We start from the raw sequence: 101,524 nt of genomic DNA, 5'->3' as shown, positions 1-101,524 counted from the left end.
CAATTGATTATTATACACAGTACCTATCACTAGGCAACGTAGACTTCCTCCCTAACAGTATGACGTTGCGTCCTTGTCAGCACAACAGTGTATGGCATTTCAGCAATTGCCCTACGAGGGGCCATGCGGGCAGTTTTGCTCCTGCGCTGTTCCGGTGTTACAGAAAGCCTACTATGCTCACACTTCGTGTACAGAGCAAGTGTTTTCTCCAGTGGATTGCTAGAAATAAAATGTCTGGGTCCAAGATATACATCTTTAAAATTTCAACAGACACCATGAACTTGACCTCTAAAACTTTTATCCTCACACCCACAGTATAGGAATGTGGACCTGTGACCCTACATCCTTACAGAATTGGGGATACCAATCTTTTTTTTTTTTTTAAAGATTTTATTTATTTATTTGACAGAGATAGAGACAGCCAGCGAGAGAGGGAACACAAGCAGGGACAGTGTGAGAGGAAGAAGCAGGCTCATAGAGGAGGAGCCTGATGTGGGGCTCGATCCCAGAATGCCGGGATCACGCCCTGAGCCAAAGGCAGCCGCTTAACCGCTGTGCCACCCAGGCGCCCCTGGGGATATCAATCTTTTAAGTGTTTGTGATGTTGCGAGAAATTACTGTAGGTCATTATTTGAAAAAAGTACTGATTAGGTGCTTACTGTGTGTCTGTCAGTCACTGTTCTGGGCGCTGGAATTTAGTAGTCATGAAAGAGACAAGGCCCCACCTTCATGAATGTGGCATGCTACTAGGGCAGAGAGATGATAAACAGAAAAATGATAAAAATATATCCGGCAATGGGAAAAGGTGGTGAGAAATAGCTGGATTCCAGGTACATTTGAAGACGGAGATGAGAGGATGATGGATAAATTCCATGTAAAACCGGTGGGAGGGTCAAAATCATTCCAAGTTTGAGCATAAGAGCTCAATGAAAGGAAATGAGATATGAAGGTCAGATGGGGAAGTACAGCTTGGGGGTGAGGAAGGACCCAGAGTTCACTGTAGATGTTAGGCATGAGATGTCTATCAGCTCTCCAATGGGAGGGGTGAATAGGTACCGGGACAGTAAGTTCAGGGAAAGGTTAGGATCAAAGGTATCAATTTGGGAGTCATCGACACATGAATGATACTCAAAGCCATGCATTTGGATAAGCTCCCCCCCCAAAGAGTGAGGGAGAGTAGAGGGCCAAGGACTGAGCTCACAGGCATTCAGGAAGCTTCTGTACACATACCCCAATTGGTGTTTGTCCTAATATAAATTCAACTTTTGCTAGAATCAACTCACTAATATTTTATTTACCATTTCACATCCAATAAACATGAGATTGGATTGTAATTTTTCTTACAATGTCCTTATCAGGTTTTGGTACCATGGACAAGCTAATCGCATAAAATGGGTCCGTTGGGAAGTGTTCCCTTTTGTTTTTTCCTATTCCCTTAAAGCATTTGTGTAAGACTGTTGTTATTTTTTTCTTAAAATGGTAAAAAGTCACCAGTAAAGGTAAATGGGCCTAGTGTTTTCTTTACAGGAAGATTTATTATTTTTAATAGATTCATTGAGGTATAATTGATATACTATAATCTGTAATTCTGTAATAAACTACCTTTATTTAAGGTGCACAATTTGATAAGTTTTGATATAGGTGTAGCCCATGAAACCACCATCACAGCCAAAATAATGAGTATACATATCACCCCCAGAAGTTTTCTCATGCTCCCTGGGAATCTCTCTCTCATGCTGTTCTCCCTTACAAACCCAGACAACCATTGATATGTCTATTCTATTCCCTTAAAGTTCTCTTGAAATCTCTTGCCCATTTGTTACTGAGTTGTTTGTTTTCTTATTGAGTTTTGAGAGTTCTGTATACATTATGGGTACAAATCTTTTATCTGATAGGAGAGTTGCGAATAGTTTCTCCCAGTCTGTGGTTCGTGTGTTGGTTCTCTGAGCAGTGTCCTTCTAAGAACAGAGTTCTTGGGGCACCTGGCGGACTTAGTTGGAGGACAGAGTGTGGGACTCTTGATCTCGGGGTTGTGAGTTTGAACCCCATGTTGGGTGTAGAGATTACTAAAAAAGAATAAACTTTAAACACAGAAGTTCTTAATTTTGATAAAGTCTAGCTTATCAATTTGTCATTAGAATTATGGAAATTAATGCTCACATATTTTGAGGTCAAATTTTTAAATTTTTGTATCTTCCTTGTAAATTGACCATTTTATCATTAGGAAATGATAATCTAATGCTTATGACGTAGTGTTTTTTGCTTTACAGTTTCACTGTTATTTCTTCTGGCCGCTCAGGGCCAAAGTGGTTGTGAGTGCTGACTTCCTCCTCACCTTCACTCAGGCCAAATAATGTCTTATACTGTCACCTCTTCAATTCTTTTGTAAAAGGATTTTGAGAGAGAGCAAGCATGTTCATGCGCGGTGAGAGGGAGGTGCTATGGGAGAGGGAGAGAGAATCTCAAGCAGGCTTCATGCCCAGCAAGGAGCCTGACCTGGGGCTCGATCTCATGACCTGAGATCATGACCTGAGCAGAAATCAAGAGTCAGACACTCAACCAACTAAGCCACACAGGCGCCCCTCTTTTTATTTCTAAAAAATCATCTATGGATATTTGGGTTTGTTTTTTTTTTTTAAGATTTTATTTATTTATTCAAGAAAGAGAGCATGAGCAGGGAGGAGAGGGGCAGCCAGAGAGGGAGAAGCAGACTCCCCGCTGGTGACTTCAATGCAGAGAAGACATTAGCAGCACACCCAAGATTAATGTGGTAAGAAATGGCAGTCCTGAAAGGAGAATAACATCACAGCTAATAAACAAGCTTCTCTTTAACTACTTCAAGATCTTTATTTAAGGTACAAAATGCAGGGGCGCCTGGGTGGCTCAGTTGGTTAAGCGTCTGCCTTTAGCTCAGGTCCGGATCCCAGGGTCCCGCGTTCAGATTCCCGTGGGAATCTATATCTGTATATGTATATTCTTGCATTTGATTTATTGATATCAAATCTTCAAATTAAGGATTTCTTTTAGCTACTCTTTTGGTTTATTTTGAATATTTATCTTTGAATATTACGTGAATTCAATTAAATGCCTTTTGTACATCCACTGAAAAGAACCCATGGTGTTCCTCCTTTATTCTGTTAATGTGGTGAGTTACAGTTACTGTTTTCTCTGATATTAATTTACCATGACTGTGACAAATCCAACTTGGACATGTTGTATTTTTTATACATTTTATAAAATTGCTGTATTCAATTTGCTAGTATATTTTAAAGAAACTTAGTGTCTGTCGTTATGAATGGGATAACCTCAGATTTCTGTATTCCCTGTTGTCCTTGTCTTATTTCGTTATCCATGTTATACAGACTTCATTGAGTAGAGGATTTCTCTCTTTCAGTGCTCCAGAATAATTTGCATAAGATTGAGATTACTTCTCGAAAATTTAGTGATAGCAACTTTCAAAACCATGAACTTTGTTATATGTGTCATGGAATTTTTTTAATGCTCATTCAATTTCTTTAGAAGTCATAAAACTCTTCTTTCCATTTCTTTTTGGGTCAATTTTTGTTCACTTTATTTTTCTAGAAATTAATTCACTTCATTTAAGTTATTGAGTTCATTAGCATATATTTACTCAGAGTATTCAATTAATGTCTCTTTTTTTTCCCCCCACAGTAAGAGCTTTCGATAGGAAGTGACCAAATTCCTTTGCCACAGTTTCTGGCCAATATCTGAGCAATGAATAGTTCCAGAAAGTGGTTCAAAAACATTTATATAACTTAGCTGTTGCAAAGGAAATATTGGTTTTGTTTTAATGATTAAAGAGATGATTGCAGGGGCACCTGGGTGGCTCAGTTGTTAAGCATCTGCCTTCGGCTCAGGTCATGATCCCAGCGTCCTGGGATCGAGCCCCGCATCGGGCTCCCTGCTCGGCGGGGAGCCTGCTTCTCCCTCTCCAACTCCCCCCTGCTTGTGTTCCCTCTCTCACTGTCTCTCGCTGTCAAATAAATAAATAAAATCTTAAAAAAAAAAAAAAAAGATGATTGCAGTTTAAACAGTCTTACCAGGAAACCAGAATTGCCAGTGAAAGTTGAAAAAGACTTAAGAGTATAAGCTGAAACCCCTATAATTTCTTCATTGCCCTTTTATCTCCAGAGTCTACCCAAATATGACTCAGTGATTTTATAGTATTGATTTATTTTCCTGAAGTATAATTAACATACTGTGTTATATTAGTTTCAGATGTGCAACATAATGATCCAACAATTCTGCATATTACTCATTACTCACCGTAAGAAGTTCAGTGTCCACGTGTCACTGAGCAACAGTAGTGCAGTATTATTGACTATATTCCCTGTGCTGTACTTTTTATCTCCATGGCTTATTTATTTTATAACTGAAAGTTTATGCCTCTTAATCCCCTTTATCTATTTTATTCATCCCCCGCCCACCCACCTTCCTTCTGGCAACCGTCAGTTTGTTCTTTGTATTTAAGGGTCTGGTTTTGTTTTGTGTTTTAGATTCTACGTGTAAGTGAGATCATATGGCAGTGGACTCTCTATGGTTTATTTAACTTAGCATAATACCCTCCAGGTCCATCCATGTTGTCACAAATGGCAAGATTCCTTTCTTTTTTTTATGGCCACGTAACATTCCATTGTATGTATATGTCACAAATAATTTAGACGGTCGTCTATCAGTGGACGCTTGGGTTACTTCCATGCATTGCTATTGTAAATAGTGCCATCAATACAGAAGTACGTGTGTCTTTTTGAATTAGTGTTTTCATTTTCTTTGGGTAAATAGCCAGGAGTAGAATTACTGGATCCTATGGTAGTTCTATTTTCTTTTTTTTTTTTTTAAACATTTTATTTATTTATTTCAGAGACAGAGACAGCCAGCAAGAGAGGGAACACAGGCAGGGGGAGTGGGAGAGGAAGAAGCGGGCTCCTAGCAGAGGAGCCTGACGTGGGGCTCGATCCCAGAACGCTGGGATCACGCCCTGAGCCGAAGGAGACGCTTAACAACTGCGCCACCCAGGCGCCCCATGGTAGTTCCATTTTCAATTCTTTGAGAAACCTCCATGCTCTTTTCTGCAGTGGCTACCCCAGTTTACATTCCCACCAGCAGTGCAAAGGGAGATTTTTCTCCATATCTTCCCCAACACTTGTTATTTCTTGTCCTTTTGATTCTAGCTATTTTGACAAGTGGTATCTCCTTGCGATTTTGATTTGGATTTCTCTGACGATCAGTGATGTTGAGAATATTATCATGTGTCCGTTGGCCATCTGTATGTCTTCTCTGGAAAAATGACTATTCAGGTCCTCTGCCCATTTTTTAAATCAGATTCTTTGTTTCTTTGGTGTTGATTTGTGTAAGTTCTTTATATATTTTGGATATTAACCCCTTATTGGATATGTCATTTGCAAATATTGTCTCCCATTCAGTAGATTGCCTTTTCATTATGTTAATGGTTTCCTTCGCAGTGCAAAGGCTTTTTGTTTAACTGTAGTCTCAATAGTTTATTTTTGCTTTTGTTTCCCTTGCCCAAGGACACATATCTAGAAAAATGTTGCTAAAGCCGATGTTTTCTTCTAGGAGTTTTATGGTTTCAGGTCTCAAGTTTATGTGATTAATCCATTTTGAGTTTATTTTTGTGTATAGCGTAAGAAAGTGGTCCGGTTTCATTTTTTTTGCATGTAGCTGTACAGTTTTTCCAGCACCATTTATTGAAGAGACTGTCTTTTGCCCATTGCATATTCTTTCCTCCTTTGTAATAGATTAATTGACTACGAAAGTGTGGGTGTATTTCTGGGTTCTCTATTCTGTTCCATTGATCTGTGTGTCTGTGTGCCAGTACCCTACTGTTTTGATTATTGTACCTTTGTAGTATATCTCAAATATACTTGTACACTTGATCTTCGCCAAAAGGCCAAGAAGTGATCAAAATCTGGGATTGTGATACCTCCAGCTTTGTTGTTTTTTCTGAAGATTGCTTTGGCTATTTGGGGTCTTTTGTGGTTCCATACAAATTTTTAGTATTTTTGTTATAGTTAAATGAAAAATGCTTTTGGTATTTTGATAGCAATTGCATTGAATCTGTAGATTGTTTTGAATAGTATGGACTTTTTATCAATATTAATTCTTCCAATTCATGATCATGGAACATCTCTCCATTTGCTTATGTCATCTTCAATTTCTTTCATCAGTATCTTTTAGATTTCAGAGTATAGGTTTTTCACCACCTTGTTTAACTTTATTCCTAGGTATTTTATTATTCTTGGCACAATTGTAAATGAGATTGCTTTCTTTTTTTTTTTTTTAAAGATTTTATTTATTTATTTGACAGAGATAGAGACAGCCAGCGAGAGAGGGAACACAAGCAGGGGGAGTGGGAGAGGAAGAAGCAGGCTCATAGCGGAGGAGCCTGATGTAGGGCTCGATCCCATAACGCTGGGATCACGCCCTGAGCCGAAGGCAGGCGCTTAACTGCTGTGCCACCCAGGCGCCCCATGAGATTGCTTTCTTAATTTCTCTTTCTGCTACTTTGTTATTAGTGTATAGAAATGCAACAGATTTCTGTATATTAATTTCGCATCCCACAAATTTACTGAATTCATTCATCAGTTCTGGTAGTTTTTTTTTGCTGGAGTATTTAGGGTTTTCTATATAAAGTATCATGTCATCTGCAAATAGTTACAGTTTTACCTCCTTCTGAAAAAATGAGTGCCTTTTATTTCTTTTCCTTGACTTCCAGTATGATGTTAAATAAAAGTGGCGAGAGTGTACATCCCTGTCTTGTTCCTGATCCCCAGCAAGTATGAAATTAGCTGTGGGTTTTTCATATATGGCCTTCATTGAGATATGTTCCTTCTGAACCTATTTTGCTTAGTTTTTATCATGAATGGATGTTGTATTTTGTCAAATGCTGTCTTTTTTTTTTTTTTTTTTTAAAGATTTTATTTATTTATGTGACAGAGAGACAGCCAGAGAGAGAGGGAACACAGCAGGCGAGTGAGAGAGGAAGAAGCAGGCTCCCAGCAGAGGAGCCTGATGTGGGACTCGATCCCGGAACGCCGGGATCACGCCCTGAGCCGAAGGCAGACGCTTTAACGACTGCGCTACCCAGGCGCCCCTGTCAAATGCTGTCTTATGCATCTATTGGGATGATCATATGGTTTTTCTCCTTTCTCCTGTTGATGCCGTGTATCATGTTGATTGTAAATATTGAATTACCCTTGCACCCCTGGAATAAATCCTACTTGATCATGGTGAATGATTTTTTTAAATGTATTATTGGATTCCGTTTGCTAGTATGTTGTTAAGGATTTTTGCATCTACGTTCATCAAAGACATTGGCCTATAGTTTTCTGTTTTTGTAGCTTCTTTGATGGTTTTGGGATCAGGTTAATGCTGGCCTCAAAGAATGAATTTGGAAGTTCTCCTTCCTCTTCCATTTTTTGGAATAGTTTAATAGGTATTAACTCCGGGCACCTGGGTGGCTCAGTATGTGGAGGCTCCGACTCTTGGTTTCGGCTCAGGTCATGATCTCATGGGTCATGAGCCCTTAGTTGGGTCCCATGCTCAGTGGGGAGTCTGCTTGAGAGTCTCTCCCTCTCCCTTTGCCCCTCCCCAAACTTGCAAACGTGCTCATGCTTTCTCTCAAATAAATAATATGTCTTTTTAAATTTTTCTTTTTTAATCTTTTTTTTTTTTTTTAAGAATAGGTATTAACTTTTCTTTAAATGTTTGGTGGGATTCACTTGTGCAGCCATCTGGTCCTGGTCTTGATTAGTGATTCAATTCATTGCTGGTAGTCAGTCTGTTCAAATTGTGCATTTCTTCCCGATTCAATTTAGTTAGTTTATATGTTTCTAGGAATTTATCCATTTCTAATATATTGTTCAGTTTGTTGGCATATTATTTTTCATAATATTCTCTTACAATCCTTTATATCTCTGTGGTGTTGGTTGGTCTTCATATTTGATTTTATTTATTCGAGTCCTCTATTTTTCTGTTTTTTTTTTAGAGTCCTCTTTTTTCTTGATGAATCAAGCAAAAAGTTTATCCATTTTGTTTATCTTTTCGGAGAACAAACTCAATGATTCATTGATTTTTTTTTTTTTTAAGTCTATTTCAGGGGTGCCTGAGTGGCTCAGTTGAACATCTGACTCTTTGGGCTCTGGCAGCACCTTAGGGATGTGGGCTTGAGCCCCCTGGCAAGCACCCCATCAGGCTCCACACTCAGCAGGGATCAGCAGGGATCCCATTACCCATGAGATCGTGACCTGAGTCGAAACCAAGAGTCAGTTGCTCAACAGACAGAGCCACTCAGGTGCTCCACATTTCTTATTTGAGTCAGTCTTGGCAAGTTTGGTTTTTCAAGGAATTTGTTTATTTCACTTAAGTTGTAAAACTTAATTGTTTAACTCAGTCATAATATTATCCTTTTAAATGTCTGTAGAGTCGGGGGCACCTGAATGGCTCAGTCAGCTGAGCATCTGACTCTTGATTTCAGCTCGAGTCATGATCTCAGATCGAGCCCCCAGATGGGCTTCACACTCAGCAGGCAGGGTGCTTGAGATTTTTTCCCTCTCCCTCTGCCCCTGCCCACCACCCCCTGCTCATGCCCTCTCTCTCTCTCTAAAATAAATCTTTTTTCTTTTTTCTCTTTTTAAGATTTTACTTATTTGACAGCGAGAGCAAGTGCACAAGCAGGGGGAGCAGCAGGCAGAGGGAGAGGGAGAAGCAGGCTCCCCACTAAGCAGGGAGCCCTATGCTGGGGCAGGGGTGGGGAGGGTTCAGCCCCAGGTGGGATCAAGACCTGAGCCAAGGCAGACGCTGAACTGAGCCACCCAGGGGCCCCTAAATAAAATATTAAAAAAAAAAATGTCTGTAGTTTATAGTGATATTCCATCTTTCATTCCTGACCCTGGTAATTTGTGACTTCTCTTTCTTGTTGATTGGTCCTGCTAAGTGTTTATCAATTTAGTTAAGTTTTCAAAGAACCAAATTTTGGCTTCGGTAAAATCTCTGGGTTGTTTTTTTTAAGATTTTATTTATTTGAGAGAGAATGATAGAGCCTGAGGCAGGGTGGAGGGGCAGAGGGAGAAACAGACTCTCTACTGTACAGGAAGCCAATGCGGGAGGGAGCCACCAAGGCACCCCAAAATTTGTTGGTTAAAAAAAAAATTTTTATTGCTTTCCGCTCTTTTTTTCTTTCCTTCAGTTTACTTGGGCTTAACTGTTTTTTTTTTCCCCCTAGTTTCTTCAGGTAGAAATTTAGATTGTAAGCCTTCTTCCTAAGCATTTAAAGCTATTTTTCCTCTAAGGACTGTTTTACCGGCATCCCATAGATTTTTTTAATTTGAATTTTGTCATTCAACTCAAAAACTATTTTCTGATTTCCTTTGTGATTGAGTCATAGGTTATTTAGAAGTATAGATTTTCAAATGTTATTTTCTACATATTGTACTATATCGACTTCTGATACAATTCCTTATGGTCGAGGCTCCAGTCCTCTGAAATACGTTGAGATTTGTGACCCACATGTAGTCGGTCTTGGTGAAAGCTTCATGAGCATCTGAAGAACTGGTGAGCAGTGTCCCATAAATTTCAGTTAAGTCAACGCAGTTGATCATTCAGATCACTCTTCCTACTTTTAAAAAATGTATCCTATCAATTCCTGGGGGGTGTTAATATACCAAATGGATTGTGACCTACTTGTCTATTTCCTTTTAGTTTTTGCTGTATTTTTAAAGTTCTGCTAGGTGCGTAGACATAATTATTATTCCTTGTTGATACAGTTTTCCCTTCCCCTCATCATTATGAAGAACTGCTTCTTAAACTTAATCTTTTGTCTTAATAGTCACTCCAACTTTGTTTAGTGCTTGCATGGTCTATCTTTTCCCATCCTTTTTCTTTCAAACTATTTGTATTTAGCATGTCTTTTTCAGTTTGACGATCTCTGCCTTATAACTGGGGTATCTGGTATACTTACGTTTGAAATAGTTATTGGTATTGTTAGATTTAGTGGATGTTCTTGTTCCTGTCTTAGCAGGGGGGGTTTTGGGTTTTTGTTGTTGTTGCTGTTGTTGTTGTTGTTGTTTGGCACTTTTACTGAAATCTATTTGCTCTTGCTATTTTTCTCAGGTTGTTTTTGTTACTCTTTCCCCACCTTTCTTTCATTAATCAAATATTTCCGTGTTCCATTTTCATTCTTGTAAGCAACTCTACCTATATGTCTTTGCATTGTTTTTTACTGGATGCTGCACAGATTATAACGTCCATCTCTAACTTATTACGATCTACTAAGTATTAAACTAAGATCTATGAACCTCCCAACAGTAGAGCTCCATTTACCCACACCCTCTGTAATACAACTCTAGATAACAAGTCCTTTTAAGTAACTGAGAACTAGTATAGTTTTCTATTTGTGCTCCTTAAGCCAGTACATAGCCTTTGGAGTCTTCAAAATGCAGAGAAACTAAGGAAATAGAGATTTGACCAAAACACTTAATATTATTCAAATTCTTTGTTCAGTTTATAGATTTTCTAGGGGTGCCTGGCTGGCTCAGTTGGAAGAGCATGTGACGCTCAAGGTCATGAGTTTGAGCCCCATGTTAGGTGTAATTATTTTTAAAAAAATTTTTTTCTAGATCAAGTTATTAATCTATGCAACCAATATCCAGAGACCATTAACTGACAGTGAATTGTGCAAACCTCTTCCAATCCTTCCTTCTAATGTAAGAAAAAACCAGAGGGACATGTTTGAGACATTTTAATAATCACTGAAGTTTGTTCCATTTTCTCCCTGCTTTAGTCACTACCAAGATATTAACAATTCTGGAAATAATTTTAGAGACTTGCAGTTAAAGAGATCCAAACCCAGTGACCTCAGCAATATGAAAGCCATTATCCCAGGCGTCTGAAGTAGTCACAGTACTCTGCTCTGTTGTTGAGAACATTTTAATATCCTGACAGAGTGCAAACACAACTGTTTAGTGAAAGCTACCATTTACTTGGACTTACGCTTTGGAACACAAGTGCTACCGCTTCACATGCACGGTTTCATAGTCTTCACAACCCTGGAGCAAGCAGGAGCCCCATCTCCTAGCTGAATAAGCAGGATGAAAGTTAGTCTGGGAAACTGCTCAAACATATATCAGCACTTGTTTTCCAAACGTGTGTGTGTGGCTTAGGTCTCTCTAGATCCACAGTCTGCACTCTTAAACATGGTTATACACGGTTCATGGCTGTAAGGGGTAAGACTGGATGGCAACTCACAGGAGACGCCCTTCAATCTAGATTTGTGATTAAAAGCACTGAGGAGAGGTTGAGGAATCCACCTGAATTCCATGCAGAAAACTTAAGAGTCTGGCAAGAAGAAAACTGAAAAACTAAAAAGCAACTGTAAAAAAAATAAAAAGTTTTGGGTCATAGAGGGGCAAAAAGACTAAGGGAACGAACTTAAAAAATACATCAAGGGCATAACTATATAAGCAGAAAATCACCATCCTTAACCTGAGTTTGAGAGTTGACGTTACATTCAGAGAAATATTAAAAACATGGAGAAGTACACAATGTTTAACAAAAATTGGTTTTTATGTGTATGCTGAAGGGAAATTCACGTTAACACAGTCATGTTTCCCCTTAGCTATATCAAGTTCATGAGATTTCTTCCTCCAAAAAAGTTCAATAGATTTATGTTAAAGACAACATGTGTATTGAAAGTAGCAATTTTATTTGAGTTAAAATTATTTACAAAAACCCAAAGACATACTTCATGAAACTGGTACAAACTATTTTTTTTTCCTGCCGTTGGCTTTTGCTCCAAAGATCACAGCTGAGAAATACTGTATAAAATAAAAATAGGATTGGATTCAGAAAAGTACTCTACTGTTCTAATTTCCAATTGGTAGTATTTACAGAAATATTTACAATGGAAAAAAAGGTTACTTTAAAACTTTAATTTGCAAGTCAGCCTCAAGTACCCTAAAATGCAGAGTTCTCTGAGGGTTAAAAACACACAAATACACTGCCGCTGGTGAGGTGATTTCTCCCCCCACCCCCCACCAAAGTCTGCATCTCTATCAGTGCTTGACAATTAGTTATTATTTAAAAAACAAAACAAAACAAAAAACTGTTAAACACTGAGGTAAATCAATTCTCAAATGATTACCAGTGTAACAGAAAAATGTAGTTCGCCCTGATTGTTCTCATCCAAACATTTTGTAATATTCTTTACCATCTGCCACAGTCAGTTTACCAAAAATCTGTTCCTTTCCCTAAATCCAATGATTAATAAATATCAATGCACTTTAAAATTATTAAACAAAATACATCTAACTAATTCAATTTTATGAATATCATTTATTGATATACTTTTAAAATAGTTTGCTAAGCTAGCTTTTATACTCAGGGCAAATAAAACCTCAATCTTTCCCAAGTTACACTGGCATAACTATGCTGTTAAAAGGGTGATGGGTGGGGGCTGGGTGGGTAGAAGGAAGGAAACAATTTGCCTGGAATCAGTTACTTCCTTATAGACTTCCCAACAATCTGCATTATCAAAAATAGGAAGACAATAGAAGGCAGCCACTGCATTTAAAAAACATTACAGCTGGCACTGATACAAGAGCCCCGATTTGTCACTTTATACAAGGAAATAACAAAGTCTAAATGAGTAACAATTAGACTTTCAGCTATTTTCCTCAATACACACCAAACTAATATTTTTATGGCTTCAAGTTTTACAAATCCAATGAAGAAACATGATACAACTACCTGAAAGGTATTTTATAAAAGTATTAATGAAAGAGATCTCTGGAAAGCCTGTATTCAGGCCCAATCAACAAAAAAAAAAGTTTAACCAGTGGTCTGAACAGTAATTAACACAAGAAAGATTTGCAATGTTGTGAAATTAAATATATAAAATGTGTTTGTGTGTTCTGTGACTGTTTTCCAAACACAATGTTCTATGAACTAAGAATCTGAATGAAAAAAAGGATCTTCTCTGAACCAGCAATTTAAGGCTTTGCGTTTATGCATTTGATCCTGTCACTCTATAGAAGAATATACACATTATCTGGAAACATGAAGTCCACACTGGTGTTTTAGCTTCCTTGTATTTAACTGTACTGAACAGTAGAAAATATATCTAGAGAGTTCTCCCTCAAAACTTAACGTTTCAAGAGCCTCTCTAGCATTAAGCTGAAACTACCCTGGGTTTGTCTATTTTGCTTTATCCTTTAACAGGGCACATCATCTCACATAATAATCCCTCAAACTGTTGTTGGTCTTCTTGTGTCTACAGCTCTGACTCATCATGGTATGATAACATGGTCATGGTCTCAAAAGTGAAAAATAGCTCAACAACCCAAACCAAATCAAAAATAAAATATACTATTAATCCCTTGTGTCTTTGGATTCCATCTAATTTTAAATATAGACAGTAGTTCAGGGAACAACAATGAAAAAAAATTCACAAAATTATTAAAAGCTTTATTTACGATTGGAATCATTCAACAAAAAAGCAAAAGCAAATGAGCCTGAAAAAGGAACTAAGCTGTTGTCTAGAATGTCCTCAAAACATTCGATACCTCAGTAGCTAAAGCTGCCTTTGCACCTGGCTGGCATGACAACAGTGGCTCAACATACACAGCAGTTGCACTAACAGCAGCACAAATTTTCCCCTTAAAACTTGCCCAGAGTAAAGCAAGAGAGCGAGGGGAGAGTATAAACTCTGCCAAAGTAAGTGTATTTAAATACTGCATGGAATTGTTAACAGCCTGAACCTTTTCCCTCATTTTTGATAGTTGCAGATTGATGTAGTAACTGTCATTTAGCAAATGCAGAATGCATGACGAAGAAATCAGGTGGCCTTAAAAATCCAAACATGAATGATACTGATGAATGTTCTTGGTATATCTTCAAGGACTTCTTTCATGACTTTTCTTTGTCTAAGAACAGCTCCAGCATTACCGAGCACCTGAAGCAAAGGTAAAGCAGCTAGCAGTGTTCCAAGTATTCAATCACTCTAGAGATAGATTTCTGGCCTGTGGTTCCAACAGCACACTGAAGGGAGGGGAAGAGAGGAAGTAACAGTTAATATTTAACAAATTTTAACAAGCATCAAATCAAAGCTTAAATTTTTTAGCTTCACTAAACTGAACACTATGAATCAAAACACACTGAACTGTGGCTTTGATAACAGAATATCAATATATTTGTCCATAACAACAATTATCTTAAAAATAACCCATCAAAAGAGAGTCCCTTTTTGCTTTTAGTCATGAGGGCCGGATAGTATTTTCATTTCTACGGTCATTAATGCACCATATTTATGACGACAGCAGCTGTAATAGAAGCTACTTACAGTAAGATTCATGAAGCTCAGGAATTTTTTGAGCATCTCTGTCATTATTGAAAAGTCCCCTTCTGGCAGATATTCTCGCACAGTGGTCACATTGATCTGAGAAAACAGATCAAAGAAATATTGGTCAGGTGGCAGAAAACAGGAGTTTGCACTGTGTTGCTGGTTTTGGCACATACCTTCTTCCAAACTTCTATGAGGTCCTTGAACTCCTTAACATGCCATTTCCTTTTCCACCCTCCCAAAGTCTGCGCGCACACGCGTGTGTATGTGTGTCCGTCCACTCCCTACCCCATCCCATCCTCAGAAAGGTAAAACTGGCAAAAACTACACCTGCATCCACATTTACTTTTGCAAATATGCAGAACAATGCCTGAAAGAACGAACTGCACTGCTGAGTGTATGTGTGTTGGGGTGGGAAGCAGTGTCAAGAAAATAAAGGGGAAATTGAGAAGGTACTCAGGTGCTTCTGGAGTAACAAAAATCGTCATGTTCCTATGTAGGCTGGGAATTAACTAAAGATAATCTCATTTCGTGAGAGAATGTCAGCAATGCCGGGGGAGGACATTACTCTCTCTATATATATATGGTTATTAACCAATCTGCTACAAGGAAAATATATAACTTGTTTAAAAACCTCTTCTATTTCAATATATTTTTTCAATGTTTTAAAGGTTCATAAACAATAAAAGGAAAGGCTCTTTTAAGTATGTTCACCTACAACAAAAAGCACAAAAAGAAAATCCTGAAATTTTAGGCCACAGGCGGGGGGAAGTTTCTGATTTTTGTTGATGGGGGCAGGGAAAAAGACTATGTATTATGCTTTTAAGAAAGTTGCCACTGGTCCCCTCTCTCTCTTTTTATTTTTTTAAGGTGGGGGGAAGGGAGAGAGAGAGAGAAAATCTTAATCAGGCTCCATGCCCAGCGTAGCACCCGGGGCGGGGGGGGGGGGGCTTGATCTGGATCCTGAGATCATGACCTGAGCCAAAAATCAAGAGTTGAATGCTCAACTGACTAACCCACCCAAGCACCCCTCTCTCCTTTTTTTTTAAAAAAAATTCTTGTCAGTGTACTTTTGAAATTATAAAGAAAACAGTATGAATACAGTTTCAGAAAAGACCTAATAAGCGTTACTAAAGTAACCATATGCTAAATCACGCAATATCAATCGCCCATATTCTAAGGGAGCCACCTTCACACCAAAAGCCACCACCCATCCCCAGCTGTGAGTTGGGGGTGCAGATTTACTGCTACCGAGTTAACACTGCAGCTAAAACACAGAGATTTTACAAAATGCTTAAAATATATACTGAAGTGGTGAATATTACAAGGGCAATCCTGATGGCACTACAGAGCTAAAGTAAAGCTGGGTTTAAGAATGTCTTTAAACAATTTCCCAGAAGGCAGCACGACAACTTGGTGCTAGGAAGACTAGTAGCTACGGCGGCTATGAAGGCTGCTCAGCAGAAAAGTGCATTGCTACGATACAAAATAAACGATCAGACCCTGGGTTTTGAGTGAAACCCTCAATAATCAAACCCTTTTCTATCAATTCTCTACAGAATGCAACATACAGTGGCTGGCGCCGTGGGAAGGGCAGTCATAGCACGTGTTTTTAAACAGAGAACAGCAGGTACAAAAAAAAAGCGGGGAGAGCTCTTTCAGCAAAGCATGCAACTCCATCTCGGATTTGTGAGTTTGAGCCCCACACTGGATGCAGAGATTACTTAAATAAACTTAAAAAGAAAAAATGAAAAATGGCATGGCTTATTTGGGAAATTTAGAAAATAGCCAGCAGGTATGACAGATTTAGAAAAAGTAGAAGCAGGGGCGCCTGGGTGGCACGGCGGTTGGGCGTCTGCCTTCGGCTCAGGGCGTGATCCCGGCGTTATGGGATCGAGCCCCACATCGGGCTCCTCCGCTATGAGCCTGCTTCTTCCTCTCCCACTCCCTCTGCTTGTGTTCCCTCTCTCGCTGGCTGTCTCTCTCTCTGTCAAATAAATAAATAAAATCTTTAAAAAAAAAAAAAAGTAGAAGCAGTTTTAACAAGTTTTACTTGTAGCAGTGAACAAGGTCCTGATACCCTAATGATGGTAAAGCCAAGAAAGACTGGTGATAGTGATCAGACATGCTCTTTGAGAAGTTAGCTGTGGCGGCAGTGTCCAAGATTTCAGGAGTGCAGTGAGAGTGCAGGAAAGACAAACACCAGTGAGAAGACTGGCCACTGCAATGCGCCAGATGCACGGTGTGCAATGGGCGACGACTCAATTCCCCGGGCTTCCTAACCATGCAGCCCTTTACCACAAAAGCCGCACTTACTATAGTACAACCACCCGCTTTCTCATCTCTCTTCCACTTACACAAATTGTAAAGGAAATTGGTTTGCTGAATGTATATCTAGTTTTTTGGGGTTAATCATAATGACCCCCCCAAGGCAATAAAGACATCTAGAGTTCTATGAATTCACAACATTGTCCAGAACTTAAGGACTTCATGATCTCTTTGGAGAAGAGAGATACAGATGAATAGGAATTTATTTACATGAGAAAAATGGCCAAAGATAAATCACATGTGCTAGTATCATAAATTAAGGTACCAATTACTTAAGAAAGAACTGAAACTAGGGTGTGTGCAAAATAGAATACCTAAACATCATTCAATTTAAATAGTATGCCCATTGTTTTTTGGAGACCTGCCTCTGTCTCTTTCCCCTTTGCTTGATGCATGTTTCTCATTTGCCCTTAAAATCTCTGAATTTAAGGAATTAAGGAAAAGGACTGAGCTTAAAAGATTCCAGAAAAGGGGATAAAGATCCTGCAGGGCCTCCACAGCCATGATGAGAACTTTAGTTTTTTCTTGAAAGCCATGGTGCCAGCAAGGACCACAATGGAGCAGGTTACTATGCATTTAGATCAGAGTTTGACTATAATATAAATATGGGACAGACAGGGAGTCAGGGAAAAAAAAAATACAAAGAAGAAGCCAACACTCCCTTTCACTATAGAAGAGACTTCCATTCTTGCCTCCTTTTTTTTTTTTTTTTAAAGATTTTATTTATTTATTTGACAGAGAGAGACAGCCAGCGAGAAAGGGAACACAAGCAGGGGGAGTGGGAGAGGAAGAAGCAGGCTCCCAGCAGAGGAGCCTGATGTGGGGCTCGATCCCGGAACGCCGGGATCACGCCCTGAGCCGAAGGCAGATGCTTAACCGCTGTGCCACCCAGGCGCCCCCCATTCTTGCCTCCTGAATGCCCTTGGCTCCTAAGGAAAAGAACTTCCTTTTCATTTTAAAATTTGGCTCTTGCACTAGACCTTTCCTTTCCTTAAAAAGTCCTCCCAGTGACTGTCCCAATAGCCAGAACTGTCTGCTTCCATGCTGACTCAGCCCCACCAACTGGACACTAATACCTCTAGTTAAATCATCGTAATCTAAATCTCACATAGTAATCCCATTTTCCTTGCCAGTAAGTGGTTCAAACAAAAGCCATGTGAGCTAATGCTGGCCAAGATAACAGGGAAGTCTACTTGGTGCAGTGGGTATGAAGGGATCCTGGGGGAAAAAAAAGCTTTGCTCCTAAAAAGAAACAGACAAGAGGACAAAAGAAAAAGACAACATGCAGAGGATAGTAGGGTTTAAAGACAAATTTTCTGAGTCCTTGATAGTATCACTAACACTACACTTTACCATCTTAAGCCAGCTGAGCACTGGTTTTATTTTTTTTTTTTTTTAAGATTTTATTTATTTATTTGACAGAGAGAGACAGCCAGCGAGAGAGGGAACACAAGCAGGGGGAATGGGAGAGGAAGAAGCAGGCTCCCAGCAGAGGAGCCTTATGTGGGGCTCGATCCCAGAACGTTAGGATCACGCCCTGAGCCGAAGGCAGACGCTTAACGACTGCGCCACCCAGGCACCCCTGAGCACTGGTTTTATATTATGCTTTTACTCCAACCAAAGCCATGTAAATCGATTCATCCATTAGTCAAGAACTTTCTCATTAAATCCAATTACTCCTATTTTGGAATGTACCTTTAAAAGTTCACCAAATGAAAAAAATAATTATAAAAAGTTCGCCAAATATTTGCAAGTTTTAACATGAGGAAAATAAAGTAACACGTAAGTTAATTAGGTAATGGTACAAAGTTGTCACAATGGAATCTTTTTAAGACACATAAAACAATACTGAACTCTTACTTACCGGACTCTCCTGGCAGAGACACCCAAGAAGGAGCGCTGTGTATGAGGCCACAATGCAATCCTCCATGTGTTTGCCAGCGTGCTGAAGGGCTGAGAATATGTGAACAAAAAACTGTAACAGTGTATCACCAAAACCAAACAAAAAACAACAAAAAAACAACCTCACCCAGAACACCAACAATTCTGTTAGTTATCTTTTCTACAGAACTCCTTAAACATTGATAGATGGTGCTAGGAAAATGGGATAGCCACACAAATTAACAAAAAATTACGCAAATGGTAGAGGGACCTTCATATAAGCACAAAAACCATAGAATTATTTTTTTTTAAAGATTTTATTTATTTATTCGACAGAAATAGAGACAGTCAGCGAGGGAGGGAACACAAGCAGGGGGAGTGGGAGAGGAAGAAGCAGGCTCATAGCGGAGGAGCCTGATGTGGGACTCGATCCCATAACGCCGGGATCACGCCCTGAGCCGAAGGCAGACGCTTAACCGCTGTGCCACCCAGGCGCCCCACAAAAACCATAGAACTCTTAGACAAAAATAAAGGACTAAATCTTTATGACCTCAGGTTAGGAAATGGCTTCTTAGATACCACACCAAAACCAAGAAGTGACAAAAATTAGATAAACTGAACATCAAAACTTAAAACTTTTGTCTTTCAAAAGACACCATCAAGAAAGTGAAGAGGCAAGGGAGATATGTAAATGAGCAATAAGCACGTGAAAACATGCTTGACACCATTTATTCAATGGGGAACTGCAAATCAAGTGACATATACCTTCACAGCCACTAGGATGGCTAAAATAAAAAAGACAACTATTTGTAAGGATTTGGAAAAACCAGAACCCTTATATACGGCCAGCAGGAATGTAAAATGAAGCAGTCATTTTGGGAAAGAGTATGGTAGTTCCTTAAACTATTCAACACTGAGTTAATTTCACCCAAGAGAAGTGAAAATGTATGTTCACAAAAAAACTTGTACATTAATGTTATGTCACAGCAGCATCATTCGTAAGAGCCACAGGTGGACACAACCCGAACATCCATCAACCGATGACTAGATAAAGTGAGGTACACATCTACAATGGACTATTTGGCTATAAAAAGGTATTAAGTACTAATAACATGTTACAACATGAATGAACCTTGAAAACATTAGGGTGAATGAAAGAAGCCAGTCACAAAGGGCACATATTATTCCATTTATAGGAAATGTCCAGAACAGGCAAATTCAGAGACAGAATTAGTGGTTGCCACTGGCTGCGGAGGGGAGAACAGGGAGTAATGGCTGCTAAATGGGTATGGGGTTTCTTTTGGGGGTGATAAAAATGTTCTGAAATTACACAGTGGTGATGGTTGCACAACCTTGTGAATGAACTGAAAACTACTCAACTGTTCACTTTAAAAGGGTAAATTTCACCTTGTTATGGGCTGAACTATGGCCCCATCCCCTGCATATGTTGAGCTCCCAACCCCCAGTACCACAAGGTATGACGACACTTGGATAGGGTGTTTAATTAAAGAGGTAGTTTAAATGAGGTCACTGGGGTGGGTCCTAATCTGCCTGCCATCCTCATAACAGGAGATTAGAACAAAGATATACACAGAGGGAAGACTATCTAAAAAGATAGGCAAAAGATGGCCATCTACAATCTAAGCTCGGATAGACAAGCGTGAGACCAACCTGACACACTGATCCTCCAGAACTGTGAGGAAATCCATGTCTGTTGTTTAAGCCACTCCGTCTACAGTACTTTGCTACAGCAGTCCTCAAAAGCTAACACTTACCCCAGTTATTAAAAAAGACTGCTAAGCAACCCGAAATATTATGCCAAAGGAAACATGAATACTTAGTGAGAAAATGGAACAGCAATTCCTTATGATACTAGAACTAACGGCATTAGTGGAACAGTGGGCATAAGAGAAAGACGCTAGACTCAGAGAAAGACATTTGCTGGGACTTGCTTCCTAGCTTGGTGAGGCTAAACATATTATTTAATTTCGTAACTTGAGTGATAAATGGCTATCCCGCAGTACCTGCATAAACAATAAATCCAATACCAGCTGCTGACAACAGATAATAAACGTAATGTCTCCGTCAGTGTATTCCTTACTGTGCTTGCAAGCTACGACATACCATGTGAGAACTATTACTCTAATTTATGATAATAAATCTCAATTTATAAAGTGAGGCTCATAAAAGAATCTCAAAATTTCAAAACCGTAAAAACCTTTAGGAGTCTGATTGCTCAACCACTGTCTTTTCAGGTGAGTAAAGAAAGGCCAGAGCAGAAAGGAAGGCAGACCTTTCCTGCACTGCATGTATGCCTTCCTCACTGCTAGGAAGCCGGCAAAGGACTCCTATGAGCACTGAAATACTACAGCTTGTCTGCACTGAACTAGAGAGGCCATAAAATAACTGCAAGATTATGACAACACATGAATTAAAAATGTTTCAGAGGGAGAAAACATATCCAATTTGAATACACTACTTAAAATAAAGGTACCTTTATTGAGGTCAAGTTCTTCATCCTCCTCCTCCTTCTTATGTTTCTCTTCTGTGCCATCGGCCTTTTCAGTTGATACCCACTGTATTTCTCCACTTGTCTCTTGCCACTCTCCACTCTTATCATGCTGAGTGGTGGGAGCATCTTTGATCAATTCATCTGTTTTACTTTCTGCCAACTGGGCTGCTCGTTCTCGCTCAAGGAATAGCTGATAAAAATTATTTTTTAATAATTTTGAATCATTAAAAGAACACCAAGCAACATGTATGTACCCAAATATACGGTATGTTTGCTTTTAAATTCACTAACCCTAAGAAGCATGCTGTCTGGTTAAAGGGGTAACAACAAAAGCTTTTACTCTACATCCAACTGAAGGCAAAAAGGAAAGTATAGATGCTGCTGGGATTCAATCAGGTAAACTAAATATATCAACTAATGATACAGGCATTCTGTTTGCAGGGATGCAAATCTCAACACTCGCCCTTGAACTGGATATGACAGGCTATTTCAAGCAAAATACACAAACTTGATGTAAAAAAATTTTTTTAAAGCCTGAACAGACTGAATAAATTAACAAAGGACACCAAATGAAACTACGCGATATTGGGGAAAAGCAACACGGCCTCTTTAAGAAGAATTTAAAGAGAGAAACAGTCGGTTAAGTGTCTAACTCTTGATTTCGGGTCAGGTCATGATCTCAGGGTAATGAAATCGAGCCCTGTGTCAGGCTCTGCACTGGGTGTGGAGCCTGCTTAAGACTCTCTCTCTCTCCGGGATGCCTGGGTGGCTCAGTCAGTTAAGCATCTGCCTTCGGCTCGGGTCATGATCCCAAGGTCCTGGGATCGAATCCCACATAAACCTCTTTGCTCAACAGGGAGCCTGCTTCTCCCTCTGCCTGCTGCTTCCCATGCTTTTGCGTGTGTGTGTGTGTGTGTGTGTGTGTGTGTGCGCGCGCGCACGCGCACTCTCTCTCTCTCTCTCTGACAAGTAAATAAAATTTAAAAAAAAATTCTCTCTCTCCCTCTGCCCCTCCCCGCCACCCACCCTGCCGGCTTGCTCACTCACTCTGATAGACAGATATTAAAAAAATAGAGATAAACAAGAACTAGTAAAAATAAGCAAAAGGTCTCAAGAGGACTCAGAACTGAACCTCAATTAATATTATTAACAATGGAAGTACACTGTGAGAACTAAATCACAAAGGAACCACTGAATCCCTTGCTTTCATGTACTTTATTTTCCTTGTGTTGGTGCAGAGCTGAATGTATGGGAAGTATTTACTGATATGATTTGGGAAGAACTCCAAGATACTAAAAACAACTACCTGAAAATCAAATGCCAAATAGATCTCAAAAATTTGCTGAGTATAGAGAAGAGTGGTATATAAACTTTAATACCCTTAGGAAAATAAAATTTGAGCTTTATATAAAAGTCATATTAAAATTTCTTAAAAATTAGGGGATCCCAAGACCCCTCTAGAGAATCTCTGAGGTCAAAATCATATTCATAATAATACTGACTTCTTCTTTCATTCTCTCATGAGTGCACGGTGTTTTCCAAGATCTACCTGTGGTTATGTTATGCTCTGATGGCTAATGGAAGAAGTGTCTTTGTTTTATAATTTTTGCAGTTTTGATTTCAGATTCAATAAATATCAATAGATCGAACATACATAAACAAAAATTCTCCGGAGTCCCCAATAATTTCTAAGAGTGTAAAAGAACTCCTGAGATAAAAATATTTGAGAAGAGAATGATGGGGTCCTAGTTATAACTCAGGAAAAGATCAAGTTGTTGTGGACTACCTTCTTTCAAGTATTACTAGTTTCAAAAAGGCCAAAAGGATTAACAGGGTAGCAAAGGTCTCAAAAACAATGAAATGGACAATTCATTACCAATTCTGAACATGTACAAATTGTCATTTAAGGAAAGAAATAACAAAGGTAGTTAGGAACCTGTTAGATTGGGGGGAAAAAAGTTAAAAACTGCAATGCCCACCACTATCAAGAAACAAAAATTCACATGCAGTTTTTTGGGAAAAGTGTAAACTGAGGAGAGGGACTATGTTTAGTAGCTGGGATCAGGTGAATTAGGGACACTGATTTTTATTTTTACTTCATTTTTTAAAAGTTTATTTAATCTCTACACTCAATGCGGGGCTCGAGGTCCTAACTCTGAGATCAAGAGCCTCACGCTCCTCCAACTGAGCCAGCCAGGCACCCCACAGAGAGATCAAATTCTTTTAAAGATTTTTATTTTATCTATTTGTCAGAGAGAGAGTGCACAAGCAGCGGGTATGGCAGGCAGAGGGAGAAGCAGGCTCCTGCTGAGCAAGGAGCCCGATGTGGGACTGGATCCCAAGACCCTGGAGTCATGATCTTAGCTGAAGGCAGACGCTCAACCAACTGAGCCACCCAGGCGTCCCTCAATTTTTATTTTTTAATTTTTTTTGTTAGTGTCCAATAATTTATCAGTTTCTTATAACATCCGAGACATCAAATTTTAACTATACATATTCTGATACAATTCTTTTTTTTTTTTTTTAAGATTTTATTTATTTATTCGACAGAGATAGAGACAGCCAGCGAGAGAGGGAACACAAGCAGGGGGAGTGGGAGAGGAAGAAGCAGGCTCATAGCAGAAGAGCCTGATGTGGGGCTCGATCCCAGAACGCCGGGACCACGCCCTGAGCCGAAGGCAGACGCTTAACTGCTGTACCACCCAGGCGCCCCTTTTTTTTAAGATTTTATTCATGTATTTGAGAGACAGCATGAGGTGGTGTCAGGGAGGGAGAGGGAGAAGCAGGCTCCCCACTGAGCAGGGAGCCCAATGCTGGGGTCAATCCCAGGACTCCAGGATCGTGACCTGAGCCAAAGGCAGATGATTAACTGACTGAGCCACCCAGGCACTCCCTGGCACAATTCTTAAGCCAGGAAATTACTCCACAGACATACTCTGAAAAGTATTCCCTCACCCCCCAAAAGGGGAAAGGTATGGCCCAATATTTAGGAACACAAAGTACTAGACACAGATCAGACCAGAAGTAAATGCTTGAAGGACTTGAACTGGATGGGATTGGGGCTGGGATGTGATTTCTAATTTGTTATTAATAATTTTCTGATTCATCAACAAATACGCCTTGTTTCTGCTTTTCACTAATAATGCCTAAGGAGTGAACTGTCAGTGGAGTAAAGTAAGGAAGGGTATAAATTCCAACCCAGTGCACCTCTCAGTAAACTAGTAAGGTTGAGAGAGACAGACAGACAGAAGACACATACATACAAACACACAGAGAGGAGGAGGGGGGTGCAACTGATGAAGAAGTTGGACAATGCAACAAACTGAAGGTGTTCACTTGTTTTGAAGTTGTTCCTTACCTGCACTAAAGCCTGAACAGCATGAATCTGTCCAGCTATCCTTAAACTATCATCTCCTTCTCCACTACAGAGGGAAGAATCAAAAGAACACGATGTTTCCATGTTGACAAGACAGTGCCGATTCCGAGCACTATACTCCACTAGATTTATCAGTAGACCTAAGCCCTACAAAAATGAAAACATGCATATTACCACAGGTGAGAATTAAAAGCACATCACCACAATATACATAACTTTTGTAGGCAGCTAGAACCCTAATCAGTGTTCTACCACCCACTAAATGGTTAAAAACCAGTATGTAAGATGATGGGCTTCCCAATGATTTCACTGCTTTTTAAAAATTGCTTTTAGTTCTTATACTTTTAATTTTCGCACAGAACCCTTAAGAGCTCTCTTTTGTATTACAAGGTATGTTCACAAGGAACCCAGTGAAATACACAATATATCAAACGGTTGGTTCTCAAACCCAAAATTAAGATGAAGTTTGTATTATCTCAATAGATCAAATACTCCTTTCTGAAACAGTCACCCCAACTCACCAGCACTCGAATATCAAATCTCTGCTCCTGAGGTAGGTACTTTGGAACCTGAAGCACACAGTTCATTGCTGTGCCAATCAAGCCATCCTGTTCTCCTGTTTTGGTGCTGCCCCACTCTGAAATAAGGAATGTTAACAACGTGAAAATTGACTGATTCCTCTATATGACACTAATAACCAATATTCATTAACACTGACATTAAAAGTTAGAAACATATAGCTATTTCTTTATTGAAATATATTTTTGACTGTATTATATCCAAACCAAGCTATGAGGCTGGTCCTAAAAATACTACCCCTAAAAGTAGTTGTATCTATACGTAAGTGAATTACATGATGGCAATTAAAAAAAATCACTACATCTAGAAACAAGGGGAATGACTTGTTTTTACATGTAATATACAAGCTTTCAGTGACAATACATATAAAAAAATACTACTTACCATTATCATTCGTTAAATTGAGCAACACCCCAATGATGGCCCTCATGCAGTCTTCTACTGCTTTGCCCACATGGTTGGTTACATTCTGGTGAGGCAGAGGCTTACTGTCAGGTAAGCATATACTGTTCTCAGCACGGTTATACTGCTGAATCAATCCTTCACAATGTTGTAATGCTCTTAAGAGAAAACAAAACGTAGACTATTATGCTAAACAAAATCAGTTACACTAAGAATTTCTACTTACTTGTATTTTGAATCTGTCATAAATGCTGCCAAACTAATTTCTCTTTCTACTCCAGAAGTTATAATGTATTAACTATTTAATCATATACCAAGCGTGTCTAATACCACACTAAGTGCTAAATTTTATTTTGAGAAAACTCGATTTAAATTTTTCTAAGCAAAGTTAAAATTATAAACTCAATGCAGCAGTTTACATCTGTACTACTTAAAGCTGTCCCCATTTTACCAATCTCTCCAACACAACAGACCTACCACAAGCCCTCCCCAAACAAGGTAAAACCTCTAAGAGCTAACACTGGACATTTCTGAATTTCATTCAGATGTTTTTCATTTAGGATGCAAGCTCTTAGCAGGTACAGAAGAGTATTTGTTAATAATTCATAATAAATAAACTTGTATAGATGGTATTAAATACTTCGTAAACATCAGAGCAAATCATATTTTTTAACATGAGGTCATTTAACTGACATGTCTCCTGGCAGCCCTATAAGGGTATCAGCTGCATCCCAAGGATTCTCAAGATGCTATCCAAAATAACAAGGAAACGTAATCCTTACGTGAGTCTAGTATTTCTGAAGCCTCTCTTTAAATCACCAGGTCCATTAATTTAAAAAAGTCTATGAGAGACGAAGTAAACTGACTCACAGTTGATTCCTCATGTCCTTTATGCACCATACAAAACCCTTAAAGCACTAAATCTAATCCCTCTCTAGCCTCTCCTTAAAACATACCATATGGGTAGGAAGGTGTTCCTCATGTCTAATCTAAAATAATTTGTTGTTTAAATGTTTGAAGATGTTAGCCAGAAGTATCACGCTGTTATTGTTAACTGCCTTCAGCAGTATTGAACTAAATCACGGTTTGGGTTGGTAAATGAGGGGAGAACAGCAGGGTAGTGTATCATTTTAATCTTTCATATGCTATGTCTGCATTTATCAGAGTCCCACTGAAATGTTCAAAAAGCCAGAGGAGTGGTATTTCACAAACATCCAATTCTGACCTCTACTGCCACTTCTAAAAAGTCTGACAGAAAATTCCTATTCACAATGAAAGACATGAAAACTATCATATTAAATACCTCCTTTTGGAAGATACTTGTCAGGGGTCATGAAGTATATAAGAGACATTTTTAAAGAAGTAAATAGATTTAACTTGCAAGAATACTCTGGTAAGGGAGGATAAAACTTTGGTAACAAACAACTAGAATACATGCCGTAAGGGCACTAAGTATGATAGAAAATTTACAAATATAAGGCAAAAAAGGAGAGGGGAAACCTACGAATCTATTGGAAACTAAACACTACCAGAAATTTGAGACTATCGGAAATCTGAATACTGACTGGACGTATGATAATATTAAGCAATCAATAATTTATAGGGTAGGAAAATAGTATTGTCATTACATCTTTTAAAGAGTCCTCTTTTAAGAGATTATATATACTCAAGTCATTTAATGGATTAAATTACACAAAATCTGTAATTTGCTACAAAATAATATAGAAGGGTTATGAAGAGGGTTACAGATGGAAACAAGACTGGCCATGGGTGATGATTATTCAAGCTGAATGGCATGTGCATCAGGATTTATCATACTATTTTGTCTATTTTTGTCTATGTTTGAAATGTACCAAAATAAGAGATTTTAAAAAACAGATGAACTTGAGTCAGGCTACAGTGGGTCTTTTGATTATTCCAAGGACTTTGGACACACATTCAAAGACAATAAGGAATCAGAGATGTGGCGTTTGGGGTTATTTTTAAAAAGTTGAGCCCCTGTGGTATTGTGTTGGACAGGCTGGAGGCCAGAGAACTAGGGCAGAAATATCAAGAATCAGGATGGAAATACCAGAAAGAACCTGTTGTACTAAACTCGAACCAAGGCTGGAGACAGAACTGGGAATTTTACACGAACTAAGGTGATGGCATTAGCCTGATGTCATGCAAGTTGGGCAGAGAGAGTGAAATGGGAGCTGCATGGAGATCTGGAAAAATAGGTATGAAGGACAGAAGAGGGTTAGAAAAGGTCATTTACAATAAAAATAAGGAGTAATACTTAGTTTTTACCACATGCTAAGAATTGTTTAGGTCTTTACATATACATTAACACTTTAACAGATATTATACACAATATATATGAGACATAAACATCATTTAAAATATTTTAAAATATGTATTTTACATATAAACGTAATATTTAACAAAGATATTTTTGAAAATGTTGTATATAATTTAACACATAGTAACATATATATATAAACTCTTTTTATTATGAAAACAACCTCAGGTAGGTAAATGCAATTATTACCCCCTTCTGAAGAACTTGTAGCAAGTGAATGACTAGCCCAAAGTGACAGGGCTGAAGTCATGAAGCTGGGATCCACATTTAGTCATTCTGCTCCAGAGTGTGTACTCCTAAAACTTTTGTACTATACTGTACTACTTCTGGTTCATGGGCCTTGACAGAAGTATCTTATGAAGGAAGAAGATGCAATCATATTTCCTTTACAGTCAACTCAAATGCTTTAGATAAATAGCATGTATTTTTTTTAAAGGTTCATTTATTTTAGAAAGAGAGCAAGAGAGAAAGCACACAGCAGGAGGGGCAGAGGAAGAGAGAAAATCTCAAGTAGACTTCCTGCTGAGTGGGGAGCCCAACAATGGGGCTTTATCTCATGACCCTAAGCCAAAACCAAGAGTTGGATGCTTAACCAACTGCACCACCCTGGCGCCCCAATAAATAGCATGATATTTAAGAAAACTTACTTAGCTGAAGAGACAATGAGTTGTGAATCTTTATAAGCTATCAAGTAGCTTTGATTCTCTGGATTATGCACTGTTACCTAAAAGGGAAAAAATTTGAAATAATTGTGGCAATCCATAGCTTTCATTCATTCACATACAACATATATCCCTTATACTGTTAAAGACAAAGATATGGAAGAATCGGCTGTCATCTAAGGGAATAACCAACGTGTTCCAGATTTAAAATTCCAGAGCTGTTCCTTCATTACAAAATTAAAACACTGTTATAATTGCTTGCTCATAAGTAACATATTCTGCACTACACATTCACTGTTATGAATTACCCACTCTGAATGTCAGAAAAGAGCAGTCTCTTACTTACAAACTAATAAAGTCCGAAGTGGATTCATTTAGAATAAAAAAATGCGATCTGTTTAATGCACCTGAAGCACTCTAAAAGCTAGAAAGAACAATTTTAATTTTGTCTATTTCAGGAACTTTTAATTCACACTAGATTGTTTTCCCAAAGAGGTTTCAGAAAGTACTTCACTAATCCAATCTGGTCAATACTACATTCTGAAACACACTGGCCGCATAAATTGTAACCTACACTGAACTAGGTTAAATCATTCATAAAAGCCAAAGAACAAACATACTTAGGGCATACACAGTTCAAGAGTATCATTCTTCTAAGCCAAATATTATTATAATCTGCGATTACAAACCATGTGACCCAATTAGCTAAATCGAGGAAATCCTTATTAATTAAAAAAAAAAAACCTGACAGCTCTTAACTATCATTTTCCACAAACAAGTTAATATATTTAGGAATTCCACGTTAAGGAAAGAACAGTAACATTCTGAAATAAAAACAAACTTGACATGCAAGTTTCCCAAAAAGTGACAATATGCATATTCTTAAACTAAACTGGTTATTTGACTTGTTCATTAACATTGGCTGCTCAAAGAATGCATAACAATTTCAGTTTGGATTAACAAAAGTAAAACTTTGGGGATATTTAATATAAAATATCTGACAGTCTCCCATACACAGCCATAATTAACTTTCCCAACATAGCTGTCCATACTTATACTTACACTTTCTAAAACTCGTAAACATCTCTCTGCTCCCCACAATGAGGCTACCAGTTTCTCTTCGTCTTCATCTCTACTTAAATGATCCACACATTCTTTCACTAGGAGAAACAAAATGGATATAAAATTAGCGGGTCTCATCACCTCAGTATTTATCCCCTGAACTAACATTAAAAGCCATTTGTACACACATGAGTATGCTGGAGGCTCTGTGAACATTATTTACTCAAAGTTTTATAAAACTCTGCGATGTAGAAATGTATGAGCCTCTTATTGTAATTATTTTCATAATTCCAATATCAAAGTGCAAATGGCCTTTCCTTTAAAAGTTCAATATTTTCAAGATGCTCCTAAAAAATAGATCTTTTTAAATTGATGCAATTTCTTCAAGATGTACATAAAATATTTTCTCCAGGTTAAAAATAACACATAAAAATATTATACATGTTTATGTCATACCTTTATCTACAATATGATCCAGACCACCCAAAAGCCGGAGTTCTTCTTTAAACCAGTCTCCTGCTCGTTTAGAAGTAAGGGACAGCAAGGTCTCCATAGCTAAATGCCCAGTCTAAAAATGAGAGGCATCATTAGTGAATATTGACTCTTAGCAATAATTCTGAGGGAACACTTCTAGAGACTTTTTTAGAAAGATTCACTGCATGCTACCAGCCCACAGGATTCTTTATAATACAGTAAGTGCTTTTATAAGTAAAAATGAACTAATTTTTATCAGAATAGTCTAAGTTGAAGAAACATTTTTAATTACTGGCTTGTTTTCACAGAGAAAATCCCTTATTAAAAGTAGTATATCATTTCAATTCAATAAAATAAATGGTGGTACTGTTATTTCTTTGGTATACAAGCACAAAGATAGGACTGTTGAATCAAAGTGCATATATATAAACTATAAATCACTATACTGGATTAATTTACCACAAAGGCTGTAACACTTAACTCCAGGAGCAAAGTGTAGGTATGTCAGTGGCCCTGAATCCTTAAAAGCACTAGATCACTTTACATTTTTGCCAAAGGGTAAAAAAAAGAAAAAAGTTATCTTACTGCTTTGGTCTGAATTTTTCTAACTATAGTAAACTTGTACATTTTTTCACATTTATAAGGTAACTGTATTTCTCCAAAAGTCCCCTGTCACTTATTCTTTATTTTCCTTGCAAAGTTCCTTGGTTTTTTTCTTATTATTCTGTATCTTTTCTTATCTATTCTGAATAAAAACCCTGTTACTTTTAGGGTTTCAGATTCACCAGTCTTAAACTTTATGTGCAGGGTTGGCAACTTGGATACACATCATGTGGCTACCATGACAGAATTATATGTAGTAATGATTGAGGACCACCACTAGAGGAAGCACAGAGCAGTAAAGTTCATAGTTACAACTGAACCAGAGTTTTTTTTTCTCTTGATTTGCTTTTAATTATCATTGTTTTTTTTTTTTTAAGATTTTATTTATTTATGTGACAGAGAGACAGCCAGCGAGAGAGGGAACACAGCAGGGGAGTGGGAGAGGAAGAAGCAGGCTCATAGCAGAGGAGCCCGATGTGGGACTCGATCCCAGAACGCCGGGATCACGCCCTGAGCCGAAGGCAGACGCCTAACGACTGCGCTACCCAGGCACCCCTATCATTGTTATTTCTTACTACGGTTCCTTTTAAAAAACATACCACCACCCTCTAACAAAGAACAATCTGGTTCCTGTTGCAATAAGGAACAACAGCATAACAAAATTAGCAAAGCTGATACGACCTGGTTTTCTTTCCAAAGCTGCTTTCCTTTCAAAGATACAAGTTTACATTAAGTCCTCCTGGCCTATTTAGAACTGAAGATAGATTAGATACTGAGGAGTGGAAAAAACAGCGCTTACCAGCAAAAATCTTAGTATTACAGATTTAGAAGAGATCTAGACTATTTTAGTCTATTCCTTAAAAAAAAAAAAAAAAAGGTTGATGTTCAAGGTGACAAAGAACTAGAAATCATCACTACAGAAAGATTCCATTTTGCCCAATTCTTACTCTAAGTCCCTGAAAAAGTAATTTAATAAGATCATTTCAGGTATATTAGCTCAAGACTCATAGTAGTAATAAAGATGAAGCCTTATGAGGCTTTCTTTGTTCAAGAAGAAAGGAGATAGTAAATTGATGTTAATATAGCAAAAAATCTAAGTTTGTATGCTAAAAAGGAACTTCAGTTTGTTTTTTATCAGCATGCATAAAAAAGACTGTCTGATGTTTTAGGCTATATTCAAAAAGCCTACTCATAAGCTAGCAACTAAAAATAGCCTACAATTCAAACATTTTATATGAAAACTGGAATAGTCCTCAAAGAGTTAAAGCGCAGTCAAATCACTAATCAGAGTATCAATGAGCAATTGTTAGCTCTCAGTTACATGAATTACATATGAAAACACTATAATATTTTAAATTATCTTCTCATGACACATCAGGAATAGTAATATATTTCAAGGAAGTAATTAATAAAAAACTAAAACTAATGTGTGGAGGGACAATCACTGTACAAAATAATGTCTATCGTAAGATTTATAACAAATATAATATTCAAGACTAGCTGAAGTGGGGAGGAAAAAGAGGCATCCTAAGATTAGCAACTGTGTTCTGGTTTTAATCATGTAAGTAAATTACTTAACACAATACAAGAAAGTTATTATACTGTTATTTGCCATCCTAATAAATTTAACATACCCTGGAGAAAATTCAATGAACAAGTATAACATGTTATTTAATAGTAAATGCCTGGAAAGAATCTATAAATGTTGAACACGGAAAACCCCTGCAAAAAAGGTACATTTATTCAATGATGCAGCAAATAAAAATTACCTCAAATTTATTCTTTCACAAGATTAAAAAATCTGTATATTCTGCAAGTGTTAAAAATTACAAATATATTTTAAATATAATATACAAATCGTCTGGCGAGGTACAGGGATCTTTATCCACCACCTGAGAATAGCAGCTATTTTTCCAACTTTACTGAATACATTCAATTCTGTATCTTGCCATTCAATGTTAACATGCTTTCCCCTCAAGCCCCACTTTACACAAATATCCTATTCTACCTTGAACAGAGCAATACCCCTAAGTCATAGCTGGCCAGCATAAAGCATTCTGTAATTTTTGAAGCAAATGCTGCAGTCTTCAGTTTAGTAGGCAGTAGAAAAAAACAATGTTTATACAGTTTTGATATTGGAAATATCTGAAAGTCAGGTTATGTATAAACAAATAATCGTGTTTTTTCAAAATGACAAGGCCAATTATCTTCTACTGGCCTAGTAACCTGTGGGGATATTACTGATTCTCTAAGTAAGAAAGCCAGAGAAAAGGAAAACTGGAATCAACCAGAAGCAACACAATCATCTACTTCAGGAGTTGTGCTGAACCTAAGAGTTACTACTGGCCATGACCCCAATATTATGATGGCCATTGATCCACGGAAGGCAGGTGCCTAGGAAATTTCCTTCTGAGTCCTGGGTCCTTGAAGAGTTAATCAGACACCTTGAGATACTCTGGAGTAAGTGAATACTCATTTAAATGGCCCTTGCAAATCCTCTGAATTCCTGAAACTGACAAAGAATGAGAATTCAAATTCCTAACAGCCTAAACATAGTTAATACACACACAAATCACACACACACACAAAGGATAGACAAAATGCAACAGAAAATTTACTGGCAAAAAATCTAAATACAGATGGGACTAGTCTAGGAATTTCAGGCAGGGAATAGAATTAGGCTCAGAGCTGAACCTTAGAATTGTTGACCAAGAGGTTAAATGATTTCTCCAAAGCCACACACCTGTTGTGACTAAGGTAAAACTTTCTGAAAGTAGTTTTCATTTTAGAGTGGAAGGAAGGAACCCACCGTTATATTTTCTAGATCAAGATGCTTATTGTGTACAGTTTCACAGAGCCTTCGAATTTTTTCTTTGATTTTGTTCATGTCTTTTTCATTCAGTAGCTTAGCTGAAGAAGCATCTTGTTCCAGTTCTAGAAGTCGAATCATTAGATCTAGGCTAGCTCTATCAAGATCCATGTTCAGACGATCTCTACTCAGTATGTACATGAGGGCAGCTGTACAAAGGGACAGATTCTTCAAAAGACAAAAATAAAAATGTGAGCAATTGGTGACAATTTCAGTTAATAAGACTGTTTTGACATTTGTTCACATGTTCGAAGCCTTGAAAATGTTTTATATTCAGTGAAAATTGCCCCCTTTCGAATACTCTAGGAAACTATGCGTTAAATAAAGCTTTGTTACTTAAAATTTTCTTTTAGAGAGGTTCCCCATAACAATGCTCCCAGACTAGAAGAATGTGAGTGGAATTACATATTTCTTTAGACATTCTGTGCTAAGAGTTTAAAGAACATTTTTTCCAGCTATGCATATACACACACATATATATAAAATAGTATTTTACACTATACTTCATTTTATTCTTTACGATGTAGTTGATAAAGGTGAATTTCAATTTTATTTCTTATAAAGATTTTATTTATTTGACAGAGAGAGAGAGAGACAGCCAGCGAGAGAGGGAACACAAGTAAGGGGAGTGGGAGAGAAAGAACTAGGCTCCCAGCAGAGCAGGGAGCCCAATGCGGGGCTCGATCCCAGGACTCCGCGATCACGCCCTGAGCCGAAGGCAGCCACTTAACTGAGCCACCCAGGCGCCCCTGAATTTCAATTTTAAATCAATAATGTAAATGTGTCTTAAAATCTGCATCAGACAGCTATTTTTTTCTATAAAATAAACACAGCTGAGTTTGTGTCAAAAATATAAAGCTGGGGGGCGCCTGGGTGGCGCAGTCGTTAAGCGTCTGCCTTCGGCTCAGGGCGTGATCCCAGTGTTCTGGGATCGAGCCCCACATCAGGCTTCTCCGCTATGAGCCTGCTTCTTCCTCTCCCACTCCTCCTGCTTGTGTTCCCTCTCTCGCTGGCTGTCTCTCTCTGTCAAATAAATAAATAAAAAATCTTAAAAAAAAAAAAAATAAAGCTGGGATGCTCAAACATATTTAGATTCATTTCTTTAAAATAAATCAATCAGGTCTGATTGAATCAATTTTTAAGAACCATTAATATAATGTGCTTGCAAAATCATTTAGATAGGGGCGCCTGGGTGGCTCAATTGGTTAAGCGTCTGCCTTCAGCTCAGGTCATGACCCCAGGGTCCTGCGATGGAGTCCCACATCAGGCTCCCTGCTCAGTGGGAAGTCTGCTTCTCCCTCTACCCTTTCCCCCCCCTGCTCATGATCTAAGAAATAAATAAAATCTTTTTTAAAAATCATTTAGGTAAGATAGTTAGCATACTCTGCTTATAGTACTAAAATCCAGGGTCCTGAGGGATGCATTTTAGGTAAGCATTATATAACAAAATGGTCTATGTTGGGATATTCCAACATTTGGAATATTTTCTACTTACACTTATTTCAATGCACAGAAATATAAATAACTATCTAAAGATTTTTTTTAAAGATTTATTTATTAGAGAAAGAGAGAGAGAACGAGGAGGGGAGAGGGAGAAAGAATCTCAAGCAGGCTCCATGCTGAGTGCAGAGCAAAAACCAAGAGTTGGATGCTTAACTGACTGTACTACCCGGGTGCCCCTAAAGATTTAAACTCTGAATCCCCCAACGTAGAAAAATTTTAGACTAGGTGACTAAATGCTTACAAAGCAAACTGTTTTTGGAAATTAGAATGTCACAGTACAGGCCTTGGGAGATCCACTGCCCCCAAGAGCACACACTATTGCCTTGGTCCTCTCATAACTGTATAACAAAGCAAATTAATTATTAAGTCTCTTCTCCTCCCCCTCATTGTTCTGTAGCTGATACAACCTGGCAATGGAATTATCCTCACTAAGGGTTAAGTACACTGCTTTCAGTTTCAGAAGATTCAGTACTAGGGGCGCCTGGGTGGCTCAGTTGATTCAGCATCTGCCTTTGGCTCGGGTCATGACCCCAGAGTCTTGGGATCGAGCCCCACATCAGGCTTCCTGATCAGTGGGGAGTCTGCTTCTCCCTCTGCCCCTCACCCCACTCATACTCTCTCTCAAATAAATAAGTAAAAAAAAAAAAAAAAAAAGATGATTCAGTATTAGACTGTGTCACCTCATCTGCATTTGGAACATAATTTCCTTGAACAAAAATATAATAAAGTCATCTGAAAATACCACTATTGATAATGGTTAATGATTTTTTTTTCTAATTTCAAAAATGTTAAACCTGACTTTTATTACAGATATTTGATTTTTAAGAGATTAGTGTCCAAGTCATAATGAAAATGAGAATTTCTTTCTTTTCACAATGGGCTAGAACTGGATTCAACATCCAACAAAATGTTTTAAAAAATCTTAATTTCAAACTATTTTTCTCATGCTATTAATATGAAAGAGTAAAAAATGTTTCATTTTGTTTTTTTTAAAGTAGGCTCCATGCCCAGCATGGAGCTCAATGCGGGGCTTGAACTCACAACCCTGAAATCAAGAACTGAGCTGATAACAAGAGTCAGTTACTTAACCAACTGAGCACCCAGATGCCCCTAAAAGATTTTTTTCAGCATTTCATGATTAGAGGAAATCAATGCTCACAGAATTAAATATCCAGTACGGTATGGTATGTTAGGTGTGGTAATTGATGTTTTAATAGTATAACTGACAATAATATTAAGAGAAAAAGGTGTCATGAGAAAATAACCTTAAATAATGTATTAAGCAAAAACATCTAGTATTAAGCTCTATATATTTAGCAAATAAAGCTCAACCCATAATTAGGAAATATTTATATGAATATCCAATGAAGATATTTTTCAATAGCCAAATACACAAATTTTTAAAAAGATTTATTTATTTGAGAGACAGTGAGGAAGCACATTAACAGCAAGGGGGGCTGGGTAGAGAAACTCAAGCAGACTCCCTGCTGAGTGCAACCCCCCCCCCCCATACAGGTCTCGATCCCACAACCCTAAGATCATGACCCAAGCCGAAATCAAGAGTCAGGCACTTAACCAACTGAGCCACCCAGGAGCCCCCAAATAGACTATAATTTTTAAATAATACTTCCTAATCCCAGAAATTTAAGAATACCTGATGGTGCTGGGAATCATCCAAGGTTTTAAAGACCATTGCTACCATTCCGTGTGCTCTCAGGTGCATTCGAAAACTGGGCATGGCACATTTAGTAGCCAAGCTAATAACACTAGGAGAAAATAGACTAGGTTAGGGGGGACTGAAAATAGCTAGTGCATTAGTTTTTTGTTTGTACAATATCAAAACAAGCAAATGGGGAAGGGTGGGGGGTGTCAACCCACTGCCCATATGGATCACAATATAAAACACATGGGCAAACTGAATTATTAAAAATCCGTTGATGCACACTAAGTGATTAGTATAAATATAAATAACACATGATTGTCTTTGGTGAGTTCCTTACTACTACTACGATTAAAAGCAGAAAGTCTCAGCTACCTTTCATAATGCTTCTGATACATGAAGACTACAGATAATATTTGATTGGATATATTCCAACTGACTGGATAATTCAATCAAATTAAGATAATTCAATCCACTATAGTATGCAAAAGATGATCCAAATCAAAACACGCTTAAATCAAACTTATTTACCACTTGTCTGAAATTTGGGGCTGAAAAAGAACTTAAAAGATTTGTTAGCATAACATCTTTTAAGCATCTGTAAACTGAAGCCTATACTATGCTAATAGGCTACAATCATCCAACTCTCCTTTGTCCATGTAGAATCAAGTCCCTTATAAGAAATCAACCACATTAAAAAAAAAAAAATCAACCACATTTTAACTTATTTCCATTGGGTATAAACTATATTCATGATAATAAAATCATGGTAACAAAATGCTCTATTCGGCTGGAAAATTTTAGTAAGATAGAGCATGCATATATTTATCAAATATAAAAGTAAGATCTCACCTAAGGCAACGTGTGTTTAGAGGCTGAGTGCTCTTTAAGCCACTTAACAGGTATTCAATGTCATCAGTGAACTCTTGATTTTCACCAAATTCCACCACATCATTGAAGTGCTTCACATGCTGAACAACAGTATACAACTGCCAAGAAAAAATAAGTCCACTTCTTTTGTAACCATGAACTAGCATATTTAAATCTACGGGCTAGCTGTACTTCACTTAGAAGTATATAAAAGAGTTCATTATATGGCAACTAAAAGAGAAGTTTTAAAAACATCAGTAGTACTACGAAAGGTAAGTTCGTGGATATCTGTTCAAGACATTAAAAGGCTAAATGTTACATACAAAAATCTATCCATGTGCAGTAAAACTGTATATGGCTGCTTACTTCTTTGTCTTCTTTTCTGCATTTCAGTGCAGTAACTATATCTTGGTAGGGCTGAGTAGGTATTGTCACAGTTTTTATCACTTTGGGTGGTGGTGCAGGAGCCTTAAAAACTCCATCATCTTTTTGATTTGGTTCCTTTGAAGACAGCCTCACCTATTAATAAAGGCATTAAATTATTGTTGTAAATAAATATATAAAAATAGTAACAGCTCATCTACCTAGCAAATTTGGCTTAAAAAAAAAAGGTGGGGAGAGGCCTCTGAAAAGCTCATAAAGGCTACTTTAAAATTCTACGCACTACTAGGTAAGACTCACAAAAAGAACCACTCAGGAATTCCATCTGGTCTTTTTTAACCTCACATTTCACACGCGGTTTTATTTGTCTCCAAGACCGTTAGAAGGAATAAATAATCACAATCACACACACACTGATAAAAAGCTAGGAACAGGACAAGAAAATTACAACAGATAGACAAGAGAACTTTTAAAGTAAAGAATCTGTAATTTAGGGTATAAATAAAGAGCCATAATAAAAGCCTAGTATATAATTACTAATACACACAATGATGATCTTATACTGGTAAATGGAATTTAATATATTCAACTTAAGAACACAGGTAACTGTACATTATTATCTTTTAGAAAGATCTCTATCCCTAATTTTTTTGTTATAAACAATTCATTCCTTGACAGCTCAAGATGACTGAGGTGTTACCATTAACTGAGAAGTATTAATCTATGGTCCTCCCAGTTACTCTGAAAAAAAAAAAATAATTTGATAAGAATCTTTTTCAAATGTGTTTTGAACTGAAAGCTATTACTGGAATGCAGGAAAAAGTTCTCCCCTGAAATTAATTACTCAAATTAATTTCAAATTAACCACTCAAAGCTACTCTAAGATCTATGTAGGATATAATTTATAATATAGCTCTTAATAGCTAATACAAACTTCAAATATGAAATGATTTACCCTTAAGACACTAAATACAGTAATTCTGTAAGATGTGGGTCAGGAGTAAAAAGTGATCCAATATTTTTTAAGGCTTTTATCTATAAACTAGTAGCACCAGAATTTCAATAATCCTGTCTACAATCCAATGAATTAAACTGAAGCTTCTCAATTTTAGTGAGGAAGACCAAAATAAACTGTTAAAGTCAAAGATTTTCAAACTGTGAATAAAGATACTAATGGCTTAAACAAAAATGAAATTAAGAAGTACAGTTCACTTACTGTGGCACTCTGAGGTTTTACTACTGGCGGCCCAGGTAGCTCTTCTGAGTCTGGATGGTTCCAATGTCTGGCATTATATACAGCTTTTGTAGGAGACTAAAGAAATGAGAAAAAGATCAACTGTTTCCTTCTTACTTTGCATCCTTATAAAAGTGTCTCCTTTAATAAAATAAAAACCACAAAGAATAACTGAAATACATAAACATGTATCCTAGACAGAGCAGGATAGACAATACCTGGTTTGTTTTCCCACTGTGCTTCCATGCCTATGGAGTCACTGTGGTATTGTGCCACAAAATCAACAATTAGTGCTGTGCGTAACTATTACCAATCTGTACTTAGTAATCAATACAGTTAATTCAACATATACTTTATTCCTCATACTACTGATTCATGCTGCATATTCTTCCAACAATGGAAATAAGGCAGCTTATGAAAAGTAATAAAGGTCCATATATATTCATTTTTAAGCGAAACTGTTGGGGCCAGATGACGACCATGACTAAGAAGTTTTCTAAGTTTTAAAAAGTAGTTACAGAATATATACAATATATTACATAACACGGGAATCTAAAGCAGTACTATATAATAACATATATGATTTCTGCAGCAAAATGCATTCATATTCACATGAAGTGGGATAAAGATGTAAATTGCTCCACCTCAGTTCAGATCAGTGTGCTGACAAATCAATTTAATACAATTTTCAGTTTTGGGAGCCTGGGTGGCTCAGTTGGTTAAGCGTCTGCCTTCAGCTCAGGTCATGATCCCAGGGTCCTGGAATGGAGTCCTACGTTGGGCTCCCAGCTCTCCCTCTCCCTCAGCTTCTCCCTCTCCTCCCTGCTCATTCTAATAAATAAACAAAAATATTTTTAAAAAAATAAAAAGGTGTATGGAGAGATGTGACTTAAAAAAATAATTTTCAGTTTTAACACTCTGAATTTCAGAATTGAGAAAAGACCCATGAGCCCCTATAATCAAATCCAAAGAATTAAATCTGTATGAAAAGCACAAAAACCCTCATCTTCGGGGCACGTGGGTGGCACAGCGGTTAAGCGTCTGCCTTCGGCTCAGGGCGTGATCCCAGTGTTATGGGATCGAGCCCCACATCAGGCTCCTCCGCTATGAGCCTGCTTCTTCCTCTCCCACTCCCCCTGCTTGTGTTCCCTCTCTCACTGGCTGTCTCTATCTCTGTCAAATAAATAAATAAAATCTTAAAAAAAAAAAAAACAACCCTCATTTTCAAAAGGAGATTGAGACTGAGAACATTTTCCCATCCTTTATAAAAGTCATGTTAAATTTTGTCCTTTAATCTTCAAATAAATCATTTGATCTCCTTAGAGATTTTCTGTTTATAAGAATATAATAAACTTCATACTTTCAGTACTGCATGCAAAAAGTTTAAGAGTACAAGTGGGGAAACATATTTCAAGATAGGCCGAAAGTCAACATCAAAACAGTAACCATCTTCCCTTACTAGCTGCAGTGAACTAACATAACTGGAATTAAACATCAAAGTTATCTTTCTTCAAATATTATCTTTAAAATAACCATGTTGTGACATCAAAATAAGCTCCACAAGAACTGGTTTATTAAAAGATAGTTTAAATGGATTTGCATATTAAATGTTAGAAAAATCTTTTTTTTTTTTTTAAGATTTTATTTATTCACTCGACAGAGAGAGAGACAGCCAGCGAGAGAGGGAACAGAAGCAGGGGGAGTGGGAGAGGAAGAAGCAGGCTCCCAGGAGCCTGACGTGGGGCTCGATCCCAGAACGCCAGGATCACGCCCTGAACCGAAGGCAGACGCTTAACGACTGAGCCACCCAGGCACCCCAAATGTTAGAAAAATCTTAATACTAAAAGGAATCCAACTGTGAAAGTAGGCACATAAAGTCTCTCACCTGTGTTATGTATATAAACCCATCATTCTTATATAACAGGTTTGCACAAATGAGGTATATTAGACATTGGTAATACCTCTAATGAGGTATATTAGACATTGGTAATCTAAAGCAATTTATACACCCAGGCAATCACTTGATCAGGCCTCTTAGGCACAACCACACAGAGCAGACTCAACATAAATGTTAAAACCTAGCTCCCTATTCCTTACTGTTTTTCTCTCAAACATCAGGTATATAATCCATATGCCTGATATCTGATTTAAGCAACTTCTAATACCCAAAGCACACTCATGAGTCCAGAGAGATCAAGGACATTTGGAAAAAACATGCCTCAAAGCTCAAGTGCTCTACTTCTTTCTAAAAAGCATTGATATAGGGGCGCCTGGGTGGCTCAGTCATTAAGCGTCTGCCTTTAGCTCAGGGCGTGATCCGAGGACCCTGGTATGGAGCCCTACATCGGGCTCCCTGCTCCGCTGGGAGCCTGCTTCTTCCTCTCCCACTCCCCCTGCTTATGTTCCTTCTCTTGCTGTCAAATAAATAAATAAAATCTTTAAAAAAATAAATTTAAAAAAAAGCATTGATACAGGGCACCTGCGTGGCTCAGTTGGTAAAGCATCTGCCTTCGGCTCAGGTCATAATCCCAGGGTCCTGGGAATGAGTCCCAGGTAAGGCTCCCTGCTCAGCGGGGAGTCTGCTTCTCCCTCTCCCCCCTTCCCCACTCGTTCTGTCTTGATCTTAAAATAAATTTAAAAAATAAAGAAGCATCGATGGGGGGGACACACACGCGCGCGCAAACACACACACACACAAAATCGATGTCCAGTAATAATATTTTGGATAGTAAGTTTATCTGGCTCCACAGGTAACAAAACAGCAGAGCAAGTTAAGGATCTAAATTAAATAGACCCCCTTCCAGTTAACCGTGAGTGGCAATATACCTAACAGTTAACAAAGTAGACTTAGAAACCGTAAGGTCTGTATTAAAATCCAGATAAACAGTGAGCTCTACTACTTGTTACTCAACATTTTACTCATCTGTCAAATGGAGTTAATAATAGTACCTACTACAAAGGGTTGTTGTGAGGATTAAATGAATATGTGTAAAACACTTAGAAGAGTGCCTGAAGGAGTACATGCTCTACAAGTATTAATTATTATGGGTAATACTACCCATAATAGTTATGTAATGATGCGTAATCTGAGTCTAGCATCTCCATAAGAAAACTGGTGTATGTGGTCTACACATCTAACAGACGACTGCAATAAACAAATGAAATAACTGACATGAAAACACGCTGTAAACAAGTATTATTATTATAAAAATCAGACTGGGATACATTGTTCTAACTCTTCTCAAAAGTCTTTAAACAAAATAATATCACTGATGACTTTAGATGGAAAAATCCTCAAGAAAATAGTAGAAAACTGAATTCAATAGCACACTGAAAGGATTATACACCATGACCAAGTGGGATTTATCACTGGGATGCAAGTATAATTCAATATGAAAATCAACCAATGTGATACATCATATTAACAGAATGGACAAAATTCTGTCCATCATGACAACTGGTGGAGAAAAAGCACTGGACAAAATTCAACACCCTTTCACGATGAAAATACTGAACAAACTGGGAAAACAAGGCAATTACCTAAACATAATATCATATATTAAAAGCCCAGAACTAATATCACACTCAATAGTGAAAAACTGAAAGCTTTTCCTTTAAATCAGTAATAAGGCAATGATGGCCACTCTCACCACTTCTATTTAACATAGTACTAGACATACCAACAAAAGCAATTAGACAAGAATAAGAAATAAAAGATATCCAAGTTGGAAAAGAAGTAAAATTTTATCAGTTCACAGATGACATGACCGTGTATATAGAAAACTCAAAAGAGTCCACCAAAAAAAAAAAACAACCCCATTAGAATAAATATATTCACTAAAGTTGTATGATACAAAAATCAACATACAAAAATCAATTGCATGTCTATACAACTAACAAAGAACAATCCAAAAAGGAAATGAAAAAAATCCCATTTACAATAGCATCAAAAACAAAACAAAACAGAAACCTTAAGAATAAACTTAGGAAGCAAAAGATTGTACACTGACAGGTACAAAAAACACTGCTGAAAAAAATTAAAGAAGACACAAATAAATGGAAAGACATCTTGTGTTCATGGATTATAAGACTAAATATTGTTAAAATGGCCATATTACCCAATGGGATCTCTAGGTTCAATGCAATTTCTATCAAAATCCCAATGGTATTCTTTACAGAAAAAGGAAAAACCAAACTAAAATTCACATGAAATCACAGAAGACATTGAATTGCCAAAACAATCTTCACAAAAACAAACTAGAGGCCTCACACCTCCTGGTTTCAAAACACATTATAAAGCAACAGTAATCAAAACAGTGAGCCCAGAAATAAATCTACATATATATGGCCGAATGATCTTCACACCAAGGGTGCCAAAACTACTCAATGGGGATAGTCTCTTCAACATATCGTGCTGGGAAAACTAGGTATCACATGCAAAAGAATGAAACTGGAAAAGAATTATCTTTACATTATCTTACACCATACACAAAAATCAACTCAAAATGGATTAAAGATTTAAACGTAAGACCTGAAACCGTAAAACTCCTTGAAGAAAACATGGGAGAAAAGTTACATTAACAGCAGTCTCGGCAATGACTTCTTGCACATGACACCAAAAGCACAAGCAATAAATGCATACACAGACAAGCAGGACATCAAACTAAAAAGTTTCTTTCTGCCTGGCAGAGGAAATAAGAGTAAAAAGGCAACCTACAAATGGGAGAAATATTTGCAAACCATATATTTAATAAGGGGTCACTATCCAAAGTATATAAGGAACACCTACAATTCATAGCAAAACAAAACAAAAAATGATTAAGAAATAGGCAAAGGACTTGAATAGAAATTTCTCCAAAGACAACACACAAAGAGCCACAGATATATGAAAAGATGCCTGACATCACTAATCATAAGTGAAATGTAAGTCAAGTGGCCCCTGGGTGGGTCAGTAGGTTAAGCGTCTTTCAGTGCAGGTCATGATCCCAGAGTCCTGGGATCAGCTCCACGTTGAGCGCCCTGTTCAGCAGGGAGTCTGCTTCTCCCTCTCTCTCTGACTCTCCCTCCCTGCTTGTGATCTCTCTACTGAATAAATAAAAAATCTTAAAGAAAAAAAAAAGTGATGGGGTGCTTGGGTGGCTCATTAGGTTAAGCATCTGCCTTCGGCTCAGGTCATGATCCTAGGGTCCTGGAATGGAGTCCCACATTGGGCTCTCTGCTCAGCAGGGAGCCTGCTTCTCCCTCTGCCTGCTGCTCCTCCTGCTTGTGCTCTATCAAATAAATAAAATCTTTAAAAAAAAAAAAGTGAAACGTAAGTCAAAATCATAATGAGATATCACTTCACACCCATTAGAATGGCCACTATCAAAAAGAAGAGAAAATAACAAGTGTTGGCAAGGGCACAGAAAAATGGGAACTCATGTTACACTGCTGGTAGGAATTTAAATGGTGCAGCCACTACAGAAAACAGTACAGAGGTTCCTCAAAAAAGAACTATCCTATGACCCCAGCAGTTCTACTTCTAGGTATTTATCCAAAAAAAAAAAAAAAAAAGAAAGAAAGAAAGAAAAGAAAAAAGAAAAGAAAGAAATCAGGATTCTGAAGAAATATTTGCACTCTCATGCTCACTGCACCATTATTCACAATAGGCAAGAGGTGGAAACAACCTATCAAAAGATGAATGGTTAAGCACTTGGCTGGCTCTGTTAGTAAAGCATGTGACTCTTGATCTCAGGACTCTAACTTCAAGCCCCACACTGGGTGCAGAGATTATTTAAAAAAAAAAAAAAAAACACCAAAAAAAACCCACAAAAAAAGGGCACCTGGCTCAGTGGGTTAAACGTCTGACTTCAGCTCAGGTCATGATCTCAGGGTCCTGAGATCAAGGCCCTTATCCGGCTCCTTGCTCAACACAGAGTCTACTTTTCCCTCTGCACCCCCACACCCAGCTTGTACCTGCACTCTCTCTCAAATAAATCTTTTTTAAAAAAACATTTAAAAAGATGAATAAAGAAAATATGACATATCCATACAATAGGCTATTATTCTGCCATAAAATAGAAGGAAATCCTATCATATGCTACAACATGGATAGACCTTCAGGATGTCATGCTAAATGAAGTAAACTAGTCACAGGACTAATACAGCATGATTCCACTTATAGGAGAAACTCATCAAAACAGAAAGCAGGGTAGTTGCCAGGGGTTTGGGGGAAGGGGTAATTAGGGAGATGCTGATATTCAATGCATATAAAAAAATCATACAAAAGGAAAAAGTTCTAGAGATTGGTTGTACTGTACTGTACACTTAGAAGTTTCCTAAGAGGGAGATTCCATGTTTTGTTTTTTTTACCACAATAAATTCTTTTTCATAAAGCCCTTAAAGCCTAACAGTATACAGAATAACTGAATAATTTATGTTAAAAGGACATATTCAATGAACTTTGTTTACTCTGTTGAACAAAGCAATTTACTAATACTGTTATTTTCAAAGTTTTAATGTTTTACCATTTTAATGCTTATCTAAAAGAAAGTGGATCCAATTAGAACTTTTCCTTAACTATTACTTCAAAGTTCTACATGGTTAATACAGGGTTTATTATAAGGAGGGGGAAGAGATGAAGATACATCCTACCATCTAAGAACTAAAATGAAAAATAACAACTGGATATGGTATATGCACAGATACACAAGGGGCAGGGGTGGTAAGAAGGACGACAACGATGGACTCTTGAGCTCTTTATGGCATTTCAAATTCCATATGCACCTAAGTGAACTGTGTATGAAGACTACACAAAAATACTGTGTCATATGCTAAGGTCACTTAGTGAAAGTGACTGTGTACAGTATCTGCAAAGACACCATATAGTAATCAACTTTTCATGGAAGACGAAAATCATCCTTATCATTCAGCAATCTAGCTAAGTTTTAACCAGGTCAATTAGGCTTACCTTTAATCGTGTTAATTTTATTCTGGTTTAAAAAGGAGACATACCACATTAACCAAATTCCTTAATTTTTCTTGGTGTTGAAATATTTGTGGATTCTGTTTGCTCTAACCTAATCTAATCTAACGAAAAGAGTATTTACAACAAAATAAGAAAGCTCCTTAACAATAACATTCTAAAGATTTGGAATTATTTTAGCATATTTCAGTTCTAGTAATCTTAAGCATATTATTCTCCTCTATTCAATTCTCCAGGGTATGACAAACAAGAAAAATCCCAAGTACAACACTCTATTACAGCTAAGGGAAAAAAACATGCCAGTAACAGACGTATGGAGCACTTATCCATAAGAGAGAATCCAGTTTCTATGAGAACAATGAATAAAAATTGGGTTTTTACAATTTTAATGCCAAGACCATGCTTAACAGACTGGCTTATGAATCACAATTATAAAACAGGGGAAAGAAGAATTCCTTCACCAAAAGCTAAGAAGAAATGACAATATTATGCTATCTTTCACTGAGCTGGCTCCTAAAAGGGGGAAAAAAAACTGGAAAACTGCTTTTAAGTCATCTGAATTTTTTTAACAGTAAGAAATGTATTTCTGAGTTTTAAAGAAGACTATGTACTAAATGAGGATAAACATAGTAAGCTGATTAGAATTCATCTAGCCACACAAGGATATCCTGAGAGCAGAATAGCACTCTTACCAGTAATTCAATCAGCATGTTCTACAACTAAATGAGTTCTGAAAGAAACTACATTAGTGTGGCTACATTGAGACACAGTTTATTGTAGTGATGACAATGAGACCTGTAACATTTTCTGTTAGGCTCATGGAGTAGAGTGGAAGTTACAAGACTTGTCGGTATTAGAAACAATTAAGGAATTATACTTTTAGATCATTTGCCAAAACAGCAATCAGTGTACTTGTACAATTTGACTTCTACGGCCCTAAAGAAATTGGATACCAAAGATTACAGGTGGAGAATTCTTGAAGTATGTCTATATTCAAGTAGAGATCAAAGAAGCCCAACCAAAAGAACTCTGGTCTGACAGTAACAACTGGACTGAACTAAAGTTCTTTTTAAAAGGGCTATTTTGAAGATTATGATTCTAACTTTGGAGGAACTATGGTGATTAGCAGTGGAAGGAATCACATGTAAAATTCCTTAAATAAAAATTTATTGACTTAAGAAAAATGTTACAGAGTTTTTAAAAAGATGCAGGTAGTAGCAGCAGAGGGGGTTTGAGGGAGAAAGTTTTACCAAGATTAGGATAACTTTTAGCTCTTTAGAACTTTCTTTTAAGCATAATTATATAATCTCAAATTGTCCCACCCTATGACAAAAAAACCCTTAAATAAAGTTTCATAATTTGTTAAATATTCAAATTATTAATATTTAAGGGGAAAATGCAGACATCTCTAAACTAAAATCAAGAATGTACTTCCAAGAACAGGACCTTGAGAACAGGTTAATACAGAATAGGTTAACACAGAGCACTACACAGAGAATGTAATCCACAGGTACAAGACAGAAAGCTGAAAATCTTTTCTGCGTGCTTTAAACTCCACAAATAAACCTTTTAAAGAAATGGGATGCTATTTTTCTGAAAAAACTGTTAATTCCTACCTACGTGAAGAACAATGCATATTACCATTCTGTTTATGAGTATAACTTCAAAAGTATAATTGGTAGCAACGATTTTATAGAAGCAGGCCATTGTCACATCAGAATTTAAAATAACATAATCTGAGCATAAACTGTAAAATATCCAGATAATAAAGCATAAATTCAATACATGGCACTTTATGAAAATACAACTCCGCCTACACAATTCAACTATTAAAAATACTAGAATATAAATGCAACTAATGAACTGTTGAACACTACATCAAAAACTAATGATGTACTAAATGCTGGCTATTTGAACATAAAAAAATAAATAAAATACTAAAATGAACCACATGAAAATATCAGCTAAAACAGGCAACAGGTTTTACAACTAAAAATGCCTGGACCAGCTGAAAAGAGAAGCTATAAATATCTTGAGATACCTGTGGCTAGAGAATATTCATTCTCCCCTTCTTTTTCTTTAAGAATATGTAGCTGGATACATGCTTGTCCTGACTTTCTAACATCTCTTGCTGCTTGTGTGGGCACATGACTGTCCTTGTCAATGATGTGTGAAGAGAAGCACAGTACACCTTGTGGGTCCTGGCCTTCTAGATGGGTCGCTACCTCATCTTCCCATTCCTTCTATACTCTTTAATAGTGTAGAGACGATAGAACACTACCACAGAGGAAACTGGACTCTGACAACATAGCAACTTGAAATCAGTCCAGAGATAAACAGACAAGGACTGGTAAGCCTGAGAAAAAGAAGCTACCTATTTACAAACTTATCTGGGATTTCTTTTACATTAGCTAAGCCAAACCCTAAAACAACAACGTGTGAATAATCTGCAACTGAAATTAGGACCAAATAATTACAGAGATGTGAATATACAAAATTTTCCCAACACTGTATATTTACATACACTACACATATGTAACTGCAATTTAAGGGATGTACACAACATGTAAGAGAATGGAGGAAGAAAGAAACTAAGGAAAAAATACAATCTAAACCCAATTTTTCAAAAAAAATTACAAATATATATATTATGAGGATAAACCCATAGAGTGATTTCCAAGGGTTATCACTAAATTTAAAAAACGCAAAGTAAAAAAAGCACATTAGATGCTACCTTTTATTTAAGAAGGAACAAAAATAAGAAAATCTGTGCTTATTTTTAAAAAGTAAATATGGGCACCCAGCTGCCTCAGTCAACAGAGCATGCAACTCTTGATCTTAGGGTTGTGAGTTCAAGCCCCTCAATGGTTGTGGAGCCTACTTTTAAAAAATACATATATACAGGGACGCCTGCGTGGCTCAGTCAGTTAAGTGTCTGCCTTCGGCTCAGGTCATGATCCCAGGACCCTCGGATCAAGTCCCACATCGGGTTCCTTGCAGGAAACCTACTCCTCCCCTGTATCTGCTGCTCCCGCTGCTTGTGCTCGCATTCTCACACTCTCTCTCTCTGACAAATGAATAAATTCTTTAAAAAAAAAAAAAAACACAACAACACACACACATACATACATACATAAAATAAAAAGGAAACACAGGAAGGATAAAGCAGAAAACAATGAAGTTGGTTCCCTACAAGGGATGGGTGATAGGCTGGAATATATTTCAATGAAGTGACTCTTCACTGAACTTTATGTATATTTGTGACTTCTGGAAGCATATTAATGTTGTAAATACACAAAAAACAAATCAGTAAGAATGGAAGGGAAAAAAATCTAAACTGAAAGCAAGCCAGAACAAATAAACCTATTTGTAATTCAAATGGTTAGCAAACACTGAAGAAAAGACAGAAAGACAGACTAAGAGGCAGGCAGACAGAAACAATCCAAGCAACTTACGAACACAGTAATTCACGTGATAACCTCAGTGGGTAGCAGCATAGGGTGGAGCAAGTACAGGATTGCAAAAACAAAAAAATAAACGAAATCCTGAACATATTAGATTTATTATAATAGAATGGACAAAGCAATTCTCTATTTTAGGTGTATTATAGGTTTGAGTAAATGTGTTGATGTTGCTGGAAGTCAAGGTTAAGAGAGAAGGCAAGAAAGAATCCTGTAGAGATAGTTTAGCATTAGAGATAGTGGGAACTCGTGATTTCTAGAACAGGTATGTGCATATGCAGAAACCTATATGTGTATGTGATTTATGTACATATACATGCATGTTTCCTACTGCCATCTGCTAAAAGGGCCAAGAAGCAATGAGCACATCTAGTACCCAGATCTTGGTCTCTAAATACCATACCCCACCGAGAATGGGACTCATCAGAGAATAGGCCTGATTCCAGGGCTAGAGCAGAAGTACAAGATGAACCTGGAACACTGTGTTCTGCCAGAAAATAAGGAAGTACTCACAGAATATGACATGTGATAGGTACAAGAGAGCCAGCATTAAGAGGCCAAATCAGGACAAATTAACTCCAAAATAAGTAATAAATTATGAACCATTAAAAAAGAGAGGGGGGACACCTAGGTGGCTCAGTCGGTTAAGCATCTGACTCTTCATTTTGGTGCAGGTCATGATCTCAGGGTTGTGGGATCAAGTCCTGCATTGGGCTCCACGCTCAGCACAGAGTCTACCTGAGATTCTCTCCTCCCTCTGCCCCTCCCCCCACTCGTGCACACTCTCTAATAAATAAATAAAATCTTTAAAAGAGAGAGAGAGAGATTCACCAGTCCACATTGATAAAAGAAAAATGGGGAGGAGGGTGGGCTCATGCCTATAGCAGTGTTGAGAACTGGTGAACATGGAGGGAGTAGGAGAGAAAGAAAATGATTATTTTGCAACCAGCACAGTAAACACTGGATCATGAAAGAATCATCATGTACACTAAATCTAAGAGTATAGTCTAATGAAAAATAGGGTATTTGAATAGTTTTAAAGTATCTCTTCAAAGACTGCTTTTTAGTTGCAAGGGGAAAAAACAGTTATTATACAGCAGCGGAAGAGACACCCCTTGACTGGATGATCATAATGAACATCCGCCAGATGTGATGCACTGCAAAGAATACATCATCACTTATGTCGTATCCGGCCCTAGAATGAGTAACTTAAATCCAATCTAGAGAAACTTGAGACTAAACCAAAATGAGGTGCTTTTTTTAAGGGTTATGGGGATGTCAATGTTATAAAAGACAAAGATTATGGAAATATTCCAGGTTAGAGGAGACTAAAGAGATACAACAGCTAAATAAAATACCCCACCCTAGACTAGATCCTCTATCCGAAAAGGAGAAAATGCTACAAAGGACCTTACTGTGTAAGTGACAAACTGAACAATAGATTAGGTAAAAATATTGGAACCATGTTAAATTTACTGCAGTTTGATTACCACAGATGGGGACCATTATGACTAGGAAATACACACTGGTTTTAAGGGTAAAAGCCTATGATATATGTAACTTACCTTTAAATTCTGAGGAAAAAAAATTAAGTACGCATGTATATGGGTACACACACTCACGAAGAGAAAGAACAAATGAAAAAACAAATGTTAAAATAATCAGGATAAGGAGTGTTCTTTGTAGTATTTTATTTTTGCAACTCATCTGTAATTTTGGAAATATTTCCAAATAAAAACTATTTTTAAAAATTTAAGTTCTTGGAGCGCCTGGGTGGCTCAGTCAGTTGGGTGTCTGCCTTTGGCTCAGGTCATGATCCCAGAGTCCTAGTATCGAGCCCCGAGTATGGCTCCCTGTTCAGCGGGGAGTCTGCTTCTCCCTCTGACCCTACCCCCTCTCGTCCTTTCTCTCTCTCACACTCACTCTCTCAAATAAAAATCTTTAAAAAATAAATGAAAATAAAAATTTAAGTTCTCTTAGAAAACTTATAAAATAAAAAAGGTAAAAATCTTTTATTACTCTATCAGTTAATCTTTTAATTTCCATGAAACAACTATATCAAATGCAGACAAGATTAAAGAAAGTAAGAAACCAGGACGCCTGGGTGGCTCAGTTGGTTAAGTGTCTGCCTTCGGCTCAGGTCATGAACTCAGGGTCCCTGCTCAGTAGGGGGAGTCTGCTTCTCCCTTTCTCTCTACCCCTCCCCCTGCTCGTGCTCTCTCTCTCCCCCAAATAAAATCAGAAGGAACGAAGGAAGGGAGGGAGAGAGAGAGGGGAGGGCCAAAGAGTAATAAAAAGATGAATATAATCCTAGTACTGGCAATCTTTCAAGTGGGAAGTGTTAAGAACACTCTTTATTTGTAAGCTGAAATTAAATATTGCTAAATAACCTATTAATAACAAAAAAATTTTAAGATTATTATTACTTTTTTTTCTCTTTTTTTTTTAGTAATTTCTACACCACCCAACGTGGGGCTCAAATTCATGACTCTGTATCACATCGATCTGTATCTCAGGTTTCTAGTCCAAGGGATACAGTAAATTTCACACTACCATCTTGATGACTGGATCCCAGGATGGTCAGTGAATCCCCAGACACAGAACAAAGGTAATCGTGGGTAAAAGAACCTGACAAAAAAATAAACTGCTTCATGAGAATGAGTTAACTGCTAAAGAAGGATACTGTGAAGGAACATCTGCTCTTAGGTAGGAGGTGGGACTACTTGTCCTTTAAAATCTCTTCAATTGTAAGATTCTGTTTTTAAGTTGACAACCCATATAAATTCATTTTATGAAACAAAAAAATGAGTTTATAAAACTATAAAGTTAGATTAACTTTAAAACTGCAGCTTTATGTAATCTTAATAAATACAACTAATATATTACCATGATTTACACTGATAATCAAATTTTAATTCAATTATCCAGAAGCCCACTACCCAGTGTCATACTGGATGACAGAAAGGAAGAAAAATAAAGTCCAGAATGTTCCTTTAAGAGTCAGACAAAAGACAGTGCCAGATAGGCCCAACACTAAACTACAGGAAAATGATAAAAATGAAGATAAAAGTATTTGAGAATTGAAACAGAGATTGACAAATATGGTTCGTTTCATCAGTGACCCAGCAGCAGTCTTAACTAGCAAAATAAGATGGCCAAAATCCCAGGTAAGATATAACCCTCCAAGCACTGAAGGTTAGTTAAGATGATTACACAAATAATGCCATAAGAAAAAGAGCAGAAAGGCAGCAGCTGAATGGAAAGCTAGAAATCAAAACAAAAAGCAGGGAAGGCAAAAGAAATGATTTAAATATATCATCATATATATGATAACTACAAATAACAGAATTCAGGGACCTATACCTAGCTTTCAAAAATAGGATGGCATTTTTTACTCTTCTTTTTAAAAAAGATTTTATTTATTTGAGAGAGAGATTGAGAGAATGAGTGGGAGGGACAGAGGGAGAAGCAGACTCCGTGTAGAGCAGGGAGCCTGATGTGGGACTCGATCCCAGAACCCTGGGATCATGACCCAAACCAAAGGCAGATGCTTAACTGACTGAGCCACCCAGGCACCCGAGGATGGCATTTTTTTAAAAAGGCATCAAAATTAAAAAAAAAAAAAAAAAAAGCATCAAAATTGCCAAATAACCAATAAAACCACATAGAGAAATAAGCACTTAAATACAGATATGTTCCAACCAAATCCCTCAAACTCTATCTTTAATTTTCTCCCTAGAAAGTTAACAACTCTTCTGACTAATCATTTCAACTACATTAAAAAAAAAAAGATTTTATTTATTTGAGCAAGAGCGAGAGAGAAAGTACAAGGGGAGGAGCAAAGGAGAGGGACAAGCAGACTCCATGCTGAGCGTAGAGCCCAAAATGGGGCTCAATCTCACGAGACCCCTGAGATCATGACCTGAGCCGAAATCAAGAGTCAGGATGCTAAACCGGCTGAGCCACCCAAGTGCCCTCAACTACATTCTTACCAGAAGTTTTCCTCACCCTTCTCATCTTTCTGCCACGTGTTCCCCTAGCCAACGCTCAATCCTGTTATGAACAACCCTTTTCTATAACCCTGGTTAGGTGCTGGGGAAGATTATCAAAGTAGCATGCTTTAAAAAGTTAGTGTTTTCTAACATGGAGAGGTGGGGGGAGGCAAGAGGGACCTCTTGGTTAGTTGCACTTAAACTGAGGGGATGGCCTGTGTGGCCAGGAAATTGGTTATATACATGAGGATTGAAAAAAAAACATAAATATGTTGAGGATAACAGAAACCAGATCTCTCACTGTCAGCAAAGTGAAAATGGGGAAAGGCTACAATAAAACATGGTGTTGAACTTGAATTAGAGGTATCATTGTGAATTCATAGTTCTAAATATAGATACAAAATAAGCGTGTGTGTGTGTGTGAGAGAGACAAATGCATATATTTACATGCTTCCTAGCTCTGTGAACTCAAAGAAGGCCTAGAAGCAATGACAATGCAGAAGAAATGACCATACCTAATCACCAGACCTTCTTTTTTTTTTTTTTTAAGATTTTATTTATTTATTTGACAGAGATAGAGACAGCCAGTGAGAGAGGGAACACAAGCAGGGGGAGTGGGAGAGGAAGAAGCAGGCTCATAGCGGAGGAGCCTGATGTGGGACTCGATCCCAGAACGCCGGGATCACGCCCTGAGCTGAAGGCAGACGCTTAACCGCTGTGCCACCCAGGCGCCCCCAGACCTTCTTTGTTTTTAAATTTTTTAAAGTTTTATTGATTCAAGTCATCTCTATGCCCAACATGTGGCTCAAACTCAGGACCCTAGGATCAAGACCTGAGCTGCGATTAGGAGTCGGAAGCCTAACCGACTGAGCCACCCAGGCACCCCCACCAGACCTTTATTTCTAAATACCATTTTCCACTAAAAGAAAACAGGGGTCCTTAGATAAATAGTTGATTCCAGGGCTGGGAAGGTGTATGATGAGTACTGAACATATCAGTCTATCGTTAAGAAAAGAAATGTAAGAATTGGATACATCAAAAGGCAATTTGAAGAAACGTCCAAATGTCAAATCTAAGAAAATCTGGGCATCAACAGAACAATATTATCATTTAAATAACAGTAACAAATGATTGAATAAAACAAGAATCCATGTTCCTACTGACATAAAGAAATGAATATATAAATATATAAATACAGTCTTACATACATGGAAGTGAGAAAAAGACCTAGCTTAAAGTAGGCCAACTGCTAATAACTATAGAAGGAATGATATAATTAGGAAAAAACATTCAACAATCATCAGAGTAAAAAACTGATTTGGGCAAGAATGAATGCTAAAACTAGTGGGTAAAACTTTAATGAGGAGAGCTAAGGAACCTAACAGACACCAAGGGATCAGTTAACATCAATAGTAATGATACAAAGTGACAACTGTGTGCCACCTAGTATGATGCACTGAGAACACAGCATCTCTTCTGTGGTATTTCCACCAAATACATATAACCTAAATCACAACACATATTGAGGGACAACTACAAATAACAGTAGATCCTAACTCTTCAAAGATGTCAAAGCCATGGAAAGACCAGGAAAGACACAGATGTTCCAGACTGAAGAAGAGTAGAGACTTGTCACAACTAAACACAACATGTGATTCTGGACCGCATCATGGCTCTTTGGGAGGGAGGAGGGTATTATGCCATAAAGCCATTATTGAGGCACTTGGTAAAATCTGAATGGCATCTGTGGCCTAGACTGTATTATTTATCAATGTCAAACCAAATTCCTGGTTTTGATGGGAATGCTGCATCTATAGAGCAGTACTCTTGTGTTTAGAATAAGAGATTTAAGAGTAATGGGCATCGAGTCTACAACTGATTTTCAAGACACATACACACACACACACACACACACACACACACCCCAATGGGAGGGAGGTCCACTTTGACCCCCACAAGGCATTTGACAACATCTGCAGACGTTTTTGGTTAAAGCAACTGATGGTGGGTTTGGGGCGGGGGGGCAGCAGGTTCTACCAGCATCTAATGGGTAGAGGCCACATGTGTTGCTAAATATCCTCCAATTTACTAGGACCAACCCCACAACAAAAATTTATTCAGTCCAAAATATCTACAGTATTAGGGCTAAGAAAGCCCTACAGGTAGGGAGGGAAACTCTTGCCACCACAAGCCATGGGCTACCTCTCCGCTAGGAAATGAGGTCATTAGTGTCTTTAAATCTAATCAGATTACAGAAGACCCAGACACTCCCACTGACCTATCAGCTACATGAGGGTGTTTCTATTATAATGGAGAACTGGAACAACTGCTGAGAACACTTCCTACACCCACCTACTTACCCCCCCTTCTTTTTTCTCTGGAGATTTGGGGGTAACCTACATAAAAATGCCTTTGAGAATTGAGCTCACCTATTTTTTTTTGCACAGATAACACAAATCCTAATTTCTTATATATAAAACATCTATCATTTCCATTATATTAATTTATACATACCACTTCAATGCTTAAAATTTTGATATATTTCCTCTATTCCTTTACACTCATCAAAACTCAATAGATAACATTTCTCTTTTTCTGTTTCTCAATGGCCTTCTCCTTTTTAACAACTCTGAAGTAGTCTTTTAGTGTCTTGAAGGCAAATGGATGACCTATTTCCTATGAGCTATTTTATACTGCTTAACTTCTTGTTGCTCTCTTCCTGAAGTAGGCTTCTAAATTCTTTACCTAGATATTTTTGTAAGGGTACATACCTTCCATGGGATCTAAAGCATTTTTCATTATTTTTATTAAAGTACATTAACACTTGGATTAAAGTTTCATTTTTGAAAATTACTGACCCACCTAAATAGTACTAATATACGTAAAGAAATTCTGACATAATCTCACTTAAAATAAAAAGGGTTTTGGCAAATATTTCAGAAGGGGTTAAAAAGGAATTTAAAACACTTACTGAAGTTCAACCTCTTCAGGAAATAAAATGTTATTTAGGACTATTGTTTTAAGGCAGGACTTTACCCACGTTACATTTTTCAAATAAGTTCACTTTCATAGATATTTTGGTTTTGTAAATTAGCAATCGTTTTCTTAACTTTTCTAAGATATTATCCATCAACAGTAAACAGGTCTTCTGCCTACTAGGTTATATGACCTGATTTACTTTAGGCCAGAGAGATTGCTTCATAATTGGGTCAAGTACATGTACACTGCTGCCTTCTAAGCCACATTAGTAGCAAGGAAATGACTCCAATATTAAGTTTAAAACTAAGTTAAAAAAACTGAACATGAATACAAATGCATGTAAATGAATATTAACATAAGCATGTAAGATAAAATTACTTAAAAATTTGTGAATACATTACTATGACTTCATCCTCAATGAAATAATCTAAAGACAAAAAGAACTGGAAAATTCTTAAACTTCACTCAGTGTACTTATTGTTCGTAATGATATTGGTATTGGGACGCCTGGGTGGCTCAGTAGGTTAAGTATCTGCCTTCACTTCAGGTCATGATCCCAGGGTTCTGGGATCCAGTCCCTTGTCAGGCTCCTGCTTTTCCCTCTGCCTGACACTCACTACCCCTGCTTGGGCTCACTCTCTCTGACAAATAAATAAATAAAAATAAAATCTTTAAAAAAATTTTTTTTCAACTTTTAAGCAACTAATATTTTGAAGACCTTTTACCTACCACTACGAACAGGATAGTTTCCCAATACTTAAGACTTTCCTGATGAGTTTGGCAGTGATACTAATGTGATTATTTGATACCATATAATGAGATGTGTCACCATTTGAAAGATGTGCACATGAATCAGTGTAACCAGTATTTCCCAAATAACCAATATATGATGTCACAAAGCATGTATGTGTAAAAAATCCAAAGTGAAAGACAAAAAAAAAAAAACAACAAAAAAACCACAAAGTAAAAAACCAAAGATTTTAATATAAGAGTATATGAAAGGTTCACTGGCATGGTTTTAGATTCCAATTGCAACTAATCTTTAAGAAATGCCCATTTGTTGAGTTTCAGCATAGTACCAAAGAAGAAGATTCATGATTACCTGAAAAGGCTTTTTAAAATATATCTACATATCTGTGTAAGGCTGGATTTTCTTCATATATTTCAACCAAAACAAGATAATGAAACATTGAATGCAGGAGCTATGAGAATCCAGCTGTCTTTCACTAAGCCAAACTTTAAAAAGATTTGCAAACAATGTCAAATAATGTTATTCTTCTCACTACTTTTTTTGAGAAAGTAATTTTCATAAAACATTAACATGTAATGGGTTATTGTTTTAGGTGAATTAATATGTATTTTTAAAATGTGTTTTCACTTCTAATTTAATATTGATAGAGCTGCACATATAATCAAAAGTTCTTTAAACAAAAAAGTTCTTTGGGGGTGCTGGGGTGGCTCAGTCAGTTAAGCATCTGCCTTCAGCTCAGGTCATGATCCCAGTGATCCCAGGGTCCTAGGATCAAGTCCTGCATCCGGCTCCTTGCTCAGAGGGGAGCCTGCTTCTCCCTCTCCCAGTCCCCCTGCTTGTGCACTCTCTGTCAATTAAATAAAGTCTTAAAATTAAATAATTTGTGATTCTTAGTAATTTTTAAAGATTGTGAAGTGATCCCGAGACCAAAGAAATTGGTAACTATTGCTATGGAAATCAATATATGCCATACGCATATATTTGGTTTTTCATATAAACCAAAAACCTCACCTAAGCATTAATGACTATAGTCTACATAGTCCATACAGACTGTATTTCACACTGCCCTGGACACAGAGCACCTTAAGTTTATTGAAATTAGCTTAAACACTTGTTTTTTTGGTGACAGGGTGGGCACATGGGGGTACAAAAAGTATAGCACAATTACTCTGAAATGAGCCCCAATTAGATAAAAGAATAAAAATGAGGCTGTAAGACTTGGCCTTATTCATTCTTGGACATGCTTATTCTTTAGCTGTTTAAAAGCAGTTCGACTTGCAAAAGGAGTTGACAACTTGTATTTATTTATTTTTTTAATATTTATTTGTCAGAGACAGAGAGAGAGAGAGAGCACAAGCAGGGGGGAGCAGCAGGCAGAGCAAGCAGAGGGAGAAACAGGCTCCCCAATGAGCAGGGAGCCTGACACGGCACTTGATCCCGGGATCATGACCAGAGCTGAAGACAGACACTTAACCAACTGAGCCACTGCACCGTTCTGTAACTACCCTTTAAAAACAAAACTATTTAATGTATAACAAGTTATATAAGGAAATTTTTTTAAACGATTTTATTTATTTATTTGACATGGGGGTGGGGAGCAAACACAAGCAGGGGGAACACCAGGCGGAGGGAGAGGCAGGCTCCCCGCTGAGCAAGGAGCCCGATGTGGGGCTTGATCCCAGGACCCTGGGATCATGACCCAAGCCGAAGGCAGCCACTTAACAGACTGAGCCACCCAGGTGCCCATAAAGGAATTTTTTTAATGAACAGGTAAAGTCAAGCAAATTATTCTGAATACCCATGCTGGACCATATTTAAATGACTTACATAATGCATAAGAATGAAGCTGGATCCTTTACTTATACAAAAATTAACACAAAATGGATTGGACTTAAATTTAAGACCTAATACTATAAAATCCTTAGGAGAAAACATAAAGGAAAAGCCATGACATCTGACTTGGCAATAATTTTCTGGCAACAAAAGACAAATTAGGACTTCACTGAAATTAAAAATTTGCGCATCAAAGCACACTATCAAGAGAATGAAGAGACAACTCACAGAATGAGGAATCTATGTGCAAAGTATTTATCTAACAGGAGATTAGTATCTAGAGTATGTAAAGAACGCCTATAACTCAACAAAAAGACAAACTCAATTCAAATATGCACAAAGGACCTAAACAGATGTTTCTCTAAAAAAAAAAATATATATACAAATAACCAGTAAGTACACAAAAAGATGCTCAACATCACTAGCCAGGGAAATGCAAATCAAACCACAATGAATATCATTTCATACCCATTAGAATAGCTATTAAAAAAAAAAAAACCCACAAGGGCGCCTGGGTGGCTCAGTTGGTTAAGCTCCAACTTAATGTCGGCTGAGATCTTGGTCTCAGGGTCATGAGTTCAAACCCTACATTGGGCTCCATGCAGGGCATGGGGCTTACTCAAAAAAAAAAAAAAAAAAAAAAAATAGGGTGCCTGGGTGGTTCAGTCAGTTAAGCGTCTGACTCCTGGTTTTGGCTCAGGTCATGATCTCAGCATCCTGGGATGGAACCCTGCATCAAGCTCCCCACTCAGTGGGGAGTCTGCTTGTCCCCCTCTTTCTGCCCCTTCCTGCACTTGCACAGCATGCTTACTCTCTCTCTCAAATAGATAAATCTTTAAAAATAAAACAAAAACAAAAAACAAAATAAACTGCAGAAAATAAGTGTTGGTGAGGACATGGAGAAAATGGAACCCCTTGTGCATTGCTGGAGGGAACGTAAAATGGTTCAGTCAAGATGGAAAAGAGTTTGACAGCTGAACACAGACCTACTCTATGTTTCAAAATATATACTCTTAGGTATATATCCAAAAGTATTGAAAGCAGAGACTCAAATAGCCAAAAGGTGAAAACAACCCTAATGATGAATAAACAAAATGTGCTATATATACAAAGTGTCCTTCTAGAAGACACAGGGAAAGAGGGAGAAGGCCATGTGACAGAGGCAGACACTACAAGTTATGTAGCACAAGCCAAGGAACACCTGGGGCCACCAGAAGCTGAAAGAGGCAAGGATTTCCCCCTAGAGCCTTTGAGAAAGCACAGTCTTCCCAACATCTTGATTTTGGATTTCTGGCATGCAGAACTGTGACAGAATAAGTATGTTTTAAGTCAGCCAGTTTACGGCTTAAGCTAATACCAACAGTAACTTTCAATATATTTATATCACCTAATACAGGAGTTGTACCAGTGGATGGCAAGAGTCTGGTCTTCTCATCAATAAAACACCCTTGAATCACAACAAATATAGTATATACACACAATGTAATGTTTTTTGGCCATAAAAAAGGAATGAAATTTTGATATGTACTATATAGTTGCACTCTGACAACATTATGCTTAGTGCAATAAGCCAGACACAGATAGGTAAGTATTGTATGATTCCACGTGTATGAGGTAACCAAAATAGGCAAATTCATAGAAACAAATAGAACAGTGTTTACCAGGAGTTGGGACTGGGAGGACAAAGGGGGAGTTATTTTTTAATGGGTACAGAGTTTTTGCTGGAGATGATGAAATGTTTTGGATATAGATAATGGGATGGTTACAAAACACTATGAATGTATTTAATGTTACTGAAATATACATATAATAAAGATTATCTTAGGTATATTTTTGCACACATCAAAAAATGGTTACAAGTTTAAAAACTGATTTACATCCTTTGAAAGACAAAATCTGTTAGTAATTTTCAAATAAAAAAAGTAAGAGTTGCACCCTCCGATAATAAATAATACAAATCACTGATAATGCTTTACTTACCCGTTTGGGACCACTAAAAATCTTTCTGGTATTTTCTTTTGATTTATCTCCTTGTTTATTTGGGGGCTTCTTCACACTTTCAGGCACACCAGGCAAGTCCTCTGTAAAATCCAAGTTTTCTGAAATGGTAATCAAAACTAGCTAGCTAATACTTCAAATTATCTACCAAACAACCTATGAATATTTGGGAGAGTGGCATATTGCAGGGGGAAAGAATAAAAGGAATAAAAGCACCACTCAGTTCACAAAATATTCCTAACAGTATAAAGTTTTATTTTGCCATTCTCACCCTCCTACTCTAGGAGAAAATCAAAAACCTAGTTACTGTGTATGTGCTTCAGTTTTATTTTGTGTAAATGGCAAATCAATTCTTTAGTAAAATAACTGTTGGTTATCTACGGATACTGACATTAGCATGGTCTAGTTTAAACACACACACATACAATATCAAGTGGTATTCACCCTTAACATTTTTCTAGAACTTAAGTATACTGCATCATGCTAGCCTTCAAAAAATGTCTGCTTGTATCTACAAAAACCACATTAAAAAAACAAAAACAGAAAGAAAGGGAAAAAAGTAGCTATCTTGGCAAAAGATAGAAAACAACCTAGTACAATGTAGCTCAATGATTTGTGAGTCTTCATACAAAAATAACCAAAGAATTAGATTAATTCCTAAATGGTTATACTTTTTCTAGCCTAAACAAAAAAAGAAAAACAGGAAGGCTTTTTGCTAGCCCAACCCTTAAAAATGTTTGCTATTTCATACACCATATGAAGACCCAAATTCCAACTCTGGCTGTATCAATCAAATGGTCTCTAATTTTTAAATTTTATTTGGAATCAACATCAAGTTTTTGAAAGGGAGCCTAATGATGTCACATTTCAACCCTAAAAAAGTTATATTACCCCAAAATGTAAATTTCCGCCAGAGATTTTCAGTTGCTGATTAAGATAGCTTGCTATCAAGGTTAGCAGTCAGAGCTAAGTAAACTGCTGGGAGACAGGAGCTCCAGTTTCGTACATCATTACTTATCATCCTCCCGAGAAAGCAACTGTAAAAGCTGTCTGCCCAGGCAGATCTCATGTGACTAGCAAGGCTGCAGCAAACTTCAGTTCTCCAGAAGAGATTCAAGATAGCACTAGATGAATTCTGACAATATTCTTATTTTACTTATTTATTTTTGCAGTGGGGAATAAGGAGTGAGCCTTCAGGGACTATTCCTATATAATTCTAGTTTTGAAGAATGACTCTAACCTAACAAAACTATTTTTAGGCCAAATACAACAAAATGGTAGGTAGTCTCAAGTATGACTTACAATGTACAAGAGAATCTATATGTAAGAATACTATCAGAGTTCTAATTCGCTTTATTTAGTAAGTAAACCGATAAAGAAAAACTATGTATTTGGTTAAATATATATAAATATAGCGTCTGTATCCCCGAGGCTATCACCTCCTCTTCCTCACTCAACAATCAATCCACTTCACAAAGCCCTTGTCAGATAATGACTTAATTACAGCAAAGCTAACCTACTTCTTTTGTTTGTCTCTCACAGTAGACCATCAACTCCTTGAGAATCTCTAGTCATTACTGGCCCTACAATCAAAGAGACAAATTAAATTTCACTGTTAAGAGTGAGCAAATACTGAACTAGCACTTTCCAATTTTATTAAATCAACTCAAGAGGATGATTTTTAAGATTACTTAAGATGTCTTGAGAATGTTTTAAACATTTGTTGATTAGTTTTGAGCCACCTACAAAGGGTTTTTATCAATTTTAATTTTCTAATTTTTCCCTCATTACAAACCATCTATTGTCAATGTAGTTCTAAATGTCCAAAATCTACAAGTCTCCACTGCATTTGGATTTTCAAAGATGAAACACTAGTTTAGTACCCCTATACACACACACAACTTAAAACTCTCAAGTGCTAACAGCAGAATTAAAACACAAATATGTAAAGACTCCAATCTATAAATTGATTCTTACAATGTGGAACTTAATTATTAACATTTAAAATGCTGTACCTCTGGATAAGGTAATCTGTGGTCCTACACAGTACTTTTATTAAAACTGAACATAAGTTAAAATTAAGTATCTAGGCAGAAACTATGGAGCTGTTGATTTAAACCTGAAAAGCATTTACTTATAATAATTTTTTTTTTAAGTCTTACCTGCATTATTAGCACTAGACTGACTGTCCTGGGAATTATCATTGCTTTCAGGAGGAGGCTGCAAGGAGGGGGATGGAGCTGTTTTAGTTCTTTTTTTGCTTGTCTTTCTTTCCACTTGACAGTCATCTTCATCATCATCTTCACTTTCACTGAGATCATCAAAGCCAAAGTACTTAATTTTGTAATTAGAACTCCCAGAACCTCCTTCATCACCTCCTGTCTCATCATGATCTTCAAAACCAAAAAATTCAAGTTTAACATCCTTTTTAGATTTAGTATTACTAGGTCGAAATCTAGTAGTGGTCTTAGAAGTCGCAATATCTGCCTTTTTCCTTAGACGGCCGGCTTCTCCCAAATCTGCAGGGGTTGTTGCAGTGAACTCATCCATGCTACGTTCCATAGTATCCTGTATGGTAACATTGCAAACTGACAAGCAAGACGGATGTAAAACAGTGTAATCTCTAGTCCGTCCAACTGTCCCTCTGAAACTGGTCCCAGAACTTACACTGCCTTTCTTTGCCTGATTCAGGCCATCTTTATTTGAATCACTGTTTGCTTTGGCTAAGGCCTGACTGGTGCCATCCATTAGCTTATCAAAATTTGATGCTCCTTGTGAGGATTTTGCTTTATTGGCCCTACAGTACGTCCTACAGTTGCTTGGCCTAAGAACACTTTGCACGATGTCTTCCTCAATGGCTTCATTTAGATTTTCCAACCGGTTTTTAAAATCCTCATCCTTCATCTCCAAAAGAGGATCACTATCCAAACTTAAAATACAATCTTCTGATCTGATATCTTCAAAATCATTATCCCATTCATACAAACCAGTTCTTACAGATCCCTTAATGGGAGATATTTCTGATGGAGATTCTGACCTTTTTCCAAGTTGGGAGTTCCAAGTATCATTTGTTTCCTTGATTTCATCAGCTTTGTATCCAGAAGCTACAGTTGTTTCTGCATTGGGTTTCTTAGTACTGTCTTCAGCGTTTTTGTAAATATGGTGACTATTCTTTTCATATTCTTCACTAAAATTCTCCACTTTATCTGTAAAAATTAAAAATAAGTCAAGGATAAAAAGATAAGTGACATCAATGTAAAAAAGTTAACAAATAACAGGAATATCTGGCTAATTAAGAGTATAGAATCAATCTTAAAATAACTACAGTAATGTTAAATTATGAAGATATCAATGAATGTCTACATATTTGACATTTCCCCTTCTACCTTTTTTCTTTTGGGGGGAAGGGGGGCAGAGAGAGAGAATCCTAAACAGGCTCCACACCCAGCGTGCAGCCCTACACAGGGCTCGATCTCATGATTCTGAGGATCATGACCTGAGCCAAAATCAAGAGTCAGGGGCTTAACTGACTAAGTCACCCAGGCTTTTTAGCATAGAGCTCTCATATCTTTTAGTGACCTCTCCCTAGTCATTCAAGTCCCTTAAAATTGTTAAAATTAATTCAAGAGATTTCAACAGTGTTAAGCAACTAGATCAATTCAGAATTAAATGACTCAGCCAAATCTTCTCAGAGGTATTATGGGTTTTGCAAATAAAAATCCTTAAATTGAAATTTATTTAGTAGAATCTAAACAGTATAACACACGGGGAGCCTGAGTGGCTCAGTAGGTTATGCATCTCCTTCAGCTCAGATCATGATCCCAGGGTCCTGGAATCAAGCTCCCCGTCGGGCTCCCCACTCAGTGGGGAGTCTGCTTCTCTCTCTCCCTCTGCTTGTGCACTCTCTCTCTCAAATAAATGAAACCTTAAAAAAAAAATAAAATAAACAGTGTAACACAATAAATGACAACATTCTGGCAATGTGTTTCTCTGGGGTAAGGCTGCCCCTAAGGCATGCCAGCTCGGTCGAGAAACCAGTCTCAGGGTCAGGTTTCTTTTGCTATTTCTGCTTTCCATCCTTTCTCCTAATTCTAAATGCCATATAACTTCAAAGATTTTTTTTCTTCTTTAACAGTGGCTCTGGTGCCTAAATGGCTACAGTGGCTTATTTATGCATATAAGTGAGTAGCAAACCTTAAACTTCCTATCATTTTGTACTTGGGGAATTCATTTTTGCTATCTTTAAATTTTATGATCAGAAACATTTTTTGATAACCTTTCTAAATGAGAGATGAAAATATGATTCAAATTGGTATTATGATTAATTCTCCCAGCACTTAGTGGTAGAAAAACACTGGCAAAATGCTTATGCCAAATAATGAAAGTACTTAAGAAATGCACTTATATTTAAGAAAAGCCAATTACAGATCTCAATTAACAAGTCATCAAGTATAGGCAAAGGGAAGATTACATAAATTCAATGCACAATTTTTAATGCTACCCAATGGGTTTAAACATAATTTAACTTGTTAGATTTACATTTACTTACCTTTAGAAGGCGTCTAATACCTGTTTTATTCTTAGACATTTCCCAGCGGAAGGCAAGGAACTATAGTTTTCATTATCTCAGAAGTACCAATCGCTAAGCCTAAAATACTGAAAAGCTAAAAATTAAAAGCTAACTCTGACATCTGATACCTTAAAAGGGATAGAAACAAAAGGCCAAGTCTAAAACCAAACCAGAAAAAATACCACCACTGCTTTTACTAATAAGTGGAAAGAGCAGTGGTAGCTGAGTCTGGAGGCTTGTGTTGCCCTGGCTAAACTAGCTCTTCAGAGCCCAGGCAAGACCCCTAATTTTGGAGTTCCCCTGTGGGCTTCAATTTCCTCATCTTGTTCAAAAGGGAAGCCACTGACCTAGACCACTTCACAGCATTACTAAAGGTATTATTCCCTAATAAATAGCTTATGGGAGCACTTAGTATGCTTAGCTACACAAAGGTCTGTGAGATGTCATTAAATGTTATATCACTTTTTTTTTTTTTTTTTTTTTTAAAGAGAGGGAGGTTGGGGGGAGGTGAGGGAGGAGGAGAGGGAGAGGGAGAATCCTAAGCAGGCTCCACGCCCAACCAGAGCCCTGGGCTCGATCTCACAATACTGAGATCACAACCTGAGCGGAAAAATTAAGAGTCGATGCTTCACCAACCAAGCATCACTTTTATAACTGCAGAGCATTCTACTGTCTTAATGTCAAAAAATTTATTTAGCCTGTTTCTAATTGTTTTATGTAATAAGTAACTTTCTGACTTAAAAAGTTTATGTGAACAATAAATGTTAGTAACCCTATTTTAAAAACTACTTCGTTTTACTTTTATTACTCCCATTTCTCCTACAGAGAGAATGCATGTTGTTAGTATTCACATAAATAAGCCATCTTTCATATGCCTAACTTTGTTGTGAGCTTATCAAGTAATCTATTTTAAGTGCAAAAAGTAATAAAGAGTCCTATGGAAAATATTCTCACTGAAAGTTATAAATTAGGGCACCTGGATGGCTCAGTCGCTTAAGCATCGGACTGGGTTTTGGCTCAGGTCAACATCTCAGGGTCCTGGGATCGAGCCATGTGTCAAGCTCTGCGCTCAGGGCAGAGCCTGCTTGTCCCTCTCTCTCCCTCCCTGCTCATGTTGTTCTCTGTGTCTCTCTCTCAAATAAATAAAACCTTTTTAAAAATAAATAAAAGTTATAAGTTTCATTAGCAAGTAAATCTACTCATCTATTCAATTATACAACAAAAACAATCCTACAGATGAATATTAAAGTACATTACATATTTTTAAATTTCTGAAATACGTTAGATAAAAGCCAATGTAACCAACAGAGTTCTGCCTCAACAATGCTGTCCAAGTTCTTCACAACAGTATTCTAATATATAAAATAAACACTTTCTATAGTCCTTCATTATTTAAGCCCTGCAACAAATATTTACAACTATACCTTCAGAAGAGAGAGCAAGGCTACCTTATCCTAAAATGCAGAACAATTACTTTCAACCGCCCTCCTCCCTCAAACATCCCAGCTTCTCTGTCACATAAATCCATTTAGTATCTTAAAACATTAAGTAGTAAAGAAAAAGAGACAGTTATTTTCTTCCAGAGAAGTTAAGCATTACTCTGTTTTAATCTAAATTAACTACATAAACAGAAGTGTATTCCTAGCTAAGTTTAGCAGTTAAGTGAATGTGTGCCAAACTCTACCACTTTCTGGCTAAAATGAGGCGTTAAGAAGTTCAGGCCATTTCCTCAGCAAAACAATGAACTAATAAGATCTTTCTGAAGGGCAAGAACATATAAAAGAAAGTAATATATTTAAGGATATTTTACAGGCTATACAGCATCACATGAATAAAAATTATCACAGCTATTTCCACTTTGCCATAATAAAGGGCATATTTTTAATAATCTTTTAGCAAGACTTTCCTTAGTGGGCTCTAACGTGTAAGTTCATCAATACTCCCTTGCGTGTCCTAGATCTACCAGCTTCATGCAAGGAATCCAAACCCACCTTCTAAGGCCTACTGTTCCTCAAGCTAGAGGGTCAAGACTGGAGGTGCAGAAAGTTCTCAATTCAAGACTTAGCCCAGCACCGTCGGCTATCAGATACTTAATAAATGCCTTTTAACATCACTGGATTTTATTTTTAAAATGTATTCATTTAAGTAATCTCTCACACCCAATGTGGGGCTTGAACTTACAACTCTGAGATCAAGAGTCACACACATTTTTGACTGAACCAGTCAGGAGCCCCATAATCACTAGATTTTAGCATCAGTAAATAGTTAATCTTTTATATGTTAGGTTAAGGGAGAGAATTTAATTAAGGAAGAAGACTACATGGAATTTGAGAAGCATGGGGTTAAACCAAACAGCTAAACCAATAACCAGATATGTAAAAATTTGGCAAGCCATATTATCTCTCTAGGCCTCATACTGCTTATCTAAAACACAGAAGCAACCTCACATAAAAGATTAATTAAATGCCCATTACTCCCTAAAGAATTCTGAAGTTTGAAAGGAAATGGATAATTCCCTTAAAAATAAAAACACAAACATACCAGTACTTAGAATAATAGTAGACATAGTTTTATAAAGGAAAATAAATAGGTGGGATGATTTAAGGCTTCTGTGAGCATACTCTTCGAAGTATTTAAGAAGTTAGGAAGGTAAGTTTGAGCAGAGATTTATGAATGGGTTTCACAGGTTCTTCACATTTTGTGAAACTATGAAAATGTTCACACATTTTTCAGGGATAGTATGTATAGTTTCAGCAAGTTTTCAAAACAAAATATATTTTTATTGGTTTAAAAGACAAAGAGAAGGAGCAAAATATATGCAGGACATTAGTGTATGTTGACTGTGGAATTTCAAATCTCTATGGGAAAGATGGATTGTTCAATAAAGGGTACTGGAACATATGGGGGGAAAAAGTTGATTTTTTTTACCTCAAACATTAAAATATATTCTAGATTAAGACTTGAATATGGGAGGGGCACCTGGGTGGCACAGCGGTTAAGCGCCTGCCTTCAGCTCAGGGCGTGATCCCGGCGTTATGGGATCGAGCCCCACATCAGTCTCCTCCGCTATAAGCCTGCTTCTTCCTCTCCCACTCCCCCTGCTTGTGTTCCCTCTCTCGCTGGCTGTCTCTATCTCTGTCGAATAAATAAATAAAATCTTTAAAAAAAAAAAAAAAAAGACTTGAATATGGGAAAATGAAACTAAACACATATTATAAAATTAAAAAATTTTTAAAAATACATTACCCTGGAATGGAGAAGTTCTTTCCCAGATACAAAGCCCATAATCTGTATTAATTTACATAAAACCTAAAATTTCAGCATGTTAAGTTAAAGGGAACAAAATGTGAAAAACGTAATTGCAAACATTACCAAAAATGGGGTCAATTTCCTTAATTTAAAAAGAACTCATACAGGGGCACCTGGGTGGCTCAGCTGGTTATGAGTCTGCCTTCTGCTTGGATCATGATCCCGGAGTCCTGGGATCAAGCTCCGTGTCGGGCTCCCTGCTCAGCGGGAGTCTGCTTGTCCACAACTCTCCCTCTGTCCTGCTCAGGTCTCTCTCTAGCTCCCAAAAAAATAAATCTTTTTAAAAATAAATAAATAAATAAAAAGAACTCCTACACATCCAGATGAATTAGAGACCTAAATATGGAGAAAATGCAAAGTTTTTTAAAATACAGGAATATATCTTTATGACCTTACGGAGGGAAAGTTTTCTCCAACAAGATACAAAAAGCATTAACCATAAAGGAAGAGAAATTAAATTTCATCGAAATTAAATCTGTCCATAAAACAACACTATTTAAGAGAACTAACAGACAAACGAGAGTAGAGGGTATTGACACTACCTAAATAATGCCTATAATAAAAAAATGCCCAATAAAAAAATGATCAAGAGACTTGACCAGTCCATAAGAAAGGATTTTCAACAAGAGAGCCTGTGTGGCGCTTGATATTAGCTCAGGTCTTGATCTCAGGGTCATGATGAGTTCGAGCCTGGTGCACTGGGCTCTGCACTGGGCGTGGAGCCTGCTTAAGATTCTCTCTCTCCCTCTGCCCCACCCCCACTCACACACTCTCTAGATAGGTAGGTAGGTAGGTAGATAGATAGGGGCGCCTGGATTGATGGATGCATGGATGGAAGGATAGATAGATAGAAAGGTAAATAGATAGAGGCGCCTGGGTAGCTCAGTTGGTTGAGTGTCCGACTCCTGACTTCAGTTCAGGTCATCATCTCATGGCTGTGGCACCGAGCGCGGAGTCTGCTTGGGATTCTCTCTCCTCTGCCTCTGCCCCTCCTGCTCGTGTGCGCATGCATGCGCACTCTCTCTCTCTCTAAAATAAATAAATCTTTCAAATAAATAAATAAAAATAATTGAATATTAGCAATTCCACATGGTTCAGCATAACAGATGTACGCTCATAGCAACATCATTCCAAAACAATGAAATCTAAATATTCATTAACAGGCCAGTCAATAAAGTGGTCTGCTCATACAAAGAAATACTTCAGAGCTACAAAAATAAAACTACATTTCTGTAGGAGCATATCTTAGTATAACCACTACAAAGGACAATTTGGTAATATCTTTTAAAATTAAAAATGTACATGTCAAAGAAGTGAACTTTCCCTTGAAGCAAGCAGTTTTATTTATAACCATTTATTCTACAAATAATAAATATGAAATAAAATAAGTAACAAGGAAACTCACTACAACTTTCCTGGTTTTTGCCTTCATAAATACAAACGTCTATGAATAAAGAACTACTTAAATTATCATACCACATATCTAAATACTATGTAGCTATTAAAAAAGAATGAGGCAGATCAACATTATGTACAGATACGGTTGCCCTCAGGGATGGGGATGATGGAAAAGACTTTCCTATCTCGAGTTGTATACTGTCTGTTTAAAAACAGTCTGTTCAAAAGCTTAAAACATAATAAAAACTGGCAAAGGTACATATTAAGTACCTTAAAGAGTAACAATGGTACAGGGTGCCTGGGTGGCTCTGTTAGTTAAGCGTTGGACTCTTGACTTCCACTCAGGTCATGATCTCAAGGACCTGAGATTGAGCCTACTGCTTAAGATTCTCTCTTACCTTTTTTTGGAGTCCTTATCTTTTATTTTTTTTTAAAGATTTATTTACTTGGGGCGCCTGGGTGGCACAGTCCTTAAGCGTCTGCCTTCGGCTCAGGGCGTGATCCCAGCGCTCTGGGATCGAGCCCCACATCAGGCTTCTCCACTAGGAGCCTGCTTCTTCCTCTCCCACTCCCCCTGCTTGTGTTCTCTCTCTCGCTGGCTGTCTCTCTCTCTCAAATAAATAAAATCTTTAAAAAAAAAAAAAAGATTTATTTACTTATTTTAAAGAGAGAGAGTGCAGGGGGCGGGGGGTGGGGCAAAGGGAGAAGGAGAGAGAAACTCAAGCAGACTGTACACTGAGCCGGATGCAGGGCTAGATTCCACTACCCCAAGCTCATGACTGCAGCCAAAACCAAGAGTCAGACATCCAACCAACTATGCCACTCAGGTGCCCCTGGAGTCCTTATCTTCTAAAGAATTATATTTATGTATGAAATACAATGTGTGGAACTTGCTTCAAAATAATCCATTATAAAAAGGGAGAAGGTAGGAATAAAAATAAAACAAGACTATGAATTGTTTACTGAAGCTAGATACATACAGGTATACACATCTGTGTAACTGTATGCTAGTCTCTATATACTAACAAAAAAAATACTTCCTTCATCCTTCTTATAAGAAAGTAAAAATATTCCCTTTTACTTTCACCAAACCCATCATTATACAGATGAGGAAAAATAGGCCCAGAGAGGCCAATGACAGCAACAGTTACCAATTAATCCAATGTCCAAAAGACCTCATAAAAAGGCTCGTACTGATTTCTATTACATTAAACTACCTATAGTGGTAGCTGCTAAAACCTGCAATACTAAAGCAGGTAAACCATCTTAATCCACATTAACAGAAAAGGTCCAGATGAAGAGGTTGAACATCTAATGTTTTGGACAAATGTATCATATGATGTGCTGAGGACTAAATTTAAACAAAACCTTTGACTTCTGACTAAGGAGACTGTATAGAGAAGAGGCTTTGGAAATCATTATTCATTAAATACAGGGGAGATAACTAGAAAAGTTAATTTATGGGGTAAGGGGGAACCTCCATTACCTGCAAGCTGCCTTTAAAATCGGAGTTGTTGTCATGAGAAGAGGGAACAAACTTATTTAATGTGTAGAAATCATTCAATTCATACAAACTATAAGAGCTGAGAGCCAAGAACACTGTCCAACAAAGGGAATGCCTAGGGAAGAGAGCATACTCCCTTGTCATAAAATAAGTATTTGATAAAATGGGACTTGATTAAAATTAGTTAACTTCTGCTCTGCAAAGACACTGTTAAGAAAATGCAAAGACAAGCCAAAGACCCAGAGAAAATGTCTGCAATTAAGTATATTTAATAAAAGACCTTTATCCAAAATATAAAAGAACTCTTAAAATTCAATGAGAAAATAAACAACCCAATTACAAATGAGCAAAAAAAAATGAACAGATATCAGCAAAGAAACTATACTGATATCAAATAAGCACACGAAAAATGCTCATCATTAGTCATTAGGGAAATGCAAAAAGCTAATTTCTTTACCATATTAAAAATTCTTTTTTTTTTAAGATTTTATTTATTTATTTGACAGAGACAGCCAGCGAGAGAGGGAACACAAGCAGGGCGAGTGGGAGAGGAAGAAGCAGGCTCATAGCGGAGGAGCCTGATGTGGGGCTTGATCCCATAACGCCGGGATCACGCCCTGAGCCGAAGGCAGACGCTTAACTGCTGTACCACCCAGGCGCCCCTCATATTAAAAATTCTTACACATTAGCAAGTCCAACATCTCAGTAAAAAAAGAAGCTAGAGACATAAAGAGGCAATCTGCAGAAAAAGAGAAGTGAATAACTTATGAAAAGATACTTTATTTCATTCACAATTAAAAATCAAAATAAAAAAAATTAAAGCACAGAGGCACTTGGCTGGCTCAGTTGGTAAAGCGTGCAAATCTTGATCTTGGGGTTGTGAGTTCAAGCCCCATGTTGGATGTAAAAATTACTTAAAAATAAAATCTTTAAAAAAAAAAGAAAGAAATAAAGAAAGAAACCAAAAAATAAAAAAGTACATGGGACACCTGGGTGGCTCAGTTGCTTAAGGGTCTGACCCTTGATTTTGGCTCAGGTCATGATCTCAGGGTCTTAAGATAGAGCCCTGCATCTGGCCTGCTTGGGATTCTCTCCCTCCCTCTCTCTCTGACTCTCCGCCCCCCAGACACACCCACTCCACCTCTTTCTCTCTCTCAAAAAAAAAAAAAAAAGGGCATAATGTTATATGTTAATTATATCTCAATAAAGCTGAGGAAAAAAACGAAGTAAAACGAAGCTGAACTATATTTATACTTACTAAGGCCTCAGGAGGTGCCCAGTACTGTTCTAAACACTTTCCACATATTAATTCATTTGATCTCATAGCAACCATCTGAGGTAGGTACTATTACAAGTCATAAGGCTTTATCCACAATTCCAACACCCAAAAAGCTCTGAAAACTAAGTTTTCTCATAATACATTCTGAACCAAAACCTGACCTCACCTGAGGCTATTTATTTATCCTACACTTAGGAATATGTTTTCTTTTTCTGAACACTGTCTTCAATTACAGTGCCGCCTCAGACTCTGATGGGATATTAATGTAAAATATATATACTTTCTATATTCCAAAATCATCCTAAATTCCAAGACAAATCTGGCCCCAAAGGTTTCAGATAAGAAAATGTGAACCTGTACCCCATTCTGCAGATGAAGTATAATAAATGTAAGTTACTGGTTGATAGTCATACAGTTATTAAGTGGTATTTGAAAAGTAAAGCAACTTAAAACGGTAACAAATACTGAAAGCAACCCAAAAGTCTCACATCAAGAAGGAACCATTTAAGGAATTTATAGCACACAGATATTGACGTAACCATACAGCAGTATTTTTTTTAAGTAGGCTCCATGCCCAGCATGGAGCCCAACACAGGGCCCGAACTCATGACCCTGAGATCAAGACCTGAGCTGAGATCGAGAGCTGGACACTCAACCAACTGAGCCCACGAGATGCCCCACCATGCAGCAGCATTTTAAATAAAATATGGGAGGGAGGCCAGAAAGAACACTATTATATACTACAATAGAATTATGCGCCCACCACCACCACCCAAGAAATATTAAGAGAAAGAGCAAGGTACAAAACAGCACGTTAAGATTCATGGATTTAAATACACATACATACACACACACATACACACACACACACGAACTACTTGTGTAGACTATATGTTGACTATATGTGACTGTATAGTTTACGTCAGAAAGACTTAAACAAAAAATATATGGTCACTCTAGGGAGAACTGGGGTGACTGGGGAAAAGAGCTGGGAAGCTTTCAACCATTACCATGTACAAATAAAAAAATTTTTAATTTAAATTTTTTAAAAAGATGTACTTAGGGGCGCCTGGGTGGCTCAGTCATTGAAACATCTGACTTTGGCTCAAGTCATGATCCCAGGGTCCTGGGATCGAGCCCTGCATCAGGCTCCCTACTCAGCGGGAAGCCTGCTTCTCCCTCTCCCACTTCCCCTGCTTGTGTTCCCTCTCTCGCTGTCTCTCTGTCAAATAAATATAAAATCTTAAAAAAAAAAAAAATGTACTTATTCTAAAGTGAAAAAAATTTAACCGCCCCCCCCAATAAACAGTAGTCTTTCAGGTGGGCCAAGTCCAAAGTTTGATAGGATGAGGCAAAAAAAAAAAAAAAAAAGCCACACTGGTAGTGGGAAATTTGGCAACATCAACTGAAAATTTAAATGTATACATCCTTTCAATCCACTTCTACAAACATCTTTTACCACTATACTAAGACATGATGCTCAAAAACACAAGTAGGGAGATGTTCAACACAGCAATTATCTGTAATAGAGAAGGACCAGAAACACTCAAAATATCCCTAACAAACTAGTTTTAAAGTATGGTACATTCATACAATGGAAAACCATGAAACTGCTACAAAAGAACAAGCAGATCTATAAATATTGATAAGCATACGTCTTTAAAATTTTCCCCTAAAAGTTTTTTAAGGCACAATACGCTATATATATGTATCATGTTCCCATTTGTGTGTGCGTGTTTAAAAATACGTAGATTTATATGCCGTGCATATTGAAGACTGAGAAAAGCTATATAAGAAATTGTCAACAGCATTTGCTTCTGTGGAAGGGAAAGGATTTTTTTTCACTGTCAACAAGAATATGTAGCTATTTATCAGAGGCACCTAAGAAGCCAAAGAAAAATAAGGCACATCATCTTCAGGGATCAATTTTACTCAAAGATTTGAATGGTAAAGGGTACTTTAAAAAAAAAAAAAGAGCATTTTAACTAATAATTTAAGGCATTTTTATATTTTATAAAGCATACCTATCAAACACCAAATTTACATGTACTTTAAAAGATAAAACAGTAAAAAAAAAAAAAAAAAAAGGCAGCACATACAAAAATTACTTCAAAAGTGATACTCAGCTGGGCCCGCTACACAGACAGTCCAAATCACAGAGCAGTCCAAGTCAACTCAACCTCCCCACATCCCCAATCAACACAGCCTGTGTTAACAGTGACAACCTACCAGCAAGTCAAGGAGCTTATTTGCTACTGTGGCTCCTGCTCAAGCTGCCCATCTCTGCCCACCAGGATACAGGAAACTCCTACCCCAGTCACTCCTCAACCAGTGGTCATACCTTCCAGGTGGCAATTAACTCTTCAAACTAAATATACAGACCCCCGAAGTTACACTAAAACCTTTCAAAATATATATAGGCACAACTGAGGTTTAAGGAAATTCATTTCTAAATCCTCAATTTCACTCTGCTCCAAAAACTGATCTGCCAACCCACCTGGGATTTAATCATTCTCCCACATTATGAATAATGGCATATCGCTCACCCATCCCTAATCTTACTATGATACATTGCTCCAGTTCTGGCATAACCTTTAATGAAATAATGTGATAGATTACTGGCTTCTGTGCTTCCTACCTGAGTAACTCTAATGTCTGGGCAACATCCTTTGCATGTCAGGTAGTTTCCAATTACTGCTTTCCAAATAGAAACTGCTATAACAACTCTTCCCATTCTTATTTTTGTCAATATGGTTTCTCAATACTTACATGTATTAAAAAACAAGAACAGATTGATGCCAAAGCTTTTTCTTATCCTAGCAATGATAGTCATACTCATGAATTGGAAAAAGCCCCACCAATCATTAAGATGTACGTTTCCAATAAATTTTGCCTTTAAAACATACAGCATTCATATTTACTCAATTATGCACTAATAATCATGCTCATAATAATCTAGAAGAATTTTTAAATACTTAAAGCATTACAATCACAGAAAATTCTTAGAAGTTTAAATTTAAATAGATATACACGTTTTTGTACAATTATGAAAAGGATGACCATTAAAAGACTAAGCATAAATATATGCATTAGGATAAAATTCTGAAGGGGAAGTGGAATAGAAATACAATCCAAAAAGAAAAAGGAATATTGTAAATCTTCTGTTAGCAAAGAACTTGCTTTTTTATTATTTTTTTTAATGTATGAAATTGAACAGTAAATAACCTTGGCACTTGCAAGTAAGAAACGGACTATGATAAAAGACAGGAGAGCAGTTATTCTGGGGATGAGGGAAGGCACAGATAAGAGATTCTAGAGTGGTTGCCAAAATTCTATTTCTTAATGTGGGTGTTGGTTAAAAGAGTGTTGCTCTTATAAATAATTCATTAAACTAAAAATATTTTTATACATTATATTGTGTGGTTTTATCTGCGTTTTATTTTACAATAAAAAGGTTAAAAAAATCACTGATATTTAAGTTGAATGTTAGTTTTAAAATATTACTTTACAGGAAATTATACCCTTGGCAAGCATTTAAATTTAAGATCAATGTTTTCATGACCAGCGATCCCACTCCTAAGCACTTCCCCAAGAGAAATGAGGACATATGTCTAACAAAACCTGAAATGTGAATGTTTATAGCAGCTTCATTCATAATTGCCCCAAACTGAAAACAATCCAAATGTCCTTCAACTAATGAATGAATTACAGTACATATATAATAGAATACTATGCAGCAATTAAAAGGGAATGAACTGCTGTTACATGGAATACTCTTTAAAAGCATTATGCTAATTAAAAGCCAGCCTGATAAGGCTACATATATGATCCCATGTACATAACATTCTGGAAAAGATAAAAACCAGAGACAGAAAACAGATCAGTGGGTGCCAGCGGTTGGAAGTGAGGGAAGGGACTGACCAAAACGGAGCACGAAAGAACTTTCGAGATAATAAAAATATTCTGTACCTTGATAATAATTACACAACTGTATACATTTCCACAGAACTTCAGAGTTTTAAGATATTACACCAGGTATTTTCCAATTGTCCTTCCAGATCCACTCTCCACCCTGATCTCAGCCCTCTCAGGAGGCTGGCCTGTATCAAAGTTTCCTTTCTTCTTCCACTGGGTTCTACCCATGAGGAGCCCCAGCAGGACAAGGGAGGGAAGGAGGCAATTTAGGTTCAGGTACGTTACCCCTCCAGCACTTTGCTTATGAAGCCCCTCAACAGAAGGACACTGCTCCTCTTAAGGAGGCTTCCTCTATATGGCTCAGATGATCTCTTGTTCCTGTGAAAATGGGTGATAATAGCCTCACTGCAGCTAACCAACCCTACGACACCATCCTTTGTGCTGTCGCTAACATTCTCCCCACACCTCTGTATACAGCTCCTTTATAAATATACTTTCCTGGTATTAGCCTAATTGCGGCATGCTCCCTATTTCCAGTCAGGACCTTGACTGATAAATCAAGACTGGAACTTAAAAAAAAAAAATACGGGGAGGGGTGCCTGGGTGGCTCAGTCAGTTAAGCATCCAGCTCTTGGTTTTGGCTCTGGTCATGATCTCATGGGTCCTGGGATGGAGCCCTGAGAGTCAGGCTCCATGCTCAGCAGGGGGTCTGCTTGAAGATTCTTTCCCTCTGGCCCTCCTCCCCCTACCCCCTACCCCCGCGTTCACTCGTGTGCACGCTCACTCGCTCTTACCCCCTCTCTAAATAAATCTTTTACATGTATTTATGGTTTGAAAACTGCTATAGGAAAATCTGCTTCTCAAGCCACCATGCTTCTCATCTGTTTCTCTGGGTCATGATCCAAAATGTAAACACATCTTGTGATCTACCTTCTCCTGAACTTTAATACTCAAAAGGTATCTGTACTTCATTCCAATCTCAAAATCCAACAATTGAACACCACCACCACCCAAACCCTTAACTCTAAAGCACGCAGGCTTCGGTGATCAGGACACTCACAAATATATACATGGGGGTTCATTCCCTCTACCGCTTCTGTGCCCTAGCTGACCCTGACTACATGTGCCTGTTCTCCTGCAGCCCTTTAAGTATCTGAGAGTAGGATGCTTTGGGGTCACTGGTATGCTGGCTCTCCAGAGCCTGTTTATAAAACTATTCTTACTCCACCCTCTTATAAAAGCCCATTCTCTTGAGGCTTGTGCCACTTAGCTAGTTACCCTCTAATCTTCCCCCTACCTGTCATCTAACAACCTCTTATTCTTCATTTAAGGGCTTTACAAGGGATATATAACCTACCCCTTCATGCCTGTCTCGCTATCATGCTGAATTCCACCAAATCCCAATCTCCTGACCTCATGATTCTTTTCTTTTTTTAAGATTTTATTTATTTATTTGACAGAGAGAGAGGGAACACAAGTAAGGGGAGTGGGAGAGGGAGAAGCAGACTTCCCACCAAGCACGGAGCCCAATGCAGGGCTCAATCCCAGGACCATGGGATCATGACCCGAGCCAAAGGCAGACGCTTAACTGCTGAGCCACCCAGGCGCCCCCTGACCTCATGATTCTTTAATCATCTCCCATCTGTAGTCTTCTACATTCTAGCTCAGACACCAATTCTCAGTTTCATCCAGAAACCTGTCATGTCCTAGAAGGCTTCACCTCTTAAATATTAAAATCACATAACCCACTTCTCAATCACAACCTACGAACTATCCAACCTGTTCCAGTAACCCCATTTTTTTTTAAGATTTATTTATTTGTCAGAGAGAATAAGCAGGGGGAGCAGCAGGCAGAGAGAGAAGCAGGCTCCCCGCTGAGCAAGGAGCCCGATGTGGGACTCAATCCCAGGACACAAGGATCAGGACCTGAGCCGAAGGCAGATGCTTAACTAACTGAGCCACCCAGGCATCCCTGGTAACCCCATTCTTGACTTCTATTTAATAAGGCTCTCAGTACACTGACCCCTCTTCTCTCCTTTCTCCTATCCACCAGCCTTGTCCAGTTCCTAAACATTTTAAATTCTACAGTCCATCATTTCAGTCACTTTCTATCCCCATTTCAATCACTATCAATCACCCTAAATTCTTTCTTCTCTGTTTATGCTACATCTTGTCAGACAAAAATGACAATCCAGGATAATCTAATTTTCCTGTCCAATATTCTATTTTCTGTGTAGGTTCTGGCTAACAGGGCCTACTAAAGGTGGGGAGAGGGGCACTAACACAATGAGGTTAAGTTAGAAACCATGAGTTTCTAACGATATAAACTTCACTAAGGCCTCATTAATGCCCAGAAATTCTCTCTACCCAGCTCCTTCCTTCCATTTTCTGCAACATCAGTTTGAACCCTTTGTTCCTTCACTCCAGCCCCTGTATTTCCTTGCCCTTCTTTCCCACTTTCAGAGATAACCTCTTCTATCATTTCATGGGGGGTAAAAATGTTTTCCTCCATAAACCACCTTATCTTCCACCTCTCAGTAAGCTCACACCATCACCCATCTTTCCTCCTGTCCAGAAAATGTGTATCCCTTCTCCCAAGACCACTCTCCCCCTTGTGCTTTGAAGCCTATGCTCCAAGGCTCTCCCACGCAATCAAACCTCCCAGAACCCCTCACCTCATAACTTTTCAGAACCTCTCTTCTCCCCTCCAAACATCTTTAACAAGTTGTATATACTCATGCTACCCCCATACTCTATGTACCTACTACTCAGACTGTTCCAACCCAAGCTGCACACTCCAGCGCCAGCTCTGCAGTCCCCATTGTTGTTGATTTTGCAATAACATTCCCATTCAGTTGACCCTTCATGAACACCTTTCTGCTGGCTTCTACAAAACAGCAATGTTCCTACTGGTGCTCTAGCTGCTCTTAATCATTATTTCCTTATCTAGTTTTTCTTCCTCTTCTATAAATTAAGTATTGTAAGTTCTTCACAGCTCAATGCTTTTTCCTCTTACATCAATCTCCTCAATGACTTCATCTAATCCTATAATTTCAAATAATATTTATCTATTCAAGCATTCATTCATTCACTCACTCACTCATTCATTTAAGTAGACTCCACACCCAGCATGGAGCCCAACATGAGGCTTGAACTCACAACCCTGAAATCAAGACCTGAGCTGAGACCAAGAGCCAGACCCTTAACTAAGCCACACAGGCACCCCTCAAATAACATTTATATGCTGAATCTCAAATGTATTAACTCCAACCAAGACTTCTTATCTAAGTTCCATACTAGCATATCCTATCACTCACAAATACCTCAAATCCAATGTGCACAAACCTAAACTGATGAACTTGCCCTCAAAATGTCCCTTTATCTCAATGAACGACACTACCATTTGCTCAGGTGCTCAGATTAAATACCTGAGAATCATTCTTAACGTCTCCTTCTTCCTCACTGCCCATGCCACTAAGCTCTGCCACTTTATCCTTGCTTAGTACAGCAGAAGATCCCAAGTAAATGTTAGCCTTGCCCCTACTCCTCACTCAGACCAGGTAAACAGCCTATTACACAATCTCACAGGACCCTATATTTTTCTTCTTGTTTTTAAAAAGTTTATTTATTGGGGTACCTGGGTGGCTCAGATGGTTGAGCGTCTGCCCTTGGCTAAGGTCATGATCTCCAGGGCCTGGGATGACGCCCCATGCCGGGCTCCCTGCTTAGCAGGAAGTCTGCTTCTCCCTCTCCCTCTGCCTCTCCCCCTGCTCACGCTCTCTCTGTCTCAAATGAATAAATAAAATCTTTAAAAAAAAAATAAAAAATAAAAATTTATTTAAGGAATCTCTACACCCAACATGGGGCTTGAACTCAGCACCCCAAGATCAAGAGTCACATGGCTCTTCTGACTGAGCCAGCCAGGCATCTCAGAGCCTTCATTTTTCTGTAATTTTCAGCACACTTCTTATTCTCTATTCAATCACTGTCTTGCCCACTAGAATGTGAATAAGACAAGATCTTGTTCATTGACATAAATGAGCACTCAGCATACAGGGGGCATTAAAATAATAGCTGAATGTTTGGAAGGCAGGCATTCCCCAGACCTTCCTATGAACAAATTCATCCTCCTCCACCATCAGGGATCTGGAAAAGTTGCGGACTGCTTCCTGGAGTCAGAGACTGGACCTGAAAAATATATGTATCGTCTGGCTCTAAATTCTAAAAATATGGCATATGGAAAATCTCTGAAAAGTATCAAGTATTATACAAATCTGTTGTCACTGTTTCAAAAGCAGCTATTTATTATTACCAGCAGAAATCAACAGCTCCATTCCTAGATGGCAGAGACTATGCTTACAGTTTCTATGTACTATCCTCCCACGGCTGGTATTCAACTTGGATCCAAGAAGAAACTTGTTAGTGGTCAACTGCACTTTTCTTATTGCTCAGACCTTGAAAATAATCCTCCTTTGCCTAAGAAAATATTTTACAAGAACTTAAAGTTCTGGAGTACCTAGCTGGCTCAGATGGAAGAGCATGCAACTCTTAATTTCAGGGTTGTGAGTTCAAGCCCCAGGTTGGGTATAGAGATTACTAGAAAAAAATTAATGAAAAAAAGTTCTACTTTAGAACAAAACAAAATTACAGTGTCTTTCAGAATTTGCATATTGAATTCCCATTTGTATGTAACACAAAAAATAAAAATAGAAGATATTGCTTATAAAAATAAGGTCAGTTTTATTCACTAAGTCTTATAACTACTTGGACCATAATTCTTACTAAAATGAAAATTATTTAAATAGCGACAAGAGGGAATCCATAATATGTTCCCATCAGTTGTTTTCAACATCAAGATAAAACTGATTATACAGTGACACTGTTATTTTTTTAAAGATTTATTTATTTATTTGAGAGAGAGAGAGAAAGTGCACAAGTTGGGGGGAGAGGGAGAGAAAGAATCTCCAGCAGACTCCCCACTGTGCGAGGACACTGATGTGGGGCTTGCTCTGAGCCAAAATCAAGAGTCACTTAACTGACTGAGCCACCCAGGCACCCCAGTGACATGTTATCTTATATATTAAGTCTTTAAATATGATAAAATTATGTCCATTCATGAAAAGAACACTTTGGAAGTTTTTCAGATCTTCTACTGGTAATTCAAATTATTCACTGAACTGTGCTTTACCCTCTATAAAATGGAATAAAGCCTGGCTTACACAGTTGTGATTAAGAGTCTACTGATATACAAAGGGCTCAAAATAAAGTAGGAGCTAAATAAATAATAGGCCTCTTATCTCCTACTCTTAAATGAATTTTAGGTAAGACTTAAATATATTCTAAACAAATACATTCAATACCTAAATGAAAGCTAGGAACTCTTGGTGATACAACACTTTCAGAATTCTTTAATAATCCTCATTAATCACCTACACTTTATCCAATAAGCAAATGAAAATCTCATCTCACCTCACAAGTTCCTGGCCTACGCTAAGCTTTCAGGAATAGAACAATGCATCCCTTTCTAAAAATCATCTTCAGTTCCAAATCAAAGTTCTTAATTTCAGACAATAACATCCCTCTAACACACAAATGCTCAGTACAGCTTTAAGCAAATGGAAAAAATGTACTGGCTACAAAACCAGTCATGCAAATTAAGAGCCTATGCAGTAGTTATCTCAATATTTGGCAGGATGTGTAGACTGAATCCCAGCTGGCTGGCAAGGAAAGTGTGCCAAGCAGAAATATAAGTCTTTGCATACTTTATTCTAGAGTCCAGATTAAAAACCTGTAGCAGAAAGCACAAAGATGGAAAATGGAAGTAGCCTCATCCAAAAGACAAGAGAAACCTTCTCTTGCCCCTAATGCACACACCCCTGGATTCTACACTTAAAGAATATTCCAAGACCTCTTACAAGGGTAAACCTTTAGGTCCTGCTAAGGGCCATTTTTTAAGTGGCACACCTGTTTGAGAACTGACTTTAACAGCAATTGCAACTTAAGTATTTGCAGATAAAATACAAGTCCTGAATCTGCATTAAAATAATCTAGGGAGGGATGCCTGGGTGGCTCAGTAGTGGGCTTGAGTTATGATCTCAGGGTGAGGAGATGAATCCCCAAGTCCTACATCCGGCTCCTTGCTCAGCAGGGAATCTGCTTCTCTCCCTCTCACCACGCACACACTCTCTCCCTCCCCCCCCAATAAATATATAAATCTTTAAAATAATCCAGGGAGTAGAGGATGGGAAGTAGAGAGAGTGTAGACAAATGAAACAAGATCGGAGAGATTGCGGGGGCGGGGGGGGGGGAGGCCTGTGTGCATGAGCACAGAGGAAGAAGAAGCAGACTCCCCAAAGAGGCTCAATCCCAGGACCCTGAGATCATGACCTGAGCCAAAGGCAAACGCTTAACCACTTAACCAACTGAGCCAACCAGGTGCCCCTTTTTTGTTTTTTAAATCAAAAAGTCAGGACATTTTAGCGACTCAGCCCTTCCTTGCAGTTCTCATTCACAGTTTGTAATCTTGCTTCTAGTTCTCTTTCCCATCAAACATCAAATTGGAAAATGGCAACAATAATACATTTTATCATGACCTCATTCTGCATTACCTCTACAAATAAGCCACAGATTTTAAAAGTACTAGCTGGTATACAATATTATAATAAATATATGAAAGAATTTTAATAGTAGCTAAAAAATCCCCACATATTCCCCTATAGAGAAAGAAATACATCTTAAACTTAATGCCAGGAGAAATGAGACAGTAAATTTGAACTAGATAAGCCCTTTTCACTGATGTGATATAATTCTACAATGAAAATGGTCTGAATTCCACTGGAAGGATATTATGGCATTTAGCTAGCGCACTCTAACAAACTTTACCATAAAATTTCTCAAAGGCTCTTGAATAAAGCATGTAAAAATGACCTGCAAGGAAGTTCTGAGACATTACATGTATAGTTTTATCTTGAGACCAAAATTTTATCATTCTCAAAGGATGTTTAATTCAAAAAAGGTTAGGAACCACTTTTGATTTATAAAGACCCTCTTTATCAAAAATTGAAGTTTGGGTTTCTAAACTTCAACTAAAACCAGAAGGCTTGCTCAATGACAGTAAAGGCAATGACAATCTGACAGACAAAATGCAAGACAGTCGGGAAACAGGGAAATGCCCAAATGTTAGAGGGTAGGGGCAAAGAAAAGGAAGATCATAACATACACAAGTATTTCTAAAACTATAATCAACTTATAAACATACAAACCTATAAATGGTTTTTAAGAACTTAGAATAAGACTACCATGAGAACTAAAAGCATTCCTTCAAAGTCCCCTTCTTATCCTACAGGGGGGTGCCAGGATTGCTGCAGCTCTGGGTGGTCAAGGGAAAAGAGAGAAAAAAAAATATTCATAGCGCTGCCCCAGCCCTTTCCACTAAGGATACCTCGTGAAGGAGGAAGAGGAACAAGATGTTCTTAAACATCTATTTATCTGTATTCTAGTACACATTTTCTCCTCACAAATACATAATGGAGTTTGGGTTCCCAGTCAGTCCACAGTATCAGCAGAACTACGATTTAGCTATCTCAGACTGGGAAGCTAATATTTCTACAGAAAACTGTTTCCAATTCCCACCTAATTTCATATGGCGGTGTGCACAGATACAGATGTAACATCAGCAAAACCATATAAGCAACTGCTGTCTATGTATATTTAATTTCTAAGTTCATACTGTCCCTCTACCTAAACATTCATCCTGCTATTACCCTATGCCTGCCAGTGATGCCCTGTTCTCAAAAAGACAGCACTTGGGGAAGCTACGTCTGCCTTCCTTGACCAGTTTCACCACTTCCTCAGCCTCATCTTCCTTCCTCCAAGCTATGTGCCCCACACTGTGGATTAACTATCAGAGGCCAAGACACAGCAGTAAGAACACAGGATAACTGAAGTGGAACAGCACTCCCACAGCCTATCACAGTGGAGGGTACACAGGATGTGCTCAACATGTTAAAAATCGTTAAATGAATTTCATTCCATTTGTGCCACTAGCCAACCCTGGATAGTCACCTGACCTCTTTGAGCCTCATCTATAAAGTAAGAAGACCTGAGTTAGTTTATTTTGGTTCAACAGTCCTATGATTGTAATATGTTTTTAGGAGCTGACCTGGGAAAGTTTTTAAGCTGTTTGTTTAATGAAAGTTTATCCTAACCTTAAGTTTTGAACAATGCTTCAGAAGAAAATGTGGCCAAAGCATAAGGACAGCCAAGTCAGAATTAACTGGGAGAAGCAAGCGAACGACAATAACAGCTGGCTCATCCTCTCATCCAAGGGTGAGAAAGAGTGAAAAATGTTCAGCATTTTTAGTAAAACTATGCAAGGCAAAGTCTTTTATTATACTGTTTGAGGCACTTAATATTATTAAGCCTCAAGGACAAACTTCTCTTAAGAATTCAGTACTAGGAAAGTTTTTTGTTTTTACTTCCTTTCAAAATACGAGATCTATATAATCTTTTCTATCACCAAACTTTGCCAGGAAGTCGAAATCTAAGGTCTGTTTTCAACTACAGAGCCATCCTTGTCCTCCTGCTAATAAAGCAAGCATGCTATCTCTCCTGCTACCTCCAATCTCTGTTCTTTGGTCTTTTAATTAATTGCACTTTTACCGTTTACTGTAAGTCTCAAATCTTTTACAAAAGGACTAGGGGTAAAACAGACAAAATATATTGGGTTGTTTTTTTTTTTTAATGAACACTAGATGCCAGATTTACAAATTAGCAGTTTAAAAATACATGTGGTTTTGTGGATTAAAATCTATTAATACAAGCTGCTACCAGCACCAGACTGCAAACGAATCTCAAATTGCGATGAAGTTCAACCTTCAATGTTTTTACAATACCTCCTTAATCTTTCTAAACTAGTTTTGAAGGAAAGCCTAACACTCCTAAACTTAATCCTCACTGTAAACGCTCGTCTCGTTTCCATTATCAGTAACAATACATATCCTCCACAGTAACAGAAATGAGATACTGTGTCATCCTAATACAACAACAAGAGATGTTTCCTGCTGTAAATGGAGTTAGGGATGTAAGAAAAACTGTTCCCAAAATGTACCATGAGTAACAGCCTGGAAACATTAATATCCAACTTGCTTAAGTAAAATTTCAAGCCCCAATTGGTTTCTTTAAAGTTCTTAAGTCTCTTCTACAAAATTATCTACAGTCCCTGTTAATCACAAATGCAGAAAGAAAACCCAAGAAGCATGGTATTTTAGAATTTAAAGCATTTAACCAAATGGCTTACACAAAGCTCTTCTGGCTCAGAATAAAGAAACTGAAAACTTACCTGAAGTCGTTAATTTAGCACAGCTACTTTTGCTTGCATCATCTTCTAAGATTCGGTTTGTGCTCTTTTCTTTCCCAACCAAAGTTTCTTCCGAATGTAAGCATTTATCAGACACAACACTGTCTTCACCCACTGCATGACTAATTTTGCTATTAGCTTCAAGTACAGAAGTGACCTCTTCCAGCTGAGCAGCTTCACTAGAATCTGAATAAGAGGAACCCTTACCCTGGGCTAAATTCTTTGAAGAAACTGGCAGAGACTCATCATCACTATCAAATCCAAAAGGATCTCCAGTATTTTCTTCTTCCACTTTAGGTTTCTTCGGAATTTCTTGGATATCTGGTTTAAAATTGGGCCTTTTCTGCCCTAATTTAGCCATAAATGTGGTCTCTCCCCATTTTGTGCTAAGGGTGGTCCGTTTGTTGGAAAAGACTTCATCAAATTTTGAACTGCCGTTTCCTCCTTTCCTACTGTATGTTTTCCCAAATCTGGATGTCATTTTGACACCTGTTTCATATTCTCTGTGGGAAAAAAAAATGTAAGAATATATATAATCACCAAATACTTAACAAATGTTAACACTGAATATAAAAACACAAACCAGGGATTCTCCCCATGGGGCTTTTCAACATTCAAGATACCAACCTTTAAAAATGGTTAAATAAATATGGGGAGGGCGTATAAAGAAAGGGGCTCATTTTTTATTCTACAGATTTCCAGACCTCAATTTCCTTATTTCAATGAGTACATATTCACAAGCTACTTACAAAGTAAGCAAGTATAATGACTAACCAACTTATCCCCAAAACCAACTTAGCAGCAGAACATCAATTTTTTTAAGTTTCGAATGAATCTATGCACTATTCTTATATCACTGTTACCCTAAAAAAAAAATAATCTGAATAGAGTTATTACTCCTAATATAAAATTTTAAACATGAAATGTTAACTTTTTTCAGGATCTCAGAAATAATCAACTGACTAAATGAGGTCTTTGAAACTTCAGTGTATTCAAATGAAGGAGAAAAAGGGGGAAAAGTCCGAAAAATAGCAGTATTTTCTCATGTATTAGAACCTACAGCTTTTAAAACAATCTTAAAGCCTCTGATTCTTGGTCTAACGTAGTTTGAACTGTGACCTAAAAGATATTCCCTAGTTGGTCATCTCCCTATGCACAAGAAACCATACTTTTCTATCTTCCTTGTCCCTATAGTGCTGTGCTCATTTGCTGAGTTACGTTTTCTGAAGCTGGTGAACTTCAGCATATTAGACTGGCCTGTTGATTATTAAACGAAGCAACAGAAACATATAACTTTATTCTCCTCTTTGCTTTATAAAAGATAAATGTACTCATCTGATGTGTCTCCGTAATAAATACTATGACAAAATTCAGGACAGTAAATCAAAAGTAAAACATTTTTAAAGCAAGTTACCGTCCTTTTTAAACACTATCAATTCTTATCCATTTTCTACACTTCAACCTTCTGAAGTTTAAATATCAATATATTAAATACACCTAGAAAATAAGAACAATTGTCTAGGTTTTTGAAAAGAAAATCTTCATACCTTGAAATTTAAAATATAACTGTAATGACATTTGACTTCTACTTTTGAATACATTTTGGTCTATACCTCAAACACATTTTTCTTTCACTTAAATTCTTGCAACTTATATGACTATAAACTTAAGTTTTACAGAGGATTTTCCTCTCTCATGTTTGGTTAGAAACCAATTCTAATTTGACAAAGTAACTATTTGGTCATCACACAGATCTCCATTAAGAGAAAACAGCATGAAGACCTTTCAACATGACACAAAACCTTTTCCTGAGAGAGATCTACTTCCCAGTCTACTGTAGATTTACACTAAAGAATCTTTATCTTTCCTGTTACATACAGCCTAAACAAAACTAAGTGTATTTGGCAACTGTAAGAACAACAAAATAAAATCATTTCATTCCTCCAAGAATGTAAAGCCCTGATGTACAGACCTACATTTACATATACACCAACAAAGCTGGAACATTTTGTCTACAATTACACGGTAGTAATCACCTAAAAATGTCGACTAAAGGCCAAACCAAAAATCTAGACTTGAGCTCCTTTGCGCCTTGGAGGAAAATGGTCCTGGAATCACAAAGTATTCACTGTTGCAAGTTAAAGTTGGCAAACGCTTCATATGAAGGAGTTAACTATATTAAGCGATAAGAAAATCATGCTTATGTTTTTAAGAGTCCATGTCTTTTACAAATAGATACTAAAATACTAATGAAATAACATCAGCAATTCTCTAGCTTTAAAGGGTGTGGAACGGAAAGTGTGTAGATGGGAAACTCGGTTAAGAATAAATAACTGCTGCATCTGAACGACTGTGTATTAAACATAGGTGCTCATTACATAACATCCCCTACATCTGATTTCCTTTGAAGTTCTTCACGTCTTTTTGGAAAAGTCACTAGACAGACAATTGTGATGGCATTATCTAGGCCCAGGGTGTAATGTACGTGGAAATTCAAGTAAGTGTGCAGACAGTTGACATTATATTTTAAGTGTATCTCAAGTACACAGGCTGTCTTGCTCGGGTTTCAAACTCCAAAGACTTTCCTAATGAAAAAGGAAAGAATGATTCACAACTAAGTCTTTTTCGATCGTTGGGCCCTTGCTTCTGCCCAAAGCCAAGTCGAATTTTCAGGAAAGTGCGCTGAGATAAAAAGTCCTCACAGTCAACCCTCAACCAAGCGCAGCGTCTTTAGGATCCCAAAGGGCTTAAAGGTTTCCACTAAGGAGTGAAAGCCGGGAAGGGCGAAGCTAACCACCCAGAAATCCTCACCTGGGGGCGGTCAGTGCGCTGGGAGGTAGCGGGAGAGGCGGCCCCCTCCGGCTGGAAGCTCACGCAACTTTTCTCCTCCCCACCCCCACCGCCAGGAACGGGATGTAGCTTCCGACGCCCCGGAAGCCTCTGCCACTGAATCCCCAGGGCAGTGTAAGGCCTCGGTGGCGGCCAGGGGCGGAGGAAAGACGGCGAAGGACTCAGGGCTGAAATCAACGCACTTGACCGTGCTTGGGGAGGGAAGTAAATCAGCAGCCGCCCGGAAGGAACTCAGAAAAAGGAAAAATAAAAGAGGGAAAAGAGAGTTCTTCAGGTCGTTCCCTGCCCAACTTCCTCAGAGGCTGTGTGGGTGAGACAGCGAGACTTCCAGACCCCTGCCTCCCCCACCCTCCCTGACTCGCTCCGGGCCTAAGCAGCCGCCCGAGACCTCACTTACCCTCGGCGCCTGGCGGGTGCTTTGGCCTCGGGCCGCCTCCGCCTCTCCTGCTCCCAACGGCCCACGAACGGGCGCGGGAGCCCCGCGCGGGAGAACAGGGCCGGCTTGTGCGCGAAGAGAGGCAAGAGGCTCCGCCACCGTCAGAACCCGCGACTCCGCTCTGGGTAAATAGGAAACCCGGTGAAGGAGGGGGGAGGAGCGGCGGCACCGCAACTTCCCTCCCCGCCTTGAGCACCGCCGGCCGGGCCCGGGCCTAGGCCTCCCTGGACGCCGCCGCCGGAGCCGGTACCGGAGCCCGCTGCGTGCCCCCGCTAGGCCGCCGCCGCCTCCTGCGCCGCCGCTTCCGCCGGTGAATGGTCAGCGCTGGAGTTTGAACAGGGCCCTGAACCATCTCAACGCCATTTGCGCTCCCGGCCCCCACCTCCTTCCTCCAACAGCCGCTCGCTCCGTCACTCCGCTTCCCACAGGCCCCGCGCGGCCGTCCGACCCTGCAGCCAATCGCGCGGCCGCTTACTCAAACCGCCGCGCAGGCGCCGCTACCCGCATGCTCCGGCGCCCGCCATTGGCCCGGCCGCGGCGCCCGACGGGAGTTGTAGTCCGGGTCCGCGAGGTCGCTATGCTCCGAGTGGGGCGCGGGAGCGGGCGGCGGGAGGAGCGGTCGTGGCGGGCCTGACCCGCCCGGGCCCGGGAGCTAATTCCAGCTCGCCGCCCCGCCGGGAGGCGCAGGTGCCGCGGGGGAGGGCCGGGGGCGCAGTGCAGGCAGCTGTGTCAATCGTTTCCCCCCCAGGGACCCACCGGTGTCTAGGGACGGTGGGTTGTGCAGCTGCGCCAGGCCTGCTGGGGCCGCGGCCCCGGGAGCGGGGAGGCGGGGAGCTCGCGGCTCGGGACCGCCTTCAACCCGGCTGGCGGGTGCTGGTCCGGCGCAGGTAACGACTGCGGGAACCGGGAAGCCCGGAGCGCTGGGCGCCTAACGCCGAGAGTGATGTATGATCCAGCTCCTAAATGCTCCCCCTCCGACCTCTCGGCTCTTACGTTCGTAGTTGTCGGGTCTGTCCCGCACCCGTTAAAAGTGACCCCGAGAATCCTGGATGGTATTAAGGAATTATCGTTAACCTTGTTGGGTGTGATAACGATAATGTGGTTATGTAAGAACTAAAAAAAAAAAAAGAGAGAGAGAGACTAAAGTTTTGACGGGTAAAATGATTTCGAGTCTGGAATTTACTTGGAAATAACTCCTACAGATACCTGGCGAGGGAGATAAAACAAACCAGCGGGGTGTTTTTCCATTGTTGCGTGATGCGTACACAAGGGCTCATTATTCCAGTCTCTCTAATGTTTCCGAAACTTTCCATAATGAAAAGTTTAGAGAAATGAACCAGTGATTGCCTCTGGGGAGGACAGGGAGGTGGGAGATGGAGAAAAGTGTTATTTTACACTGTAGACTCCTTTGTGCTATTGGGGTTCTTTTTTCAGATCAATGTATTACCTATTCAGAAAGTTGGAAATTTGGGGGGTTTCTGTCTTTTTAAAAAGCTGCAGTGGGAAAACAGCGTTCTAAAAAGTAGCATAATCAGTTCGTGCTAAGAGAGGTGCGTGATTCATCCGACTTGGACAGCCCTGCTGTTCGGTGGGTGGTTAATGGGGATACACCTGGGAAATTAGAAAACTAATTGCTTCTAGTGAAAACCCCGCCCCTTCTTCCACAAAAGGATAATTTGCTTTGACTGCCCCCAGAAGTTACCAGATTCCTCCAATATATTCAGGAAACTTCAAATAAAGAAAAAATAGTTCAGAGATCCTGCAGCCCTTCCCAATAGGAATTTAAGGTGAATTTTAGCATTGTTTTAGAATTGTTTTATTTTTGCACTACTGCTTGCAAAATTTATATTCTGACTTTTACAATTTCCCAGATATCACAGCAGTACTTTCTCTTGATGGTTTCAAAATAAATCAACTTTTGATAGCTTCTGTGACCAGAAGTTGTAACAGGTCTGTGTGTTCCACTGTGGGCAGTATGTGCATGACTTGTATTTGGGTCAGTTTTGTCTTTTTTAAAAAATCAGCCTAGAATCTTATTTTATCAGTTCGTTTAGAGATTGCCAGCAGAGGTGCAAGCTGCACTTACTATAATTATTTAGATGACAGAGTGGTGGGTGCTAATTAAGGGGTAATTATCATCAGAGGCAAAGGCTAAGATCAAAAAGCCAAAAGTGGTGGAGAGACAATTGCAGGATCTTCCTGCAGAAGTGGTGGTGTGAACCCTCGTGGACCAAATGATGTATTCTTTATGACCTGGCCTGGTTACTCTCCTGGGTCCATGACTCCACATGAGGCTTAAGTAGAAGAGTTAATTTTTTATAGAAAGAGACAATGCACGGAACCCGTTTAGGGGCTTTTTGTGCAGTAGCTGTGTTATTGGAATTCGCGTAGTGTCAAATTCTTGCTTCTCAAAGAGTGATCCCAGGTCAGCAGCATGGCGTAATCTGAAAGCTTGTTGGGAATATAGAATCCCTGGCCCCAACTCCACTGAATCGGAATCTGCACTTTTAACAGGATTCCCCAGGTAACTGGTCTACACATTAAAGGTTGACAAGCCCTAGTTTTTAAAGGATACCTATAGGTATGCCTAAACTCTAATCTTTTTTGTTAAGATGGGGGAAGGGAAGGAGAGGACGTTAAGAACCTATTAGGCATCAGGTATGATGCCAGGCTCTTCATTTGCATCCCTGCTTGTTATCCTTGTTTTACAGGTGAGGAAATTGAGAGGTTGGCATTTGCTCAAGGTATGGTAACTAATGAGGAAATCAAACATTTTCTTAAACATTGGACACCCATTATTACTTATAGACACTCTTGAATTTAGTAGAAAATGATACATGATTTGAAAAGTAGAAAATAGTGCGTGTGTGTTTAGTGTGGAAGCTTAGTGTATTAATCCCGATCAGAGCTGTGCTAGGGCTCTCTGCTCTCCTGTGCCTCACACTGAAGACTGCCTGTTCCAGGGCCCCTCCTGGAGGAAGTTCAGACTGGGCCTTCAAGCAGCTCCACTCTGGTGGACTAATACTTTGCTTCAGCTGAAAAAAGTAAATCCTGCAAAGAAAACTAATAGAAGGGATGCCTGGGTGGCTCAGTTGGTTAAGCGTCTGCCTTCAGCTCAGGTCATGATCCCAGAGTCCTGGGATCGAGTCCCCACATCGGGCTCCTTGCTCAGCAAAAAGCCTGCTTCTCCCTCTTCCTGCCTCTCCCCCTGCTTGTGCTCTCTCTTGCGTTGTCTCTCTCTCTGTCTGGCAAATAAATAAATAAAATCTTTAAGAAAACAAAAGAAAACTAAGAGAAGAATCTGTTCTGCCATTGTTGGGTGTTTTTTCTACCCAGGCATGGGAATTCTCAGAACTGGAGTTGCTCAATAGAGCTGTGTAATCTTTTTCTGATAATGGATAATAAAATGTATCCCAATTTGCAGAATTCAGAGAACTAGAAGTCAGAAATTACACATTGCTTACAGGAAATTTTTCCTTGTCTGAGGATGGGGAATAAAATTATAAATCGTACACTTGCCCGTTGTAGTGGTTGTGTTACAGTGCCCCACAAGACGAGGGCCAGGCCCTGCCCTTACCTCCCTGACACTCCCCAACCCTTCTATTTTTTCAATTAGTCTATTCCCACCCACACCCCCACCGTCTGTTTTATTTCATTGTAATACCTAGGGCTCCTGGGTGGGTGGCTCAGTCTGCCTTTGGCTTAGGTCCTGATCCTGGGATCCTAGGATTGAGCCCCTGTGTCAGGCTCCCTGCTCAGCGGGGAGCCCGCTTCTCCGTCTGCCTGCCGCTCTCCCTGCTTGTACTCTCTCAAATAAATAAAAGTCTTTAAATAAATAAATAAATAAATAAATAAATAAATAAATTGTAATGCCCCAGTCCTAAAATGCTCATTATTTCTACTTTATTTTTCTTCAGGGCATTTATGTCATCTAATATATCACAGATTTTTGTGTTTATGTTATATATTTATCTTCCGTAGAAGGGGAGGGATCATTGTCTCCTGCTAAATCCTTAGCACATGGAAGAGTGTGTAGCACCTAGTAGGTGTTCAACAAATACTTGTGTAAATGCTCCCCACTTCCTTCTTTCATGTAAGAGTGTATCTTGAAAGTGACTTGAAACTGACAATAGTTTTGCATAACCTGTAGCTCCATAAATAGTTGACTGGGTTTTCCCAAGGGGGAAGGAGTGCTTTCTGGAGTTTCCTTTTGTTCTTGCTTTGGTTTTCATTCTGAGACTTGAGAAGATGAATACTACTGTAATCACAATTACCTTGTTTTCCAGCATAATTGGAATATGTTCTCTGGAGATGGTGACATCCTTTGGGGAATAAACTGCTGTCTAGGTAGTTGAAAGGCAAAGCAAGGAGAATTCCCTGGGGACATGTTGCCTGACAAGGATTGGTACCCAGCAACCCCTAAAAGTCTGGCTACTTGACCCTCATCTCCAAACAGCCATCTCCTCCCCTGGGGTCCTCACCCCTAATGCTCTACGGTATCCTTCCTCCCCCCAGCAAAAACCCTCCTGGGGCTTCTCATCACCAATAGTAAAATCCAAAATCCATCTTGTGGCCCATAAAGGCATGGGTGATTGGGTCCCTGATACTCCTATCCCTTCCCACCTTACCAAGCCTGCCTCCAACTACTGCAAGAACCTGTCAAACCGGCTCCTGCCTTAGGGCCTCTCTGTTCCCTCCTCTAGTCCTGAAGATAAGCACCTGACTCATTCACTCACCTCTTAGGCTTCCACTCAGGTGTCTCCTCGGTAGTGCCTACTTTGTGCTATTTTAGTTAAATCCCTCACCCTGCCAGCCAAGCACTCCATATCTCCTTTCCCTTTTGCTTTTCTTCATGGTAGTCTTCATGTTTGTTTTACCTATTTGTTTATAATTTTTTTCCTTCCATTAGAGTATAAACTCTACGAGGACAGGGACTGTTGACTTGTTCACTGCCAGATGCCCAGCACACCTAGAATAGGGCCTCACACACAGAAAGTCTGCTGTAAATATCTGTTGACTGAATACCTCAGAAATGGGTTCAACTCTTCTAGATCTTCACTAGTTTTTGTGTGTGCTTGACCTACCAATAATACCAGAAGGTATACTGAAACCTCCCACTCTAAGAGTAATTGTGTCCATTTCTTCCTGTCATTCCATTTTCATTTTTATATTTTCAGGATATTTTATTGGGTACATAAAAATTTAGAATTTTTTTGTAACTTCCTGGTGGAATTGAAAGCTCTTTAGGTAATATAGATCAATCACAAAAATCGCCTGAATTTTCCATCCCTCCCTGTATGCACACCTTTTGTAATGTGACTTTGCAGCTCCTCGCAGAATCTGGGCTGGCCTTGTCGCTTGGATTGGCCCAAAGAACAGGCCCAAAGGCAGAAGTGATACAGTTCTGAGCTTGAGTCTTACGAAAACTTGAACGCTTCCACATTCTCTCTTGGATCTCTGCCTCTACCAGGAGAACAGGCCTGGGCTAGCCTGCTGAAGGATGAGAAGCCACATGGAAAAGAGCTGAGGTCATCCTACACCAGTCAACAGCCAGCAGCCCCCAAACATGTAAGCCAAGCCAGGGTTAGCATAGCCACTTACCTGACCTGCAGGTGCCCACAGATGCATGTGTGAGCCCACCTGGGGCCAGACCAACTGCCCAGATGACTTTAGACTCATGAGAATAAGAAATAGTGATTATGTTAAGCCTCTGCATTTTGGAGTGGTTTGTTATACTGCATTATTGTGGCAATAGATAATTGATGATTAATGCCTCCTCCTTTGGTTCTCAGCCCCAGAAAAGCTTTCCTGACTACTCAGGCAAACTAACTCAGCTTCCCAGTCCGTAATACCACAGACTAACACATCACTCTCCAAAATGATTTGTTTACTTTTTTTGTTACGAGTTTCCCATACTAGGCTGTCAACTATGTAAGGACTAAGACCTTGTCCACTTTGTCCCCTGCTATATCCTTAGCACCCAGCACAGTACTGCTCTGTCCTGCTTCGTGTGTTCACAGAGTGCTGGAAATGTGGCCAGCCCAAGTGCAGATGTGCTGAAAATATAAAGCACACACTGACTTTTGTACTAAAAGGCTTAGTACAAAAAAAAAAAAAAAACAATAAAAGTATCAATAGTTTTTACACCGGTTAAATGTCAAAATGATAATATTTTGAATATATTAAGTAGAATATGTTATTAAAATTAATTTTATGTTTCTTTTTGCCTTTTATAAAGTGGCTACTAGAAAAAGCAAGTTTGTGACATTGATTATATTTCTATTAGACAGTACTAATACAGAATTCCAGCAACTATTTATCGAAGGAAAAGATTTTTTAAAGGCTACTGAGGGCACCTGGGTGGCTCAGCTGGTTAAGTGTCTGCCTGCTGCTCCAGTCATGGTCCCAGGGTCCTGGGACAGGGAGCCTGCTTCTCCCTGTGCCTGCTATTCCCTTGCTTGTGCTCTCTCTCTCTCTCTCTCTCTGACAAATAAATAAAATCTTTGGGGGAAAAAAAGGCTTACTGAAAGAAATGACCTATTAGGCCACAAAAAGACATAGAAGAACCTTAAATATATATTGCTAAGGGAAAGGAGCCAGTTTGAAAAGTCCATGTACCATATGATGTTCAGGAAAAGGCAACACTGTAGCAGTTAGTGGTTGCCAAGGGCTTACAGGGAGCAAGAGGGGAATAATGAATAGGTGAAGTGCAGGGGAATTTTTAGGGGGATGAAGTGATTCTGTCTGATACCATAATTGTGGGTACATGATGTTACACATTTGTCAAAACCCATAGACGTGTACAAGACAAAGAGTGAAGCCTAATGTAAACTATGGACTTTAGTTAATACATCATATTGGTTCATTGTGGCAAATATACCACACTAATGCAAGACAACAATCATAAACTATGGGAAGGGGAGGGAAGCATTCTCTGTATTCCATGCTTAATTTTTCTGTGAACCTAAAACTATTATAAAAAAAATCTACTTTTAAAAATGAACTCACCCTTGCTACCAAAAAGATTTAAAACATAAATTTAACAAACCACTTTCCTCTTTCAAAACAAGTTCGGTGACTCCGCAGTGTCTACCAGTATAAGTTCACATCCCCTGGGACTGGCTTTGGTGTTTGTAGTTGTTGCCACTTTACCTCGCCCCTGTTCCAATTCATCTCTCCAGCTGTACCAGACTAGCCAATGGTTTTAGGCCTCCACTGTCTGATTAGCCTCCTTCCACCTAGAAAGTCCTTCTCCTCTCTACTTGTGGAACCCAGTGAGTCATACACCCTCCTATATAATCAATCATCCTCTATTCCTTGTTTCTATAAATTCTAAATTAAAAGTAGATACAGGGGCTCCTGGGTGGCTCAGTTGGTCAAGCCTCTGCCTTCAGCTCAGGTCATGATTCCAGGGTCCTGGGATGGAGCCCCATGTCAGGCTCCCTGCTCGCCCAGAGCCCGCTTCTCCCTCTCCCTCTGCCCCTCTCCCCGGCTTGTGCCCGCGCTCGATCTCTCTCAAATAAATAAATAAATAAAATCTTTAAAAAAAATAATAAAAGTAGATGCAGGAAACTGGGCATATGGAGGTTTGGTCATATTGGAGCTTTGTGCCTCTTTCTAAGTAAGTTTGGAGAATGGATATGGAAATGTTGAAAAAGAATCTGATAGCCACAGGCAGGCTAGGGATTGATATCCTTGAGATGGAAACAGTGGGAGCAGAGCAAGGCTATTTAATGGCAGTGAAGAGCTGCTTGGGCTCATCTCCCAGGCAAGAGGTGCTGGGATACCAGGCTGGGAGCAAGATCCATCCCGGCAGTGAGGTGGTGTTAGCTGACTGCCTGCCTCCAGGGATAAGAGACGGGACACCAGGCTGTCACCTGCTCTGAAAGCCAATCTGCCTCTGACTGCCGCTCACCCAAGCCAGGATGCCAGGGTGATTCAATTTCAGGTATTTCACTTCTAGGCCAGATGACTGTGGCAGTGAGAGTTCCCTCTCTACCATCATAGAGTGGAGCCTCGGGAGAACGTGTGAGAAGGCTTCCGGGTACTGAGTTTACAATGCAGATTTCCCCACATCTCCTCCTTTCCAGGAATGTTCTGTTTCTTTCATTTCATTTTATTTTATTTTACTTTATTTTATTATCATTATTTTTTAAGTAGGCTCCACGCTGGGCTCCAACACAGGGCTTAAACTCACAACCCTGAGATCAAGAGTCAGATGCTTAACCAACTTTGCCACCCAGGCATCCCAGGAATGTTCTATTTCTGACCACTTTGCCAATGGGAAACTTAAGGAATATTGAACAAAGATAAGTAACTTGCCCAAGATCACTCAACTTTTTAACAGGTGACTGTTTTTCTCCATAGGTCACAGGCATAAAGCATATGATACCTTGGCTATTTAACATCACACCAGGTAGAGGAACACTATTCTTTTTTTTTTTTCTTTTTAGGTTTTTTTTTTTTTTTTAAAGATTTATTTATTTATTTATTCGACAGAGAGAGACAGCCAGCGAGAGAGGGAACACAAGCAGGGGGAGTGGGAGAGGAAGAAGCAGGCTCATAGTGGAGGAGCCTGATGTGGGGCTCGATCCCATAACGCCGGGATCACGCCCTGAGCTGAAGGCAGACGATTAACCGCTGTGCCACCCAGGCGCCCCTTTTTTTGGGTTTTATTTATTTATCTGACAGAGAGAGAGAGAGAGCAAGCATGACCAGGGTAGCAGCAGGCAGAGGGAGAAGTAGGCTCCCTGCTGAGCAAGGAGCCCGATGCGGGGCTTGATCCCAGGACCCTGGGATCATGACCCGAACCAAAGACAGATGCTTAACGACTGAGCCACCCAACCAACCCCCTCCCTCCCTTTTTTAAAGATTTTATTCATTTATCAGAGAGAGAGAGCACAAGCAAGGGGAGCTCCTTGCTGAGCAAGGAGCCTGATACAAGACTCGATCTCAGGACCCAGGGATCATGACCTGAGCTGAAGGCAGACGCTTAACCAACTGAGCCACCCAGGCATCCCAAACCCTATTCTTTTGCTGTCCTTTCTAGCCCGAGGTCCAGGACCGCCTGGAGGAGTAAGGATCTGTTTGAGATCTCAGGGGTGTTTAGAGGAAGAGACCAGGTTGGAGTCAGAATGGTCTAGCACCTGCGGGAAGGTGTAACAAATGTGGGAGATCATGTATCTGTGAGCACTGACAGTAGAGGGGTAGGCCAGGCTTATTTACCAATCCTAGGCCAAACCACCATGTCTTAACCAGGTGATTTACAATCTCTTCCCACCCTGTCCATTGGGTCCTCTGACAGCATCCAGATGTTTTCCAGAAGGGTGGTCCTCTACTAGAAGCTGTTCTTCCTTCTCTGTGTCACTCAGCTGGCCCAGGGAATCCACAACCGGCCCTTGGGGCAGACAACATGCAGGAATTGGGATTTATAAGAAATGCTTAGGAATAACCCGGGCTGGCATTTCTTCAGGTGACAACTCCAACCTTTGGGTGGGTAGGAGGGCTCCTCAGTGAACCCCCACCCCTCTGTACACCCCCCAGGCTGGCCCATAGGTTGGGCATTGGGCAGCTCTGAAGATTCCCTGGGCCGAGGGGCCTCTCCCAGGAGAATGGGAAAGAATTCTTTCCTTTCTGTGACCTGCTTCATTATGATGAGTGTCTCTGGCTCCCATGGCTGAAAAATGATCATTCCTTTATTGGGTTTTCCCAGCTTGAGGCAAAAGCTTTTGGAAGACCAGGCTGTACCTGGGAGGATTTAGTGGATTAAAGAACACTGAAGTTGGGGAGTCGTGGAGACCTGGCTGCACTCCAGGACCACAGCAGTGCTCCGGTCACCTCCACAGCCCCTCCCCAGCACACACGATTCCCGGGCACGTGGAGTCATATGTGCACAAATGAGACCCCAAATCCCATGGGGGCACATGCCCCAATCTGCTCTCACCCTGCGAGGACGGGTGGAGAGTACATGATGTCCCCGTTCTAGAAAGGAGCAAGTTGATGACTTGTGTCATCACGGGCTACTCCATTTGAAGGGCTTCGGACAGTGCACGGCGGAGTGTCAGTGCTCTCAAAGTGACCGCGGGTACTATTATCATCGCTAGCAGCTGGGCTGCTCAAGGAATCCGACTCGATAATACTTTGGCAATAACCCTGACAAACTATCGCATGTGGACAGGGAAACTCAAGCCAAGACTTTTGAAAAGCACCCGCTATGACACCCCTGTGTTCTCCACAGGCGCGGTAGCTGAGCGTATCACGCTCAGGCCTATCCGCCAGAGACACCCAACCTCGCGGTGGTCAGGGCTACCCGAGGACAGCCGGAACCCTAGCGGCCGGCCGCTTGGCGGTGCAACTGCCGGCGGGGTTCAGCCCAGCAGGACTGCAGCCGAGGAGGGCCAGGGAGGAGCCTGGGCTTGGCTCCGCCCGAGCGCGGCCCCGCCGGCTCTCCACCTGCGACCTGGATTCCTCAGTGCCAGGCGGGGGCGGAAGACGGTACAACCCGGGCGCTCAGCCTGGAGGGTGCAAATAAGGGTCTCTTCGTTGGGAAAACTCCAAATCCTGGAATCGGTGCACAAAGCAGTCTTTTTAAAGCGAGTAAGCGGGGCTGTGTAATAATTTACCCGCGTTTGTCTACGCACACCTGCCTCTCTCTTTTAGACCGACAAATGTTGACCCTGCTCCCACCAAGCCAAATGCCGGTTTGTTTATTAATCCCAGAGGCTTTAGCCGCCTTTCACTGAGACAGATCCCGGCCTAGAAGGAAGCTTCGAAACATTAACATTTCAAATGAAAGAGCTCGGGAGTTGTGCGGGTGGGGAGCGGAGTGGGGGCGGGTGCCTCCGGCAGCTTCTACCGGGGCTTCACGGTGCCTGGGGGGGGGGGAGGGCGGGACCTGATATTTACAAGACAGAAGGCGCCGCTTGGGGCCGCCTTTGTTGTGCGGATGACCTCGCCCGCACTTCCAAGACTGATCGATAGCCCGGGGACTAAACGGGGCTGTCCGCCGGCGGCCCGGGGAGCGGATGTGGGGTGATGAGCAAAGGCCGATCCAGGAGCTGCACCCGCCCAAGAACGCAAGGGGGCTGCCTTCCCCCAAGCGCACCGGTTCTGCTGTCCCGCCCGGTGCTCTCGAGCCGTTGGAGACCCACTAGAGGCGGCGGGATCCGCTTGGGCTGTGATCTCTTTATCTGAGTTTTGAGTCCAAAAGGGCTTAGCCGGCACTGCGCCTGCCCCGATGGTGTGGACACCGGGCACCTCCACACCTCCCGCCCGCTGAGTCCCATCGGGGTGCGGCCTGTGAAGCTCCAGGAAGGAAGTGTGGGCGCGAACCGGCGGTCAGGAGTGGGCCCTGGGCGCCCGAGGCCGCCTGGTGGCGCGTCACAAGCTATAGTGCCCACCCAGCCACGCATCGCGCTACCCGGGCCTTTGCTGCCAGGTGTACGATTCCTGCACGTCTTTGCTGCGCTCATGTCTCCAGCGCTCACTTAAACGCACTGCTTCCGCCGTCTCGCTGAAGCTGATGTACACAACATACCTGAGGCTTCTGAGCCCGTCTCTGTCCCCAAATTCCTTGGCTACCCCTAACAGCACTCTACCGATGAAGTTGTAATGGCACGTAGTGGTTGTGCGCCCTTGGCTTCCCTCGGTCCATGGTCCCGGCTCTCCCCTATAGAAGGAATGTTTGCATGCAGTCTCCCATACTGACTTCAGGCTGTCCATCCTCTCCTCTGGTCCTCCCGGAGGACCCCGGCGATTGTGGAAAGGGAATGACGTGTCAGTTTTGGTAAAATGAGGGCAATTCAAACCAGTGCCCT

The 101,524-nt window shown here is 39.0% G+C and overlaps 1 protein-coding gene across 2 annotated transcripts; it reads right to left on the bottom strand.

The window, feature by feature from the left end:
* Positions 1-11,719: 11,719 nt before the first annotated feature.
* LOC125281562 (wings apart-like protein homolog) lies at positions 11,720-90,135 on the bottom strand. Of its 2 annotated transcripts, none has more exons than XM_057308919.1 (19): positions 89,670-90,135; positions 86,405-86,925; positions 63,252-64,295; positions 61,072-61,190; positions 39,094-39,189; positions 37,863-38,015; positions 37,479-37,615; positions 36,621-36,732; positions 33,404-33,631; positions 29,974-30,085; positions 29,518-29,615; positions 28,441-28,517; positions 25,435-25,610; positions 24,993-25,108; positions 24,454-24,618; positions 21,078-21,285; positions 18,567-18,655; positions 14,375-14,470; positions 11,720-14,073 (listed from the first exon to the last, which is right to left on the bottom strand). In XM_057308919.1, the coding sequence occupies exons 2-19, from the start codon at positions 86,901-86,903 to the stop codon at positions 14,008-14,010; spliced, it is 3,591 nt and encodes a 1,196-aa protein (XP_057164902.1). In that variant the 5' UTR covers positions 86,904-86,925; positions 89,670-90,135; the 3' UTR covers positions 11,720-14,007. The 2 variants fall into 2 exon arrangements, with proteins under 2 accessions (XP_057164902.1, XP_057164903.1); XM_057308920.1 differs by having other exon boundaries at positions 61,072-61,172.
* Positions 90,136-101,524: the final 11,389 nt, after the last annotated feature.

The sequence above is a fragment of the Ursus arctos genome, unplaced genomic scaffold (genome assembly GCF_023065955.2).
Source record: "Ursus arctos isolate Adak ecotype North America unplaced genomic scaffold, UrsArc2.0 scaffold_74, whole genome shotgun sequence".
Lineage (NCBI taxonomy): Eukaryota > Metazoa > Chordata > Mammalia > Carnivora > Ursidae > Ursus > Ursus arctos.
This window is presented reverse-complemented; position numbering and strand designations above follow the sequence as displayed.

Coding starts and splice junctions, on each gene's coding strand:
- LOC125281562 (XM_057308919.1), bottom strand. CDS start 86,903: ATGACATCCAGATTTGGGAAAACATACAGTAGGAAAGGAGGAAACGGC. Junction 30,086..33,403: donor TTGATCTAGAAAATATAACG/GTGGGTTCCTTC, acceptor TCTCATTTTTAG/ACTGGGCATTTAGCTATGGA. Junction 25,109..25,434: donor CAATTTAACGAATGATAATG/GTAAGTAGTATT, acceptor TCCTTATTTCAG/AGTGGGGCAGCACCAAAACA.